The following is a 144,179-nucleotide window of genomic DNA, read 5'->3' on the forward strand; positions in this document are numbered from 1 at the left end:
ACATTCTTCATGCAATAAAATAAAATCTGATTACATTTTTGACTCTGTATGAACCATTTGAAAGTTAGTTAGATTATATTAAATTGAGAGCAGTATTTTCCTAATTAAGTTAAAATGTCTGCCTATATATTAGTGAATAGTTAATGGAAGGTTCTTTTATAACACCAACAAGCTAACTTGTAAATGGAATATTCTAATTATTTCTTGTCAATCTGACTAGAGACAAGTTTACTCTGTGATCTGCCTTGCAGTTGGTAAGGCAAGGAGAGCAAACAGTTTCACAGTATACTGAAAGTATTAAACACACTGAATGTAACAAAGTGAAGCTTATGTAATTTCACCATAGAAAAGTAAAACAGATTTTAAGTACAGAATGTAACTGAAGATTAAAATGAGAAAACTAAGATTGTAATGAATCTCTTTTTTGGCTTTTATTCTGTGTATGTAATAATTTGTTACTCTTTTTTTTTTTTTTGATTTGTTCTTTTTTTAAATTTTCACAAAATTTTTAAATCAAAGTTTTTTAGACTGTTGAATTTCTTTTGTTACACATTTGGCTCATGCTGGATCCTACCTTGCTCACTCAGTAGATTTTCGAACTGGACAGCTGTAAAAGACACAGCTAGAGTCACTCCACTTATCTAGAGTTCACATTTTTTACTCCATAGTATTTCTTAATGTTATTAACTTTTTTCAGCTGTCTATATCAGAGAGGCAATGTTACATTTCTGGCAAAATTGTGACAAAAGGGAATGATTTATTTTAATTAAAGCGATTCAATGTTCAGTTCCTGTCAAAACTAGTTTCTGTGAATTTTTTTTTTCAGTCGGAAAAAAATGGAATGGAATGATTGCACAGCCGTATGGTATCTTTTTGAAAATTCTTTACTTTAACACATCGACTACTGGACCATTTATTACCAAGAAGCTGCAGTATAAGTCCATTCATATATGATAAATAATGAACTCTATCGAAATTTGTAAAAAATGTATTAGAAAGTAATGGTTTAATTATTAACAATAACTATGTCAAAAATGTAAAGAAACTGTTAACTACTTCACTTTGACCAGCAACACGAATAAAAGTCTGCATTTGAATGACAGCACTAGAAGCATGGCACCACACAGAGTTCAGGCTTAAGGCACATGTGCCATAAATATAATGCACATCTTTGTGCTGTCCATGTTTCTTGTACATTTGGTAGTTGGTGACTGTTTGCACTCAGTTGGTGACAGAATGTCCATGTAGTGCTGCCCTGAAAGTTATGAGAAGTTGGACACCTTGTGATAAAGAAATGCCTTTGGGGCAACTATCTGTATCAGTACCAGAACTTACAGGCTCCAAATCATCCAATTCATTTTCACACTCTCGATTATAATCTTGCAACCAATATAGTTGTTTTAAAACATCACCAGCTGTATACATTTTTGCGCATAACTATATATAGCACTATTTTCTACAAGCTGTTTTGTCTAAAAAAATAAATAAATAAAAATTCTACAGCTATCCACAAGACGGTAGTACAATAGTTGATAGTTGAGATGTGGCAGCATAGCTCCACAGCAAACAGGTTGCCTATATAGCAGCTTTATTCTTTGATACAGGTTATATCGTATGTCACGCCTTGACAGACAACAACAACAAGAAGCAATTTATTTCTTGTATTTCCCAAACTCAAACAAGGAGTGCTACAATGTGCTTTAATAGGCCCTGTTTTTTGACAGCCGACTGTCTTGACTCCCTAAGAAAACAAGATAAAACTCCCAAGAAAATACCCTTGTAGGGAAAAAAATAGAAGAAGTCTTGAGAAAGGCAATTCAGAGTGGAACCCCTTTCCACATAGGTTGGGTGTGCAATGAGTATCAAAAATGGGGTAAATACAATACACAAAACAGAACACAAGTAATCATCTTCACAGATGGCCAATCTATCATTGCCACCTCAGGTAATACAGTACAACAGTACTATACAATAGTACAATAGTAATAGTACATACTAGAAAGTAAAATGCAAGATTAGATTATATCACTCACTAAATACAGAACTATCACACTATCACATGTTAGGATAAAGATTTGTTCAGAGTCTTGGAGTCCTTGGGCAACAATCTTCATTCCCCCTGCTAGCCATTTCACTGCTGACTCAGTGTTGGGACTGGCCTATCTGTTGAAGGGCCCTACCAGTACTCCTTTATCAGAAATGACTTTTTCATAGGCAGTCAAACAACTTGGTAGTAGAGCAGTGGCACTGAGTGCCACATGTGAGTACCAAGAAGAGCAACAGATTGGGGGAGGGTTAGTAACAGTTTATAAATGTCATATTACTTATTTTATAGTATTAATGACTAGCCAAAGAGATGCAGTATGCACAGCTAATCAGCAGCTCTACTCAGGGTATGCTTAATTGAAGTAGGGAGTCTCAATAAGATATGACTTAAATTGTACCTCACGTTCAAAGTGTTAAATGTTTTATATCAAAAATTGTCTTGTATTGTTATTAGTGTTTATTCGTATAAACATCATTTATTCATTGGTAACATCAAAAGCTGCTGTCAGTGCATCTCCTGTAAAGTTTAAGTGAAGAATCCAAGATTGTAAGCAAAACAGCTAAATCTGTTTCCCTACATGGTATGAAGTGCATTACAAATATCACAATACATGTCTTACAATATCTTACAAATTAATTTCAGTGCTTTGTGTCCTTTTAAAGAATTTAAAGAAAAGTAATTAGAAATACATGTACTATAAGATCAATATTTCAGTTTAATAATTCTCACAATTTTAGCTGAAAAAAATATAAGTTGAAAAAGATAAGTCACAAATTTTAGAATGTTAACCACCAGTGTTCACATTTTTCCTGTCTTTTTCTGTTTTCTAACATATTTAATTTATTTTGAATTAACTAGTATGGTTGTAATTAAGAAACTGTGATAATGCTATGGTCCTACATAATAGTACTGAATGCATTAATTGAGTTTTAGAATTAGAAAAGCTCATGTCAGGAACAGCAGCACAAACAGTTGTTAATAGAAATACTTACTATTTTCCTTCCAGTCCAGTGACTATTATCACAAATTCAAGAACACTGTATAATTTCATTTTTCAATTTGCATCCAGACTGCAGAAAAATTCCTTTTGATTAGTTTATGTTTCACTTTAATTACTATAAAAATTTTAGTAATTAATTTTTTTATACTTTTGCAATAGTAACTGAGCTAAGAAACCCCTTCAGATCATTACATGACAACCAATAATTTTCATTTAGAGCTTGTACCTATAAAGGGCAACTACTGATAACACTGAGATGAAGTTCAGAACATGCTCTTCTAACTTTTCCTCATTGATTGTAGCTGTGAGGCAAAGTGTGCCATGACTAGCTGACTAACATCTCCATTGCCATAGCTTTTTAAACCAATGAGGAAACATGAGCCAGGAATGGGTGTCTAGATGGTTGGAGTAGTACCTTTCACATTGTCACATATGATTGCACTGCATGGAGTGTGATTAAGGAATGGTTGCATTGCAAATTCCAATGACTTAATTCAAGTATTTTTTCAATGAAGGAATATGGCTAGTTAGTTATTAGTTATGGACCAGTTAATGTGGCAGGATGCTTCTACAAAGAAAGCAGATTGGTGAAGAAAAGGCATATTAGAGTAAAAATAAGAAAGTTCCAGGTGCCAGGTCAAGTATGTTTCAAGTGGGGCTCAATGCCATGATCTCAAAAATGGTGTGAGATCTCATCCTGTGACTTTAGGTTGCAGTGGCAGGTACAAAAGGGGCATTTACTATAGATGGTCTAATTGGTTTTATGTTTTGATTTGGTTTCGATTTCCTTCTTTAAAAACTCTGTTATTATTGAGTCAAAATGTTTATCTTTTGAATCAGTATGATTTTTTTTTTAGTTTGTACTGAATCCTGCAAAAAAATGTATAAAATTTAGAATTAGCCAAATTTATAGCCCAATTTAAAGCCACCAACATATAAGCAAAGGTTAAAGACTGGTGACGTCTGGCTGAGAATTATTAGACATCTTATTAGTACAACTGCTGAAATGGTTATTTGTATTTTTCATTTACTGTATTCTGGGGTTAAACAATATGAAGAGGACTGTGTACATGGGTAACAGAAAAAAAATAACTTGAATAAGAGTGTACTTTCCCAATCAATAGTGTTGCATGTCATTGTCTCAGAGCAGTTCAATCATGTAGTATTTATAGTGTCACGCTTGGGTCACAGATTTGCACAGAGACACTCGAGATCGTGGAAATAAGAAGGAATTTCATTCAAACACTGCAAACAAACATTTGTCACTTCAAACTTGCTCCTGGACAAAGATGACAGTTTCGTCTTTCAATTAAGGGTTTCATAAGTTTCTTCTTCTTCGAATGTAAACGTGTCAGGAGCAGAGGCAGTCTGAGAGAGAGAGAAAGCAAAAGAAATCAATACCAAATCTGACAGGCGCTGCGCACGGCTTTTTAAGTCGGCGGAGTACTGCGTGTTATAGTGCAAGGATAAGGAGCAATGTGAGGGTAGTCTGTGTTTCAGGCTTTGTGGTTTTCCCAGGGGCGTCTGTATCTTCTTGGGGTGTGATAAGCCCTCCAGCTCACAATAGTTACAAGAAAGTTATTTATTCAGTTTAAATTTCTGGTGTATAATGGAAAACATCAAAGCATGTTAGTGGATAGTCATCTCTTCCCTCACTTTAGCTGGAAAATATCCTTCCAAAGCTCTGATATCTTTTTCAAAAATATGTTGTGACTTTGTTTAATCAGAATGCATTGAAGGAATATATTAGGAAGACTATTCTAGAAAAACTTAACCTCCAGTGAACCTCCTGGTTCACTCATAAATATTATCGAAGTTTTGAGAGTAGCAACATGCAGATTAGCCAGCGAGATGCTACCGTTGAAGACTTGGGTCAGACAACACTCAAGAAGAGAAGATTAATATTATAATATTAACACTAAACAGCTATGTGGGCATAGAACAACTCTATGATATAAGGAACATGCAAGAATACTTGGTTTTGTGAGCAAGCATTCCTCTAAGGCACAATCAAGGCTTTGAATGGCAACTAAGTAACTTGGAAGAATTTCAGAAGAGTTACCCAGAAGTAATCCTGGGCTTGGCTTTTGAATGTCCCTTCTAATTTTGGAAAGAGCTTAGAGTTGAGAGGTCGCCAAGTATAAAGGCTCAGGCAGGTGAAAAAAGTAAAGCCTGGGGTGTATGAAGGATAATGGGTTATTCAGAAGGTGAGCAAAAAATAATATTTGAGAGTTTGTAAGTATCTGTGGAGCAAATATACGTCTTTTTACGCTGTATAGGTGGGACCTGAAGGCTTAAGTTTGTTTATTACCCTTTTGCATTGTGTAATGTTTACCCTGATATAATTACTACTTTATTAATAAATCCCCTTTTTGTTGTTACTTGTTATCCTTGTTCATCATATAGCTTTGGAGGTCACCTCTCAAGCATCTTCTGAAATTCACAATACACTTTGAAGGTATGGTCATGATGGTCAAGGAAAAGAAATATTGTTCAAACACCTCTCAGTATACAGTACTTTGATTTGTCCACTATTACCTATTTCCTAATAATCTAGTGTAAGAGACGTTTTAAGGCAGATATGCCACTCTCAGCTTCTCCCTTGCTCGATAATAACATTTTTTCTTGCCTTCTTTATCCTACTGTACGTAGGGCCTAATTAAGGGAAGTCACTTGGCGTTTGAACCTCTACACAGATGATGTATACTTCACCTCAAATATATTCTTCTATTCTTCAACTAATATGGTATTTTTCTCTATATAAGCTAAAAACTTGGCTGAAATTGTACATCTTACACACCTATCTCAACTAAAATAATATAAAAGTTATGTGGTACAAGGTTGAAGCTGCGAATGATGTCATATATTTCAGAATGCTCCATATCATATAGTGTTGAATATACATACACCTGAATGAAGTATCTGTATGCATTGGAAAGACTATTGCAATATAATTTACTATAAAGTAATTACATTAACTTCTTTACTCAGCTAGAAGAATTGTAACCATGGTAATTGAATGGGAATATGATGTCTTATTTCATGTAAAATTAGAAATCTTTTTTTTAATTTTATTTTATTCTATGAGAAATGGTCCTAAGCTGTTTCAAAGTCTACATTTACTTTTTTATGTCTCAATATATAAGAAGACACTGTCTGTTCACATAGCTGTCTGAACTGGGTAGTGGAGAGGTACTGAGTTTTACTTAATTGGATGTAATTTAAAATATAAAGGTTTGGACTAAAGTATTGATTGTATATTTAGCTGAATTGTGTTTTAATTATGGTGATTTATAAGTATAATAAAATAAAAAAACATTGAGGACAAGTTATTCATCATTTATGCAACATTCAAATAGATATAAATCATTTTTTAGCATGAAAACTATCACTTTTTTGTATAATCCTTTCAACTAGCCCATCTTTGGTCTTCTGTGTTTTCTAAGACTGAATATGCCAAAACAGAAACTAATTTTCAGTAACAGTCAAATTTCCAATGCTGTTGCCAAAAGGCTGACTTGGGTAGGATAAATTGTCATTACCCATTTTCCTTTGCTTTAACACAAGACTTTGCTTTTTAAAACAAATTGCCGGGAACTCTTAATTTCAGCTCAATTGTCAGTTCTCCTCACAGGGCTTTTTAGAAATGCAGGCTGTGGGCCTCATGTGATAAAATGATCAATCACAAAGTGACATGCAAGAGATGCTCTAGGACTGGCTATAACATTTGCCTAAGAGCAGAGACAGTGTTGTCTAGCATGTGGCTGTAACAAAGGCTGGAGTGATCTCTTTTACTCTACAGGATAAACTGGTGATTGATTGGAAGAGTGGAAGACTTGTCAGTATTAGAGTTAGACAAGGGTTACACAAGTCCAAACCTTGCTAAATTTGCATGAGCAAGAGAGGGGCCTATACAAAAGCCACACATTCATCTTAAGTATTCAGGAGTTGACTGATCAACAGCTGCCCAGTAGATGTAAACTTTATGCTAGCAAAGGATGGAACTGTGTGGAAAACTTTGAAGAGAAAGCTGCAGTACCACCACAACCTGAAAGGGCAATCAAGGCAAAGAAGGAGAAGAGCTAATGAAAAAATAAAGAAAAGTATGCTAAACAGATCCTTTTAGGTGTGCTAGAGTAAGCTTACTCAGAAGGATTGGAACAAAGCATCATCAGCACTGAATCATAAATACACCTATTATGATTCCAAGAACTATTTATTGTAACTTAGTAGTTAGAATAAAGCCAGCTAATGGATTATGGTGTTGGTATCACTGTAAATGTAATAACCCTTTTGAAGGATATGTTTTCCTAATTCAGTTGGAAAGTTCAGAACAGTACAGCATCTCAGACTCACACATGCACACGCACACACACACAGAAGTAACAGTGTGTATGAGGGGTTGTAAACCAGTGTAGGCTAGCTGTGAGCAAATGAACACCATAGTGTAGTCAGTAGAAACGTAATAACTAGCTAAAGAACGTATCCATCTTGAGCACATAAATTGAAAGATCAGAATCCATACATTATGTGCATTACTCCATAGGAGAAGAAAAGATCTATCTCTCTAAGCTGGGAGACTGAATTTATAACTTATATGCCTTGCATATATTTATCTTCTGCTATGCTATGGTAGAGTAGCACCATGCCCAAACTACAACATAGAAAGTAAAAGTTATTTAATCTACACTTTCACCAATTTATGAAACTTGTTTATTAATTGCTTAGATCTCTTTTGAGAAAGAGGAAACATGAAAAGAGACACAAGGTAGCAACAGTGGGGTACAGTTATTATATATATTATATATTATATTATATTATACACTTACATTATAATAATAATTAATATATTAATATATTAGTATATTATATTATACACTTCACGTCAGCACTTTGTCATTATTACAGTAAGATGAAAAATTTTCTGTTTTAGGTATGTGTTCAACATTTATTGCCTCGCAGATTGTTGTACATTGTGGATGCTAGGGGTCGCTGTTGCCCCGTTGAACCCGTCAGACAGATATCCCAGACACACGTTTAAAAGCACCAAGCAGATTTTATTAATACTTCTTCAATAAAGTGCCCAAAGCACCGCACCCTCCACAATTCTTTCAATAATAAACAATAATAAAGACAATACAATCCTCCACTCCACCCAGCAGCTCCGTCACACTTCCTCCCAACTCCGGCTCGGTCTGCTGGGGTTTCCCATAGTCCTTTTATACTTCGTGACCCAGAAGTATTTCTCCTCCGGGTCACTAGCACATCTTCCTTTATTAATCATCCCGGAAGCACTGCAGGCTTCCGTCCTCACGACCCCGAAGTACTTCTGGGTTGACGTCCTCATAATATCCCCCTGGATCTTGGTGAGCACCCCCTGGTGGCACCTACGGTACCCAACAGGGCTGAGGATATGGACTCCATGTTCCATGCTGCCCTGCGGGAATCAGAGGAGCCTTTTCCATCCAGGGGAGCTGCCATCTAGCGTTCCGGGAGATGTAATGTCTTGAAAAGGCTGTTTTTCTTGGTTGAGGGATGTCCCGGCCATCACAACATACAGGACCCACATGAAGTATATTTATTCCAAACAACGATATTTTATTTACCCTGTACAACTCCAGCCACCTCACACCCAGATAAAGAGACTTGAGCTGGGAGAACTTCTGCTGTGTCAGTGAGGGTATGGGATAGCAGGCTGCTTGCTGCCTGTGCTGATCTACACATTTGCCAAAAAAAAAACGTTGCTGATGGAGAGGTGCTAAGGGATTTAAGGTGGGCTGGGATTATGACTTTTTCGTAGGTTTCAGGGATTATAGTGTTAAGGCAGACAGAAAGGAGGCTGTATTTCATGGAGTCCTCAATTTCCATCTCCCACTGTTGATCTAGCTTCTGTATGCATTCTACCAGCTTCATTTGTGATGTTTTTAGCCTTGCTCTCACTCACACAAATTGGACTCCATTGCTTCCACATAACTATGAAGAGGCTCTTTTTTGGGTGCTTCACTGTCTCTGCAAGTGCCTCCAGTAAATTCATTGAGCTGATCTTTTAAACAAGCCCATGGCAAAGGCAGTGCGAGTGGGGAAGTGGTCATGTTGAGTTTTTTACTCTTCAGGGTTGATATGTATACGGAATCCAACAGGCTCATCTCATGGACCATCCCTTCTTGTGCTCTGACTTTAATGTGGTGTCCCAGGATAAGACCATGCTCTGGTAAAGCATTCGAGACAGGTGAATACTGCTTATGGCCTTCAGCCAACATTACAGGCTTGCAAGTAAGTGCATGTGTGTTTTTAAGGTTTACATGATGGTGTTACCACAGTCCCTATTTGGCCACCAATAATGGTAATCAACAATCACCAACAGGTAGGTCTACTTGTCTTACTAGAAGGGAGTCATTCCATCAGGTCAGTGTCCCATACCTCTCCAGGTTCACTCAGTTTGTTGATTGAAGATATCCTGCTAGTGTATCTGGTAGGTTCTTATACTGCTGGCAAAAAATACAGTGAAGAACATATCCTTAGATATGTTTCATGTGGGCCACCAGGCTAACTTCAAGATCTTCCTTAGGGATTTTAAATGACCTAGATGACTCCGATAATGGCTATAATGAAAATATTGAAGGATCCCTGAATCAGGACATCTAGAACAACAAGCTGGTGTTTGTCGTAAGCACTGGTGATGGATTACAACAGTAAATGGTTCCATGAAGTTCTTTAAAAGCAATGTGACCCTTTTGCACCCCAATATTCTTCATTACCTCCTTGCATAAAGGACTAGAAGTCTGACCTCAAGAAATTTCCTGCATGCTTAGAAGCAACTCCATCCACTGAAGTCTTATTTATCCTTAAAGAAAATGACAATGTTATAACATTTTCTTAGTTTCTTAATGTTTAATATACAGTAGAGTCTCACTTATCCTACCTTCGCTTATCCAACATTCCATATTATCCGACATTCCACCGCAAGCAAAAAAAAAACAAACAAAAAAAAATATACGAATCAATCGGCAACAAGAACTGCATGTTGCGAGCATGAGCGTAGTCTATTTTTTTTTGCTCCCATCTCTGGCGCAGCTAATTACAGTGGAACCCCTGTTTTTGCGAGCATAATTCGTTCTGGAAATGTGCTTACAGTCCAAAGCACTCGTACAGTACAGTAATCCCTCCTCAATCATGGGGGTTGTGTTCCAGAACCCCCCGCGATAGGTAAAAATCCGTGAAGTAGAAACCATATGTTTGTATGGTTATTTTTATATATTTTAAGCCCTTATAAACTCTCCTGAACTGTTTATAAATATTCCCTGCACAGTTATACAGCATAAACCATTTGTATTCTCTTAGATATTAGGTAAGATTCATTGAAATTGTTTATGTAAACACACTGTTTATATACAGTAAAATCTAAATATTATTTTAAAGATATCGAGTGTCTCCGATATCACATATGTTACAGCCATTACAATAGACAGGCCACCAGCAATAAATACGTACAATGCAAGAAAAATTGTATACAGTAAATGTGTGTACAGTGACACTAAACGCACGTACATGTACTAAGTACTGTAAGTAGAAAATTAATTATAGTTACTCACCAACAATGACACGATGACTTGTCCCATAACGATGAGTTTAGTTTTACTGCACAACAAAGGAGAGCGTTACAGCACTTCTAAAGGAGACTCTTCAGGCAACTGTATATCACTTTGAGCTACTGTTTGTATGAAAATGTGCTATATAAATAAATGTTGTTGTTATCACCGCTGTTGTTCTTCCGGCAGACTTCAATCCAAATCCCTAAAGCAGATTCCATCCAGACTACTGCCTTATTACATCCACTTACAACTCGTTTTGCACCCTCTTTAAAAGGACACTGCGGCTGTAGATCTTATATTCTTTTCCTACTTTTTAAATAAAAAGAATCGTAGCCTCATTGATGCCGTAATGGCGTCCTACAGGGGTGTAGTTTTTCTCTTCCTTCAACATATCCAAAACGTTTACCTTTTCGGCAATCATTAACATCTTCCGTTGGCGCTTGGGCACAGCCCCTGAAGCAGTAGCAGGAGCAGATCATTTTGGAGCCATAATGTAGGGCTTGACTATGCACAAAGATAAACACAAAACAGCACAAAAGTTAACTCTTTACACAGCAAAACACGTTGATGCTGAATGAGTGAGACAAGACTTTCTGGTTAACGCCGCGGAATCGAATTCAGCGCTCTGACGCTGAGCCATTCAGCACACAGGAACTTAACTGCATGCTCTGATTGGTTAACTTCTCAGCCATACACCAATAGCGTCCCTTGTATGAAATCAACTGGGCAAACCAACTGAGGAAGCATGTACAGGAAGTAAAAAGACCCATTGTCCACAGAATCCGTGAAGCAGGGAAAAATCTGTGTTATATATTTAGATATGCTTACATATAAAATCCGCGATAGAGTGAAGCCGCGAAAGTCGAAGCGCAATATAGCGAGGGATTACTGTATATCAATGCGAATTTCCCCATAAGAAATAATGGAAACTCAGATGAATCGTTCCACAACCCAAAACTATTCATATAAAAATGATTAATATAAAATATAAAGTAAAAATACATAAAGCAAATTAACATGCACTTTACTTTTGAAAAGAATCATGGCTGGTGTGAGTGAGTTTCTAAACTCTTGTGGGATTCCACCCAACGGGACGACACGCGGAAGAGCATCCCAAAGCTGCAATCGCTGACTCCCAGTGCTGTAGCAGTTCGATATAAAAGCCAATCCGAAAAGATCGTGGACATGCTATAAGCGCCTGCCATTGATGGGTGATACAAGGAACAAGGGACATTATAAATGCACTAGGCTCAGTATTACTTTCCCCCCGACCCTGCCTGACTGCTGTGTCTGTGTATACTGTAGGAGAATGGCAGATCCCACTAAAATAAATAACCACGCTGTTGCTGTTTCAAGCTGAATAAAGCTGGTGTTGTAAAAAGTACTGAGACTCAGCCTCGAGTTTTCGGGTGCAAGACGGAGATTCGCATGTCACAGCACAAACACACACACATGCAGTCACAATGCTGTAGTAAACAGTATATGCTCGTACGGATGTTGGCTATTTAGTGATGGTGTTAAGGCTAGAAACTGCAATTAATTACATTGAGCAACAAGAAGAAGCTACAGGAATCAACATAATGATGCTGCAAAGATGGCGAGACTTCACAGCGAAGAAACGGCACTCGTCAGGAAAGCAGACTACGATCAAAAATGTCTTTAAATCATCACAGGACTGAACTTTTTAAGTACAGTACATACTGTATTTAACGTCAGACAATTCTGTAATTGTAAGTTCATTTTTTCAGTTAATTTATTCTCTTGTTTTGTTGTAAAACATGATTATTAGATTCGTAATGTGTAAAATTATAACATAGTTTGACGTTTAATAGGTTTTTTCTTAACACCTGCCATTATCCAACATTTTCGCTTATCCGACGTTCGGCCGGCCCGTTTATGTCGGATAAGCGAGACTCTACTGTATAGCAAAACAATTGATAAGAATTCATAATCTATACTAATAAAAGGTAAAGCCCTCACTGACTAACTGATTGACTCACTCATTCATCACTAATTCTCCAACTTCCAGTGTAGGTGGAAGGCTGAAATTTGGCAGGCTCATTCCTTACAGCTTACTTACAAAAGTTAGGCAGGTTTCATTTCGAAATTCTACGCGTAACGGTCATAACTGGAACATACTTTCGTCTATATATACGGCTATAGCCTGCAGCTCGGTCGCCGTGTGAGGCGGAGTTGCGTCCCGCATCATCATGCCTCCCACGTAATTGAGTGCCTGCCCATATAAGGCCGTCCGTAAGCAGCTATTCAATAGACACGCTGCCGCGAAATATAGGACTGTGCTTATGTAAACGAAGATGAGATGGTCAGGGATAGAATAGTGTTTGGCACAAACTCAGCAAAAGTGCCGGGTCTTAGCTAACATTAAATAAAGCCGTGGACATCACAAGATCACACAAGCACAGCTGAGAACCTTCGATGCATGTACTCCGAGCGGCTCACATGAACTGATATTGCAGGACTGGGAAAGGTAAACCCGTGCATGCAGTGTGTGATGTCTCAGACACACTACTTCTCTGCTGCGAAGCGCGGGTATTTTGCTAGTCATTTTATATAAGTGAATTTTAGTACTGGTTGGTAGCAAATTAGGAATTTATTGAATATGCAGAATTTGCTACATTTGAGAAGCATTGTTTCAAATAACAGACTTTATCATGTAAATGCTGTTATTTAGATACTTCAGCTGAACTACAGAAAAAACTGTTTAGATTTTTTTAATGAGTAAATGTTTAACTTTACAAAAATAATGTTCATTGCATTAAATGAATGGAAACAATCACTAGGGTGATTCAGTGGGGATAGCTCAGTTCTTTTAATTGAATCAATATGTCCAGACTGTTATGTCAGTTAATCATGTGTTTTGACTCTCACTTAAAGAAGAGAAATGCTTGTTTTTAAAAGCAACAGATAGAAGGTGCATCTTGATTGCAAATTCAAATGCTTAGGCAATATGGAAATCATGCCAAAGGAGTAATATCAAAGACTGGATTAAGAGACTTTTGCAAAAATGCTTGGGATAGTCAGAAGACTGGACTCAGGGGAGCTACAGCAATTTCTAAACTAGATTTCAGAGCTTGATAGAAACCCCAGACTGCAATGAATGACAGGCTTTTTTTTGTTTAGGTATGTCTATTTTTTTTTCACAAAGAAAAAGTTTCTATTTTATGGTCACTTAAAAATTGACTAATGTATTACATTTTGTAAACAAACAATGACATTTTTAAACACTCATAAATTATTTAAGGTTTACATTTTATTCTTATGTTTTTGGTTTTAAGTCAGTCTAAATAATCATGAATGCTTAAACATATTGTATGTTTGTAGCTGTGGAGTATCAGGCAATGCAGACCAGATGGTTAAAACAAAGTTTAATTATTAGTTTGCAGTAGATTTTTGGTTCTGCCTGTGCTAGCTTAGCTATGGCTTGACATTAATATATGCGAATGTGAGTTTCTTCTTTTTATGCATTACTGCCAAAGTAAGTGACCGCTCCATCCCACCCTAACCTGAAAAAGACAAGTTGAAAATAATGGACTCAACAAAATCAGACTGTGCACTTCAGACTGTTTAGGAATGTCTATTTTTTCACCAAAGAAAATTGTCTAGTTTGTGGCCACTGGTTGTTTAATGTACAGCATTTTGCCTTAGTCAGGGGGGTTGTGTCAATGTGTATCTGCAAAATGAAAAAAGTGATAAACGCTAAACAGCAAAACGTTAATTAATTTATTAAGCATTTCAATGTATAAATAAACTGTCTATTGTTTTCTTTTTTTAGTCAGCTCTGTTGTGTTTCCCTTATTAAATTTTATTGTAACAGTTCTGGAAGCTAATTTCACTGTAATATCCAATTTTTTGCAAAAACAAAAAGCATACACCTTTTAGTCTTGTAAAGTTTCATACCAAATAAAATTTTATATAGTTTGTTGGAACACTGTTAAAGAAATAAAGCTATTTATAGTTTAAACTTATGCTTTACCAAATTCATGTCACTTTTAGAAATATCTATAAAACTATAATAAGGAGTGTGTCTCACTTTTTTCCCTTCACATTTGCTGCACCACTTTTTCTTTCTTGAAGCCAATAATTTCTAAGCTCAGCATGCATTACTGATAAGTGGATCCTTTTGAGCAATGTTAAATTGGCAAATTTAATCAATATGGTCCATCTTCTTGACTGTGAGTTTATTATTGTTAATGACATTATTTTCTTCCTATTTGGCTGGTTTCCCAGTTTACAAGATCAATGCCACTTTCTTCCTGCATAATTTGCTTTCAGACTATACCTTTTGATTAGAGTCATTCTATTTTCAGAGGATCAGGTTTCTGTGAAAAATGAATGTTTAGATATCATAGAATATTTTGTCAAGCAGAGCTTCCTATCTTTGCAATCTGAATAGAGGTTTTTGTTTAGCAAAGCTTTTCCTTGTCATTACCTGAAGTTTGCACATTTCCTTTGTAACTTATGACATACTGTGGTTATAATTTTATGACATCCTTTATATCATTTACAGACTTATCAGAGTAAAATAATTATCAAGTTTCGAAAATCTTTTAAGTACAATATAAAAGCATACTTTTAAATTCTGAGTTGATTTGTTCATGATTAAAGGAGAAAGGTCTCATAGTAGGACGGAGTAGAAGAATCTGTGCTGATATCCAGAAGATTGCGGGTTCAAATCCCCGCCACTGCCAAAAAAAGATCCTACTCTGCTGGGCCCTTGAGCAAGGCCCTTAACCTGCAATTGCTCCGGGGTGCTGTACAATGGCTGATCCTGCTCTCTGACCCCCAAGGGGTATGTGAAAACTAACAAACTCCTAATACAGGAAATTGTATAAGGCCAAATAAAGAACAAAAAAAAAAGTATCCAGTGTTAACTTTGCCTTATACTGATAATACAAAAGCACTGTGGTAATTCTCCTATATTTAGTTAATTATTTCAGAAACATGCATTTACATGCTCTTAATCAAAATACATATAATACATTTAATACTGTGTCTTCTACATTAAACATGTTACACTGTTAATGATAAACAGTATGTTGATGTGCCTTGAACCACATTCTGTAAACCCTGTGGCGGAAGGGCCAGGACCCCTTTGATACTGGGTCTGGGGAAGCAGCCATGGGATGCACACTACGTCCCCCGGAACGTGTGGTGGCAGCCCTCCTGGGATACATCGGGGCCACAGGCCTGGGACTTCAGGGCTCAGCCCTATTGGGCCCCGTGTCCACCACTAGGAGGAGCTGCACGGCTTAACAAGCCCCTGTGGGCTGGAATGCAGCCACACCCGAAAGTGCAGCCTGAATTTGGTTATCACCTGAAGCACTTCCAGGTGGGCTATAAGAAAAGCCTGCAGCCACTACTCATAGCGCCGGAGTCGGGAGGAGGATGACAAAGCTGCCTGGGAGGAGTGGAGGAAGAAGAGTGCGATTTTTGGGTGTTTTCTTTTCTGTGTGTTTTGGGGACTCTGTAGGGCCTGTGGGACACGGGGAAGACATGCCCCATGGCTGAAGAATACAAAAATAAATATTTTTGTTCATTTCACCTGTGCCTCCATTGTCAGTCTGTGTCGGGTTGGCGCCAACAGAGCACTTATTTAACAACCCAAATGCAATGTGCCACAAAGGCTGCTTTGCAAATGTCCTTGAATGAGTGTGGGTTTGACATGGAGCCGCCCACAAGTGGTTATGCTTTAATCAGTGAAAAATGTGCTGTTAGTGTAGGGTTCAGTCTGACAACAATTACAATCGCTAATGTGCACCTTTTGGCAAAATGTGGCATATACGTAACTCTTTTTTGTTTCAAGCTTTAACACTAGAATTACCAGAGCCTACAAAATAACTCGTAAATCCGTCCCACCTTAAATCGCTTCTTAAATCCCTTCACACCTCTCCGCCAGCGTCCTTTGTCCTCTAAATGTGCTGATAAAGAGAAGGTAGAAGCAGCCGGCTATTCCATCCCCCCACCAATTTAGAACGTGCACAAACTTCTCTCAGCTCATGCCTTGATTGAGTATCTGGGAGTGAAGTGGAGTTTTAGAGTGGAAATAATAGATCGTTACTTGGAACACACGCATTTCATGTCTGTTCCGTTTCTACAGTAATCTGTGTAAACACATTGTTAAAACAGAAACATTTTTTATATTCTAGTAGTAGATAACAAAATGTAGGCATAAACTATATAATGTATGAAGCCTGAAGTCCAGATATCAAAGAAACATTTTCACAAAAGGTACAAATTTAACACAACAGTTACGCTTTTATTCAAAAATATAACTGCAGAAACAAAAATCTGCCTTAACATGCGAAATTGACACCTGTTTATTATGATTGCCTGCGTGGCGCAATCGATTCTGCTGCCGACTGGGAACCAAAGGGTCACGAGTTCGAACCTACACTACTCTGTTTTGAGAAGTAAACTGCTTTTAGTCATACTAATTTAGAATAAAAGCATACATTTGATTTCAGTCTGTTACAGCCGGTGTAATTTATAATCCTTATAAAGGTTAGCTTCGTTTTTTTTTTTTTAATTCACTTTTCATTCTGTAAGTCACGTTCAGAATCAATCCATACAACCCCATCTGACACGGCTGTTTTCACATCTTACTTCATCTTTTTGTCAATATCGTGGACCATTCCCCAACTCTTTATTTTTGTCTCATCTGAGATTATTATCCTACAGTAGATAATTGTATTTTTCACTCCAGTATTTTGGCAGGCAAAATGCAGTGGGTCTTTCACAAGAAGACTCATGTAGTCCAGGACCATCCTTTTAAAGGTTTTCAAGATGTGTGACGTAAGTGCCACTGGTCTGAAGTCACAAGGTGAAGAGGCACTTGCCTTCTTTTGAAGTGTAACAATGTAGGATGTTTTCCACTGAAGTGACACTTTTTGTAGCCTAAGTGGAAGACTGAATATGTGACAGAGGACAACACAAATTGGAGCATTTTAAATTATTTATTCGCCAAAGAAACAGATATCCATTTTTTGTTTATTAAATATTTTGTAACATGGATATTTGCTCTAACCACTGCACCACTGTTTGTACCAGCAGCACAGTCAGGCATAAGTCACAAGTACATTTGTGCTACTGTTTCAGTAACTAGTACTGACTGCATTAGGATCTGTTTGCCGACAGGAGTGGCTGTTGGAAGTGTGAAAGTTGAAAGTACTGATTACAAAATATACAAGCTTAAATAATGTCAGTCAAGCTGAAACTGAAACTGTAAATTAATCCATATTAGAAGATGTACAGGATGCTTCTGAAGGATATTTTATCTTTTTTTGAATATGTGACATGCAAAATGAAATTGTTTAGGGTAGGGTGGATTTAATTATTGTATTTTTTTCACTCTGTAACATATTAACAGTATCTATGACCTTAAATTTGTTTGAGGAAATAAACAACCTTTTTTGAAATTTATTTTAGAAATCTAGTGCATCAGTTTTTTGGTGGGGCAGGTCCCTGGCCACTCTTTATACCCCACCCATGTTATTCCTATCCATTTCCTGACATCTTCTCTCCATTCTGTTTGTTGACCAGACAATGCCAAGAGAAAAGAAGACAGAAAACGCATATAACATCCAAAACATGCAACCTAGTACTAAATATCTTCTACATTATTTCATCATATCTAAGTCGTGGCTCTGTGGCTAGGGATCTATGCTGGAAATCAGCAAGTTGCCGGTTCGAGTCCTGTAAATGCCAGAAGTGACTCTACTCCATTGGGCCTTTGAACAAGACCCTTATCCTGCAATTGCTTTGTCCTGGGTATAATATTAATCTCCATCCAGTCCTACAAGCAGGTCCTCATAATTTACACGGAAAATGCAGTGGTTGGTGGCAGGATTGGCACTCCAGCCATCATTACAAAACCTCACACTGATCCAGAGTGATGCTGATGTGTCACCTGCTGCATTTGGTCTCAATATAGGTGGTTCATCGTGTGGTGGGTGAGGCATGCACTATTAGTGCATGCTCCCATCCTAAGTATTTAAATAATGCAAAAGCTCTTCTAAAAACATTGGGACATGTTTGATGCTTAGGAGGACTAAATTGTTAGTTTGAAATATTAAAAGTTAAAATTAAAAGAAGTAATCCACAGGTTGGTTTGTGTTAAAATACACATTGACAGATCTTAAACATAATGGAAGTTGGCCAAAAGATTTTTCTCTTCTGCAAGCCTAACCATAAAAATGGGATCTAAATTGCTTTGCCTCTCAACCCCTCAGCTCACCTCATATTTTGTTTGTCACTGTTTGTATTGTCACCTGTAACCATGCAGTTTTTTTCTGTTAGCTAGCTTTCTCCAGCAGCAGTGTCCCCCATCATCAACAAGGCTGAAGATACAGCCATGGTGGACTTTTAGGTTACCCTATTAAGTAACTGAAGCAGTCAAGTCAAAGCATTTTGTCACATGTGCTTTTGGTGAAAGGAAATACTGTGTAATCAGTAAGAATTCCACTGTACTCTGTGCACATACCAATAATGACCCCCTAAACCTATAAATATGTTTAAATTTATAGTCTTGAAAGTAAAGATTATATCTGAACACATAAACATAATAGAGTATCATAACACAGGGGAATGCTAAACAAGTTGGCAGTAAGTGTATCCGTGAAGATATGTTCATTATTTAGAAGTAGAATGCAAGGACTGTAAATGAAGTCACTTCTCATGAATTATTTATACGGTACATTGCACTGTAGTGTATTCGCACTTTTATCAGAGAGTGAAGGAGAAAGAAATGTGAATATAGCCATTTTTCCAGTTGTTGGTACAGACGCACTAAATTGTGAAAATTTAAATTCAGTTGACTCTGTGGTTGGTTTTGCCGTTGAGCTTAACTTACTATAAGACACCTAGTGTAATTTATATAATATGGGAACAGGATATAGTATCCAGGAAGAGTATCCAGATGCTGTTTTACTGCTTTAACCGATGGTTGTGTAAATCACTAACTTACTTTAAAAAAAGTGATTTAATGTTAAATGGAATTCATTTTATATTGTGATAAGCAATAAGCAGATAGGTAAGGTAACTAAAATGTAACAAGCAGACAGTGTGGCGTACTGGTTGTGGCTTAAATCTCGCAACTGACACTGTGTAACCATGAACAAGGCACTTCACCTGCCTGTGCTCCAAATGGAAAAACAAAAGAAAATGGACCAATTGTGTCTCAAATGATGGAAGTCACCTTGGATAAATGTACCAGCTAAATAATAATAATAACTTTTGAATCAGAACGAAGGACAAGAGATTTACTGGTGTTTCACTGTTACATTACTTATGTTCTTGAGATAACTCTATATATGTTGTCACACATATGTGAAAGGGGGCAGCCAACAGGCCCGATGCAGCATGAAAACAACAACGGATGGGGTTTGACACAAAATGCTAATGCCTCTCTCTCTTATTTGACAGGAAAAAAGAAGAACAGTGAAACCCTTACCTTCTGGAATTCGGTGAAAAACACACGCACTCCCAAACTATAATCCTCTTCCAGGATCCGAAGCTCTGAAACCCTTAGACAACCTCACTTCTGTCTTCCCACTGTGTCCTCATCTGTGGTTAATCACTTCAATTACCTATGTCACTTCCTGTCCGCCCGTTATAAAAGTCCCCCTGTTCCATTCACCTACAGTATGTCTCTGGTGTATTCTGTGATGTAACGTGTCTCACTGCACTTCTGGACTCAGCAGCAATCTGCTGGTGTCCCAAACCTTTATGCGTGTTTTCTGTTTCTTGTGTCTTCACAATGTACTGTATGTATAATTTTTATGTGATAAAGTTTGATTTGATTTACTTTGCAAAATATTCTTGTAATTAATCTGGGCCATGACTTCATTATTGCAGTTCTGCATGAAAACATGACATTAAATGTATTTTTTCACTACAGACTACATAGGGATAGTAACATTAAAAAATACCATTATTAAGGGTAGTATGCCTTTAACAAAAGTTTTGTGTTATGTAGCAATAGGCACAAAAATATATGCACTACAGCAAAAGCCTTATGCCAAAGGGGTTTCAAGTGAATTGTTATTTATCCCTCTGACTTGATCTTAAATATTTTGCGCTTTATAGGACAGATGGTACCAATGCCATGTGTAACCAACATTGGGCACTAAAGGACCAATACAGAGCTGCACAAGCCTTTAACTTAAATAAGCAAGGGCATGCAAGGTCTGTCATTGTGTTCCAAGTTGAGTAAGATACTAGGGAGCCAGTTTTGAGACCAATTACAATATATTTCAACTTCAAATTACAGCATCTTGGGTTGCCAGGGAAAGCTCTCATTTTACTTGCCTAGACCATTGATACTATGTCCAGAACCCTGAAAGGGAGTTTTGAAGGCTTACTTTTTAAAGCACTCAGCCAGGAACTACAGAGGTAGGTTTGGAGTTATCAGGGGGGTAACTGAAATGTTCTCACAATATAAGAGGAAACATCACCAATGTCATTTTAGAGGAAGGAGAGGGGTATTTTTAAGGGCTGCTAACGTGTGTTCTGTGTATGGGAAAGTGTGCCAGCCAGAAAGGTCAGGAACAGAAAGGGACACCACTGTTTAAGCACATCCACAGAGACATACGTGTTGGTATTTTATGTTATTGTGTTGATGCTCATTTGTAAATTACTTAAACTTGTTGATGTTTTGTGTTAGAATAAACCACCTTGATCTTCCTAATATTTTTCTACATTCAGGGTCTACACTAGCACCTCTATAGTTTTACTGGTTAACACTGAAAACCTGTTCATACTGATTAATGTTATTGTTGTTCACAATCCATCGGCATAACTGGAATTTTGTCAACATGTTCAGCTCACCCAAAAGAGGTCTCAGCTGACATAATAGTCACAAATTCATCAAACCCATTGCCTTTTATTTCCAGAGTCCATCACAAATGCACCTGTTCATATTTCTGAATTCGCTCACTATATTAAACACAATTACTTTAACACATATGTAATATTTAACATATACTGTATCATTGTGTCATAAAAATAAACCTGATATTTTTCCCATTCCCTTTGTCCAGCCCTTGCATTTTCATCTGCTTTCATATTAGTCATTTGATTAGGCACAGAATGTTCCCTCCAGTGCTGTACATTTTCCAACATTCCCTGCATAAGAAAAGCATTCTGTGCTGCAGTCACTCAATAAATACCATCCAATGCCATTTCACTGCCTTTGAAGCTGCTACGCCCCTTTTATACTACAGACCGACCCACCGTTGGCACGTCACGCTTGAAATATCAGCTTTCTTTTTGACCCTTTCTCAGCACTTTTCACCCTCATTCTGGCAATGTAGGCAGTAACTGACAGCAAATTAACTAGAAGAAAGAGTTTTTTCTTTACAATTGCTAATGTTATATACTGTACTATCAGCTCATTACAGCATGCAACTGCAACCAGTACCATTTCTTACCAACAATTACATATTTATTACAATTATCATAGGCAATGCAATATAAATAACTAAATGTTACAGACTGAATGTTGCAGCCCTCACATTTTTCAGAAAAAAAGATGGTATAATACCATTACATCATAACATTTAGTGATTTTACACACTCTGAGCCACACTTTTTTATCTGTCTTTCTTCTGTTTGCTATTTTTTTTTTCCTTGTTTAATAGTTTGCTTACATTCGCCAATATCACCTGTGGTGCTTTCTACAGTGCATTCTTGTATTCCAAACTGTTTTTTTTTTTTACTTGACCTTCATTTGTTATGTTCAAATTTTTGTATCTTTCATGCACTTATTTAATACAAACTATTATTTTGCTTCTAATTTACAAGGTTATTTTCATTTTTATTTTGTTCTCAGGTATTTTCAGAATGCTACAATATTTTAGTTTTCTCAACCTTTTCCAGTTTCTCATTTTATGAGCTTCTCTTTGTATTTTCTTCAGTCAAGCTAACAAAAGCTAACAAAACAAATGAGGATTCCATTTAATTTGTTTAGAGCACTTTCTATTAACAACTACAGAAATCTATATACATTTTCAACTAAGATATACTGTTGTTAAAATAAAAACAAAATGATATTTAGTAAAAACTAAGAAATTATATGGTATGAATGTTCACATTTATAATCATTCTTTTTTTAAGATGGTAATTAAAGCTCCTCATAATAACCATAATAATATAACTCAATGGTAACATACTGTAATATAACAGGATCTTTCTACACAATTACTGACTCTCTTCAAAAAAATCCAGCACCCTTTATAATGGCTATTAATAAAAATGTACTCCTTATATGCCTTCAATTTTCCCTCATCTTTTCTCACACATATAGTGGCCTGCTCTAATGTCGTCTTCATGAAAAAATGGGTAGCTTTGCCAAATTAACAAAATCTTACTTGCCAAGTTACAATTTATATCTCTGTTTACTTACTCAGAAAGGGAGATGACTGATTTGGTCTCGTCCGATGCGAGAGATGGACGTCTGAAATGGAGCTCCGCTAGCAGTGGTGTTATTTTTCATATTATTTGCTTATTATCCTGAGATATCCTGTATCTATTCAACCCAATGAGACTGTTACAGTATATATGTAAGCATATACAGTATAAACATGGCCTGCAAGAAAGGGGGTCCGAAAGAATCGAAAACTAAAGCTGCACCCAAGCTAAGATCAGCAAGCCCTAGCTCAAGATACGGCCTTTCAGAGAGAGACCTGGATCAGCTGGGCGAAAGTACAGACTCTTCGGGACCAAGGTCCACCACATCGTCGCCGGCTGAGATTGAAAAGGGGAGTGAATGTACGATCGTGAGTGCAGATCTCAATAGCTCGCTGATCGGAGAAGAACACCTGAAACTGGAAAAGGCCTTACACTCCGCGATCTCAATTACTCCACGCGAGCCGGGGATAGCGGGGACACCGGCTACAGTAGAACCTGATGCTTCACCTACGGTACAAGAAAGCACAATTGAAATGTCTAAACTAGAGGTGATGCTCGCTGAGCTTATACAAGATATAAAGAAAACCGAGAAGGCAAATGAGAAAGCAAGGGCAAAGGCACATGAGAGACTGGGACAGGAATTGAAACAGGAATGGCAACAAGCAAACGAAACGCAGCGGCAGGAGTTGAAACAAGCAAACGAAACGCAATGGCTGATGCTGCAACAGGCAATGGAAAGGCTGCGACAAGAAATGCAAGTGGAGATGCGACAGTTGCTGGGTAAAATTGAAACGCTTACTGATCAATTGGAGGATCTCAAGGAGACATTCACGACTAGGATTGAATTAGCTGAAAATTTAGCTACCAGTGCTGAAGAAAAAGCAGAAAATGTCAGCTCCGAATGCAAAAAACTCGGAGACAGACTGGCTGCTTTGGAAGATGGAAGTAGAAGGTATAATGTCAGAATTAAAGGTCTGCCTGAGAATCGAGAAAGTTCAAACCCTGTGAAATTCGCAGCCGAAACTTTTTTCTAAAATAATAGGGATGACTTTAAAACAGAATCTAAGATTGCAGCGGCTTACCGAGTATGCGGATCAAACACCGTTAGACCCAGACCCAGATCTTTTATAGTTCATTTTGAACGATTATCATTTAAGCTAGAGGTGATGGCACTCCTCAGAAACAAGGAAGATATTATATATGAAAATAAACCACATTCGTATCTTCCTAGACTTCTCTCCAGCAACAGCTACTAAGCACAGCCTTCTACAACATTAAACCGCGATTACGCAAGCCAGCGTCAAATACAGCCTCTTGTATCCGGCAAAACTGAAAGTGGAATGGCAGGGTCAATTCTATGTCTTCGCTAGCAAGGAAGAAGCAGAAAAGGAACTAAGAAAGCTGATCCCGGGACTATTCTGATACATAATAGTGAGTCATGGCGGTTAATGATAAAGCAAGGATTAATAATCTACTGTCTGATCTGTTCGTTTTAAAATATGGGTTTTTATCAGCATATATTCTCATTATTACTTAGTATCTATCTATCTATTACTAGGGCACTATCTGTTTTATTGTGCTTAATTACTTTTTCTTTTTTCTAATTATTTCATCTCTACCCTAAATGAGACTGTTCAATATCATACCCTTGGTTTATTGTCATTGTTATTACTGCATTAAGACTTGTTATGCTTATTCTGGACACATTTTAACACCATCACCGGGTTTATTATCTGGGTGTATCATCTTAATGCACTAAAATTGCTGAAGACTATATATATATTTTAAGTGCAAAATTCTTTTTTTTTTTTTCTTTTTTAAAGACTATATTGGTAACAGATATCTCTATCTTTTAACCCTAAAGCGCCGCTGCATGGGGCTTGTTTTGCTTTGGACGTGCTCTGTCTCTGGGTATGTCAGAGGACTGGGACTGTGTGAAGTGGGTTTTAGCCTCACTTGGGGAGGCAAAAGGGAGGGTGGGGGTTAAGGGGAGAGAAAGAGAGCAGGCTTGATCTATACCTAATCTATCCTCTCAATCTTTATAATTATAACTATCAACGTAATAATAAGCTGCATGGCAACAACTCTTGGGGAAATAGGAAATTAAGACCTAAACTATCTCACTTCCAGTTAAGACTATAAAATGACATCAAAAACTCAGAATCAGTGTCTCCATGATGGGACAGTTAACTCGTAAGCTGGAATGTTAAAGGCCTGAATCACCAATTAAAGAGAAAGAAAGTACTTTCTCACCTAACAGGTCTAAATGCTAAAATAGTATTTTTACAGGAAACCCACTTACTAAGCAAGGATCAGTTCCGGCTGCAAAAAGACTGGACTGGCCAAATGTTCCATTCTAGTTTTACAAAGAAAACTAGAGGGTGGGAATTCTCATACATAGAACAGTACCATTTGTAGCATCAGATGTAGTATTGGATCCTGAAGGGAGATATGTAATGGTCATGGGAGACTTATCTAACTGTAAAATGATTTTGATAAATGTTTATGCACCTAATGTTGATGATAAGGAATTTATACAAAATTTATTTGCATCCATTCCCAATCTGAACACTCATAAAGTTATAATGGCTGGGGACTTTAATTGTGTTTAAAATCCACTTTTAGATAGGACTTCCTCCACAGGGGGAACGGCAACTAACACCAAAGATAATTACAAAGTTTATAACTGATCACAACTTATCAGATCCCTGGAGGTTTTTAAACCCAAATTCAAGAACATATTCTTTCTACTCACCAGTACATCATTGCTACTCAAGGATTGATTACTTCTTTATAGACAATAACTTCTTGCCTAAGATTAAATCTTGTAAATACGATGCTATTGTTATTTCTGACCATGCACCTATGATCTTGGAGCTGAAATTACTAAGCCCCATACACTCACCCGCAGATGGCGCCGTCAACCCGCTTCTATTAGCTGACGAGAATTGTACTGAATTTATATCCAAACAAATCAAATTCTTTCTAGAGACAAATACATCCCTCGAGATCTCTGCAGGAATACTCTGGGAAACTCTTAAGGCCTTCTTAAGAGGACAGATTATCTCATATCTTTCCCACAGAAATAAATCCGAAGCCAAGAAAGTAGCAGAGATAAAAGCGAAATTACTAAAATAGATGAAGAACATGCCAGACTACCAAGCAGACTCTACATAGGAGGAGGCAGGCTCTACATTCAGAATTAAACCTCTTGACAACTAAAGAAACTGAACAACTAATTTACAAATCCAGACATCATTATTATGAACATGGAGAAAAGCTAATAAGCTTTTAGCTCAACAAATTCACAAGCAAGTGCGCAACGCAATCTCGGTAATCACCAACACGAATGGAGATAAAATCATCGAACACAAAAATATAATGCACACTTTCAGAGACTACTATAAATCCCTATATACTACTGAGTTTAAAGAAGACAATACACAATCTAATGCATTTCTGGATACATTACAGATACCACAAATAGACGCTTTTAGTGTGGAGGAACTTGATAAACCTCTGGCATTATCAGAATTACTAGATGCTATAAAGTCACTCCAAGGTGGAAAGCAGCAGGCCCTGATGGCTACCCTGCAGAGTTTTACAAGAAATTCTCCGCTCAGCTAGCTCCCTCCTATTAGCAACATTTACAGAAGCCAGAGATAACCAATCTCTTCCACAAACCTTTCGCCAAGTACTAATCACTGTCTTTCCAAAACAAAATAAGGACTTATTACAATGTGCATCATACAGACCAATTTCACTTCTGAATAACGACGTTAAAATACTCTCTAAAATCATAGCTAGAAGGATGGAGAAAGTGCTCCCTCGTAATATCACAAGACCAAACTGGATTTATTAGGGGCCGACACTTATCTTCAAATCTTGACGCCTGTTTAATGTAATATACTCACCAACTAAATCAAACACCCCAGAAATATTATTATCATTGGATGCAGAAAAAGCATTCACATGATTGAATGGAAATACCTTTTTACTACATTGGAGAAGTTTGGGTTTGGCCCGAACATTTGTGCATGGATTAAATTACTGTATACTAACCCAGAAGCTTCAGTTTGCATCAATAACATTTGCTCAGACTACTTTAAACTAGAACGTGGCACTAGACAAGGATGCCCTTGTCACCGCTGCTGTTTGCATTGCCATTGAACCACTGGCAATACATTGTCGAAATACTGATCAGATAAAGGGGATTAGCAGAGAAGGACTGGAACAGAAAATCTCATTATATGCAGATGATATGGTACTGTATATATCGGACCCAGAAAATTCTGTGCCTGCAGTCTTAGCAGCACTCACAGAATTTCAAAAGATCTCTGGTCTCAGAATTAATCTGAATAAAAGTGTACTCTTTCCAGTGAATTCTCAAGCATATAATATTAGATTAGACACCCTACCTTTTATCATTGCAGAACAGTTTAAATACCTAGGGTAAACATCACAAGTAAACATAAAGCTCTATATCAACAAAATTTCACGTCTGCATGGAAAAAATTAAACAAGACTTGCATAGATGGTCAACCCTTCATCTCACACTAGCTGGAAGAATTAACACTGTTAAGATGAATATTCTTCCTAAGCTCCTTTTTATTTCAAAACATCCAATATACATTAATAAATCATTCTTTAAGCAATTAGATTCAACAATAACCTCATTTATTTGGAATTCAAAACATCCACGCATCAAAAGAGCGACCCTACAAAGACAAAAGGCAGAAGGCGGCATGGCTCTACCTAACTTCCAGTTTTATTACTGGGCAGCAAATATACAGGCGATAAGAACCTGGACACAAATAGAAGAACATACACAGGCTTGGACCGCAATAGAAGTAAAATCCTGCAGTACTTCTTTGTATTCCTTGCTCTGTGCTCCAATAAACACACGTTATCGGCAATACACTAATAACCCAATTGTGCTCCACTCACTTAGAATCTGGAACCAATGTAGAAAGCATTTTAAGACGGAGAAGCTTCTATCTGTGGCACCTCTGCAAGAGAACCACCTCTTTCAACCTTCACAAACATATGCAGATTTTAATATCTGGAAAAAAATTTGGAATTAACTTGCTTAGAGATCTTTATATCGACAACGTCTTTGCATCCTATGAACAATTACATTCCAAATTTAACATTCCAGCTACACATTTCTTTCACTATCTTCAAATCAGGAACTTTGTTAAACAGAACCTTCCAGATTTTCCTCATCTTGCACCCTCATCCATGCTGGAAAAATATTGCTCAATCTCAAGGACTTAGACTCCATCTCTACAATATATAAAATCATTTTACAATCCCTCCCTTTCAAAGATCCAAGAGGACACTGGAAAAAGATCTCTCAATTAATATATCAGAAAAGGAGTGGAAAGTAGAAATGCAGAGAATTCACAAAAGCATACAATTATACAACTCAAAATTATATATCGAGCACATCTGTCTCGACTAAAACTCTCCAAAATGTTTCCAGGGCATGATCTAACCTGCGAACGCTGCAACCAAGTCCCAGCCTCACTGGGTCACATGTTTTGGGCCTGCACCAAATTAACATTATTCTGGACAAAATTTTTAATTACCTTTCAGACAGCCTTGGACTCACAATCCCTCCTAACCCATTAACAGCTGTGTTTGGGGTTCTTCCAGAGGGGCTTAAAGTGAAGAAAGACAAACAAATTGTGATTGCATTCACTACACTTTTGGCACGCAGACTGATTCTGATAAACTGGAAGAACCCAAACTCTCCTCTTTAAGTCAGTGGGAAACTGATGTGTTATATTATTTGAAATTGGAAAAATCAAATACTCAGTTAGAGGATCTGTACAGACTTTTTCAAAACATGGCAGGATCTAATCAGTAATATTTTAAAATAAGTTCATAAAGCACAGAGAATTTATTAATTTAGGTATGTTTACAAGCCTTAAATTTTACGCTTTGGCTTGCTCTCTCTCTCAGGGTGGGGATCGATCTGTTCTTAACTCATTTTTTTTTGTAAAAACCTGATTGCTTTGTATGGATTGCAATAAAATTAATAAAAAAAAAGAAAGGGAGATGACTTTCTGTAGAACTTTAGTTGCCTTTTGTTTATCTTATATTATTTTACAAAGTTACTTTGTAACTCCCTTGTTGGCTACACCTATGATGTACCACCAACATCCAAATGCTTTTGTTGCTTCTTTGTAAAATAAGCAAACAATGATCTCCCAGAGTTAAACCAAAACTAACTGTTTCTAATGCAAGCATGCTACTTGTTCTAATATGTAATCAATTATACTAATTTTCCTCTCATGCCTGTTAACATTGCTAGATACTATAGTTGACTATTTTTTTCATATAAAAGGTATCACACACATGCGCATGGGAGGCCGCTAAAGATTCTAATAAACTCTGTACAGTCTGATATGTTATAGTGAATTCTGAATTCCAAAATGTGTCTTGCAATAACATCATGATTATTTTAAATAATGTGTGTTTTACTTACTGTCTTTTTAGACCAGGTTTATTTTTTGGGGACACATTATATGACAAATCTTTCAAGATTGATTGAATCTAGTGTATATGGAAGCCCTGATCTAAGGAAGGGCTTTTACAACAGCCTTATTTCACAATGATTTGTTAAAAAAATTGCTTCTTTGCTGCAAGTAATGGCATCCACTTTTTTGCTCTTGCTTCTAGCAACAGATGGATGAGATTTGCACATTGCTATTAAAAACACCAAAAAATATTTTTTTTTAGCTTGAACTATGTTATTTAGCACAGACTTTTTAACATGGGCAAAGAGATGGATCTGAGCTACACCTGGATTAATTTGTAAGAATGTGTGTGCGAACCTGTGTTAGGATTGAATACTGGAAATGTGGCACTAATCACTCTCAACTACCCAAACACGTTTATTATTATATTTATTTCAAATTAAATTCATCCACTCTTCAGCCATTTATGATTATGAAAACTGGGCAGAAGGTAGGAATCAGCCCAAGACAAAGTGCCAATTCATAGCAGGTTACGATTAACAACCACACTTGACACATTTGGTTTTGCCAGTTAGGTTCTGCCTTAAGCCTGTTTGTTTCTTGCCTTTACTATGATGCCAGGATAGGCACTAGCTCCACATAAGCCAGAACTAGATAAGTGGACTGGAAAACAAATAAGACAGAATTGGTATAACCTACACCTTTTTAGAATGTTTGATTGGAAAAAAGAACATGTAAAGTGGAGGCATGGAAGGTTTTCAGAACAGAACAAACCTAGGGCTCTGGAGAAATGTGCAGAAGTGCAACAATGCTGCCATCATTTGCAAATTGATAAAAGCTTTTGATTCATTTAGATTCTTTATTACTGTATATCTTCAAATTTTGAATGTAATTTGTCGCAAAGACTTTGATTTAAGCTTCCGTAGCTTTTGATAACCATGATGTATTTTACATGTTACGCTAATATCCAATAGTATTATCTAATTTAAACTGTAATTGTGTTTGTAAAATTATATCCAGTAGCCTTTAATGACATAGCTTACAGTTGTTCTCGAAAGTTTGTGAACCCTTTAGAATTTTCTATATTTCTGAATAAATATGACCTAAAACATCATCAGATTTTCACTCAAGTCCTAAAAGTAGATAAAGAGAAACCAGTTAAACAAATGAGACAAAAATATTATACTTGGTCATTTATTTATTAAGGAAAATGATTGAATATTACATATTTGTGAGTGGCAAAAGTATGTGAACCTTTGCTTTCAGTATCTGGTGTGACCCCTCTTTGCAGCAATAACTGCAACTAAACGTTTCTGGTAATTTTTTATCATTCCTGCAAACCAGCTTGGAGGAATTTTAGCCCATTCCTCCTTACAGAACAGCTTCAACTCTGGGATGTTGGTGGGTTTCCTCATATGAATTGCTTGCTTCAGGTCCTTCCACAACATTTTGATTGGATTAAGGTCAGGACTTTGACTTGGCCATTCCAAAACATTAACTTTATTCTTCTTTAACCATTCTTTGGTAGAACGACTTGTGTGCTTAGGGTCATTGTCTTGCTGCATGACCCACCTTCTCTTGAGATTCAGTTCATGGACAGATGTCCTGACATTTTCCTTTAGAATTCTCTGATATAATTCAGAATTCATTGTTCCATCAATGAAGGCAAGCTGTCTTGGCCCAGATGCAGCAAAACAGGCCCAAACCATGACACTACCACCACCATGTTTCACAGATGAGATAAGGTTCTTATGCTGGAATGCAGTGTTTTTCTTTCTCCAAATATTTTTCATATAAACCAAAAAGTTCTGTTTTGGTCTCATCCGTCCACAAAACATTCTTCCAATAGCCTTCTGGTTTGTCCATGTGATCTTTAGCAAACTGCAGATGAGAGCAATTGTTTTTTTTTGGAAAGCAGTGGCTTTCTTCTTGCAACCCTGCCTTGTACACCATGTTGTTCAGTGTTTTCCTGATGGTGGACTCATGAACATAAACATGCCAATGTGAAAGAGGCCTTCAGTTGCTTAGAAGTTACCCTGGGGTCCTTTGTGACCTGGCCGACTATTACACGCCTTGCTCTTGGAGTGATCTTTGTTGGTCGACCACTCCTGGGGAGGGTAACAATGGTCTTGAATTTTCTCCATTTGTACACAATCTGTCTGACTGTGGATTGGTGGAGTCCAATCTCTTTAGAGATGGTTTTGTAACTTTTCCAGCCTGATGAGCATCAACAACTCTTTTTCTGAGGTCCTCAGAAATCTCCTTTGTTCATGCCATGATACACTTCCACAAGCATGTGTTGTGAACAGCAGACTTTGATAGATCCCTGTTCTTTAAATAACACAGGGTGTCCACCTACACCTGATTGTCATCCCATTGATTGAAAACACCTGACTCTAATTTCACCTTCAAACAAACTGCTAATCCTAGAGGTTCACATACTTTTGCCACTGACAAATATGTAATTTTCGATCATTTTCCTCAATAAATACTGTAAATGATTAAGTATAATATTTTTGTCTCATTTGTTTAACTGGTTTCTCTTTATCTACTTTTAGGACTTGAGTGAAAATCTGATGATGATTTAGGAAATATTTATGCAGAAATATGGAAAATTCTAAAAGGTTCACAAACTTTCAAGCACAATTGTATTACTATTTCTTTTTATAGTTTATAACTGTAATTGATTTTATAAGCATCCTTATATTAATCAGAGTGCAATTGGGTGGTTCACAGCTAGTTGAAGGATCAGCCTCAAGGATCATGAACCCAGAGATATCCAACATCCTAGCCAGAGAATCAGGCTTAAACAACTGCAGTGTCATCCTTAAGTACCATTCCATCAGCCGCCGTGACTGCGACTCTCTGAGGAACAATTTCGGATGTGTGTAATGCTTCGACTCCTCTGTAAGCAGGACATGGGTCATTAGACCATAGATGGTGTGTCACTTGCTCACAGATTCCTCTAACAAACACCTCCCTATCTACCCTCAGAGCCCTCGCAGCCATCCTTCTCAGTTCCCGGTACAGACCGGATTTGCCATCAACCTGTGTGCTGCGACTCCTTTCGATGATATCCAGAGTGCCCTGTGAAATGAAATATCTTCTGCTGGGAACACCAGTAACACCTACATAACCCTCAGCAATCTTCAGAGTCTTGTCATGGAAGGTCTCCCTCATCACATTAGGATCGGCAGTCGCACCCAAGTCTGCAAGTTCCTGACACAAGCTGCTTTCAGACTCATCAGAAACAGCCTGATCTTGGTGTGGCCAGGTCCAGCATCAATTTTCTAGTGAGTGGTAGCCTACTGGATCTAAGTTGGATCTTCAGAGTAGCAACAACAAGTCTGTGGTCAGAATTCACAAACTAAGCACTTCTGTAGACCCTGTAGTTTTGTAAGAGCCTCTAGTGTCTGCCCACAAGGATGTGATCGATCTCCTTCACCGCACCACCACTATTGGAGTACCAAGTTCAGCGATGCAGTTCAGGACACTGGAATCAGGATCCAGCGATCTTCAGCCTCTTTCACCATGGTCACCAGACCCATGGGGACTGGCACAATCCTCATAGCCAGCCCTGTCAGTGCCAGTGGTTGCACTGAAGTCACCCATGACCAGAGTCGTGTCACTCCACAGGCACCCATCAACCACCAAGCGAAGTTTCAAATAAAACATCTCCCTCACTGAGACATCACTCACCGTGGTCGTAGCATACACTGAGACAACAGATAAGGCACCCAGTGAGTGCCGTAATCTGAGTCTCATATTACGCTCATTGAAACGATAGACATTGGACACCATCAGAAGGATGGATCAACACAGCAACAGCTACTCCAAGAGTATAACAGCCATCAGAGCAACCAGACCAATAAAAGGTGTACCAAACTACAGAGATCTGGCCAGTCTCAGGTCTGCGTACCTCAGAGAGTGCCGCCACTGAAATTCAGAGTTTACAAAGCTCCTCCAGCAGCAGAGGCAGATGATCATCATGCCGGAGAGACAAGATGTTCCATGCGCCTATCCAGATGAGCCGCCTCAAATTGGGACCCGAGTACTGCTGTGTAGCAGGTGATACCTCCATAAATTATTTATGAAAATATGCAGAACATATGATTTCAGCTTGAGGCCAAAGAGAGGAACCGGTCAAGGAAGGTGAACCCTGTATTTTACTGAACAAATTCATGAATGTAAGGGATTGAAACTGTGAAATGTGGAGACCACTAGGTACTATGTTTCAAAATATTAACTATAGTAAAAACAGAGTTAAAATAAAACCTAATACTTTAATGCTAGAGTTATGTTTCTGAATTGCCTGTAGCACCCTTGCTGTTTCTCTTTTCTGCATTAGTTTGTCTGATCACTGGCTAAACTGTGACATTAAACTGTATAGATGTAATTTACTCCACATCACATATAGAATATTTTAGTAACTGAGAGTGAATTGAGAATGGCACATTTCAAGCATTAAACTGGAAAATAAGAAATGACCACCATGCAGCTCAGGTAAACATCAGGTGAAAATTAGAAATTCCACTACCTAGGCTAGGAATCATACGTCCAAGCCACCATTCTGAACAACATTAAAATATCTGTACTAGGTAACATAATTTAACACTAAATGTATAAAGTCAGTTTGATTAATTACATATTCTTTTACACACATTACTGGGATAAAGTCAGCAAATATGTAATATCTTTATGAAATGACTTAATACTCTAATGGTACTCCCTCTTGCGAATTTTGGGAATGACATCAGGGTTGAGTCAGCAGCAGGAATAAGCTGGTGTTCCTTTATTTAAATAAACCTCTTCAGTGCTAGCTCTCAGGAAAGCCTATACCTGTAAATGAAGTGAACCTGTCGCAATCACATTATTACTGGTCTATTGTGTCTAACTGAACAGTCCTTTTAAGGTTAGTGCGCTACCTAAAAGAGCAATGAAATGAGCAAGAATCCATTGGCAAATGATAAACAGTGCTATAATTATTTTTCAGAATAACAAAATCATTATGGAAAAATAACATTAGTTTTGTTATTTTTTTTCTTTGATTGGCAGTAATAGCTTCTGTAGGTTAGGGCAATCAATTTTGGAAGGTACAGTATGTCCAAAAATGTGCCATTGAAAAATAAATACGGATTACAAACACTTGCAGATGGGAACCATAGTTATCAAGAGTACCCCTTTTTGGGTTCTTTGGGGATGCTAGGTATAGATGCTGGGATCTGTCAGATAAAAGTTTTGCCTGAACCAGAAGTGGTTGATACACCAGACAAGGTATACCTCTTAGGTATGTGCTTACTTGTAACATAATCCAAGTATCTCTACCAATGCAGACTTCAGTCTCTTCTGTTGTCACTTTAGTGTTATATTGTCTCTCTGAAGGACATCTGATTAGCCAGCATCAAATAAAGATGTATGCCTCCTGGAAGTAGATTTGGTGAATCCAAAAACAACCATGACAGACAATATAGTGGCCCAGACAGTCATAACACAGTTGATTCTGTTCATTGGTCTGACAGTAAATCCAATGCATACAGCTTTGAAGAACATCTCATTAATGTAAAGTACAGTACCTAACAAAATACACTATACTGCAGAAAAATACACAGAATAAAACAGTAACCATATTTTTCCAGTACAGTTAATAAGTTCATAAGTCATTGTTCTGTTTTATGGTGGCCAGAAAATCAGCGTACATTTAGCTTTCATAAAATATTCCACTCCGGTGGCTTCTGGTTTCCATCAGATAAAGATGTCAGAGGGGAGTTATTTTATCATTGTAAGCCACTATCTCTATCTTTATGCAAAGCTGACCCCTTCAGGTTACTCTGGAGAGTTTTATCCCTGTTTGATGTACCTGATGCATGTGTCAAGTCACTGCATTGTTTAAAGATTAAAATAAAGTATATATGTTAACTGATGTTTTGGATTTGTTTTTGTTATAAGAGCAGTTACAAATGTCATCATTTACTTCAAAGAAAAAAAAAGTCTTGATCACATTGAGTGCAACACATGCAACAACTCTAAACAGAATGCTAATGGACTGTAGGGCATACTCAGTCACATGCAGTACCTATAAATTTAAAGATATTAATTAAACTATCCTGCATGTTTTTTTTTATTTGTAAGAAAAACAAATGACTACCTGGAAAAAAAAGTAATCTGCAAACTTCACATGTACAATATCCACTTTAAAGTATCTGTGAGGCAGCAGCTCTAAGTACTGCACAAGCATGACACACTTCATTAACATGTTTAACAAAGCTGTAAATTCCAGCAACCTGGCAATCCTACACCTTGATACACAATATTGCAAGCATTGTCATTTACCATGCCACCATGAGGAATACTCTCTCATCAGTATTTGATTTCTGCTCTGTGCAACTTGTCAGGCATGCACACCACAGGGCTCACCCCAAGTAAGTAATACCGCTAACAGACTTCTCTCCTTCTTCCATCACAGCCTGGAGAAACCGCCCATTGAGGGCACCAAATTGAAAGAGGCCCTGCCACTACCAGTACACGGCATATAAAAGCAGAGCAGCCACAGAAGATATAGTCACATTATGATGTGGACCTGGCTAGCGCTAACTGAAGACTGTTTTTCTTCCTTGACTGTCCAAAAAAAATATCTATTAGTTTGTTAAAATTCTGCATAGTGAAGTCCTTAACTTTCTGTTATTTTCTATTTTGACTGAATTAAAAGGGGGTTTGTTGCCGAGCTGCCATCACAAGTATCCTTTTTTGTCCTGCAATCATGTTATTTCCCACTGCAAGCTACTGTATGTATTGAGCAAGCCAGTTTAGAATAAAAGAACACCTTAGTGGAAAAAAATAAGGAAAGTCAAACAATGGGTTGAAATGTCTATCTCGAGTAATAATTTAAACAATTACTTGATTCTACTTCAACACAGAACATCATATTAAAAAAAGAAAATTATTTAAAGACTTTTAAAAATGTCCGCATCTCAATTTGTTTGATTTTTTTATTTTACCCTTTTAATCATTTACTGTATACTGTATCTCTCTTCAGACATCACAAGTTTATTATTATATTCATTACATTTTCATTCTCATTTACAAGTGCTGTCTTGTATCAATTGTAAAATTATTGAAAAGAATCATTAACAGCGATCATATTATTTTAAGGCTGTGTGACTGTTCATGTAGTAAATGAGTGAGTAAAGAGAATAAAAAATTGCTGTGTAACTTTCACTTCAGATTGAAAAGTCATGGAAACAATAAGCATTTAGCAGCGAAATTCACCATTTAAGTTGGGTTAGCACTTAGCAGAGTCATTTACTATTTAGGTTAATTTTCTAATTAAACAAGTGATTTCACATTTTTGAAATCACACATTTGAGAAAAGGAGAGCCTTTTTACATTTGGTGTGCAGTTTATATATGTACAATCAATGACGAGAAATAAGTACATTTTACAAATGACACCCCACACAACCCATTTCTTCTTTTAATTGGACTACTAATTTAATTATTTCCCAGTTTTATACACCCAACCATAAACTTCAGACTGGTTATGCAATATTTTTAGTGATTGAAGCAGGAATTTATACAGTATGTGGCAGATGAGTAAGAATTAATTCTTTTTTCATTTCTTTTTTTTAATTTTCTGGTTATTCAGAGAATAATAATCTCTCATATAAGAAAGCACACTCCACAGAAAACATGAATTAAACAATATCAAAAGAAAGTAAGTGTTTAAAGATACAAAAAACATACACATGTGACTTAATTTCTATTATGTGTAAATCTGTCACTGTTTTGCTGTTTCAAATGCAAAATAACTGAAACAAAACCGGTCAGCTAATTTAACAATGAGAAAAACCGAAGGTAACAGTGACTGACTGTGATTGAGAAACTGGTTGGAACTAACATCAGGAGACACAGAGGGCCCCAGGACTGAAGTTGAGAATCATTTCTCTGTGCTATCCTATGTAATACACAGCGCAAATTACTTTTCAAACACTATTATTTCTTAACTAGCCAAAGCCCGCCGTAGCATATGGTGGTGTAAGAATAGGAACGGAAAATGGTGAGAAAGGAATTCGGTATAACAAAGGCTTAGGAAACCACCGTCGCAGTATAACGAAAATAGCAAGGAGCAAAACCAATGCCAATGGTCGAGAGAGTACCTTCCTGTAGCAGGCTATGGAAAACATAGACATATATAGATAGACGCCGCATTCACTGTGTTGCCCAGTCGACACGATAAGTCAGCGCGTCCGCAGTATTGCGAGTGGTAAAAGTGCCATTTAAACTAATACAGGTAGATGTGGAAACCGGGTTTTCTGATGAAGAAACAATAACGCTTTAAACAGTATTGTTTACATACAACAGATTTTGGCGAATTGTTTACATGCAATTATTTATATCCATTTATACACTAATAATGGCAATTATTAAATAATAATAATAATAATTATTATTATTAAATAATTCTTCCTGTATAAGTAACATTTCTCGGACTGCTTTCTTCTATCTCCGAAACATTTCTAGACTTCGTCCTGTTCAACACAGTACTAAAGTACTGGTTAATGCCCAAGGCACCTCACGTATAGATTACTGTAATGCTATTCTATCTGTCATCCCACAAAAACATATACATCACTTACAATTTATTCAAAATTCTGCTGCCAGGATAATAACCTGCTGTTCTAAATCCACTGAACATACTAAACCTATTCTCTCTCAACTTCACTGGTTCCCAGTTAAATACAGAATACAATACAAAATACTGCTCTTAACATTTAAAGCTCTCCACAACCTCACTGATCTCCTACAGACTTACACTCCCTCTCGCTCACTCAGATCCTCATCTGCAGCTCTACTTTCTGTACCACACATCAAACTCTGTGCTATGGGAGCTCAAGCGTCTCTCACAGTGCTCCTCAACTCGGGAATTCTCTTCTCTCTTGTATACATCAGCTCGATTCAATAACACATTTTAAAACTACCCTCAAAACTTATCTTTTCAAGCTGGCATACCAATTGTGAATTTTGTACTGTACCTGCCAGTTATCTTTGTTTGTTTGCTAATTATTGCTGTTTGCTCTGTCGTGTGTATCCCATGGTTGGGCGACTTTGTCGATTATATATATAGAAAAGCAGCCGGTATCGAAAAGGACAATGAAAAGTCAACGTGGCTCTGAGGTTCATATGGACTGTAGCAGAGACGAAAGCGACTGAGGTTGTGTTTGGTGAGGTGTTCTGTGCGGGCACATGAGCAGGCAGTAAGCATGCCTCAAGAGCGAGGGTGGACGCGGCAGGAGAGTTAGAGTTGGCGGGCGGGGCTCTGTCGTGCATATCCCATGACGCGGGAGGAGGGTTAAAGTTGGCGGGCAGGGCTCTGTCGTGCGTATCCCATGGTCTTAGAATTGGTGGGCGGGGCTCTGTGAGTTGGCAGGTGTGGCCCTCTGTCTTGCGTGCCCTTAGTGAATTATATATATAGATTTTCTTTATATACCTGTCAATGCTTTGTTGAATTACACATAAACTTAAAGATAGAAAATATTCTGAAAGCATATTTTAAGATGAATTTAAATTTTGAACAAAACATTTATTATATGTTTTACTCTATCAACTATAAATTACAAGTATCTTAATAAAATAATAAACATACATTATTTAACAAGTATCCCCAATCAAATCTTACTGCGTTTCACTTAGCGCTAATTTCTGCATGTTACGCCAGCATCCTCAATGTGCTGACAGTTGGTTTTACCCCATCCTGAAAAAGAGCAGTCATAAATTGAGCTTTCTTTTCCAGTACATGCAACTTCATCCATCCAGATAGGGCCAGAACCTAAAATTAGAAATACATAAAATATTTGCATTACTAACATTTTTGTCATAAATAATATTGAAAGAAAATAAAAACAGAAAAATATTAATAGGATTTGTTTCAGATATTTTTTGCTTTGTTTTTTCTAACAGTGAATTGGGTTATTTTAAATTCAGTCCTAAAAATTAGATTTAATTCTGTATAGATTTTTAAATGTTATTATAAAAGTTGCAATATGCATCAAATGTCAATAATTATGCAGTAGTTGATAATAAATTGTCCTATCAGCTGCAAGATGCATTTAGGTTGGTAAAATACATTTTTGTAATTATTTTTCAGATTTACTAACCTTTTTTAAAAATCAGACATGGGTTGTAGGGATATTATTTTATGTAAAGAGTAAAGAAATTAGTCAACAAGGAGTGGCTCAGAAAGGGGGTTATTTAAAGAAACATGTTTTAGCTGAAATATAAAGCCAGAATATGTGATGAAATACATTCCTATCATAAATTCGGTTGAGGTAGCTTTCTCAATGAAAAATAGACTAAAAATAAATATTGATCAATTGATGTTGATTTAAAAATAAATTTAACCATTAAAATCAAAAAGGCTTGAGATGTTTAAAAGTTAATAAAACTGAAAATACCTTCTCCAAATAAGGCACGGAAATGAACATTCAAAGCAGATTTGTATCCAAGCATTCTGCAGATAACCATCCCATCATTGATATCCCATTTGTCATCACAGATGGTTCCCCACTGTCCTGCATAAAACACCTCTACCCTGCCGCTGTTTACGTTGTGACCGCCCTTCAGTCGAACTACTGCTAAACAAATAAATAAACATATTAATAATGAGAAAAAATACAAAACACAGTAAAGCAATGAAAGCAAAATGAGGTTTAATGTTAGAATACTAGCTTTTCTGGTAGATTTTCATGCTGGTTCAGAAAAGAAAACAATAGTTTTAATGCCCTTTATAAGAAATCTTAATAAATAAAAAAATCTTAATAAATTAAATCTAAATAAATACATTAAAACTTAAGAAACAAATTGCTGACAATGGCTTACATACAGTACAAATACTGTATACCTTTCATACATACAAATATTCTCAAATCTGCTTAATTCAACACAGGGTCATGTAGAGGTGAAGACAAGTGCAAGGCCGGGATCAGCCCTGGAGAGAACACATACGTGGACACAACAACACTCTTTTAATTAGATTTTTTTTCACTCATATGAAATGAAATGAGTAAGATGGAAATTGAATTGTAGTAGTTATGTATTTATCTATCCACCCATTCCCTTGGTCTCAGGGCCACACAGCCTAAATGCACAGCACTGAGTGTAAGGCAGAAACCAACCCTACAACTCCTGCAGAAGCACCTTGGAGGAATGGTAAAACATTTTTAGGCATGCACAGCTAGTCCAGCTATGTCTGAATTACTACTAGTTGACACTCCTTCAAGGATATCTGTCTATGGTAAGGTACATACACTACCGGTCAAACGTTTTACAGCACAACTGTTTATTTTTCAGTTTTTATGGAAATATATGAAGTATTCTGTCTTAATGCTTTATCAACACAAGGCATAAAATAAATAAACAATGGTGAATAAAAAATTCACTGTTGTGCTGTGATGTACCTATCATGCAAGCTGGTGACCCTCAGAAACTTGCCTAATGATTGAGTTCTGACTTTGGGTCTGCCAGAGCTCTTCCTATCAGAGATTCTTCCAGTTTCCAATTACCTATGGATTGTGTAGGACACCATACTCACAGACACTTTGACTTTTTTTTGCAATTTCTCTAAATGAAAGGCCTACACTTCTAAGAGTAATAATGTTCTGTCTCCTTTAATTTTTTATTTTATGTTTTCTTGCCATTATCACTGGCATATACAACTTTCTACAGTGTAATATTGTCCAAGTAGTACTTCAGAGGGTGTTGTAACAACAGTCTATTTCAACTCTGCTTTAAGACAGATGAAGGGTTTTTAAGGAATCAACAGAAGTTGGGCCACCTGTGCAAATTGTGTGCGTCAACTTGCAAGGCTTAATTTACTTTAATTGTTACGGAATATTTGCAGGTTGTAACCTAATAGTTGTTCCTTGAAGAAGGCTCATTTGCTTAATTTCCTTTATTCAGTTTCGGACAAGCAAAAGTTTAAATTTAAACCTGTGGCAGTTTACTGCTTACCTTTTCATAATTTTAAGTTATTCATTGCATTTCAACTGATTAAATTCAAAGAAAAACAGGAAAAAAACTGAGGTGTTCAAAAACGTTTAGTCAGTAGTGTAATATACCCACACAGGGACTCATATCACTTATAGCAATTCTTATCAACCTTGATCATTTCTACAATGTGTGAGAAAAATAGAGTATACAAAGAATAACCGAGGCCAACTTGGAGAGAATGTGCAGACTACACTTAGGTGGCAATCTGAGCAGAAACTGTATCAAAGCTGCTGGAGCTGTGAGGAAGCAGGATCCAATCCTACACAAGTTACAAAAGCAAAAACTACCTTTGGGTGAATTACTGAAAACCTACTTAATGAGGTTAAGTAAGCAAGCTTTTAAAAATTTTGTATTATAATTATATATTTTTAATCATTTTACTTAATCTTCTATATTGTGGTGATTCAGTTCTTAAAAGGAAACTGTGAATCATGCACCTGACGCAATGTGGCGCTTGAAGATTTTGAAGATTTTCAGAAATGGCTGTGTGGAGGTAGAAATAGTTCTGAGGGGGAGCTGAGAAAAAAAAGATGTTCTCCAGGTAAAACTTTCATTCTGAAGTTAAACATTCTGTATATTTAAAGTATCTAAAAAATTTCCATTATGAAATGTGTGAAAAAACACATTTAAATGTGACTGTGGTAGTCTAATAAATATTATACATAATATGGCTTTTTCCGGTGACACTAACAAGTGGCTATGTGGTTGCTTTGGCTTCTCTCGGGGTGACTTAAATCCCCACAACCAATGCTTGCAAGACAGAATCTAGGAAGCACTTCATCTTGCAAATGATTAATTATGGAACAAGCTACTAAATCACATAGTCAAAAAAGAAACCTCCATAAGTTTAAATTTTTAAGAATCTGCATGGGATATTGAAATAACTTAGATATTACTTAAACAAATAACCCTTATGGGTCCTGTTTATCAAACTTTGTTTTTTTGGGTTCTATTGCTCATTTTAAACAGTCTAAATGTTAATTTATTATAAATCTATATTTTAACTTGTTCAAAACACCATGGTGCAGCTGTAGGAATAAGGATTTAAATGTTGTCACAGTTATTGGTTATGAGAACTTTGCATGTGACAGCACACTGTCATGCATGCATGTCCAAGGATTATCATCCAAGCCCTTCCCAGCCCTTTCACCCTGAGCCAAGAGGGGCCGTTACTGCTAACAGACTTGTCATTTTCTATCTCCACAGTCTCAAGAAACCACCCAGTGAGGTCAACTGACCCTGACCCTTCTGGTCCCAGAGCTTTAATAGGATGACCACCCAGCTAGAGATGTCATTATCACTGAGATGACTTACGAAAGAAGCTCTGAGTCAGACTATCCTAAAAACTTAGAGGCCACTCTGCTATGTGGCATTTACTTTTGTTGTTTTTTTTCTCATACTATCAAACGTTTTTGTTTGGACCTTATGAGTAAATGGGCAATATTCCTGTTTTGTTGACCCTCTTTCACTCGGATAACCACAACAGTAACGCAAAGATTAGATCGGCTTCCTCAAAGATCTATCATTTATTTCAATGTCTGAATCCAATCGTTTTCCATGTGAAGTTTTCATGTTCTTTATGTGTCTGAAAGGGTTTTTCCTTTGGTCATACTGTAGTTACACTAATCTTGTATATTGTGTTAATGCTCCCTCCAGCACCCTAAAATTGAGAGAGCAATGACCGAAGTTCCCATAGCAATTCTGGGGAAAAATTTAATTGGTAAATTGAGGTCATACCAGACATGTTTGAATCTATACATTGCTACAGGTTACTTATAAAGGCAAATCTGTATTTGACATTTCGACCTAGAAGGTAGCCTACAGTGATAGTGACAGCAAAATCATAACTGTACCTAAAAAGTCTGACAAACCATAAACATAAACATTTCATTTAGGTAAAAATGAATTTCATAAACCTTGATGCAACTGAAATATAATAATCATCTTTAAACAGTGACCCATGATTTGTACTTACTACATCCATCCAGTGAATGAAGAGAAAACAATATTACCATTTGCTTAACTCACAAGAGCAGACAGATTTTCAAATAAGAAGCAGAATAAATAAATGGCCAAGTATAATATTTTTGTCTCATTTGTTTAACTGGTTTCTCTTCATCTACTTTTAGGACTTGAGTGAAAATCTGATGATGTTTTAGGTCATATTTTTTGCAGAAATATAGAAAATTCTAAAGGGTTCACAAACTTTCAAGCACAACCGTAAATTTTAAAGTAAGACCATTTGGGAGACTTTTATATTTTGACTTTAACAGTACATTCTGTTATGAACTGTAAGTCCCAAAGCACTAAATGGTTACAAGAACCATTCCAAAATTGCCTTCTAAATGGTGAAATCCTGTCAAAGATCTTGGCTAAACACAAAAAAGGCCATGAAGAATCTTTATAAAATAAAAGATTTATTATTACAAGAATGTCTTCTAAGTACATAGAGTTCCTTATAGCACACAAGGTCAGAAGGAGATGCCAGCAAGCATAAGACAAACAAGTCCCAAAACACAATACAATGGCAAAGTTAAAAAACAGAGCAAAATGGGCAAAAATCCAATAAATCAACAACTCCCTAACACGTGCAAAATGAACAACAAGGAACTGTGGAAGATCCTCTGGATTTTTAGTGTGGAGGGCAGTTCCTGGCAGTGTTTGGCAGGTGGGCCCACCTATTGGGAGATCACCCAGAAAACACATGGAATATAGATCAGGTACAGAAAACAAAGCAGACAATAAACAAAAGTAACATTAACATACTGTACTCAAAATTAAACTAAATTACATAAAACAAGACTTTGAAATTATATCACTCATTTGAAGTCTAGTATCATTATTATTATTATTATTGTTATTATTGTTGCTGATTTGTTTTTGTTGTTGTCGTTTTTGCTTAAGAAATAAATTGTGCACTACAAATACAGTACAAGTTTCAAGCAAAGAATTTAGATGAATCCTGTTGTTGTTTTAGATACTGTAGGATGAATATTTTGTAAAAGTCAAAAATGAGAAAAAAAAAACAGCCTACAAAGTCTTTTGACAAGTATGGAAAGCCTCCACTCCACTGCATATCAAAGACAAGGCTTCTCACACATGTCAGAGTTTTTGATGTATTGTTTATATAAAACCATTATTACAGTACACTAAAACTGAATCTTTTGATACCAAAGATGAGCCTCTGAGCTCAAGTAATACATGTTTTCAATTGTAGGCTGCTGAATGTGGCCAGACTAACTATTAACATACGTTGTTGCCAATAATTCCCTTTCCCCCACCTAGCAGGTATGAATAATTGGCCCCCGTGCCTCAGAGTATCTAGTTTTTCTCTAACATCTGCAAGACATGCATGTCAGGTTAGCTGACAAATCCAAATTGCCTGCGTTTGGATGTAAATGTGAGTACATGCGCATTGTACCCCTGAAATGGATATGCGTCCACATCTGAGCTGGTATCTGCCTTGCATCCATAGTCCCCAGCGACCCTCGGCTGCCAAGCAAGATTAAGCATGTAAATGTTATATTACATAAAAAACCTGAATGAAAAGATATGTTTAATTAATTTCAAATATAAAACAAAGGAATTCAAATTATATCTTAGGCAGTAAAGGAAAATTATTTGGTAAAACTTGCTCCTACAGTAGATTGTCTTGTACTTAAATAAGGAAAACAATTGTCTATATGAATGTGAAGTGCCTTTATTCTCTCTTGTACTGAAAAACTGTTTTCTGGACAATATTCTAAGATAAACATCACCTAAGCAAAAAAGTGACAAATATTAAAATATTTAAAATAGCTTTCTGGCCACTTAAAGTACAAACATACCAATTTTAAGAATTAAAAGTTGTATGCGGTTTACAATTTTATGCTCTGGAACAACACTGACAAATTTTTTGTAACTGTGATCTGAAAAAGTATTTGCACAGAAAGTGTTATCTGAATGAGTTTTTTTACTGTACTAATATTATGTGAATCTTTTCAGTGTGCAAAGGCCAATTTCGCAATGTGTATCTCTCAATAATAAAAAGTTGTATGAGAGAGAAAAACAATATTCCAAAAGAACTTGCAATTAGTATACAAGGGAGTCTGGTCTGGAGGTTTGTAAGATTCATGGATAAAAGAAAGCTTTATTCAAGCAAAACTAGGAACTTTTGGAGATTTACAATTTGCTTGTTGGACAAAAAACAATGATATTTGTTTTTAAGTTATGAGTTGCTATAATTGACAAGTTATGAGTTGCTATAATTGACAAGTACAATTATTTAATATAAAAAGAGGCAGTTCGTATAAAGCTTAGCAGACACACAGAATAAAAGAGGTGATTTTTTTACTGTTGTATATAATCTCTATTTCTCACTCTGTGAAGGGAGTTGCAGGAGTAAAAGTGATGCCAGTTTTATGCATGATTAGGATGTCATTTATTGTTTCCATTCATTACACTATGACTATTTTAAACAGATCATGTTTGTTAAAAAGAATGTAAATACATTGATTAGATTTACATGCAAAATCAGAGAATCAGAAATGTGTAGATGCAAAAAAAAAAAAAGAAACAAAAATTGGTAAGGAATGTTCCCTATAGTACTTCAATGTATATTTCAGTTTCTGGTAGTGTAGGAAATCACTCAGCAGATGATTTTACAATATAATGCAATTGTTTGTAGTGCACACCAATATACAGTCAAGTACATTTACTTTTCTTTATTATATACACAAGTAAATGTAGCGTGAAATGAACAAGAAATTCCATCCATCTATCCATTGTTCAACCCGCTATATCCTAACACAGGGTCACATGGGTCTGCTGGAGCCAATCCCAGTCAACACAGGGTACAAGGCAGGGCACAAGCCCACCACAGGGCACACACACTAGGGACAATTTAGGATCACCAATGCACCTAACCTGCATGTCTTTGGACAGTGGGAGGAAACCAGAGCACCCAGAGGAAAGACACGCAGACACAGGGAGAACATGCAAACTCCACGCAGGGCCGACCCGGGAATCAAACCTGGGTCTCCTAACTGTGAGGCAGCAGTGCTACCACTGCGCCACTGTGCCACCCGAACAAGAAATTGAATAAAGTGAATAACGTAAGTAAGATTTAATTTGAAACTAAAGACATTGGATGAAATTAAGTAAACAAGCTGCATGGCTAGATAGATCGGTACAGGGATGGCTTAATGTCTCTGTGCTTTCTCTTCATCATCCAGCATGTGCTCTAGTAGGGCAAAAAAGCTCTCAGGTATCTTCATTAATAAATTATTTGGAGTGTGTAGGTGCATGTGCATCTGTGTGTATATGTGTATATTTGCATAATTTATTTATTTATTTATTTTTATTTTTTATTAATTTTATTACAATCCATACAAAGCAATCAAGTTTTACAAAAAAAGAATTAGTTAAGAACAGATCGATCCCCAGCCCTGAGAGAGAGAGCAAGCCAAACGGTGTAAAATTTAAGGCTTGTAAACATACCTAAATTAATAAATTCTCTGTGCTTTATAAACTTATTTTAAAATATTACTGATTAGATCCTGCCATGTTTTGAAAAAGTCTGTACGGATCCTCTAACTGAGTATTTGATTTTTCCAATTTTAAATAATATAACACATCAGTTTCCCACTGACTTAAAAGAGGAGAGTTTGGGTTCTTCCAGTTTATCAGAATAAGTCTGCGTGCCAACAGTGTAGTGAATGCAATCACAATTTGTTTGTCTTTCTCCACTTTAAGCCCCTCTGGAAGAACCCCAAACACAGCTGTTAATGGGTTAGGAGGGATTGTGAGTCCAAGGCTGTCTGAGAGGTAATAAAAATTTTTGTCCAGAATAATGTTAATTTGGTGCAGGCCCAGAACATGTGACCCAGTGAGGCTGGGACTTGGTTGCAACGTTCGCAGGTTGGATCATGCCCTGGAAACATTTTGGAGAGTTTTAGTCGAGACAGATGTGCTCGATATATAATTTTGAGTTGTATAATTGTATGCTTTGTGCATATGGAGCTCGAGTGAATTCTCTGCATTGCTACTTTCCCACTCCTTTTCTGATATATTAATTGAGAGATCTTTTCCCAGTGTCCTCTTGGATCTTTGAAAGGAAGGGATTGTAAAATGATTTTATATATTGTAGAGATGGAGTCTAATCCTTGAAATTGAGCAATATTTTTCCAGCGTGGATGAGGGTGCAAGATGAGGAAAATCTGGAAGGTTCTGTTTAACAAAGTTCCTGATTTGAAGATAGTGAAAGAAATGTGTAGCTGGAATGTTAAATTTGGAATGTAATTGTTCATAGGATGCAAAGACGTTGTCTATATAAAGATCTCTAAGCAAGTTAATTCCAAATTTTTCCAGATATTAAAACTGCATATGTTTGTGAAGGTTGAAAGAGGTGGTTCTCTTGCAGGGTGCCACAGATAGAAGCTTCTCCGTCTTAAAATGCTTTCTACATTGGTTCCAGATTCTAAGTGAGTGGAGCACAATTGGGTTATTAGTGTATTGCCGATAGCGTGTGTTTATTGGAGCACAGAGCAAGGAATACAAAGAAGTACTGCAGGATTTTACTTCTATTGCGGTCCAAGCCTGTGTATGTTCTTCTATTTGTGTCCAGGTTCTTATCGCCTGTATATTTGCTGCCCAGTAATAAAACTGGAAGTTAGGTAGAGCCATGCCACCTTCTGCCTTTTGTCTTTGTAGGGTCGCTCTTTTGATGCGTGGATGTTTTGAATTCCAAATAAATGAGGTTATTGTTGAATCTAATTGCTTAAAGAATGATTTATTAATGTATATTGGTATGTTTTGAAATAAAAAGGAGCTTAGGAAGAATATTCATCTTAACAGTGTTAATTCTTCCAGCTAGTGTGAGATGAAGGGTTGACCATCTATGCAAGTCTTGTTTAATTTTTTCCATGCAGAGCGAAATTTTGTTGATAAAGAGCTTTATGTTTACTTGTGATGTTTACCCCTAGGTATTTAAACTGTTCTGCAATGATAAAAGGTAGGGTGTCTAATCTAATATTATATGCTTGAGAATTCACTGGAAAGAGTACACTTTTATTCAGATTAATTCTGAGACCAGAGATCTTTTGAAATTCTGTGAGTGCTGCTAAGACTGCAGGCACAGAATTTTCTGGGTCCGATATATACAGTACCATGTCATCTGCATATAATGAGATTTTCTGTTCCAGTCCTTCTCTGCTAATCCCCTTTATCTGATCAGTATTTCGACAATGTATTGCCAGTGGTTCAATGGCAATGCAAACAGCAGCGGTGACAAGGGCATCCTTGTCTTGTGCCACGTTCTAGTTTAAAGTAGTCTGAGCAAATGTTATTGATGCAAACTGAAGCTTCTGGGTTAGTATACAGTAATTTAATCCATGCACAAATGTTGGGCCAAACCCAAACTTCTCCAATATAGTAAAAGGTATTTCCATTCAATCATGTCGAATGCTTTTCTGCATCCAATGATAATAATATTTCTGGGGTGTTTGATTTAGTTGGTGAGTATATTACATTAAACAGGCGTCGAAGATTTGAAGATAAGTGTCGGCCCCTAATAAATCCAGTTTGGTCTTGTGATATTACGAGGGAGCACTTTCTCCATCCTTCTAGCTATGATTTTAGAGAGTATTTTAACGTCGTTATTCAGAAGTGAAATTGGTCTGTATGATGCACATTGTAATAAGTCCTTATTTTGTTTTGGAAAGACAGTGATTAGTGCTTGGCGAAAGGTTTGTGGAAGAGATTGGTTATCTCTGGCTTCTGTAAATGTTGCTAATAGGAGGGAGCTAGCTGAGCGGAGAATTTCTTGTAAAACTCTGCAGGGTAGCCATCAGGGCCTGCTGCTTTTCCACCTTGGAGTGACTTTATAGCATCTAGTAATTCTGATAATGACAGAGGTTTATCAAGTTCCTCCACACTAAAAGCGTCTATTTGTGGTATCTGTAATGTATCCAGAAATGCATTAGATTGTATATTGTCTTCTTTAAACTCAGTAGTATATAGGGATTTATAGTAGTCTCTGAAAGTGTGCATTATATTTTTGTGTTCGATGATTTTATCTCCGTTAGTGTTAGTGATTACGAGATTGCGTTGCACTTCTTGCTTGTGAATTTGTTGAGCTAAAAGCTTATTAGCTTTCTCTCCATGTTCATAATAATGATGTCTGGATTTGTAAATTAGTTGTTCGGTTTCTTTAGTTGTCAAGAGGTTTAATTCTGAATGTAGAGCCTGCCTCCTCTATGTAGAGTCTCGCTTGGTAGTCTGGCATGTTCTTCATCTATTTTAGTAATTTCGCTTTTATCTCTGCTACTTTCTTGCTTCGGATTTATTTCTGTGGGAAAGATATGAGATAATCTGTCCTCTTAAGAAGGCCTTAAGAGTTTCCCAGAGTATTCCTGCAGAGATCTCAGGGGATGTATTTGTCTCTAGAAAGAATTTGATTTGTTTGGATATAAATTCAGTACAATTCTCGTCAGCTAATAGAAGCGGTTGAGGCCATCTGCGGGTGAGTGTATGGGGCTTAGTAATTTCAGCTCCAAGATCATAGGTGCATGGTCTGAAATAACAATAGCATCGTATTTACAAGATTTAATCTTAGGCAAGAAGTTATTGTCTATAAAGAAGTAATCAATCCTTGAGTAGCAATGATGTACTGGTGAGTAGAAAGAATATGTTCTTGAATTTGGGTTTAAAAACCTCCAGGGATCTGATAAGTTGTGATCAGTTATAAACTTTGTAATTATCTTTGCGTGTTAGTTGCCGTTCCCCCTGTGGAGGAAGTCCTATCTAAAAGTGGATTTAAAACACAATTAAAGTCCCCAGCCATTATAACTTTATGAGTGTTCAGATTGGGAATGGATGCAAATAAATTTTGTATAAATTCCTTATCATCAACATTAGGTGCATAAACATTTATCAAAATCATTTTACAGTTAGATAAGTCTCCCATGACCATTACATATCTCCCTTCAGGATCCAATACTACATCTGATGCTACAAATGGTACTGTTCTATGTATGAGAATTCCCACCCTCTAGTTTTCTTTGTAAAACTAGAATGGAACATTTGGCCAGTCCAGTCTTTTGCAGCGGAACTGATCCTTGCTTAGTAAGTGGGTTTCCTGTAAAAATACTATTTTAGCATTTAGACCTGTTAGGTGAGAAAGTACTTTCTTTCTCTTTAATTCGTGATTCAGGCCTTTAACATTCCAGCTTACGAAGTTAACTGTCCCATCATGGAGACACTGATTCTGAGTTTTTGATGTCATTTTATAGTCTTAACTGGAAGTGAGATAGTTTAGGTCTTAATTTCCTATTTCCCCAAGAGTTGTTGCCATGCAGCTTATTATTACGTTGATAGTTATAATTATAAAGATTGAGATGATAGATTAGGTATAGATCAAGCCTGCTCTCTTTCTCTCCCCCCCTTAACCCCCACCCTCCCTTTTTGCCTCCCCAAGTGAGGCTAAAACCCACTTCACGCAGTCCCAGTCCTCTGACATACCCAGAGACAGAGCACGTCCAAAGCACAACAAGCCCCATGTAGTGGCGCTTTATGGTTAAAAGATAGAGATATCTGTTACCAATATAGTCTTTAAAAAGAAAAAAAAAGAATTTTGCACTTAAAATATATATATAGTCTTCAGCAATTTTAGTGCATTAAGATGATACACCCAGATAATAAACCCAGGTGATGGTGTTAAAGATGTGTCCAAAATAAGCATAACAAGTCTTAATGCAGTAATAGCAATAACAGTAAACCAAGGGTATGATATTGAACAGTCTCGTTTAGGGTACACATGAAATAATTAGAAAAGAAAAAGAGAAAAAAAAAGGAGGAAAAGTAATTAAGCACAATAAAACATAAACAGATAGCCCTAGTAATACTAAGTAATAATAAGAATATATGAGAATATATGCTGATAAAAACCCATATTTTAAAAGAATAGATCAGACAGTAGATTATTAATCCTAGCTTTATCATTTATCATTTACCGCCATGACTCACTATTATGTATCAGAATAGTCCCGGGATCAGCTTTCTTAATTCATTTTCTGCTTCTTCCTTGCTAGCGAAGACATAGAAATGACTTTGCCATTCCACTTTCAGTTTTGCCGGAATGATAATCGTTCAAACGAACTATAAAAGATCTTGGTCGGGGTCTGACGGTGTTTGATCCGCATACGCGGTAAGCCGCAGCTATCTCAGATTCTGCTTTAAAGTCGCCCCCGATTATTTTAGAAAAAAGTTCAGCTGCGAATTTCACAGTTTTTGAACTTTCTCGATTCTCCGTCAGACCTTCAAATCTGACATTATACCTTCTACTCCCATCTTCTAAAGCAGCCAGTTTGTCTCCAAGTTTTTCTCCGAGTTTTTTGCATTCGGAACTGACATTTACTGCTCTTTCCTAGGCACTGGCAGCTAAATGTCCAGCCATTGCAATCCGATTCGTGTATGTCTCCTTAAGATGCTCCAATTGATCAGCAAGCGTGCTCAGTTTAACCGAGTTTTCCTGAATGCGCTTTTCAATTTTACCCAGCACCTGTCGAAGTTCAAGTTGCACCTCTTGACGCAGCCTTTCATTTGCCTGTTGGAATTCCTGTCGTAGCCATTCATTGGCCTGTTTCATCTCGTTTCAATTCCTGTTTCAGTCTCTCAAGTGCCTTTGCCGTTGCTTTCTCATTATTTGCATAATTTATATTATCTCAGAAATTAATAATGGAAAAATTTAGTAAATCAATAGGCCTAGTCTGATGACTAAATTGATCAGACTGCAGAAATCTTGGATAAATTAAAAAACATCTATGGGATTTATTGTTGGGACACAGATTTAAATCATTTTTGAAGGAGATGTACATAAGTACTTGACCAAAACAACCAAAAAAATTAGACCCGGAGTAAGACAAATTCAAAGCAACTTGTTTAAAGAAGGTAGATCGATTTTTTTAAGTTATCATTGTACACAGGTTTCCACAGATACACAAGTACAGACATCGTGTTAAAGTCAACTTTTCTCAGTGTTTTGAAAATAGAACCAGAATCAGGACTTTTGACCTCTAAATCCCATTTTCATGGAAGTAAAAAAAGAAGTGTATTATTTACTACATTTGATTTATTTTACCAAATGAAGTTATGAAAACCACATATTAATAACATGCAATTGCTTAATGAGTATTTTGTTCCAAGTGGAAAATATACATTCTATGGGTTTGTGTTTTACTGGTTAATAAAAGCTCCTTGGTAACACTTTAGTTTAGGTACTGCATCTATTACACATTTATGCTTACTGTATCTTGGTGATAATACACTTACAAAGCATCAGTAAAATGGCTATTAATCTGTGAATAATGTAGCCTGCTAAAATAATTTCACTTGGAATGTTTCAAAGTGGCTTAAGTGAGACATGTTTCTCTTGATATTACTTCATTATAATACATATGAATCCTTAATATTCATAAGCAATTTTTCCAGCATATAAAATGCCACACTGCACAGAGTTGAATAACCACTTTACTGATGATTTATAACCATAATTAAGACTGGAAGAACTTCTTGTCAAGGTCTTAACTTTACGCAGGAATAAAAGTTATGCTTAAACATTTAGCAAAGTTGAACATGAACTGGTAAAGTTATGGGCATAAGAGGTGTAGGAGACACATAGAATGGACAAGCAGAGTGAACAGAAAGGCATTCTGGCTAAGAGAGGGAAGGATATTGCACCCGGACAAGGCAGCCTTAATGGATGATGGATGGACATCCCTGCCATAGGAGATGGTTCCTTACCTGGAAGCCCAAAACAAATGGACAGGCATCCTTACCAGGACATGTGCTTAATAACTTCCTTGGTCAGGATGGTCTCTGAAAGATGTTTAGCAGCCCTCCATATTGCCACCCATTTGGGAACCAGCAGGGTTCTGTGGGTGCCTCAAGGGGGAGCTGCAGTGAGAGCTGCTACCTGCTATATCTGACTTTTGTATGAACCGGAAGTACTTCCAACAGGCAGCCGCCCTAGCACTGGAGGTAGTCCTGGGTCCTCAATAAAAGGGACCACACTCCCTTATCCAGGCGAGCTGGGAGGAAGGAAGGCAACTCTCGTCTGAGGAGGAGGGCAGGCTGGTGGTGATAGGAGAGGAATTGTAAGGAGAATTTTAAGAGATTACCTGTGCTTTGGTTACTTTGGAGGTATTGTGGTTAATAAACATCCATTTATTTGAACCTGGGACTGCATTTGTGTTATCATGTTGGAGTTTGGGGCTCGTTGGTACCCCAGTTCCATCACAGAGGCAAAACAGAAGTGCTAATTCTCACAGAAAAAAACCTTTAACATTGTGCAATCTAGAAAAACCTTTCAGAAAACCCACTGCCATTCATAAAAATGAGGGGATAAATTCAGGTGGTGGTCTAGGCAAGCATAGACCAAAACCTGAAAACTTAGAAACCCACTGCCTGGGACAGAACTCCAGCATTCACACTTACTGTAAAAGGTGACACATAAATGGATCCACTAAAAAGACTAACACTGCTGTTCTCAAGGGGGTTTTGTGTCACTGCATACTGGAAACTATTTTAAAATTATGATTTGTCAGAAATGTATATAAATCTCTAAAGTAGTGCAGGGAATGTGGGTGAACGCTGTGTACATGCTGGTGGATATGGGGTAATACTTAGCAAGAAATTGTGACAGCAAGACTGAAGAATGGGTCCTATGCAGTTCTTTACATATAAGCACAGCCTCCAGTGAAACCAATGCAGGAGACAGAATGAAATTTGCAACATTTTACCCAGAATGCAAAAGACCAGAAGACCCTACACACTCCAAGGATATCTGATTCTATTCTAAGGTGGGGGCTAATGGAGCAAGGCAACACAAGTCTTCCTGGCAGGCAGGTGACAGCACAGACTCTCTAGCCAAAATAGCTGGGAACAGGTTGCTCATTTAAGAATGAGGCCAAGGACATCTTTCAGAATGCTACTAGGTTGTAAACATGTTTCCTGAGTGAGAACAGTTAGTTTGTGTTGTCTATGTAAGAGCAGACCTACACTCAGAGTCACCAGCCTGGTGTCCTTGTAATCAAAAGCTTGGCCATTAGTCACTGTGTGGTGTGGTTTAAACTCCCCAGAACTGACTAGAGTTGCAAGCAGAGTTGGGGAGATGCTCAATGGCAGGAAAAAGAAAGAGCAGGAATGACAAAGAGAGAAAAGTGGGAACTGAGAAAAGAGTGTTTTAGAAGTTGATAGGAATTCATGTTGTGAATGATAGGGGGCGCTCTCGCTCCCTTGAACCCCTGTCCGCCATCCATCACAATGTTTATATGGGAAGATTCAGAAGAGGTGCAGATAAATGGATTTGTGATTGTTTCTTTACTTTGCACTCTCTATCTCTTTTAACCTCAAACCTTTTCATTTAAAATAAACACACACTTTCATATGTGTATTTTCCTTGATATCATTCTAGGTGTAAAGAAAAGTCACATGGTTCCCATCTTTTTAAAGTATAAAGCTGAAAGCTTATTTTAAAATAGTATTATTAGTTTTAAGTCTGCCACTTTACCTACCTTAATTTCATTCATTAATCATTATTAATCATTATCAAGGCTTGTCTGTTGTCCATATTATATACTTAAGTTTACAAAAAATTAAACAGTTGGACAAGTTCATTAACTCACCTTTGTCGTTTATTTCACCTTGGTCTCCCTTTTCTCCCTTTGAGCCTTGAATACCTTAAATTGAGAAAAACAAATTAAATTAGTTGCATTTCATTATGCATATGTGCCACACTGTTGTTGAATACCAAAACTATTAACTTATTACAGTATTTGATTACATTTTTGAGAATGTGCAATAAGATTTCAGGATTATTAAAATGAAGTTTAAACCTAATACACAATTAAACAAGTTGCTCATCCATTCTCTGTTTCACATCTACATTTTCCACAATAAATTAAAGAAGAAAAAAATGTAATTTATTTAAATGGAAATGTTTTACAGAGGATAAAACCTACAGTAATTACCACATTCACATTTGAATAATCTGGTAATGTAGCAATAATTCCAGAATGCACAGGGTAAACTCCAATTATGTGACTTCTGGTTGCAGCTTATTTAAGTGTGTCAAAACTGAGCAGGCTGACGTTGTCAGTAATATTTGGATTGTATGTACCACTTGCATCTTATTGCCATTAGTAAACAGCCAAGTGTATTGTGCAGTACTTTTCTGGGAAAAGATAATTCTGATTAAAACTTTTTTTTTCTCTTGCAACCCTCTTCAGAATATTAATACCATAGTAAACAAGCATATCAGCATCAACTGCTGCACAGTGAACAGTGCATTAGTTAATTTTGCACAAAATGTTCTAAATTTTCCTAGAAAACAAGTAATGTATACACCTGTTTCAATAATAGCAAAGATAATTTAAAAAGGTGGAAGGAATTTTACTGCGAACAATGTTGTCTGTGAGAACATTAATAATTAACAAAAGTTATATAATACATAAAATGTCTGGATGCACAATAGAAAAGATAATAAACATATTTTTTCAAAGTTGAATCAGTACCTTCACATGTATGATTCAGGCCATTTTGAGCTATTATGGGGGCAATTTAGAATACCACATGCAACAATTTGGTGTAATTCTGCACCCATATTGAAATATACAGTAAGCTTTCCTGTAGTAGAATTTAAACATGGTTTCTCTACACTTTAAAAAATCTTGATCAAAACATCTAAAAAACTATGCATTTGACAATTTTCGAATAGATCCAAAACATTAGCAAGGAGTATAACCCACGACTCCATCAAAGAACAAGAAGTAATGCAAGAACTTATCCTCATGTCTGGTTGGATTCTCTCTTCAAAATGCAATATAGGGTGATTACAGCTTGTTTACAATTGCTGAAACACATTTTCTATAATTACATCACCTTTTTCAAAATCATAAACTTAGTTCTAAAAACTGTTAACTATAATCTTCAAAAATGCATCTCTGGCAAAACCCAACAATTGACTCAAAATAATGTTATCTTTGCTCAAAATTGGACTCTTTTGTCAAAACACACAAAACTGCACCAAATATATAGACATTAGACAATACTTTTCTCACCTTGACAATAGTACACTATTGTCAAAATGAACATATCGATGAAACAATAAAACCAGCAAAAGGAAAAATGTATATGTGTAAGTAAACATTGTAGAAGGAACACTATTGTGACAAATATAAATTTGTTTACTTTTATTCAGTAGATAAAAATGTGTTTTTGGAAATGCACATTTCTCTCTATTGCATCCCTTTCCCCAAAAAATATACAAATAATATAATATGAAAAACTATTAAGTAAAGAAAAAAAGGACAGAAATAAAACATATACAAAGATATAAGTATTACAAAATCCATCCATCCATCCATCCATTTTCCAACCCGCTGAATCCGAACACAGGGTCACGGGGGTCTGCTGGAGCCAATCCCAGCCAACACAGGGCACAAGGCAGGAACCAATCCCAGGCAGTGTGCCAACCCACCGCAGGTATTACAAAATGAAACTTAAAAATAGTTATTCTACATCATGTTGCCGCGAGTGTCACGCCAAATGGCCTCATTAACGTCATATGCTATGTCCTCCTTACCCCTGTTGTAGTGAATCAACCCCTGGACGAATTCTAAGGCTATGTCACTGCAAGCCATCACCATTGCCTGAACAAGATTATCCCATTCATAAGGATGTCTGTCATACACCAATAGGGTTGAGGAATGGAGAATATAATGGAACACATTTGTGAATCTGCCATTACCGTTTAACCATTCATAGACCTGAATACTCTGATGAAAGCTGATATTATCCCAGATGAACATATAGGACTGCCCGGGGCAGTCCTGCTTTTTTAGTTCCTGTGCCATCAGTGCATCTCTAAGATCACTGAGAAACATCAGTAGCTGTACTGTGTTATATGGTCCCAAGGTGGCATGAAGATGGTGGGGGATTCCATGGTGGCTAATGTGTGCACAGTGAGTGACATTTTTCCCCACACAAGCCTCTCCTCCTCCTCTTTGCAAGGTTCAAAAAGCCTTGTCTATGTATATCAATTTCTGCACCATCTCCATTGACTCCAGCTCAAACAGTCTCCGAAATAAGGGAAACAAGCAATATTGCAGTATGTAAACAGTACTACTGTGACTATATAGAGAATGTTACGGTTTGCTGTGGTCACATCAGTTCATATAAAGCTGGTCTTACTTGTACACATTGAAACAACAGCTGTTTTTTTATTGCTGTTCTGGAAAGTAGTAGGATAAAGCTGCTTTATTCTGCTACATTGGAGGACACAGTGATGGGTGCTATGGCCCATACTTTAAATTCTTTGGAAAATGTTGTTGTCTTCTATTATCTGACTTAGTATTTGTCTCAAACTGATACAGTTGTCGGAATAACATTCTGCAGGTTTTGTGTGAGTATATGTTGTCTTCCTCCCCTAACTGGATGAATTTTGATTCTATGACACAGTTGTTTTTTCTCAATGATGGGACAATACAAGGACACACAAGTATTTTACACTAGAGACAACAAAATACAATTGTATTGTGCAGTAATATGACTTACCTGTTTTCTTCTCTGAATGTCCTTATTTTGGATACAACTGAGAAGTGGTTCAGAATTGGCTGGAACCACTTTCCAGCTCCACACATGGTCATGCCATGAACCAGAATATGGTCAATTACTGTTGCCCTTTTCTCATCTGTAATTTGATGCTGTCTTCTTCTTTATACCCCTTCACTTACCCCTCTCCTGTTACCACCTCTTCCTCTTCCTTGGATGGTTTTTGAGCTCCATTTTAACAAACAAAAAGCTTACCCATTTTATTTATGCATTGATGTTACATCACTGTTTCCTTATGGTTTAATTCAATAATTGTGCTAAGAATTACGATTGCTTCAGCTCTGTGTTGTTTGTGTTGCACTTAAGATATTGGGGTCCTGTGTTTTGAGTGGCAGCACTTTCTCTGAAACAATATGAGATTAAGTGTACTTTGCAGTGACACTTGTGTTTAGGTTTCTGAAAAGAGTTTATAGTGGATTTGCAATTCTGTGTGTGAGAGGAAATTCTGTCTAAGGTTGAGCAAACAGAGCTTTGGAATATTGCATTTGGAGTATCAGTTTAGTGTCCAGCAATTAAAAAATGTACTGGGCTGCTGGTGAAAGACTGAATAGTTTTAAGTTCCTAGGGCTTTTCACTGATCTTTAATGGTCACTCAATATCACTTACATTATTAAGTGAACACCTTCACATTTAGAAAAGGATGAAGTATTCAGCCTCTCTCTGCAGATCCACATTAACATTTACAGATACACAGTGGACAGCATACTAACTAGCTGCAATTGCTGTCCTGCAAAATGCAATGGCCTGCAACTGGTAGATAAAGGGCCCAATTCATCATGTGCCTTGCCCCCATCCATACATTACATTTATGACCAGAGATTGCAGAAGAAAGCTCTGTTTCCAAGGTGGAAAACTAGCTACTTGAGGCACACATAACTTTAAGAGTGTGATCAAGTAACAAAAAGAATTGTCAGAAAAATGGGTCAAGGTGAAAGGGTCCTTTTCACCTTTATAAGTTAGAAATAGGACTTTGGGCTATGTTATTTTAGCTTAGGGTTTGTGCATTGGCTTTGATGTTTGGTTTTGTTTGATCCTCTGGTTTGCTGACCCTTCTCTTTCAACTATATTTCTGCCTGACCTTTCAACTCTTTAGTCCACCTCATCTTATTTTTTTCTTGTAACCTTTAGAAATGTTGAGTCTTTCTAACAATGTACAAAAACAAATCATGCAAATGTTATCCTTTTGCAACTAGCTAATCTTGCAAAGTAATGCGAAATTTGCCTTGCTGGTAAACAAAAAATACCCATCTGCAGAGGGGCAGTTTCAAGGGTTCACCGACAAAAGCGCGATAGACATATGCGCCCCGACAAAACCGCGACGGACAAATGAGCGCCGACAAACCCGCTAACTGGTTTTCGACAAATGTGCGCCGACAAAATCGCGAGAGAGGCCGAGAGAGTGGGACGCGTACCTGCCCATTATGTACACATTATGTGCTAGGTTATAACTGTTATAACTGCTGATGGCATGCCGCGAACAAATAACTCAGTCGAGGGTTGGCATAACACATCGTATACAAAGCGGAATTACCAGCAGTCAGGCAGCCAGCAAGTCTAAATACGCTCAACTATCAAGATGTCTTGCTGCAATTCTTCCTACATATGCAGGGCGTGATCTTAAGGACTATCTGCGTGCCGTGCTGATCGCATGCCGCATCTCATAATATTGACTTCTAAAATAAACATTATTATATATGCTTTAAACTAGTAATTCATATTTAATGAAACGTTCACGATTTTGTCAGAGCATTTTGACGGCGCGTTTTAATTGGAGCTATTTTGTCGGTGCTCATATGTCTATCGCGCAAATATCGGGTTACAGTTTCAAGTTATTCATATCCTCACCCTTTCCAATGCAGTTAAGCCTGTCTGAGGCAGGACCCTCTTTAGATAAGTATGTAGATAGTGTGTTCAGCAAGATGCAGATCTGATATAGAAATCTGAAAGTTTCTCTTCTTATAATTTGCTTCCCACATTACACTCTTTATTCCCTTCACATGCCACTGTTTACATAATGTCTACCACTTTTTAAAACAATTAACTGTTTCATGTATACCTTGTACCATTGTAAAAATACAAACTGAGTATCCAGCAACTGAGAGTAAGAGCTGCCAGGGCAGGTATCATGCTTGTTTTGAATTCAGCAGTGTAGGAATTTACAACTTCAGGCACACAAGGAGATAGCAAACTGCATATGATCATACAATATGAAAACTTCACCTGAAAAAACAAACATTTCAAGTAACCACACTGGATCCCTGGATTTCACAGTCTACCAGACAGCTGAGTTAACTGTAGAATTAGTAGTCAAATGCCTGTGAGTTAAAATACAGTGGAAAAAATAAAACCAGTACAAACACAACGGTGTTAGTGCATGGTCCCATAATAACAGAGTCATCATCAAATAACAAGGATAAAAGCTTCAGAATGCAAGCCATTTTGCTGTTATTTACCATTATTCATTTTTGTAATGTTATTGAAGTCACTATAGTGAATGACAATAGGTTAATGTCTTTTTATTTAAATTAATATCTAAACACTATACATCTCCAACATGAGGTATTGAAATATCCTTTATCTGCCCCAAGTGTGTCATGAAGATCATTAACTCAACTCATCACTAAAGTCTGGCAGGCTGAATGTACACAATAAATAGCCAGTTGTTTTAGGTGTAAAATTCAGAAGATCAGATGGAAACATATAATAGTATATGACAATGACATTGGTCGTACTTGATAAAACAAGATTTTTTTTTACTATTTACTATTCCACAATGGTAATTGAGTCATTAGTCGCATATAAAATAAACAGTTTTAACCACTAAATCCTTAACATCTTTAATCTGTAGAGTTTTGTCAAAATGGGTTATATAATTCTGAGATGAACTTCAGTCTGTTCATTTTTGTCTTCAGTTATATAGCCATGCAAAAACTTAGAGAATTTTATGGCATACCATCTGTTTCCAAAGATAAAGGTCTGCTCCATGAGCAGAGCAGTGCTAAAATTATGTGACTTTTTCAGTTGTGGAATTCTTGAGCAGTTTTAATTCTCAGGATTCTTCAGTGCTGTTTAAACTGTAATTCATGTCTCTAATCAAGACTGCACATTGCTCAGAGCCAGATGTAGCCCAACATTTCACATGTAACTACTAGTCAGAGGCTGAGGGACCTTACCTTCCTCTCTAACACATTACTGAGGCAGTAACTTTCCTCTGCTTCTTAACAGTAATTACCCAACCTAGTAATCAGGAACCTCCATTGAATTGGACAATCAGTTACTATAAGCAGAGCATGAAGTGAAAACTAACACATAACACAAATGTGTCTAATAGCAAACATAATGAAAATGGAGTAGAAAAATCTTCTCTTTACATCTGAGATGGTGCAATTAAATTATCATATCATTTTTAGGTTTTAAGCCTTTCCTGGAAGCAGCTGGTGTTAAGCAGGAAAAAATCTTAGACATGTTGCCAGTCCATCACAGGCTGCACGCCTCTATCCACCCACATTCACAGCAGATTGTAACTTCCAATTAACCAAACTTTCACATCTTTGGGATGTAGCAGAAAAATCAGAAAAACCAATGTCGAGTATGTATAAACTTGACAGTGACAATCTGCAGGTGCCATACCACCTTAATAAAGTTGTAGGAGAAATCTTTACATAGTAAGAATTTCAAATAAATTATACTAATGATCGAAAAAATTCAACAATTGTTAGAATAACCGGATATACAGGCTGTGGCCTAATGACTAACACACTGACCTTTAAACTACAAGACTGACAGTTAATATCTATTTTTGTGGGACCTTCAACAAATCATTTAACCTCCCTCCAAACATATTATAAAATATATGACTGTATAATTGGCATTTTTGGAATGAAAATACTTTTGGAGATATATTACAATAAGTCATTATTCATTATTCAAATTTTACAATAGCTACAGTTAGTTTTTAATTCACCTGATCTATTGACCCATGATATTCTTAATGCAACTGACACTACTGATCACATCTAAGGGCCTGAATATTATTTGAGTGAATACAAATACAGTAAATACAGTTTACAATGGTAAATTAATTTTTTAGCTTAATTAAAGGTAATTGATTTGTGGTTAAGAGCTGAGTTTAAATGAAGAGTTAGTAAAAATTAACCTAAAGGAGTCGCACTGTGGTTTTCCTACTGTTTTTAAGCTCTCTGTTTAGTGTACACTTGAACACTGCATACAGTAAGGTGCAATTTCTTTTTTTTAAGTAATGGATTTCTGTTTTGTGGCTTTTATCAAACAGAATTTAGCCCTTTGGTTTCTACATTAAATGAAAGAATGGAAACTCTATTAATTTCTTAGAAACACAAAAAGTTTGTACAGATACTTAAATTAGCATTTATATGTATTCATAGCTTTACTGAAGTGTTTTTACTTTTCCTCTCAGAGATAATTTAGTGTAAATCTATACTAATAAAAGGCAAAGCCCTCACTGACTCACTCACTCATCACTAATTCTCCAACTTCCCGTGTAGGTAGAAGGCTGAAATTTGGCAGGCTCATTCCTTACAGCTTACTTACAAAAGTTAAGCAGGTTTCATTTTGAAATTCTATGCGTAACGGTCATAACGGTCGACAACGTCTGCCATGGTGAACTTTCTTATTTATGGCCCCATCTTCACGAAATTTGGTAGGCGGCTTCCCTGTGCTAACTGAAACCAATGTACGTACTTATTTCGGTGGTATGATGCCACTGTTGGCCGCCATATTGAACTTTTCAATGGTCTTTGTTACTTATGGGCCCATCTTCAAGAAATTTGGTATCGGGTTCCCAACACTAACTGAATCCTACTTACGCATATATATATCGTCCATAGCCTGCAGCTCGGTCACCGTGTGAGGCGGCGTTGGGTCCCCCATCCCAACGCCTCCCACGTTGTTGGCTGCCTGCATATATAAGGCCGTCCGTCGCTCCGGTCTCTACATTCCCTTCCTTACTTCGCCACAGGATTCACGTCTCCCTGCTGATAACTACAGCCTTTTTATTTAATCCACGGCTTCTCCGCTGTTTTATTGTTTACTTATTATGATTATAGTTATTGTGTGGATATTTTAGACTTACTTTACATTGTTCAGGTACCCATTTCCTTTATCATTCCAACCGTACCCCCATTAACATGTCTATCGAGGTGATCACCATCGATCAAAGAACTGTCACTTACTGAGTGGTTTCCATGCCCAGAGATAGCACCTGCCTTTTCTATTCTCTGTGTTACGTATTGCACGGCCATATCAGGCTCACTCTTGATATCCGGAGGAACATTGTGGCTTATGTATTGAATGACTGGGACAGGTTCAAGGTGTGGACTGATGATGGTACAGGAGATAATTATACTACACAGGAGCACTATAAGAGTGAAATGGTTAAGCCCTTTACCTATGGTTCTGCATGTGAGTTGATGGCTGCTGCTGAATTGTTCGGTTGTCGCTTTTAAGTGTACCGAAATGGTCAAATATTTTACACCTTTCGACAACTGCCAGTGCCTCTTAAACATCTTAGACTCACAGGTGACGATTTCAGTAGTGAACACTTTGATGTTTATAAATGTTTAAACTCTCAAAAGCTGGATGTGAAGTTATTGATGACACCGGTTGTGTGCTTACAACGATTGACAGATGCCAAATGTCACGTCAACACCATCCATCCATCCATCCATCCTCTTCCGCTTATCCGAGGTCGGGTCGTGGGGGCAGCAGCTTAAGCAGAGAGGCCCAGACTTCCTTCTCCCCGGCCACTTCTTCCAGCTCTTCCGGGAGAATCCCAAGGCATTCCCAGGCCAGCCGGGAGACATAGTCCCTCCAGCGTGTCCTGGGTTTTCCCCGGGGCCTCCTCCCGGTTGGAAGTGACCGGAACACCTCACCAGGGAGGCGTCCAGAAGGCATCCTGATCAGATGCCCGAGCCACCTCATCTGACTCCTCTCGATGCGGAGGAGCAGCGGCTATACTTTGAGTCCCTCCCGGATGACTGAGCTTCTCACCCTATCTTTAAGGGAAAGCCCAGACACCCTGCGGAGGAAACTCATTTCAGCCACTTGTATTCGCGATCTCGTTCTTTCGGTTACTACCCATAGCTCATGACCATAGGTGAGGGTAGGAGCGTAGATCGACTGGTAAATTGAGAGCTTTGCCTTACGGCTCAGTTCCTTTTTCATCATGACAGACCAATGCAGAGCCCGCATCACTGCGGATGCCGCACCGATCCGCCTGTCGATCTCACGCTCCATTCTTCCCACACTCGTTAACAAGACCCCGAGATACTTGAACTCCTCCACTTGGGGCAGGATCTCTCCCCCAACCCTGAGAGGGCACTCCACCCTTTTCCGGCTAAGGACCATGCTCTCGGATTTGGAGGTGCTGATTCTCATCCCAGCCGCTTCACACTCAGCTGTGAACCGATCCTGAGAGAGCTGAAGATTACGGCCTGATGAAGCAAACAGGACAACATCATCTGCAAAAAGCAGTGACCCAATCCTAAGTCCACCAAACCGGACCCCTTCAACACCCTGGCTGCGCCTAGAAATTCTGTCCATAAAAGTTATGAACAGAATCGGTGACAAAGGGCAGCCCTGGCGGAGTCCAACTCTCAATGGAAATGGGCTCGACTTACTGCCGGCAATGCGGACCAGGCTCTGACACCGGTTGTACAGAGACCGAACAGCTCTTATCAGGGGGTCCGGTACCCCATACTCCCAGAGCACCCCCACAGGATTCCCCAAGGGACACGGTCGAACGCCTTTTCCAAGTCTACAAAACACATGTAGACTGGTCCGGCAAACTCCCATGTACCCTCCAGGACTCTGCTAAGGGTGAAGAGCTGGTCCACTGTTCCGCGACCAGGACGAAAACCACACTGTTCCTCCTGAATCCGAGGTTCGACTATCCAAGGGAGGCTGAGGAGTGTGATCCCTCTATAGTTGGAACACACCCTCCGTCCCCCTTTTAAAAGAGGGGACCACCTCCCCGGTCTGCCAATCCAGAGGCACTGTTCCCGATGTCCATGCGATGCTGCAGAGACGTGTCAACCAAGACAGTCCTACAACATCCAGAGCCTTGAGGAACTCCGAGCGTATCTCATCCATCCCCGGGGCCCTGCCACCAAGGGGTTTTTTGACCACCTCGGTGACTTCAGTCCCAGAGATGGGAGAGCCCACCTTAGAGTCCCCAGGCTCTGCTTCCTCATTGGAAGGCATGTTAGTGGGATTGAGGAGGTCTTCGAAGTACTCCTTCCACCGACCCACAACGTCACGAGTCGAGGTCATCAGCGCATCATCCCCACCATATATGGTGTTGACACTGCACTGCTTCCCCCTCCTGAGATGCCGGACGGTGGACCAGAATCTCTTTGAAGCCGTCCGAAAGTCGTTCTCCATGGCCTCTCCAAACTCCTCCCACGCCCGAGTTTTTGCCTCAGCTACAACCGAAGCCGCGTTCCTTTGGCCTGCCGGTACTTATCAGCTGCCTCCAGAGATCCACAGGACAAAAAGTCCTATAGGACTCCTTCTTCAGCTTGACGGCATCCCTCACCGCCGGTGTCCACCAACGGGTTTGGGGATTGCCGCCACGACAGGCACCAACCACCTTGCGGCCACAGCTCCGGTCAGCCGCCTCAACAATAGAGGCACGGAACATGGCCCATTCGGACTCAATGTTCCCCACCTCCCTTGGGACGTGGTTGAAGTTCTGCCGGAGGTGGGAGTTGAAGCTACTTCTGACAGGGGACTCTCCCAGCAGACCCTCACAACACGTTTGGGCCTACCAGGTCTGACCAGCATCTTCCCCCACCATCGAAGCCAACTCACCACCAGGTGGTGATCAGTTGACAGCTCCGCCTCTCTCTTCACCCGAGTGTCCAAGACATATTGCCGCAAGTCCGACGACACGACCACAAAGTCGATCATCGACCTGAGGCCTAGGGTGTCCTGGTGCCAAGTGCACATATGAACACCCTTATGCTTGAACATGGTGTTCGTTATGGACAATCCGTGACGAGCACAGAAGTCCAATAACAAAGCATGGGTTCAGATCGGGGGGGCCATTCCTCCCAATCACGCCCTTCCAGGTCTCACTGTCATTGCCCACTTGAGCATTGAAGTCTCCCAGCAAAACGAGGGAATCCCCAAAAGGTATGCCCTCTAGCATCCCATCCAGAGACTCCAAAAAGGGTGGATACTTCAAACTGCTGTTCGGTGCATACGCACAAACAACAGTCAGGACCCTTCCCCACCCGAAGGCGGAGGGAGGCCACCCTCTCGTCCACCGGGGTAAACCCCAATGCACAGGCTCTGAGTCGGGGGGCAATAAGTATGCCCACACCTGCTCGGCGCCTCTCACCGGGGGCAACTCCAAAGTGGTAGAGAGTCCAGCCCCTCTCAAGGAGATTGGTTCCAGAGTCCAAGCTGTGCGTCGAGGTGAGTCCGACTATATCTAGCCGGAACCTCTCGACCTCGCGCATTAGCTCAGGCTCCTTCCCCTTCAGAGAGGTGACATTCCACGTCCCAAGAGCCAGTTTCTGTAGCCGAGGATCAGACCGCCAAGGTCCCTGCCTTCGGCCACCACCCAGCTCACACTGCATCCAACCTCCTTGGCCCCTCCCATAGGTGGTGAGCCCATGGGGAGGAGGACCCACGTTACCTCTTCGGGCTGTGCCCGGCCGAGCCCCATGGGTGAAAATTTGAGCACATCTTATCAGTCTTCGCATCATTACACTGGTTACCTGTGCCCTTTAGAACTGACTGTAAAATACTACTAATGGTGTATAAAGCATTTAATAATCTCGCCCTTTTATATTATATGGAGTGTATATCCACATACATGCCAAGTCATAACTTTAGATCATCTAATAGTGAGACGGCCTTTTAGTGTTATTCACCAAAAATCTGCAATAGTTTACCAAAAGACATTATGCTAACACTGTGAATCATTTTAAAAAATTCTAAAAACACACTTTTTAATTTGTTTTTTCATAGCTACATTTTAGTTCTGCTCCTAATAAACTATATAGAATTATATTCTCAATTGTTTTTGTCACAATTATTAATCACTCATTTTCTGTTTTCTGGCTTTTCTGTGGTGGCGCTTTGTACTACCACCATCTCATCAAAGCGCTTGCAGCCGCCTGTGATGTATGAATGAAAGAAGATACTCCACCAATCCACAAGACCCACTCCCTCAAATCCTCTTAGCAAAAGCCTAAAAAACAATAAGGATCTATTTCAGAACATTTATGTTAGGTAGAATGCTCCATGGGGACTAAGGTGGTCTTTTGGACTTGGAGCCTGAGCAGATTTTGTTTTTTTTCTCCAGCTTAAATTTTTTTCTGTCCATCTCAGCCATCTTTTGTTATTATTGGATTCAACTTTAGAGATTCTACTTTTCTACTAATTATATATCTAATTTATGCAAGTGTGTGTTGATTTGCTTTTTGTATGTTATTTATTCATTTTTATTCTTATGTAATTTTAAGTTGTTTTTATTTTCTTGTAAATATATCTTTGACATCTTGTAAACCACTTTGAGCTACATCCTTTATATGAAAATGAGCAACAGAAATAAATGTTATTGTAGCAAAACAGTAAGGAACCAGAATACCGAGGGAATCATACTAAGATACTTCTATTCTAATGAATCATTTGCCTGGGACAGATTTGCAGTTTAATATCACAATAAATAATCGTAAACAAGCATTAAAGAAAATACAGATGCATAACAGAATTTTAAACAAAACTAGAGAATCAATGTCTAGAAGAATATAAAAATAAAAACTGCTATGCTTGATAATGGTTGAATGAATGTTTTTCAGCAATGAAAGCTGCAGCGGGCCCAAAGAATTCCATTATCACAACTAAGGTTTTTTTAAGGTATCCGTTCCAGACTCTACCATGATAAATGAATTTTCGCGAAGTAGGATTCTTTATTTATAAATCGAATATTTTCGCAGTTAGAGTATAGAAAACCTGTTTACGACCTTCTAAATACGTTTTTTAACATTATTAGAGCCCTCTAGACATGAAATAACACACTTTAGTCACCGTTACACTCGTAATACCCAATATATTAGACAAAATATGAGAAAATAAGACATATTAGACGTTACAAATATCATATTACTAGGCGCACTCGCCTTTTAAGGCGACCGACTTTTATCGTCAATTTTTGTGCGCTCCATGTGTACATCAGGCATGTAAGTGTAGGGAATGGGAACATTAAAGTGCCCATTCATAACATCTCCCGAAAACCTAAGTTTTTTTTTATCCCCTCAAGTGCCTGTCCAATGTCGTACAATGTCAGCCCGAATCTGTACCGCTAAAGACGGAGTTTCATGCACTAAATAAGCTATAGATGAGAATAAGCAAGAACCATCTCCCCTGATATTTACTACGCGGTGAGGCATTTGTACTCCATCAACATTAATTATTTCCAGAGACATAATTTTGTCTATTTTTCCAGCGCATCGCGCACGGTAGCAAGGGAAAAGCAAGGGAACTCTGCTCACATCGCGTCGCTCCGTACCTCAAGCCGCAAGTAGTAAGTCTGTAATAAGCGGAATACCGCTATGCTTTGCACTCACGGGACAGAAGGACAATCCCGACCACTTTTATATAGTAGATTATTGTACTGTACATTTAATTACACACAACCACTAACCTATGAAGGCACGACCTCAGTAGGAGAGTCTTCAGAGGTTGGTGCAGTATCTTCAGCAGGTGCGTTGTTGTCTTCTTCCACTGAAGGAGTACTAGGAGTAGGCAGTGGGTGTCTGGGTGCGCGGCTGAAGAACATCTTGATAGGCAGTTGCTGGCGCTGTCTTTTCATATGCGTGAGGAGGCTTTTGTAGGGTATTGCCATCTTTAATCATATCCAAGAGTTTCACCTTCTCCTGGTTAGTAAGCATCTTCCTCCGGCGCTTAGTTTTATTGTCAGAAGGCTTAGAAAAAGCAGCACGTTTAGGAGCCATCGTAGGGCTTAGGTAAAAGTTCTCAGAAAGCGCATGCGTAGTGACGTAAGCGTGTATGAGAAAAAAATCGCGATAGAGTGAAGCCGCGAAAGTCGAAGCGTGATATAGCGAGGGATCACTGTATATGAACTGTAAAAACTCTACTAATCCATTAAACAGAGAAAAAAAGGTTTATGGAGGTTATTTTTGTTCAGTTACTGTAGTTTAACTTCTGCTTAAGACAAAAAAAACATTTTTGTGCTCATGAAAATATAATTTCAAGTAGTTCCTTATTTAAAAATAATTTCTATTCTTAAATATTCTTAATTTATTCAATCGTCCACTCACTCTCAGAATACACTTTATTCACAACAGAATCAAAGGCAGCCAAAGCCCATCCTGGAAATATCAAATGTAAGACAAGAACAAAGCTTGGACAGAAAGCCAGGACTCTCTCGCACACATCAAGACAACGTCTATCTTTGGTATTCAGTAGTGGTACTAAGAGAAACCTTAGAAAGACACAGAGAGAACATTCAAATGTCACACACTTAGTGACTGAGCTCGGCTCAAGAGGCTGAGACAACACTGTTAACCGGAACACCATTGTGACACCCTTCTTAATTTAAGATAGTGAATACTATCAGTACAGTAAAAGTACTTATTAAATTGGTTAAACTGTTCCAAAAAACAAAACTCAGTGAAAACAATTTGGTTTTATATTTATCTTACTTAGACAGCAAGTACTGTATGCCCATTCCCTTTCAAAATTTAACATAAACATTGCCATCTCTAAGGAGTAGTGAATACTTACCTTGTTGTCCTTTCAATCCATCGTCACCTTTGTCACCCTTGTTGTCTTTCTCTCCTCGTGGCCCTATAGGACCTAAAAAGAATTTAATTTTGGGTAATTTGCATTCGTGTTTAGAAGTCAGTAAGAAGTCGAGCAAAATGACATTTTATTGGCTAACTAAAAAGATTACAATATGCAAGCTTTCAAGGCAACTCGGCCCCTTCTTCAGGCAAGATGTAATGAATGATATTTATAGTAAACAGTTTATCTATTGCAATATAAAATTATGCTTTAATTAAATCTTTGTGAATGTACAGTACTATTTGTCCTACCTATAACTGTATAACTGTAATTGAGATTTCATATACAAGTAAATTTATCACGGTACATCTTTAGTACCTTTTATTGTGCCTTAGTTATCTAAAGTCTTATATTACAATTTTCCAAGTCATTATTTCTTACTCAATCTTTTTATCTGTTTGCTCAGCTTGGCACAGATATTGCAGCAATATTACTTCCTCCTGAGTCTGCTGTGCTTAATCAGCTTATTAGTACATTTTTAAGTGAATCTATCAGCAGAATTAAAAGCAGGTGACACAGCCCTGCATGTGATACATTTAAAAAAAGAATACAGCAATGATAGGATAAAAAAATATGAAAATGCAACTAATCCGTTATACTAAGTGTTGCAAAATACTGTCATTCTAAAAGTTATATAGACTAAATGTTAAAATAAATAAAGCTTTAACAGTAATATTCCTCATGATTTGTTCCTAAATGCACATTATTGCTTTAAAACACTTATGCAACTTGCCTAATATACTACTATACTAATTTAGAGCATTTACTGTAACTATTTCTGTTGCAGCAATGCTTTACAAATTTAATTATTGAATACAAAATGTAAAAGTTTTTCTTATCCATTTATCCATCTACTTTTTCCCATTTACTCTAATTCAGGGTAACGAGGAAACCACACTCTGTCCTGGCAGCACTCGGTACAAAATAGAAACCAAACCTAAACACAGTGCCACTTATGCATCAACAAAGGGAAAAACTCACATAGCTAAGAGGAGACGTCACAGAAACATTGGTCAGGCTGAGTAAAGGTTGCCTTCCAAGACCAAAACAAGGTTTTCATCAGCACACAATAATAAAAAGAAAAGAAACCCTGAAAAAAAGTGATGTCAAGCAAGTCATATTCCTTTAGGCAGCGTAACTTGAGAAAAGGAATACTGTAGTTCTAACACATAGAAAATGTAAAGCCATGCCACATAGGTAATACAGACATGCCAGGGACACATCTTCTGTTCACTACTGTTCGCTATATGACTAGGTAAGCTCTCTTCCCTTCAAAAGTTGGACTGACATATAGGCTGCTATTAAAGGGGCATTGCCCTCTGTCTATAAACACATTTTCCTGGAGATTCTTTTTATTTATAGGTAATTTATGCAACCAAGTATAGAGATAGGACAGAGATTATTATAATCTAACCAAGGTTATAGCAAGGGGACCCAGGTCAATGTTTAAGCAGGTGTTCCTAAACCTGATTTTGTTTGTAAGTTGAAAGTTGAACTGAAAATGTATATTAATGGAAATAATGACAACATTGCATACTGCTTTATTAGTTATTTTACAGAAAAAATGTTCAATACTTATTAATAAAATGACAATGAAGGACTATTAAGATACTTCAAATAACAAAACAAATAATGAAAACTAAAATGAATCACTTATAGTATGTGTGTATAGTTTGTTCACCTTATGCTTAAACATTACATTGTTTTTAGTAATGACACAGTGCATCATAGAATTGACTAAAGGTATAATTCACCTATTTTCCAACCCGTTGAATCCGAACACAGGGTCACAGGGGTCTGCTGGAGCCAATCCCAGTGCGCAAGGCAGGAACCAATCCCAGGCAGGGATCCAACCCACACACACCCACACTAGGGACAGTTTAGAAATGCCAATCCACCTAACCTGCATGTCTTTGGACTGTGGGAGGAAACCGGAGCACCCGGAGGAAACCCACACAGACACGGGGAGAACATGCAAACTCCATGCAGGGAGGACCTGGGAAGCAAACCCGGGTCTCCTAACTGTGAGGCAGCAGCGCTATCCACTGCACCACCATGCTGCCCTAAATCATACTATGAAGAAGAAGAGATGAAGAACAAGAAGACATGAGAATTAGATGGCATGTACATCCTTTGTTGAAAATAGTGATAAAGTCTGTAGCGTGTTCTACTATTTAGTTATTACTCCTTCACATTCATCTGTTTCTTAACTAGTTTACTTCTTTCAAAAGTAACAAAATGGAACTGGCTAGATAAATTAATATCAAAATTGAGCTGAAAATAAACAATTTTATGTGTTATGTGCTTGTTGCTATTTTATCTGTGAATTTCCCATAAACTGAGACTGCTATAAACTGAGATTTGCCTCTATGCATTTAGTTGTATTGTTGTCTCTTCCAAATTTGTTCCCTCCATTATAGGGAGAAATGCAGCATTCATACAGTTTAATGCAGCCAATCAAGTGTTTTCTGAAAATGTAATGTTTATTCCAGGGTCTTATGGTGTCCTATAATACTCTAGAAGCATTCAACTAATCTAGGAGAGGATACCAGGTTATTCCAAGGCTCAAACACACACAATACATCTCAGTAACCTAATAGGAAGGAAACATGGAGAACATACATGCTGCTGTCATGGAGAAAACGTCTTCAGAAAAAAACAGAGTCTTCAGATAGGGAGTCAGAACAGACTTTATTGCACAACATTGGAAACCATTGCAGAGCACATAAAGCCTGTCTCAGTTTAATTAAGTTAGCGTCTTGCTTTGGGTGAGTCTCATACTTATTACAATTCTTATCTCAAAATATCCACGTTTACCATCATCTGCTTTATAGAGTGTAATAAGAAGAGACTTGAGGCATGGCAAGGTTTTGGGGCAGTCACCCGTTTAATGCAGTTTCCTGGCTGCAAAAGCAATTGATTCCTGTAAGGCAAGTTTACACAACACAGTCCAAAACAGAACTGCCTCCCAGAGCAAAGGCAGGAGGCTTTATAGGACTATGGGCGGAAGTGATGTCATCCTTGGGCCCGGGACCGGAAGTGATGTCGTCCTCGGGGCAGGGACCGGAAGTGGTGTCTTCCTCGGGCCCAGGACCAGAAGTGATGTGTCCCGCTTCGAGGTGGTGGCTCCTGGTGGGATTTCCCGGGAAAGACCTGTAGGAACTCAGAAAGAGCGTCAGCGTACTCCGCCCCCCCCGGGCAGATGTATAATCAGTCCTCTCTAAGCCCTTCAGCTGCCTCCTATGCACACATGTGTGACAAGAGTTTCTCATGATAATGACCTTGCTCAATACCTTTTCTCATAACAAACACCTGGTTTTGCAGACTTATAACAATACCCATAGAAATCTTCTTCCAAGTAGACCCTCTCATAACAATTTCCTTCCCTATCTACACTTTCTCGTAACAGTCACTTTGGCTCGAAGGATGTACATGCCATCTAATTCTCATGTCTTCTTGTTCTTCATCTCTTCTTCTTCGTAGTATGATTTAGGGCAGCATGGTGGCGCAGTGGATAGCGCTGCTGCCTCACAGTTAGGAGACCTGGGTTCGCTTCCCAGTTCCTCCCTGTGTGGAGTTTGCATGTTCTCCCCGTGTCTGCGTGGGTTTTCTCCAGGCGGTCTGGTTTTCTCCCACAGTCCAAAGACATACAGGTTAGGTGGATTGGCAATTCTAAATTGGCCCTAGTGTGTGCTTGGTGTTTGTGTATGTCCTGTGGTGGGTTGGCTTCCTGCCTTGTGCCCTGTGTTGGCTGGGATTTGCTCCAGCAGACCCCCGTGACCCTGTGTTCGGATTCAGCGGGTTGGAAAATGGATGGATAGATGGATAATGATTTATAAAGAAGCATTGACATGTAAACATAAATGCTAACTAATATATAGGGTGGTCTAGATCTAATTATGCAATTTTCATTACGCTATAACTTATTAAGTTTATTACATAGAAAATCACCCGAAAAATCCTGGACTATTGAGATGTGTGCGAACTGACGACATGAAGAATCATCTTCGCACCAATCTGGAATCATCCCTGCATAAATCAAAGTCATCCAGACGATCTGGATCTGCATAATTAGATCTGGACCACCCTGTATGCATACTGATATGAAAGCCTGTGAATGCGAGCAGCTGAACTGTAAAGCAGTGGAGCGCTCTATCTGACTTGCCAGCACAGGGGCTGAGCTATTGGGAATGGAAGCACAGGCATCTGCTTAAAAAAGAAAAAGACCCTTGCCTTTACTAATCAGCCCTTAAACTCCTATATAACTCAAGCTAGCTAACACAATGCATTTGCTTTAACTTGATTGCCTAAGGAATTGATAAGCCTTAATATATAAATTTAAATGCCATTGAAAATATTTATATATTTATGTGATAGCATGAGAGCTTGCTTAGTTTTCTTAAAATTAAAGGCCTTGAAATCTTATGGAAGCTTGTTTAGTCTTCTGTCAGTCGGAAGCCTCAGAAACTGTGTTCCCATTCCAAAAGTCTACTTCCTCAGCTCCCTCAGAGAACACAATGTCCTTGACTTACAGTAGTTCAAAACAAAGCAAGGCCACAGAAGGGCCCAACTGCCCTAATGCTAAAATAAATGGTGATGTTTTAAGCTGCCTCAAGCATAAGCTTTTAATGGCTAATAACACTAAAACTAAGAAATAAAGCACATTGATCCTTAATCTATATTCTTAATACTCCATAAACACCATGATCATGCGAGTATCCCGAATTCTTGCATAGGTGATGTAGTACAGTAATCCTTCGCTATATCGCTCTTCGACTTTAGCGGATTTTATATGTAAGCATATCTAAATATATAATGCCGATTTTTCGCTGCTTCGCGGGTTTCTGCAGACAATGGGTCTTTTTACTTCTGGTACATACTTCCTCAGTTGGTTTGCCCAGTTGATTTCATACAAGGTATGCTATTGGTGGATGGCTGAGAAGCTAACCAATCAGAGCACACATTCAATTTCCTGTGTGCTGATTGGCTCAGCGATAGATTCCCGAATTCGATTCTGCTGCGTTAACCAGGAAGTCTCATTTCGCTCATTCAGCATCAACGTGTTTTGCTGTGCAAAGAGTTAAATTTTGTGCTTTATTTGTGTTTATCTTTGTGCATAGTCAAGCCCTTCGTTATGGCTCCAAAACTATCTGCTCCTGCTACTGCTTCAGAGGCCGTGCCCAGGCACCAACGGAAGATGCTAATGATTGCTGAAAAGGTAAAAGTTTTGGATATGTTGAAGGAAGGGAACAGCTACACTGCTGCAGGACGCTATTACGACATCAATGAGTCTACGATTCTTTTTATTTAAAAAGGAGGAAAAGAATATAAGATCTACGGCCACAGTGTCATTTAACCAGGGTGCAAAATGAGTTGTAAGTGGATGTAATAAGGCGGTAGTCCAGATTTAATCTGCTTTAAGGATTTGGATTGAAGACTGCCGGAAGAAGAACAATGGCGGTGCTACACAATTGCCTGAAGAGGCTCCTTTAGAAGAGCTGTAACGCTCTCCTTTGTTGTGCAGTAAAATTAAATTCATTGTTATCGGACCAAGTCGCTGTGTCATTGTTGATCTTATTACATGTACATAGTTTAGTGTGACTGTACATACATTTTACTGTATACAATTTTTCTTGCATTGTATGTATTTATTGCTGGTGGCCTGTCTGTCGTAATGGCTGTAACATATGTGATATCGGAGATGCTTGATATCTTTAAAATAATATTTAGGTTTTACTGTATATAAGCAGTGTGTTTACATACATAATTTCAACGAATCTTACCTAATATCTAAGAGAATACAAACAGTTTATGCTGTATAACTGTGCGGGAAATGTTTATAATAGTATGGGAGAGTTTATAAGGGCTTAAAAAATATAAAAATAGCCATATGAACATACGGTTTTTACTTTGTGGATTTTCACCTTTCGAGGGGGTTTCTGGAACGCAACCCCCGTGATCGCAGAGGGATTACTGTAGTAGAAAGTCCTGTACATGCCTGCCTCTTGAAAATTATTTTTAATGTAATGAATTCAGAAAGGGTGTTAATAAAATGAATAGGGAAACTTTTTGCAGGATTAGTGCCCCACTAAACAAAGAATCACCGTCACTCATACATACAAGAGTTTCCATTTTAACTAACATGCATGTCGTTGACATGTAGGAAGAAAAAAGCATCTGAAAAAATCCAATAAAGTCATGCAGAAAATTTATATACTTTTCATAGTGTCACACACGTGTGAGTAGGAGGCAGCTAAAGGGTCTGAGTATAAAACATCTGACTAGGGGGCGTCGGAGTGTGCTGACTGTCTTTCTTATTTCCCTACAGACCTTTCCTGGGAAATCCTGCAAGGTTCCAGCGCCTCAGAAGACATCACTTCCATAGCCGGCCCCTTTGCTGACATCGTTTCTGAAGCTGACCCCTTTGCTGACGTCACTGCCGAAGCTGGCCCATTTTCTGACATCACTTTTAGTTCCGGCCCTTTTGATGACATCATTTCCTCTATGGGCCTTTAAAGCCCCCATCGTGCTTCATAAACGTAACTTTTGCAGCCGGGAACACAATATACAGTGGTACCTCGGTATACGTCTGCTTTGGAATAAGTCCAACTTGGTATACGTTCTGTTTACAGGCGAAATATTTTGCTTGGTATACGACCTTTGTTTGGAATACGACTCGTGTGCTAGAACAACACGTGTGGTATACCGGGCGCGCCTTCAAAAAAAAAAGTTTTAACCTGTACAGTAATCCCTCACTATATCGCGCTTCGACTTTCGCAGCTTCACTCTATTGTGGATTTTATATGAAAGCACAACTAAATATATAACGCGGATTTTTCGCTGCTTCGCGGGTTCTGTGGACAATGTGTCTTTTTATTTCCTGTACATGCTTCCTCAGTTGGTTTGCCCAGTTGATTTCATACTTATGTCAAGGGACGCTATTGGCGAATGACTGAGAAGTTAACCAATCAGAGCACGCAGTTAAGTTCTCCTGACTGTGAAGCAAACCAATCAGAGCACGCAGTTAAGTTCCTGCATGCTGAATGCAGTGTTAACCAGGAAGTCTCGTCTTGCTTATTCAGCATCAACGTGTTTCGCTGTGTAAAGAGTTAACTTTTGTGCTCATTTGTGTTTATCTTTGTGCATAGTGAAGCCCTTCATTATGGCTCCAAACCGATCTGCTACTGCTTCAGGGGCCGTGCCCAAGCGCAAACGGAAGATGTTAATGATTGCTGAAAAGATAAACATTTTGGATTTGTTGAAGGCTACGATTCTTTTTATTTAAAAAGTAGGAAAGGAATATAAGATCTACGGCCGCAGTGTCCTTTTAACCAGGGTGCAAAACTCGTTGTAAGTGGATGTAATAAGGCAGTAGTCTGGATGGAATCTACTTTAGGGATTTGGATTGAAGACTGCCAGAAGAAGAACAACGGCAGTGCTACACAATCGCCTGAAGTGGCTCCTTTGTAAGAGCTGTAACGCTCTCCTCTCTTCTCAGCACCATCCTCGTAGGCACTCTACTCTTCTCAGCAAGGTAAAGTGAGGTTAAATTTTCATTTATTTCATCTAATTGCTTTTGTATTTATGTATTTTAGTATTAAGCAGTGTTTAAATTATTTTATTCAACCCCATCAATGTATAATATGCCAATAACAATAGGATTTTTTTTTCATGGGAACGAATTAATCATTTTCCCATTATTTCTTATGGGAAAAATTTGTTTGTTATAAGTCCTGTTTGGTATAAGTCCAAGGATCTGAAATGGATTAAGGACGTATACCAAGGTACTACTGTACAGGTGGATGACCTAAACCTTTATGATATCTGTGTTGCATTATTATCACAGTACTTAGGTCTGGAACTCAATCCAGAGCCCTGGGGCTCATGCATAACACTATACGTAGAATTCACAGTAAAACATGGTGTACGGACAAAAGTGGAAATTTTCATACGCACAAAAAAATTCAGATGCATAAATCTGTGCGTTCGCCAACTTCCACGTTTTTCAACTACATAAATCCCGGTCAGCGTGAAAAGTAATGCACGTGCCTGATGCCTCTCCCCAACTCCTTCCAGAATTACACCTCTTTGAATAAGCAAATCAATATAAATAGCCCTTAAGCTCAGCGTTCTGTGAAAAGGCAATTGAAAAAGCACGGGTAAAAATAGAAGAATTTCAGCGAATACCAAGTGGAGGCAAGGAAAAACTTACTATTTGTTGGTTTAAACAGTGGTATAAACAACAAAAGGAAGTTGATCGAGTGACATAGAGTGTCAGAGAAACTCAAAAGCTCAAGTTCACAAAAGTTGCACAGTGTCCAAAATAAAAAATAAGTTGTCAGATATCAAAGTTGCTGTGAAAAGGCGAGTCATAGCCCACCGTCTGAGTGTCATATGAAAGCTTATTAGGGTCCAGAAAAAACTTTAATCTTGAAATTTCCACTTTAATCACATAGTTTATTTTGTCATTAGAGTAGAACATCATAAAATTTATCTTAAAATCGTTTAATTTACTATTTTCTCAAATACCATCATAACTAAAGTAGCACGTTAAATGCTTTGTTTTATATGTGTTCTTCTATGTGCTCTATGTGTTAATCACTACATGCTTCTTAAACGGGCTTTCTCTTCCTCTGACAGGACACATAATCCATTACATTCATGATATTACAGCTCTTTGACCGATTTAAATGCTGAAATGTATATTTGATATAATTTTCATGATAATAGGAATTAAAGCATGTATTAAATATGGGAACAAGGTAGCGCAATGATAGTGACGAGCTGGCGCCTCGTCCAGAGATTGTTTTTGCCTCATGCAAAATGCTGCACCGTGCGCGACCTTCGATGAAATAATTTATTGCAGCAGTTCTGTCTCTTTCAAACGTACTAACCCCCAATTCCTGTCCTTCCCTTTCTTTCTCCAAGTATCCAATTGCCACACAATCATCTCTGTAATAGACGTTAAGCCATCTGTAAGCTTAGAACGCCTTCAAAACTTTTAAGGAACATTGAAATATCTTTGTAGTACATGTTTAATTATTCTATCCATCTATCCTTCCAGTGTCTCACCAGCCCCAACAAGAATACAGCGCAAGACAGGAACAATCCCTGAACGGGGTGCCAGCTCCATGGTAGCGCAGCGACACCGCGTACCTCACATGTTTAATTATTAACAGTATAGATTATTTAAATGAAGTTAAAGTTTTATCTGTATAATATAAAAAACATATTTTGCTGCATTTCATCTTAAAATGATTTTGTCATCATATGTAAATAAGCGCTAAAGTGGCTCAGGCTGTCCAATATTATAACTGTATTGCAAGTTTACAGTTAGGTAATAGTACTTATAAGTACAAACAGTTCTACAAGGAGCACTTGATGGACTGATTGAGTGCATTCATAGTTCTTGAGATGAAACTGTTTCTGAACCACGAGGTCAGTACAGGAAAGGCTCTGAAGCGTTTGCCGTATGGGAGCAGTTCAAACAGACAGCATGGCTGAGACAGCGTGTGCTTGATCTTGTATACCGATAATTCTCTTTGCAGTTAGCTGCTGTTGAGCTGTGATTCCACACTCAGATACAGTGGTATAAATATTCTGAGGGGTGCAGTGAGAGTAATATGGAAAAAGTTGATCCACTGTGGCAACCCTAATAGGAGCAGCTGAAACAAGAAGAAGAAGAAGAAGAAGGTGCAGTGAGAGTAACAATGCTAAAGCAGCTATGGTATTTGGAATAGTTTGGCCATTACGTGGACCATTATATTGTTACAGGTTAATTACAATCAGATGCCTTAAACTAATAAACAATATGCGGTTAATATATAAACAATATTTCAGTATATATGATAAAGCCACGTCAGGGATGTGGATCTAAACAAGAAAGGGAAACCACACTGGAACAAAAGCACTGCTTTGATGCTGGGTGCCACTGAGCGGAGAACTTGCGTATGCCAGGGTTTGAGATAGCGTGAAAATGCGCTTGGCTTTACGTCAAGTTTAGTTTTAATACATTGCAATGTGAACATGTAAACAGGCATACCGAACATTTTTGTGCATACACAACGTTTATACATGAGGCCCCTGGAGTGGTAATGCTGCAGCATTAACAATTACGCTACTAACACTTCACCAAAACACTCTTATACATCAACTCAATGTGAGCCATATTTAGAGGGAACATTTGTGAAGTAATGACAAAACCTTTTAAAACACCAGTGCACACTCACACACAGCTATATTAGAAATGTCAATCTGCAGTACAAAGATTAAATATGTGTTATTAATCCAAAGTATGCAGGTGATGACCAAACCAAAATAATCAAATATTAGTCCTTGGAGTTGTGAAGCAGTAGCATTATTCATTATGCCAGTGTGATACCTTGCTTTAACCAAAAAATAAAATATAAACATTTAAAAAATATTACTTCTGACACCAGTTATTCAGTGTCAGCAGGTTTATTCTGTGAAGTGTAAAAAACAAGTCTCCCTTTACCTTGAATTAATGTGATGTTGTTTAATTTCAAGGAATGCTCCCAGTCCTTCAATCTGAGATCTTCAGTGACAATGTTCAGAGTGGCAAATTCTTTATTTACCTTAAGTGTAATATTCTCTTGCTTAACCTCTAAAAGTTTTATAGCCATAGACATATTTTCCAAATGTATCCTGATGTTAGGAATGTCCTGTGAAAATAATGTGCAAAGAATACAAAATTAAAATTGTATTTTATGTTTTATCACATAACTATTCTTGAGCATAAAGCAAATAGCTATTACATGATGATATTATAGATGTTTGTATATATTTAAAAATGTAGTATGCCTCAAGGGAAAATGAATATTTCAAATTAAATTACCTTTCTAATAACGTCATCTTTGATGCTGAGTCTTGAAATTGTGTTATTCAGTTTAAGGTCTGTGTCAATTTTCAGTTGTTCGATGTGTGTATTCAGTTTCCAAATGTCATCCCTGATGGTTTCCAGAGAACTGCTAAGTGTAAGATTAAAGCTATCAAGTAGGCTCTTCAGGTGATTTTCAAGCTTAATAAAGTTATACTGAGTTACATTTCTTTGTTCGTCTTGTTCAAAGGTATTTTCCATTTGTTGCTTTAGTTTAGTTCCATTTGTTGGTTCTTCAGATGCATGTGAATTTACTTGAAAAATAAAAGGGATTTTTTTTTTCATCACAAAAAATAGTGAACATGACATATTACAACAAGATTATATGTTTGCAACAGGTAAGGTTTTGACTTTAATAAATACTGTATTTCAGTATTAAAGAAAACCAGACTAACTAGAAAATTAAGAGAAATACAATTCCATTTTAAAGATTACTTGTGACTGTTTATATGAAGATGAAGCACAGTGTGATAAGCTAATACTATCCTTGCATCTACTTTCTTACAATTGGCAAAAAGAACACTTGATTTACAATTACAAAAATATTTTAAAAACTATAAGGTAGATCAAAATTTCAACATTGTGAAAATGCAGTGGTTAGATTAAGGAAGAATCAAAATGTTTCTATTGATGTTGATCATTAACCAAGTGCCTCTAATTTTCAAATAAACAACTGTTCCCATATGGAAAAGCATAAGAATCTGTGGATGATAATAGTATTGCACAAACTCATCTATTTTAGCATCAGATTATTAAATTCTGTGGATTAATTTTTTTGCAACAGTATGCCAGCACATAAAAAAAAATGTGTGGAGCTGTGGCTCTGAGGCTAAGGATCTGTGCTGGTATCTGGAAGATTGCCATTTCAAATCCTATTAGTGCCAGAAGGTTTCTTACTCTGTTGGGCCCTTGAGCAAGGTCTTTAACCTGAAAGATTCCTCCACTCTACAGTGGCTGACCCTGTGTTCTGGCCACCAAAGGTCATGCGAAAAGACAATTTCCCCTTGGGGATTAATAAAGCACATCAAAAAACACATTTATGTTTATATGTAAATTATGTTAAAAGAAAAACCCAAACTTCCCACACATTATTCTAACCTATCTTTCTAACAAATATACATTTTTAATTCTGAAGGGTGTATTGCGCATCTAAAGATGTGAGCACTGCAGCTATTAAAAAGTCAAGCCCCTTTTTGATGTTTTAATATTAAAATGACTAACTGGTCTCTTGGCAAAGCTATTCTGCTTACCTTCCTGACATTTATCAAAAAAAAAAAAATACAACACATAACATTTTTATGTGCTATAAATTTATTGAAGTACTGTAAACATTATATAATGAAAGGCTTCATTATTCCTTTGCTTTTATTCATAATTATTTATCCATCCATCCATTTCCTAACCGGCCTATTCAATGCAGAGTCGTGGTGATGTGGGAGCCTATCTCAGTAAGCTTTAGGCACAAGGCACGAAACAACCCTTGGACAGGGTGCCAGTCCATCATAAGACAAACACACTACAGTAGAGTCAATTTAGCAACACCAGTTCATTTAACTTGTATGTCTTTCAACTGTGAGAGGTCTCCATTTAAAATAACTAATTATCATATGTTGCAGGTTTAAAGTCAATTAAGATAATTCAAAGTGATAACAAATAGTACATTGATTTACTGCATACCTGATATATAGATGAGAAATAGTAGAATGAACAGAACACACAAATACAGCACAATTATGCCAGTCCTGATCAAATGTTGCTTTTTTTGAAGTTCTGTAATGCGTTCCTTACACACTATTCCATCGTGTACTGCAAAATATTGGAAAGAATTATATTTATTAGCACTTAAATAATATTTTACAAATATAACACATGATCTTTGTTCTTAGGGCTTTTGATTCTGTCTCATTTTACAAGTTAAATGTACACTTTTTACATTTACATTAAACTATTTAACAGAAGTAAACACATTAGGTAGTTTTGAAAGTATTTAACAAAGTAGATATATTTACATTATTAATGATATTCATTCACTCATTTTCCAGGCACAATTACTAGAATACAGTGCAAATTCAGGCAGCAGCATTAGACACAAACCAGGATAAACTCAGGACAGACATCAGGGCATAGTTGCCCATATCTTTATACTCGTATGGAATTTACAGACATCAATCAGCTTAACATGCACATGTGCAAATTCTACAACGAGGCCTGAAAATATGAGAGGCAAAAGGGCCACCCTAATGTGGCACCAAGCATTCTTTTACATTATGAATCTGTTTTCATTTATAATCTATTCTTCAGACAAAGAGCAGAGAGCTAAACTGGATAAATAAATGCATTCAACCCATCACAAACAAGTTACATAAATGAATTTCAGGCTTAAAAAAATCAGACTACTTCTACAGTGCATCTTTTAACATTTTAATTCTTTAGAATCATACAGAATAAAAGACATTCAGTATTGATCATTAAGGAAGCAGAAATTTTTCATTACATACTCTTTTCATATTGTTCATCAGGCTCAGTAGAGTCAGATTTGCTTCTAGAATTTTCCATTAGTGTAATGTCCCCATTGCTCTTAGGTGCTCTAATCCATTTTGGCATGTTGTATTAAAATCTAAAATTAGACATTAGGCATTTATTGAGAATTTTTTAAAACCAGTATGATGCATCCATTTATTCGTCCATTTTCTAACACATTTATTCAGTTCAGGAACATAGGTAAACAGTACCTATCCAGTGTGCTTTATTTGACTTATTTCAAATCTGTTATTGTGTCTTATCATGTATACATATTATTTTCATGTACTAATTCAATTTAAATAAAGTAATGTTTATTGCTTTTAATCTTTTTGTACATACAGTACATGTATACATTACCTCATTAGATACAAGGATACATGGGTTTGAATTTTTAAATTTTTTGTAAATAAGTATATACAGAGCTACATACAGTATATCAACACATAGTTATCTATATATAGCATTATTATCTTTGTTGGGTTTTTGTCCAATATTTGATCATCTTCAAAACTTTAACTGACTTAAGATATGTGTTATAACACTCTTAAATATTCTATTGTGCTGCTCACTCAATTTAAACAGTTACTCAATATTTTCAAAAACTGGCTATCCTTCTGTTCCAAAATCAAATAAACTGTATATATTATAGTCATGGATGGTATACATGGACTGGCCTCCCTGCTCAGATGGGTCCCAGTCCATTAATTAAGAAAGAAAAGACAGAACTCTTCCTGTATTTGCAATAAGGTTGGCATTGTTGTGGAAAAAACTTTCCTCAGTTTTCAAAGAAGTCATTCACGTAGACCAGATGAAAATGCAGAACAATTCTTTATTTGTACACAGGTATGCAAAAATATCTCAGTACATGGAGTGAGCAATCAATAAAACAATTCAGCTACTTTTATGCTTTTCTGTTACATTACCTACATTACATTAGTACAATAATAATTTATTGTCAATAACTGAGCAAAGTCACATTGCCCCTGTGTGTGTTCAGCAACTATTTAATTTCCTTCCTAATCAATAAACATTAGCTATGTTAGGTCATAAAAATATACCTAGTCTTGTATCTTCATTTATGATCTGATCATTTAATAGTATCATTGGTGATGACACAGACAGCGCAAGTATTTACTTTAAACACTTCCAAAGTCTCTAGTTTATGGTGCCAATGATGTGTACAACAATAACCAGAGATAGAACCCCTATACAAACAATCATGCTCGCATCCTCATGATGTCGTCCACAACGTTACCACTAATTACATCCAGTTGTGGTCTTAAATTAGATGAATACCTCTGCCGTATAAAACAAACAGTATCTTGCTGACAGTAGGTGTCAATTCTCCCTTCAGAAGATGTTAGCACTACTCTCATTAATGCAAGCCATTGGCTCATGTCAAGGTCATATTTAAATTGCAAGGGTTGTACCCAAGCTTCTTATTGATGTTAAAGTCTTCTGCCACCAGCTGGGATTCTTGGCTTGTATCTTGGCTTGCTAATTCACAAACTGCACATTCACCAACTTTTTGCATAGGACACTCCTTCTCTGTTGTATCGAATTATTACTTTGTTTTGGTATCTTCTATATTACTTAGGCCCAATTAGCCATAGTATTTTTTTTTCTGTATTGCCATGTGACGATGTGGATTCGGCTCCATGCTCCCATCACTGCTTGGCAGCCCTTGAACCCAACACCGTCGGTAATGTCACCGATGAGCTAGTCAGTGAAGGCAATAACAATCGAGCAAGGGGATGATAAAAAGTGCAAAAGTGCTTTTATTAAAAAACAATCAAAAACAAAGTATTCAATAAATAAAGTGCAGTGAGTCCCAAAAATCTTCATTAAACAAATAATCCATTAAAGGAAAATGTTGAGGTTAAAATCAATAAATAGAAAAATCTTCTATAAACAACGAGGTAACATAGTACAGGAAGTAATATGTTAAAACCAAAAGCCCGGTGTCTTCTGCTTCCATGGCGGCTCCCCTGCTACACTCATCTGGTCTGCTCTACAGGAGAGTCGCCTACCTGAAGGATCAGCTGCCCTTCAATCAGGTCCGGTAGCCCTTCGACCCTTGGCTTCGTCAGGCTCCCAACCGGACCAAGACTTGGGTTATTTCCCAGCGGCCAAGGCGCTCCCGCTGGGACTACACCAGCCCAAAGTCTTCTCGACTCCTGCTCCTTCTACAGTCAAGTTGATTCCTCCACTGGTCACTCCAGCTACTTAGTCGCTCAGGTGGAGCGACCGCTTTCTCAGCCCCACTGAGTGTCGGCCAAACATTCCCCTCGTGGGCTCGCCTTCCAGCTGCCTGCTTTCTCCCTCGCTCGCTCTTCCATACCGGCGCTCTCTCTCTTACTTCCTGCCTTCTTCTCTGCAACTTCCGTCTTTCTTTTTCTATTTTTTCCTCTTTTTCTTCTAGTCTCCCCAACCGCCTCGCGCTTCTTTTTATATAGCGAGGGGCCATAGCAGCTGCAGCACATTAGCCATGGGAACAATCAAGGATGTGGGTAGTTCCTCACCTGTGCACTTGGTGAGAAACGCCCACATCGCAGATCGCCCCGCGGCTTACTACAACCACTACACCCCCTCACGAAGCCGCCTTGAGTGCGGTGATTATTTATTTTAAAAAAATGGCCTTTGCTGAACGCGCCGTGGACCCGCTATACCACATGTCACCAACATTGTCTGTCTATATGGCCCTAAGTACCTGAGTTCCTAAAACCACTTAACTCTATCCTACAAACTTTAAAAGGTTTGTACTATACCCTGTATCTAATGTAGCATGTTTAATCCTAACACTCAATATCATGCAGTTTGTGTCCTAATATTGTATCGAATTCTAAAGTTTATGATACATTAATACTTACATTTGTTCCATCCTTTTGTATCAATTACTGTTACACAAATAAAAATTGACATCATGAAAAACAATAGCTATCAAAGAAATGGTATATTTTGTATGTTTCAAGAGTCTTCTAGTTTAAACTATATCTTCACTTTATATTAATAGATTTAAACATTTTTTTCCAAATGTCTCTATTCCCAAACAAGTTGTTATTTACCGTCCCTTAAGTTTACTACCATTCTTCACAGTTAGCAAACTTCACTTTATGTTAAACTGTACATTATTCATTTTATTATTAAAATCAATAACCAAGAAATCTTAAATTAGGTTGACTTTTAACTGGTAATTTTGCAAGTACTAATATGTGTTAAAGTCGGATTAACAGTCTAAATTACATACAAACATTAATCTTTAAAAGTAACTTTTTTTTCCTCAAGTATCAATAGTTATTAAAAATATCTGTCCAAAAATATTTACTCTTACACCTTGTATTTACTCTAAAGAAGACCATGTTATGCTAATCACATTTTCATTATATTATCCCAATTGCTATACAGGTTAAACCCAAAACAATTTAAATTCATATTCATCTTGCAGTGTTTCCATTAATAAAACAATAGTTATAAATATTCAATAAATACATGATACTTATGAAAAAGACTTCATTTGCCTTGCTGCGCTTATGGATAGTTCGCTTTTCCTCCTATACTTTCCATAACTACATAGTTCAAATCTTCCTTGAAAGATTTTGCTGTAGAATAATAGAGATTAGAGTGTGGTTCTGACTCCTAGGGCAAAAAGAATTCAAATACTTGGTCAACAGCTGTCATAAAATTGCAAAAAAATGGACGAATTGAACTCCTCATCTGATGAATGGGGCTTTCGGTCTGTATGCCATGCAGGCTGCCCTCTACGATTTTGTACCAATGATAATCTTACGATGTCAATGATTACCAGCACCGTTATGAGAAGTTGTTAGTTAGGGTTAGCAACAGGAATCTGTGATCTCATGGACTGGAATTTAAGCACGTGGTCTAGTAGCCAGATGGTCAATGGCCTGGTCCATGGCTTGATCCCGTTTCTGGTATGGCTTGTTACTCCTTGAAGTCAGGTGATTCATTCACTTGCAGACCTTTGTTACAATTCAGTCTCCAGGTTCAAATTCAAGAGCTGTTATTTCCATTATGCTTTTTCCTGCAGATGTAAGGACTTAAGAGTTTTGTTCAGTATCACAGTGTATTGCAATACTTCATTTGTAATTTTGTTTAAGTTACTTATGGGTCCCAAAGTAGTGTCTCATAAGGTGTTAGGCCTGTTTCACTGGGGGTGTCCTTTATTGAAATAATGCTAGTGGTAAAACAGATGGTCATTGTATCTTGGGCACTTTACTTTAATGGTCAGAATGAATTCTGCAGCTGGTAAGTACAAGTTTCTTATTCATTGTACTAATTATATTCAAAAATAGATCCTTCAATAAAAAAATTTTGTCTATAATTGTAGGCTTGTCCTTTAGTTTGAGCATTGTTGTGGACCCCACTCAATTAAAAGCATTAAATCTTCATAATATTATATAAAGTTAATCTTTATATATATATCGTATTCTCCAGTGGTATTTTGTGCCTAGTTAGTTTTATTTTACCTCTACTTTACCTCTAACACAATACCGTTATTTTGTATATTTTTCCTTTATACCTTTACACACACACAGACACACACACACACACACAATTAAATGAGCATGCAATATAAAAAGATTGCAAACAGCAGAATTCACCAACTAACTTTAGCATTTGTTTGATAGTGTTATGTACAAGTTGAAATTTTCATTTGTTTCTGTAACTCTTCATCTTGGCACAAATAATAAACCTTTAGTTTTGACAGTGCACGTTTATGTTACTTTAATTCAACCTTCTGGCATTTTTATCAGAAACTAACTGTGAAGCAATACAGCCCTAACTTCCTGATGATTGTGGACTGCATTCTGAGGTGGTATGGCAGTTTGCAAGAAGGTGGCTTGCGGTGACCAGAAGTTGGATGTCAAGAAGGTTTAAAACTTCATCTTGGAGTTTTCTGCTAACAAGACACCGAACAGCAGAAGTTTGCCGAACATTAATTAACATTTCTGTTTTGATAATGTAATAGTAATGAATTTTAACCATTCTGCTGAACAGCTAAGTGTTTCGTGCCATGTATTATTACACAAGTTTAACACTGTTTGACTTTGTGCCTACATGCAGTTGTGCCTTCATTTTACTGTATTTATTAGGGAAATAAATATGTGAAATTGCTTTTTTCATTGATGTGTTGAGCTGTATTTTTAAAGGATTTTAGACATAAATTCTTGAGGAGCCAGTACTACTGGTCTCCATTTTGAAAAATCATGGACTAACTGGCTGAAGTGAGGGAAAAAGTCAGTCGGAAACTGGTTTGATAGATATACAGTAAACACCAGGATTTCAGGTTTACAGGAGTCCAATTTAGAAGTGTTTTAACACCTTGCTTCACAGTATGACATGTATTAATCATGTACTTACAACATAGTTTTTTTTTAAATAGAAATAATATTAAAACATGCTTTAATGCTCATATTGCTTTTTTATATGATACATGTTAATGCCATGTTAAAAATCATATAAGTATATTACAAAAAAGTATAATAAATTATGTAATTATATGGTGTATATTTTGTAGGATTTAGCATTCTGACATATAAAATCCTTACTGTATTTTTCCATATGGGACATCATTTCATCTGACTCATAATATGCAGAGTTTCATCCAATCAATGAGTGCCACTAGTGTTTTCTGACTCCTTTTAACTCTCCCATTAATCTGAATATTGCCTTGTATATAGGGGTGATCCGCAGACTATCCTATTGATTTTAGCAACACTTCTAGAGGGGTGTTTGTTACTCATAAACTTCATTTTAACCTTAGCAACTATCTTGGTGGCTCCCCTTACATGAGGCAAAAATTATACAGGTGGCTGCCCCAAACCTTTTTGCGACTTTTGTGTCTCAACTTTGACAAAGTATATGCTTGTATTAAATTGTATAATTATATAATGTATTGATCAAAAATATTAATGAAAATTCTATAGCATTAGACGCCAACAATTTGAAAAGTGTGTTGGCATCCCAGCAGGAGTGGAAAAATGGCCCTTACCCAGATGGGAGAAAAACATAATCGAGTGATCTGGGAGAACTCCACACAATTGGGTTTCATGGGTCCTGCCAGAGGTTTGCTGCAAAGTTATATGACCCCTTCTTTTGGGGACTTTCGCTTAAACAGGTTGTACTTCCACCAGGATATGCCTTAGAACTGTAAGTACTCCTTTGTCTTCAATAAAAGGAGTCACTCTGCCTCACCTAGGCAAGCTGACGTCGGTTGGAAGTAGGGCAAAGTTTGCCTGGGAGGAGTGGAGTAAAAGAGAAGAGAGAAGTTTGTGTATTGTACTTGTGCCGGTACTATATAGAAGCCTTTTTAAAGGTAATTAATTGTAATAAAACAGGAAACAAACAGGAAGTCAAAGAAAAATTGTTACAGGCATTGGACAACATTCCAAAAATGTTTCCACAAGTGGGAATACCGTTGGGACAAGTGCATTCATTCACATGGAGAGTACTTTGAAGGAGACTAAAGTTTCAGTAAGTAAAATTATTAAAACAATTTGTTTTTTTCAATTCCAGTTATTTTCGTTTTAAAGATATGGTACAAGTCCCCCTGGCTCAGTCAGTATGTCGTGCGCAATCAGAGAGGTCCAACCTGGTTTTACACTCACCACGTCCGGGACGGACCAGATAACTGTTTCCAGCTCCTGTCTCTGTCTGACAGGTAACTCCTTGCCGGAATTAAGGGTGTCTGTCTGAGCAAAGAATGAGCAGGGCTGACCGGAGGAGGGTCGGGGGTCCCTTTCCTTCCACAGTTTCAGCAAGTTCACATGATAGACCCGCTCGCTTGGTCCACAATTAGGTTGTTTCACCAAATAGTCAACCAGTCCTTTCCTCTCCTTAATTTCATAAGGGCCTAGGCAACAGACAAGCAATTTAGAATGAGAGGTGGAGACCAATACTGTGACGCGATCCCCCGGATGGAACTCTCGGAGAGTCTTGCCACGTTTATAATAGCGCTTCCTCCATGTGACTTTTTAGAATGAGTCTGATCTTTCCAAATCTAACTGTGTGATATACTGTAGTACATTTGTCAAGGGAAGGGTATCTCCTTCCCAGCCTTCCTTTAAAATGTCCAAAATACCCCAGGGTTGTCGTCCATATAATACAGTAATCCCTCCTCGATCGCGGGGGGTGAAAATCCGCGAAGTAGAAACCATATGTTTGTATGGTTATTTTTATTTATTTTAAGCCCTTATAAACTCTCCCTCCCTGTTAACATTATTAGAGCCCTCTAGATAATCCACGCACCCCTCGCATAATCCACGAGGACTAATATATACCTGTGTTCTCGGGCGGAGGGCTCCAAGGGTTCCAACTATATTGACCCCGATTCTCTCGAAGGGCACGTCAATTAGGGGAAGGGGAATGATAGGGGCGTGGTCCCTCTTGAGAATTTGCCACAGTTGGCACGCCGGGCAAGATATGCAGAAACAGAGAACCTCCTTGTTGATTCCTGGCCAGTAAAATCAAAGCTTGATACACTCCACAGTCTTTTTGGAGCCTAAAAGGCCTCCAAGGAGTTGGGCATGCGCTAACTTACAAAACTGCTGCTGGAAGGTTCGTGGGATTAACAGCAACTTCCAGACCTCCCCTCCATGTTCCGCAACTCAATATGACAGATCATTTTCGATAACAAAGTGGGGTCCCTGTAGCATGGGCCAGAGTGTGTGTTGGCCATTTACGAGAACCACTGCATTCTTAACATGCTTCAGAGAGTCGTCATTCCACTGCTCTCTGTTGAAAGAAGCCGGCGTCTTTTTCAATTAAACCTGCATTTCAGAGAGAGGATCCGGTCTGACCTCAAGGGGCAGAGATTCCTCCCGAACTGTCGGGGCACGGGAGGATGACATAGCTGCCTGCGACATGCTGAGAGTTTCTCTGACCCCCTCTTGGCCCTCCATCTCGCTTTCTGCCGACATACTACATGCTGTAGAGGCAGCTTGAGACAAGTCACCTTCCTCTACAACTAGGCCTAATGTTTGACCGGTACCAGTCAGCAGTCTACCACTTTTAAATTCAGACCACTCCTGCTCTAGAACTACAGGAAAAGGTGGGTTGGGGTGGACCGCCACTAGGAGCTTTCTCAGCGTCCAGGCAGATGTAGCCTAGGGCAGTTTTATAGTTATGGACTTCTCCGTGTATGCTTTTAACACTGGTGTTTTGCTTAGTTAGCTGTCACGGTAAGACATACCATTGAGCAACGATGGTAACATTACTGCCGGAGTCAAACAATGCCACAAGTTTATGTCCATTCAGAAGCACTACTCCCATAATCGACAGGGGGTTAGAAAGGGCACACCAATGCTCTTGGGATTAATAAAGTATCTATCTATCTGTCTATCATCTATCTATCTACCTCTATCCCAGGGACTTCGGGACAGGCTCCAATTTATGAAGAAGAGACTTGACATGTGGGATGTATTATCTAGGGAATTCACTAGAGGAATGTTCCGCTCTCCCAGATTTTGAGACTGGCATCGGTCTCATCGATGGAGTGGAAGTCTCCCCAGTCCGGCTGGGAGCAGTTGTCAGGGAGACGCTGCAAAACGAAATAGCAGGCAACCTGCTGAACGATTTGACAGGTGGTGAGTTCACATGGCCGCAGCCACAGTGCCACCTGTGTCTAGAAAGCCATAGCCTGCTGCAGGAGCGGCCCCTCTGGGTTGTATTTCCAGTACTTTATTTTCCTCATCTGCTAGACTAGGGTTAGCCCACTCCTTACTGGGACCTTGGTCCCGGTGGGCGGCTCAGATGTCTCGTCTGAGAGAACAAAAGAGGCCCTTTTTGTTTCAACCACAGAGACCAGCCCACATCAGTGAGTTCCCGCTACATTCTCCCTTTGGGAAGTATTAAGCGCAGAACTGTACTTTTGGAGCAAGCCTGCACCGAGTCATTCCTGACCGTCAAACTCACTACCCGCCCAGAAACTCGGCCCTGGTACTTTACTACCTGGCTGGTTTTTAGGCCCTGTCCCTGTTTCTTCTGGGACAGAATCCTACTGACTATGCCAATGTCACATTAAACGACTCCAGACATTGCAAGAAGGTTTGGGGCAGCTACCCATATATTGTAATCCAGGCTGCAAAAAGGTAGTTGCAAAAATAGCGCAGGGTAGTTTACACTACTGAGTCCAAGACAGAACTAATGACCAGAGGAAGGGTGCGGCTTTTATGGAGAGTAGACCAGAAGTGATGGCGTCCTCGGGGCGGGTACTGGTAGTAATGTCACCCTTGGGATGGGGACCGGAAGTGATGTCGCCCTCGGGGCCAGGACCAAAAGTGATGTTGCCCTTCGGCACCTGTAGGGAACTGATAAAGAAAGTCAGTGCACCTTTCCACTCCCTGGTCACACTAGTTATTATGATTATATAAGCCCTTCAGCTGCCTCCCACTTGCACGTGCGTGACAATACATATTCAGTAATATGCTTAGAAGTGAATCCCTGTGATACAGTTTTCATATTTATAGATAGAAATACATAAAGGGAGAAAATTCATGACTTATCTTAAAATAGTTTTTTATTCCTGAGCTTTTGACACTTATCAGGTATCATCATCAGTGGAAAATGATTAGACATAAAGGAATTAAAGGCAATATATAACAAATGAACTGGGGGGTCGATGGGTGTAACAGGGGTGGATTAATAAGGTGGGGTTCGGAGAGTGTTGGTCTTAAAGTCTTTTTATTATTTGTATGTTTTTTTTAAGCCTGCATATGCTGGGTTCATGTACAAGTGTCTGTTAAAGGCATTTTCATTTGATAGTCATGACTCAGCCATCTCTCTGACACTCTTAGCATTTGCCCTGAATCTTACTTGCACCATGTCCCAGTTAAATGTGTGCCTGGGTAAATTGGTATGTGCATATATCAGAGCCCATGGGTCCTTCCTTCTAACAGCACTGCAATGTTCTTATATATGTGTTAGACGCATTTTAGATGTTTGTCCCACGTATACAGCTAAGCACGTACTGCATGGTATACTGTTTACTGCATTTCATGTCTACTGTGCCGCATCAGGAACCACAACGTGCATCCTCTCTAGGGGCCCTAATGCATAATGCCGTGCGTAGAATTCACACTAAAACATGGCGTACAGACAAAAGCAGAAATGTGCACACACACAAAAAAATTCAGATGCATTCATACTGTTTGTTGGTTTAAGCAGTGGCATAGAGTGTCGGAGAAACTCGAAAGCTCAAGTTCACAGTCACACAGTGCCCGAAATAAAAAAAGAAGTTGTCAGATATCAAAGTCGTCGTGAAAAGGTGAGTCATAGCCCACCGCCTGAGTGCCATATGGAAGCTTATTAGGGTACAGATAAAAGAAAACACAGAGGACACAGTGGGATAAAAGCTCAAAATGTCAACTTTAATCTTGAAATTTCCACTTTAGTCACGTAGTTTATTTTGTCAGTAAGGTAGAATATCATAAACTTCATCTTAAAATCATTTAATTTACTAGTTTCTCAAACACCATCGTAACTAAAGTAGCACGTTAAATGCTTTGTTTTGTATGTGTTCTTCTATGTGCTCTACTGTATGTGTGTGAATCACTACGTGCTTCTTAAACGGGCTTTCTCTTCCTCTGACAGGACACAGAATCCATTACATTTGTGATATTACAGCTCTCTGAATAACTAAAATACTGAAATGTATACTTGATGTCATTTTCATGATGCTAGGAATTAAAGCATATATTAAACATGGGAAAATGGTGGCACAGTGATAGTGACGAACTGGTGCCCCATCCAGACATTGTTCTTCTTGCCTCCCATTTGATGCTTGCTGAACCATGTGCAACCTTTGATGAAATAATGTATTGCAGCAGTACTGTCTTTTTCAAACATATTAACCCCCAATTCCTGTCCTTCCTTTTCTTTCTCCAAGTACTGAATTGCCACACAATCAGCTCAGTAATAGTCATTAAGCCATCTGTAAGCTTAGAACTCCAGTTCTTCAAAACTTTTAAGGAACATTAAAATATCTGCGTAGTACATGTTTAATTATACTATCCATCTATCCTTCCAGTGTCACCCCAGCCCCAGCAAGAATACAGCACGAGGCAGGAACAATCCCTGAACAGGGCACCAGCTCCTTGCTAGCGCTGCAACATCATGTCCTCAAATGTTTAATTATTAATATAGATTATTTAAAGGAAGTTAAAGTTTTACCTGTATAATGTAATAAAGATATTTTTCTGCATTTCATCTTAATAATGATATCATCATCATATGTAAATACGTGCTAAGGTGGCTCAGGTTGTGAAATATTATAACTGTATCGCAAGTTTACAGTGAGGTAATTTTACTTATGAGTAGAAACAATTCTACAAGAAGCACTTGATGGATTGATTGAGTGCGTTTATAGTTCTTGGGATAAAACTGTTTCTGAACTGCAAGGTCAGTACAGGAAAGGCTCTGAAGCGTTTGCTGTATGGGAGCAGTTCAAATAGGCAGCATGGCTGAGGCAGCATGTGCTAGATGCAGTATACCGATAATTCTCTTTCCGATCAGCTGATGTAGAGCAGTGATTCTATACTTAGATACAGTGATATAAATACTCAGAGTGGTGCAGTGAGAGTTTGGCAACCCCAGACGGGGGCAGCTAAAAGAAGAAGAACAAGGTGCAGTGACTGTAACAACACTAATGCAGCTATGGTATTTGGAATAGTTTGGACATTCCGTGGACCATTATATTGTTATGGGTTAATTACAATCAGATGCCTTAAACTAATAAACAATATGCGGTTAATTTCAGTGTATATGATAAATCAGGGTTGTGGATCTAAAAAAGAAAGGGAAACAACACTGGAACAAAAGCCCTGCTTTGACTTTGGGTGCCACCAGTTTGAAAAACCGAGCGGAGAACTTGCGTACACCAGGGTCTGAGCTAGAGTGAAAATGTGCGTGGCTTTACACCAAGTTTAGGTTTTATACATCGTGATTTGAACATGGAAACGGGCGTACGCAACATTTTTGTACCATTCATACATGAGGCCCCAGATCAGGCACACTCTGCAGACAGTTCTTTTTAATGCCAAAAGCAAGAAATCTGCAGCCAACACATGAAACACAGTATACAGTACACCATATATACAGTGTATACAGTAATAAATATACAGTATATATATTTCACTTACGGGAATAACCACGGAATTCAGATATGCCTGAATGTTACTTTATTCCTAGGCTTACTTAGAAAGTAGGAACCTTTCATGCCATAAAATACAAAGATGCCAAGTGGTTGTGGATTCCTGGGTGTCATTTAGCTTTTGCTGACCCAACTGCTACTTTATCTCCTTTCTTATATTTGAGATTTCTGATTATGATCTACATTTTTTCTCTGTCCTCGCTTATACAGCCCAACTGTTAAAAGCCATCTACACAGAATTACTCTATGTGAGAAAATAATAGTGTTTCACAGTATAGTGGGCCACAGAAGAGTGGAAACATTTTTTGGAAGGAAAGAGATTTGAAGTAATAAACTGATTATGCCATATTGGTGTGGGAATTCAACAACCATAAAACAAGTTCCCAGCTTATAAAGCAGATAAAAATGAAGCTTGTAAATGGGTCAAGTCCCATGACCCAAAAAAAGTAAAAAATGTACTAACAAGAACACAAGGATTTTCCAGTTCATAACAGTTAGATAAATAATATTATTTACTTTTGATGTGTCATAGGCAGATATTTTACATGGTCTCTAAAATACAGATCAGATACAAATATGACAAATCTTATGTTACAATATCAAATGACAAAATATCTCTTGAATGACAATGTATGGGTTTAAGGTCATCCATTTTATAAAGCTGTAGTGGGATATGCTAATAAGACAACACCCAAATGGATGGCTGTCAACTGCAGGGTATCAAAGGATACGACTCCTACAGAAGGCACAAGTATAACTATAGAAACTAATATATACCATGGTTTAACTTCAAACTTCCACCTGTGGGGTATTCTATCTAACTATTGTAGGAGATAATAGTATTTAGGAAGAAACATGGGTTTCATATGTTTAAAACTAAAAAGAAACATCCTAATTTCAAACCTGGACAGATGCAGGATTAATTTATGTATAGTTTCTATTCTTTTTTTCCCACTCCCTTTTAGCTGAGTAGGACAGTTCCACTTGATGGCTGGCACTAATAATTAATTAATAATTAATAACCTGTGCCATTTAAATGAAAGAGATAATTTATGTGAAGAGACATGGAAAAAATGAGGACCATATAGTCTCTTTTCTCCACTTTTTGTTTTAACCAATTTTTGTTTTTTGGGAGTCAAAAACAAGTTTTACAGGATAAATTGTAATTTTATGGAAAATGTAGATTATGTAAAATAATTATTATTATAGCAAGGTGGATGTACAAACAGGGCAAACTTATTTCTATTTTATTTTTTACTTGAATTAAAGTACTTAAAATACTTTTATAAAGCATTGAATCAATAAGACTGAAATTTAAATTTCATCTTTATTTACTGTGAAATACAACCTATTTTTGGACAGAATTGTGCAAAATGCTGAATAAGATTTTTACATTTATGGTGTTGTACTTTCCCCCAAATTAGTATATTTGACATACTATATATTAGTAAAATAATAAGGTTTTAAATGGAGAGGATGCTGTTAAAAACGTTTGGGGAAAATTAAATTATTGCAAGTTTCTTGTTTAACATTGCATTCTGAAAGAATGTACTCAAAAGTGACATCATTGTATTAAATCACTTGTTATTCAGATTATTATATTGATTCATCTGTTGTACTAAAGGGAATCTGTATTAATAAGCTCTTGCCATAAACTACATGTCATTTTTCTGCCTGCTTAATACAGACTAGGATTGTGGAAGGAAGTTTAGGGGTGGGAGGATTTCAGCCTAGCTCAGTTAATACAGGGTGCAAATCAGAAACAAATCCCGGACAGTGTGCCAGTCCATTGAAGAACAAGCACAAACAAACACACACAAACACTAGGGCAAGCTTTAGCATTGCCTATTCACCTAACCTACACGTGTTTGGACAGAGGGAGGAAACTGGAGCACCCAGAAGAAACCCATGCATACATGGGGAGAACATGCAAACTCCATGCAAGGAGGACCAGGAACATGAACAACATGAACCCATGTCCCCTAAATATGAGGCAGCAGAGCTACCACTATGCCACCTCCATAAATGAGAGGTATACACAAAAATTAACAAGAATAAAGACAATATTAGAAAATCTCATAGCCAAACATTTTCTTCTCTTGGAACATACTATAGATTGTTAATATTCTGTTTTGGAAATTGTAAGGCATCATCCATGAAATGTGGATTTTAGAACTGTTTGCTGTAAGAAAAATCTTTGTATACTTTCAAATTTAATGCAATTGCTCTCAATGGCTTTAATAAAGGTATCAGCTTAACCTGTTTTCTCTGAGTAGCTTATAACGACTTGTCCCTTAAGGAGGAATGGGAAATCCTAAAACATGCTAGTATTTTGCATGGCTAATTTTTGAATACATCAGGTTTGGAAAACGTTTGCTTAGGACAATATGAAAAGTTACCTCTTAGTAAGTCTTTAACGTTTTAGGATCATTCACTGATTATGTGCAGGCAACAGACTTTAAAAACATTTCAGATATCAATGATAGATGTAAATAAAAAGAGGTTTATATTGTTTATCATTGATTACCATAACTTACTTTCTATTGTATTTATTATTTAACCACCTTCTATTTAGTTAAATTATATGAAAATTGGATGTTTTGTTCATGATAATTCTAAACCCATGCTGAAGAGGAACTGCTGAAAAAGTGATTTATCATCTGTCAGCTTCTCTGAACCATAGGAAACTCCATTAAATAATATTCTTTGTTAATCTGACGCAGATAATTACTTTCTTTAATGCAAATGGTTTATAATATAAATACTGGTAAAATACAGTGCCCATACCGAGCAGTGTTTTACTAACTTTTTAAAAAAACAATTCTAACAACATACACATGGAAGAAAATAAATTATTTTGAAGAGTACATAACAGATTCAGGTAATATAAATAATTACTAATACTAACAAATGTGGGTGCCATCTACTACATGCATGGTATTAAAGTTCTGTGACTATTTGTAATTTTATAAATACAGACATGGCATAATGAACTTATATCAGCATGAATCAAGGAAATATATTTCCATTTAAGTGAAGAATTAAAATTAAAGGGAAAAAATTCTCAGTTTTTAAAGAAATATTTGGATATCCAGTAATAGAAGAAAAACTGAACTAAGTTACTTATAACTTCTGTTTATGATCCACTCTTAATAAAACATCTGCTCATAAATGATCTAAATAATTAAAATATTAATTATTAATAATAATATTAATAATAACATTGACTGTGCTAAGGTAGTTTTTAATACAAACTATACCATTTTTAAACACTGTTAAGAGATTCAATAAAGATACATTTCAACAAAATGTCTTTGCATTATCACATTTGTAAATATACGCATTATGTTTTTATAAGTTAATTGTACAAAGCAATTAAATTCAAGTTAAAGGAAATCACATATCCTGAATACAATATTTTTCATGTTAAGTTAAAAGTTTGTATAGCTTATTTTACAAGCAGAAGATTCAATCATATTTTATTAAGCATTGTTACTAAGTATTACTTTTTAGTTTTAAGAAAGCAACATGTAGGTATGTGCTGAAATGTATTACTCAAAAACAACATGGTAAAAACATCTTATATTTAAATATAAGTTAAAAATTAAATACAGCAAATATACTCTCAACCATACTGTACCTTTAAAGCCTCCTCCAAAGTTGCTTTTCTCTCAGTTCCTCTTTCAGATCTCTTATTTAAAGAAATGCCTACTAGTAACTTTCCTAAACATTTAGTTTTTAGTTTTGATTTCTTCATTTAGCAAAATATTTTAAAATGAGGTGAACCGTTTAATAAAACTGCAGCTTCATCATGTGAGGCTTAAAGTCAATGTTGTATAAATGAATAAAGGACAATGTCAATGTTTAAAAGTTGTACCTTCAGTATAAAATTAAACTGTACGTGGCTATTACATTAATTTTATCATTCATGTGCCATTTAATCATATATAGGAACATAACTGTAAATCAAAGAAACATACAAACTAGAATTGAAGATATGTGTAAAAAAATCAATACACACTATAATTGCCACTGGGTGATAAAGGCACAACTAAGCCACCGAGTGAATTGTGGGCACTGGGACTCCAGAACAAAGAGACTACCATACTTTCTAATAATTTGTAATGTTTTGTTTTATTGCCACGGTTGCAATGACCCAAAGAGCAGACTTATCAAGCCCTTTTACAATCAAATTTATTTAAAACATTAAAATCATTAATACACTCCCCACACAATATTTACAGTCTATAAATAACAGTTCATGTCCTCACAGTCTTTAATCGCTTATTCAGCCAGAAAAGAGTCCCAATCGACTAGAGAGAAGGATCAGATTCCAGATAGAATTTTAAGCCCTCATCCATGTGACAGCAGTATAGGAGAAGAGGCTGCAAAAACAGACAAGAATACAAAGGAACACCAGTTACTTGATCCAAAACATGGTACCGTTTTACCACTATCATTAGCCCAGTCCCCAGCTTCAAATTAAATAAAAATTACAAGATCATTAGTGGTGGTTACATGCTTCCAAAACAACCCCAGCACCTAGTATAACACATGGTCAGAGCCAAAAATATTTCTCCAGGAGTCCAGTCCACCTGAGAGAGAGAAGATTGGATGATGTGGAGATAGTACATCAAGAAGTGCAATGGATTAGCAAGGAGGAAGTAAGGACAGCTATGAAAATGATGTAGAATGGAAAAGCCATTGGTCCAGATGATATACCTGTGGAAGCATTGAGGTGTTTAGGAGAGATGGCAGTGGAGTTTTTAACCAGATTGTTTATTGGAATCTTGGAAAGTGAGAGGATGTCTGAGGAGTGGAGAAGTGTACTGGTACCGATTTTTAAGAATAAGGAGGATGTGCAGAGCTGTAGTAACCAGTGATGTTTTCATAACGAGAACCAGAACTAAAAATACTGTTTTTCATTTTACAAGAATGAGAACTGAAATTAAGGCAAACAGAGAAATTAAAACTAAATAAAAATAAAAATTAGTGATATGTAAACGAAGTAAAACGAGAACGAAAATTGAGTAAAAATGAAAAAAACAGCAACTGCATTTTCGTTCAATCCGGTTCAGTCGCCCTGAGCGTTCAATTAAGTTACACTGTTCACTATGCGGTGATCTTGTACCTTGGGCTTACTATAGTCATGTGACGCAACTTCTGTAAACAACCATTGTTTGCTTGTCGAGCACATTTGGTTTGTTGGGTTGAAGCAGTAAGCACATGTGGTTGACGATGCAGAGTTTTGCACAGATGTTTGCAGATAGAAAGCAAGAAAGTAAAGTGTGGAAATACTTTATTTACAGTGCAGATGATAATAAAAGCAAATGTAGTGTGCAAGAAAAAGAAAAGAGTCTCGGAGTTTCAGTGCAGTACCAACTGGATCAGTACTCAGTGGAAGTCCAGCACTTCTCTGGCACCATAACTGCACTTCAGTACAGGGATGTGCGATCTGGGGAGGCATGAAAAGTAAAAAAAACTAATAATGATAACATAAAATACATTTGTCCATTGGTCTGTGCTATAAATTTGTTTTCTGTATGATTCCAATAATTTGCTGAATTTGCGCATTTCCTGGTCAAATATAAGGGAGAAACGCGAGGTGCGGTAGAGACAAGCGGGGCCTCAGCTCGGACTGTGCTATTCATTATACACTGGGTTGATGCATGCAATTGGCGTTAGCCTGTTGCCACCTTATCTGTGTGTTACCAATATAATGTTTGTAGACACGTTTATTATACACCCTGACTTTCCACAGTCTGGCTAATATTTTTAATGAATATGCTGATTGGATATAAAACCACAGTAAAAAGGCACAATGTAAGAAAATACCGTGCCGCACTGGAGGGGACGCATGTGAACCCGACAGGTGCTTGTTGCTGCTGTTCTTCTACACAGACGCGCCAATAAGTTATCGATATCAGAAAGTCAATTGCACTGCAGTGGTCCGTTTATTTTTATTTTTTCTTCCAACTTCAAAATGGAAGATTAAGAATTTTAAAACTAAAGGAAAAAAAGAAGGACTTTTACAAGAAAGTGACAGAGATTTTTGTGGAGAAGGATAGGTGCAAGGACTTCATTTACAAATAAAGGTAAGACCATAAACTGTTTTCAATTTTATAAAAAATGGGATCAGAATAACAATTAAAATCTTTTGAAAACAACCAAATATTCAATTAAGGCCAAAATGGAAATCTATTTTTTGTACACCACTCTATACAGTACTTTCATTTATATTGAATGAGTAGTCAGTCAATCATTTTCCATCCATCCATTATCCAGCTCACTATATCCTAACTACAGGGCCAAGGGGGTCTGCTGGAGCCAAGCACAGGGTGCAAGGCAGGAACAAACCCCGGGCCGGGCGCCATCTCAACACAGGGCACACAAACACACACACCCACACACCAAGCACACACTAGGCACAATTTAGGATCGCCAATGCACCTAACCTGCATGTCTTTGGACTGTGGGAGGAAACTGGAGCATTAATTGAGTATGAATTGTGAAATTATAATGGCAAATTTAGAACATATGGAGGGTGCAGAAGAAATGCGCTCTCTCTCGCTGCTATAAATGTAATGTTCCTTCTTAGCCAAATATGTGTGTAAAGTATACTGATGAGATATTAAACATAACCAATAGTCAATGTGCATGCTGCCAATAGAATAGTGAATAAGATATGGGTTCATATACTGTATTTGTAAATCTGATTCTGAATGAGTCAGTGCCTCATGAACCTCACCGCACGTCACTGCTTTAATACTGGCAGCAGAAATCGTTAACATACAGTCTTGCTGGTGCCCCTCACAGTGCCAAGGACATTGTCTGTGCACCTGCATTACAGGCGCTTGTCAAGCAAATGTTTTTACTGTGTGGCTATCAGTGTAATGAATGTCGTTGCAGCATGAACAAATCTCTCGAAATGTGTGCTTGTTTAAAGCTTAAAAGCAACGTGCTTGCACAGACTGGTTTCTTGGGTTGAAACATTTGATCTTGCTGACTGTACTCATTAGGCCACTTAATCTGTTTGCTCATTGATAGTCAAGCTGTGTTTAATGGCATTATGAACTGTCAGTGTATTTTGTTGACTGAAACATAACTTGCATTGAAATTTGTGTAGGCCAGCATTTGTGGTCTTGCAACAGAATAAAAAAACTAAAATTGTACTAATATTATATAAAAATGCCAGAACTAATTAAAATAAAAACTACAATTTTAAACACAGAACTAAATAAAAACAAAAATTGTTGACTGCACTGAAAACTAGATAGAAATAAAAATAAAAATTAATTTTGTAAAATAAAAACTAAAACTAAAATCAATATCAGAACTGAAATATCACTGGTAGTAAATACAGGGGGATAAAATTGAGCCGCAGCATGAAGTTATGGGAAAGAGTAGTGGAAGCTAGGTTAAGAAAGGAGGTGATGATTAGTGAGCAGCAGTATAGTTTCATGCCAGGAAAGAGCACCACAGATGCAATGTTTGCTCTGAGGGTGTTGATGGAGAAGTATAGAGAAGGCCAGAAGGAGATGCATTGTGTCTTTGTGGACCTGGAGAAAGCATTTGACAGGGTGCATTGAGAGGAACTGTGGTATTGTATAAAGAAGTTGGGAGTGGCAGAGGAGTATGTAAGAGTTGTACAGGATATGTACGAGGGAAGTGTGACAGTGGTAAGGTCTGCGGTAGGAGTGACGGGATGCATTCAAGGTGGAGGTGGGATTACATCAGGGATTGGCTCTGAGCCCTTTCCTATTTACAATGGTGATGGACAGATTGACAGACGAGATTTGACAGGATTCCCCGTGGACTATGATGTTTGCTGATGACATTGTGATCTGTCGTGATAGTAGGGAGCAGGTTGAGTAGACCCTGGAGAGGTGGAGATATGCTCTAGAGAGGAGAGGAATGAAGGTCAGTAATAACAAGACAGAATACATGTGTGTGAATGAGAGGGAAGTCAGAGGAATGGTGAGGATGCAGGGAATAGAGTTGGTGAAGGTGGGTGGGTTTAAATACTTGGGACCAACAGTACAGAGTAATGGGGTGAAAAAGAGAGTGCTGGCAGGGTGGAAATGGGTGGAGAAGAGTGTCAGGAGTGATTTATGACAGAAGAGTATCAGCAAGAGTGAAAGGGAAGGTCTACAGGACGTTTATGGTTTATGGATGTGGTGAAAGAGGACATGCAGGTGATGGGTGTAACAGAGCAAGATCAGAAAGACAGGACAATGTGGAAGAAGATGATCCTCTGTGGCAACCACTAACAGGAGCAGCCAAAAGAAGAAGAAGACAAAACTGCTACTCCATACTTCTCCATGCTTCTTCATACTCCCCTTGTTCATGCTCTTTAAAACATTTTTTTTTATTAAACTCCCATCCCAGTTAAATATTACCACAATTACCAAAATATGTAAAATCATCAATTAACTTTGTGATTAACAAAACTCATCACATTACAAAGTGCAAATCTGTATTAATCAACTGATTATCTCTTTAAACAACAAGAAAAAAAAAGCTCTATACAATATGAACACTGTGATAAAATTACATTAGTCAGTCATAGCGGTCGCGGGGTTGCTAAGATTCTGAAGAAGATGGAAATTTATTTGTTATATTGTGGGGATCCCAGGAAGACCCCTGGCCTTGACCCACTTATACACAGAGACACTTGTACGCAAAAGCCCTCCCTAGTCCTTAATGGCAATAATTATATATATACAAAGTCCATCACAGTCCAGTATAGAAGGAGAAGAAGCAATGAATGTGTGAAATGAAATCCTTGTGAACAGCCCAATTAAAGAAATGTAAAGTTTTGTCCTGCTAGGTTCCCATTGCAACATGAGGATTGGAGGTGATTGGGAGTGCCTCCCAAACAAAAAGGAAGCCAACCAAGACAAATCCACATTAACAAACACGCACAGGACAACACATACATCTAGATGAAACTGTAATCCAAGGTAGTGGTAGTTTGCAATCCAATAGCTTGCGTGGTTCAAGTAGAAACAAAACTGACAGATAATTGCAATCCCTTTTGGTTCCTATTTAAAGAGCCTGTCTGATTAATCTCCTTCCCAGTAACCCCTGCCTCCTCCAAGTCTGCCTAATACCGTTATATCATCAGGACTGCAGGGAGCGATTTTAAATAGCACTGTTACACAATGTTAAAAATATAGTTCTGTTTTCTTCTAAACTAGTCACATACTGTATGGCTGAATGGCTGTGTGCGACTACCCAATGGTGACCGACATCCAATGAAACATTGGTTCTTGCCTTGCTCTCAATGGTGCCAGAGCTGGCATGGGCACCTCTGTGATCCTGTATTATGATAATAAAGTGTGAAAATGTTTCTAAATTAAAGGTTTCAACCATGTTTGAGTGACATCTTATAATTAGGAAGTTGTTTTTCAAGCTAATGTATTTTATAATTACTGTTAGGACATACTAAAATTAACATAAACAGTAATGAAATAGTTGTAGGGTTTGCCATTCATTTTCTTTCATTCTTCTTTTTTCTCAGTTGCTCACTGTTATTCACATTATCTCTATATCCCCAGTTCTTCTATTGAAGCATTGCTGTCTTATATGTAAGCATATACATTATATCCATCTTGGGATGGCTGCAAGGGTCAAAAGTGTGTATTCCTTATCCTTACATACTTTTAATTGGTTATCACTATAAGCCACAGATATTAGATATAGTTAGTGAAGTTTGAATCCTAGATACGGCTCTAAGAGGTGTTTATGTACATTCTTTGCTATTCCATACTATTTGTATCTATGTTTGTTTATGTTCCTCCCATGATTTGTTTGTTTTCAGTGTTATACAATATGGGCACTTGCTGTCATTACTGGCATATAAACCTGAACTACTCTCCAGGAATTTGGCTCTACCCAAGATGAAAAAAACAAATTAAAACCACTGTCTCACTTGCAGCAAGAAATAATGATTACTGTAATAAAAAACAGTTTTCACACTCAGTGACCTTATTGGCCCACTCACTAATAATTGCAGACTACCTCTCGGTGATTGGTAATTTAAAGAAAAATATGCATTAATAACACCACAAACAAAACTCACAATTACTTTACACAAACTCACCCCCATGCACACACACACAAATCTATTTCCAAAATAAAGCATTAAAAAATGTCAAATTATGTTACATGATAAAATCACAAATACTAAGTCAATTCAACCTATGTAAAGTTTGAAAGCAACAGTCCAGATTTAAAGTCTTGCAGTTCTGGATGAGGAAAAAGGATCCAGGAAGAAATTGCCAGCAAACCACCACAGATACTGTACATAAAAAATATTCTACCCTACCAGAAAATAGCTGGGTACTGACCAATGCAAAAGAAAAGATCCTCCTTCAGATAAATGTCTGCCTTGTATATCTGAGCTAAACGTCCGGTTCCTGGTAGTTGGTTACAGTTTCATATTTCCCACACTGGTTGCTCTCTGTTCCTACTGCAAATGTCTCTGTCTCTCTCTCCCTCTCTCTCCTTAATTTTTACATTACTGGGTTAAAACATCATTTTCCAAATATCCTTTCTGAGTGTTGTCTTTTCCTTAAAGATGTACATCCACAGTTTTTCCAGTAACAGGTGAAACCCCACCAACCCATGTAAGAAGATATACCTTAAACAAGTCAAAATCTGACCAAAGGTTGATAATAAATGTAATTCAGCAGGCCAATGATTGAACACTAGTTTCATGCATGTTATTTTACATTCTAGGATTAAATGTTACAACAAGTTTAATTGTGTCAAGTTTACTTTTATATAGCACACTTCCCATTAGGAAGCACAGTACACTGTCTATATCTATATATATAAAAGTCAATGTGTGTATGTATGTTCCAGCATCATGTCCGAATGGCAGGAACAATTTTCATGAAACTTGGTACACATGTTCCTCATTGGTCGACTAAAATACTGTAGGGTGAAATCAGCCGTAACCCACCCCCTTCTGGGTAAGGTTGGGGGTGATCTTGCAGTATTGTATGCATGTTATCATCCAGTTGACACTCGAAATGACCACCAGAGGGCGAACTGGAGGCGACTGACATCATTTTTTATGTTTGAGTGCCACCATGCCCCTGTCGCTTTTGAAATTAGTGTTTTACACGTGGAAGTGTGTGTGTCTGTCCAGCCCGAAAGTGAGATGTAGAGTTGGGGTGAGGGCTCCAGCTCTGAGGATACGCAACCGAGGCCAGTACACCGGCAAAAGGAAACCTCCTAAGAAAGACAGCTGCTTAGCTTCTAATGCACAAACGATGCAAGCACTTCGGCCACATGAATCATCATAGCAGAGAGATGCCCAGAGTAGTTTTGACGATTTAAATAATTTCTAGGATGCCAGGCTATTAACAGCATGGGCTTACACAGTTAGTATATACCAGGCAACTGCCAGTATTCTTTATTTTTGAGCAGCACCGCGCCCCTGTTGCTTTTCAAATTAAATAGAGTTAGCCAGTTCCGAGCATCAACTAGATCAGTGCTCCGCAACCAGTGTGCCACGAGCCGATACAGGTGTGACCCGGTCAAATAAGACAATTTTCTAACTAAATAATATTTCCTTAGAAACACAATAACGAGAATACGTGCAATGAAATATTCGCGTAAATAGCCTTTTAAAGGTTTCATAATTTTATGTGTCATTCCTCTGAAATAATAAATCCCATCGCCTGGCGCCTGTCGCCTACGATGTAGGCCCTATATAGTCGGCAGACAACTGCGTAGTATGCTTTGACAGGCAGAGCGCTCTGTGCCCTCATCTAGATTCAATTCAAGCTGACGTATTAGTCGTGCTACGTTGCATTCACTCGTCTTGCGACAGTAGTTATCATTCATTACTATTAGCTGTGTTGCTGAATTGTTTATGTACGTTCTTCGTGTGATTCATATTTAGTTTTATACCCCTTTAAATATGGATACATTTTTATGTGGAAAAGATTCGTCTTCACTTACAGATGATGAAGAACCCAGCACAAGTGTTGCAAAAAAAACAAAGAAGAAAAGGAAAGTGAAAAGGAAGTACAACGAAGACTACATTCGATATGGATTCTCGTGGTGTGGTGACAAAACGGCTCCAAAGCCACAATGCATAATTTGTGGCGATCAGCCATCAAACGAGGCAATGGCACCCAGTAAACTAAATTGCCATCTAAATTCAAACCATCCCAGTTACGCCAAAAAAGACAAACAATATTTTCAGAGATGTTTAGAACAAAATCAAAAACAGAAGCAATTTATGAAATCGGCTGTTACGGTTTCTGAAAAGGCCTTAGAACCTAGCTACCATGTTGCAAAATTAATTGCACATCAGAAAAGACCACATACTATCGGCGAAACACTTATTAAACCAGTATGCATGGAAATTGTTTGACTTATGCTTAGGATAAGGAAGTGAATAAAGTTTCGTTGTCTGCCGATACTGTTAAAAGACGTTCATATTCACAACATGTCAAGCGATATTTTAGGAACACTGATTAGAAAACTGATATTGGCTGAAAAATTTGCGCTTCAAATTTATGAATCAACCGATATTAAAAATAAAGCACAACAGATAGCTATTGTACATTTTGTTGATGAGGACTTTATTAAAGAACATTATTTATTTTGTAAGGAGGTTCCAGAGCGAACTACCGGTGAAGAAATTTTCCGAGTAACCGATAATTTCTTTAAAATATATAATATTCAATGGAGCAATTAAATTGCTATTTGCATGGATGGTGCTGCGGCGATGATGGTTAGTAAAAAAGGTTTTGTCTCTTGTGTAAAACAAAAAAATCCGATAATACAAATTACACACTGCTGCATACATCGAGAAGCATTGATGGTCAAGAATTTGCCAGAGGAACTTTTGAACACGATGAATGAATGCATTAAAATCATAAACATAATTAAATCGAGAGCCCTAAATTCGCGAATCTTTGGAATACTCCGTGCAGAAATTGGAGCCAAATATGAATCCTTATTGTCTTATACTGAAGTTCGTAGGCTATCCCAAGGCAAAGTTTTGGCTAGATTGTTTGAGCTTCGCTACGAGGTGTGTGAATTTCTTTTAGATCAAAATATGCCCGAACTATACTAGCGCCTCGATGATGATTACTGGATAGCCAAACTTGCATACATGGCTGATATATTCGAGCATCTGAATGAACTTAATAAAAAAAAATGCAAGGATGGAATGAGAATATATTGGCGTGCTTCGATAAATTACAGGGGTTCAAAAAAAAAACTCAAACTTTGGCAGGAAGAGAGGCAAAAAGAATGTTTAGAAAAGTACCCAAGGACCAACCATAGTACGAATGAAAACAAGCAATTAATTGTGGATTTGGCCCAACAACATTTAAGTATGCTTCAGCAGAAATTTGATCACTATTTTTATTCTATTAATACAGAACACCCCTCCTTGAGCCGTCACCTTATCGTGGTGGAGGGGTTTGTGTGTCCCAATGATCCTAGGAGCTATGTTGTCCGGGGCTTTATGCCCCTGGTAGGGCCACCCAAGGCAAACTGGTCCTAGGTGAGGGATGAGACAAAGAACGGTTCCAAACCTCCAATGAAGAATAAAAACTGTGGACGACGTTTTCCCTTGCCCGGACGCGGGTCACCAGGGCCCCCCTCTGGAGCCAGGCCTGGGGGTGGGGCTCAATGGCGAGCGCCTGGTGGCTGGGCCTGCACTAATGGGGCTCGGCCAGGCACAGCCCGAAGAGGTAACATGGGTCCTCCTTACCATGGGCTCACCACCTATGGGAGGGGCCAAGGAGGTCGGGTGCAGTGTGAGTTGGGTGGTGGCCGGAGGCGGGGACCTTGGCGGTCTGATCCTCGGCTACAGAAACTGGCTCTTGGGACATGGAATGTCACCTCTCTGAAGGGAAGGAGCCTGAGCTAGTGCGCGAGGTGAGAGGTTCCGCTAGATATAGTCGGACTCACCTCGACGCACAGCTTGGACTCTGGAACCAATCTCCTTGAGAGGGGCTGGACTCTCTACCACTCTGGAGTTGCCCCCGGTGAGAAGCGCTGAGCAGGTGTGGGCATACTTATTGCCCCCCGACTTGGAGCCTGTGCATTGGGGTTTACCCGGTGGACGAGAGGGTGGCCTCCCTCTGCCTTCGGGTGGGGGAAGGGTCCTGACTGTTGTTTGTGTGTATGCCCAACAGCAGTTTGGAGTATCCACCCTTTTGGAGTCTCTGGAGGGGTGCTAGAGGGCATACCTTCTGGGATTCCCTCGTTTTGCTGGGAGACTTCAATGCCCGTGGGCAATGACAGTGAGACCTGGAAGGGTGATTGGGAGGAATGGCCCCCCCGATCTGAACCCGAGCGGTGTTTTGTTATTGGACTTCTGTGCTCGCCACGGATTGTCCATAACGAACACCATGTTCAAGCATAAGGGTGTTCATATGTGCACTTGGCACCAGGACACCCTAGGCCTCAGTTCGATGATCGACTTTGTGGTTGTGTCGCCGGACTTGCGCCATATGTCTTGGACACTCGGGTGAAGAGAGGGGGAGCTGTCAACTGATCACCACCTGGTGGTGAGTTGGCTTCGATGGTGGGGGAAGATGCCGGTCAGACCTGGTAGGCCCAAATGTGTTGTGAGGGTCTGCTGGGAACGGCTGGCAGAGTCCCCTGTCAGAAGTAGCTTCAACTCCCACCTCGGCAGAACTTCAACCACGCCCCGAGGGAGGTGGGGACATTGAGTCCGAATGGGCCATGTTCCGTGCCTCTATTGTTGAGGCGGCTGACCGAGCTGTGGCCGTAAGGTGGTCGGTGCCTGTCGCGCGGCAATCCCCAACCCGTTGGTGGACACCGGCGTGAGGGATGCCGTCAAGCTGAAGAAGGAGTCCTATAGGACTTTTTGTCCTGTGGGTCTCTGGAGGCAGCTGATAGGTACCGCAGGCCAAGCGAATGCGGCCGGTTGTTGCTGAGGCAAAAACTCGGGCATGGGAGGAGTTTGGAGAGGCCATGGAGAACAACTTTCGGACGGCTTCGAGGAGATTCTGGTCCACCGTCCGGCGTCTCAGGAGGGGGAAGCAGTGCAGTGTCAACACCGTATATGGTGGGGATGGTGTGCTGCTGACCTCGACTTGGGACGTTAGGGTCAGTGGGGGAGTACTTCGAAGACCTCCTCAATCCCACTAACATGCCTTCCAATGAGGAAGCAGAGCCTGGGGACTCTGAGGTGGGCTCTCCCATCTCTGGGACTGAAGTCACCGAGGTGGTCAAAAACTCCTTGGTGGCAGGGCCCCGGGGTGGATGAGATACCGAGTTCCTTAAGGCTCTGGATGTTGTAGGACTGTCTTGGTTGACACGTCTCTGCAACATCGCATGGACATCGGGACAGTGCCTCTGGATTGGCAGACCGGGGTGGTGGTCCCCCTCTTTAAAAAGGGGGACCGGAGGGTGTGTTCCAACTATAGAGGGATCACACTCCTCAGCCTCCCTGGAAAAGTCTATTCGGGGGTTCTGGAGAGGAGGGTCCGTTGGATAGTCGAACCTCGGATTCAGGAGGAACAGTGTGGTTTTCGTCCTGGTCGCGGAACAGTGGACCAGCTCTACACCCTTAGCAGGATCCTGGAGGGTGCATGGGAGTTTGCCCAACCAGTCTACATGTGTTTTGTGGACTTGGAAAAGGCATTCGACCTGTCCCTCGGGAATCCTGTGGGGTGCTCGGGAGTATGGGGTACGGACCCCTGATAAGAGCTGTTCGGTCCCTGTACAACCAGTGTCAGAGCTTGGTCCGCATTGCCGCAGTAAGTCAGCCCATTTCCAGTGAGAGTTGGACTCCGCCAGGGCTGCCCTTTGTCACCGATTCTGTTCATAACTTTTATGGACAGAATTTCTAGGCGCAGCCAGGGTGTTGAAGGGGTCGGTTTGGTGGGCTCAGGATTGGGTCACTGCTTTTTGCAGATGATGTTGTCCTGTTTGCTTCATCAGGCCGTGATCTTCAGCTCTCTGGATCGGTTCGCAGCTGAGTGTGAAGCGGCTGGGATGAGAATCAGCACCTCCAAATCCGAGACCATGGTCCTCAGCCGGAAGAGGGTGGAGGGCCCTTTCAGGGTTGGGGAGAGATCCTGCCCCAAGTGGAGGAGTTTAAGTATCTCGGGGTCTTGTTCACGAGTGAGGGAAGATTGGATTGATTGGACAGGCGGATCAGTGCAGCATCCGCAGTGATGCGGGCTCTGCATCGATATGTCGTGGTGAAAAAAGTGCTGAGCCGTAAGGCAAAGCTCTCAATTTACCAGTCGATCTACGCTCCTACCCTCACCTATGGTCATGAGCTATGGGTAGTGACCGAAAGAACGAGATCGCAAATACAAGTGGCTGAAATGAGTTTCCTTCGCAGGGTGTCTGGGCTTTCCCTTAAGGATAGGGTGAGGAGCTCAGTCATCCGGGAGGGGCTCAGAGTAGAGCCGCTGCTCCTCCGCATCGAGAGGAGTCAGATGAGGTGGCTCGGCATCTGATCAGGATGCCTCCTGGACGCCTCCCTGGTGAGGTGTTACAGGCACGTCCAACCGGGAGGAGGCCCTGGGGATGACCCAGGACATGCTGGAGGGACTATGTCTCCCGGCTGGCCTGGGAACGCCTTGGGATTCTCCGGAAGAGCTGGAAGAAGTGGCTGGGGAGAGGAAGTCTGGGCTTCTTTACTTAAGCTGCTACCCCCGCGACCCGATCTTGGATAAGCGGAAGAGGATGGATGGATGGATAATACAGAACAATACGATTGGATTTGAAATCCTTTTGCAACCAATGCAATAAATTCTACGGAAGCACTGCCACTGCAAATTCGAGAGGAATTTATAGAATTAAGTAACGACGGGACGTTAAATCTTCATTTCGCCGAAGTTCCATTAGATGTTTTCTGGATTTCCATAAAGAAAGAATATCCTCGCATTTCTGACAAGGCCATCCTAACACTACTTCCATTTTTGAAAACATATTCATGTGAGCAAAGTTGTTAATTAAAAGGGTTAATTAAAAATAATAAGCAGTCATGCTTAAAAGATCTTGACCAAGAACTTCGGGTTGCACTGTCAAATATTGAGCGGAATATAAAACTTTTGTGTTCATTGAAACAAGCACAGGTATCATATTAATCTGTCATTATCTATACTAATAAAAGGCAAAGCCCTCACTGACTCACTCACTCACTCACTGACTCATAACTAATTCTCCAACTTCCAGTGTAGGTAGAAGGCTGCAATTTGGCAGGGTCATTCCTTACAGCTTACTTACAAAAGTTGGGCAGGATTCATTTCGAAATTCTATACGTAATGGTCATAACTGGAACCTATTTTTTCGTCCATATAGTATAATAGACTTCTGCTCGATGTCCTTGGGAGGCGGAGTTACGCCTCCCACGTAATTTAGTGCATGCCCATATAAGGCCGTCTGTCAGCGGCAATCCAATAGAAACACTGCCGCTACATATTCACGGGTGAAGGACTGTTCTTATGCACACGAAGATGAGATGGTCAGGGTGGTGTTTGGCACAAACTCGGCGAAACTGCGAGAGAAACTTTTAAGTGCCGGGTCTTAGCTAACATTAAATACAGCCATGGACATCGCACGAGATGGCACCAGCACAGCTGGGAACCTTCAATACATGTACACCGACAAGCAACAGTTCCAAAGAGTGCTGAACAAAAACCGAATTACACAATTGAGAAGGCAGCAAAAAAATATAAAGCGTGTGATACCTACAAGCATATTCATAAGTGCAGCTACTGCGGAAACAAAGCACACGGTGGAAAAAGTCAATGTCCCGCTAAAGACAGTGTAAAAAAAAACCTGTGCATGCAGTGAGTCACATCTCAGATAAAGAGGAAGACGAGCTGTTTATTGATGCAGTATGAATGAAACCTGTTATCTTTACAACGATTGCCAAACACGGAATGTAACTTGAACACAACACATCCTACAAATACGAACCTGATTGAAAGAAATAATTGTAATCAAATCCTTGATGACAGAAACACTCATAACACTCACAAAACAATTACTGTATATTGACAATCATGTTACGTTGTTTTTAAAATGTTCCCTTTTCTTTTTCATAACTTCTTTAACACACTACTTCTCCACTGCAAAGCGCGGGTATATATATATATGTATATATATACCCTGATCTACATACTCTCAAATAGACAAACCACACGCCGTGGCGCAATGGTAGAAGCTTCGCCTCTAGTGCTGAGGTTCGATTCCCGATATTCCAAATCACACTTTGCATTCCAAGCAAAGGGGAACTTTTGTCAGTGCATGATTTCCTGGTACATCGATTACATTGATGCACACATCAGAGCTACAAAAATGTTAGAGTCGGAATAAAGCGCGTTCCTAGGACAGATCGGAGAAAAAATTCATTTCAAAAGACTACCTGACGGAAGACTTGATAAAAGCATGGTTTTGTGCACACTGAAAAGCAAGCAAAATTAGATGCATTACAGAAAGCAGACTTTGTGGCTCTTACTGGGGATCATTGGACTTCTGTGACTGTTAGTAATTCTAATTACATCTAATTACAAAATGTTCAATGATCACACTGTTTTAGCCTAATGTACAAAATAATTTTGGCTAAGGTTACTCAGAGTTTAAAGGTGAAGCTGGTCAAATTGCCTTTTATTTTTCTGCCTTATTTTTTTAAGAAGAAAAACTGCACTTTATCTTGAAATTGTTATTATTATTTAAAGACAATACCATTCTGAAAATGTACTTAAAGTACTTAAAATACCACTTTATTTTTAAGTCTGACCAATTTTAGCCAGGGATGATATTTATGTTTCTATTTTGAATTGAAATGCAGTTTAAAAGCATTTTTTTTCAGAAATTAAAAGAGCTTGAGTTTACAATATTCATGTCCATGTCTATTATTTGATTCTGTTGCCCACTAAAACCCTTTTAAATAAAAAAACATTTGTATTTGGGGCAAATTTTCATTTGTGATTACATACGATTAATCAAGATTAATTATTACACAGCCTCTAATTAATTAGATTAATTTTTTTAATCGAGTCTCACCCCTAATATATATATGTAGATATATAGTATATACAGTATATATGTAGATTTGTATATATATATGTGTATATACAGTATATATGTTGTGATGGATGGCCGGCCATTTATCCGGCCAATACCCCCGAGCCGCCAGGTGGAGCCCTCCTTGCAGCGTGGAGGTCCCCAGAAGACCAGCAGGGCATCATGGACATTGGAGTTTTTATGCAAAGCCCTGCTGGATGCCGTGGGGGCCACAGGAGGGAGCTGCAGGGAGGACCGAGGGCTTCTTCGTGCCCTGTGACCTGGAGGTTTGTCACAGGAAGAGCGACAGACTTCCGAGTTGAAGAAAGAACTTTTACCTGACCCGGAAGTGATTGAGGATCACATGGACTGGGGATTAAGAACACTTCCGGGTCAGGGAGTATAAAAGGACTTTGGGAACTCACAGACAATGAGCTGAGCTGGGTGGAAGGGTGGCAACGCGTCTGGGAGCTGGAGGATTGGTTATTTGTGTATTTGTGATTAGTATTAGTGGTTTATATGAGTATTGTGGAGGAGAGTGTGCTTTGTACACTGTGGAAGAAAAATAAAGTCAACATTTGGACTTTTACCTGGTGTCTGGAGTCGTGGACAGGGGTTCAAGGGAGCGAGAGCGCCCCCTATCATTCACAATGTAGATATGTATATGTATATATATGTGTATAGTATATGTGTATATATGTATATATGTATATTTGTATATGTATATATATGTATATATATATATATATATATATATATATATATGTGTGTGTGTATATATGTTTATATGTGTGTGTATATATATATATATATTATTGTCACAAGAATGAGACATGGACAGATAAAGAGTTGGGGCAGCCACCCGTATATTATGGTATCCTGGCTGCAAAAGTCGTTTTCTAAAATACAGCACTGAAGTGCATTCAACAGAGTCCAAAACAAGACTGAGGAAACAAAGGAAAGGGGGCAGGTTTTAAAGGGGGAGACAGGAAGTGAGGTCGTATGGATCTGGCACGTGGTCTTCCACCATTGGCTCAGAGCGGAGGTGACATCAGAGGGACTGGAGCTGGTGTGGCCGACTTCCATTGGCTCAGTCCCGAAGTGATGTCAGGAGATCCAGGTGAAATCCCGGGATGGTCTACAGGCAAGGGAGAAAAGAGTCAGTGCACTCTGCCACACCCCGCATGCCTCCAACTGCCTTCACTCAAGCCCTTTAGCTGCCTCCCATGCGCACGTGTGTGACAAGGCCCCCTTAGCCCAGACCCGGGTCGGGCGACTAACCGAGAGGTCGTGAACCCGAGAAGAGCATCAGCGTTGGCGTGGAGAGCCCGGCGATGAACGAGCGAAAACTTGTGCGGCTGCAGGTCAAGAAACCCCCGGGTGACCCGCGGATTCGACTCCTTGTGGAGGGCCATCCACTGTAGAGGTGCATGGTCCGTGACAAGGGTGAATTCCGGCCCAACAGGTAGTACCTCAGCTGAGTAATCGCCCATTTAATCGCCAGAGCCTCCCTCTCCACCGCAGCATACCTGGTCTCCCGGTCCAACAGTTTCCGGCTCAGGAACATGATGGGGTGCTCCACACCATCGACGCTTTGGCTCAGCACGGCGCCCAGGCCTGTGTCCGAAGCGTCCGTCTGGAGGATGAAAGGCAAAGAAAAGTTAGGTGCCATCAAAACAGGTGTGGACGTAAGGGCCTGCTTTAAGTCACCAAATGCAGCGCTTGTTTTTTCAGTCCATGCCACAATGTTCGGGGCCCTCTTCTTTGTTAAATCAGTCAAGGGGGCCGCTCTCTCCGAAAACCGGGGTACAAACCGGCGGTAGTACCCGCTAACCGAAAGGCTTGGACCTGCCGCTTGGTTCATGGACGGGCCATTTCAGAATGGCATCAATTTTGGAGCACTGTGGCCTTACGGTACCCGACCCACCAGGTAGCCTAAATATTTGGCCTCGCTTAATCCAAGAAGCATTTCTTGGGATTAATCCGAGCCCGCCTCACCAAGTGTCCGTAATACCGCTTGGACATGCTGTAGGTGTTCCTTCCATGTGCTGGAATAGATGACCACGTCATCCAGGTAGGCAGCACTGTATGAGTTATGAGGCCGAAGCACTTTGTCCACCAGACGCTGAAAGGTTGCTGGAGCCCGTGTAACCCAAATGGAAGGACACGATACTGCCAGTGTCCGCTAGGGGTACTAAACGCGTTTTACCTTCAGGAGTCCGTTAAAGGAACCTGCCAGTACCCTTTCGTCATGTCAAGTGTGGTCAGGTATTGAGCCTGTCCAAGCCTCTCGAGGAGGTCGCCCACGCGTGGCATTGGATAAGCATCAAATTGGGAGACTTGATTAAGCCGACGGAAGTCATTGCAGAACCTCCAACTTCCGTCAGGCTTACCGACGAGCACAATGGGGCTGGACCAGGGACTATAACTTTCCTCAATCACACCTAGCTCCAGCATGCGCTTGATCTCAAGCTCCACTTCAGCCTTTTTGCCTCGGGAAGACGATCGGGCGTTCTCGGACAACAACCCGGCTCTGTCACGATGTTGTGCTCAATCAGAGAGGTCCTTCCGGGTTCTCACTGACTACCTCCCGAACGGTCCGGATAACTGTTTCCAGCTCCTGCCGCTGTCTGGGACTTAAGTCCGTGCGAAGTTAAGGTCGTGTGTGTGAGCGAAGAGTGAGCGGGCTGGCGGAGGAGGGATCGGGGTCCCTGTCCTTCCACGGTTTCAGCAGGTTCACATGATAAACCGCTCCTTTGGCCGGCGATTGGGTTGACTCACCAAATAGTCGACCAGTCCCTTCCTCTCCTTAACTTCGTAGGGGCCCTGCCAGTGGGCAAGCAATTTAGAGTGGGAGGTAGGCACTAGGACCATGACCCGATCTCCGGGCGGAACTCCCGAAGAGGCGTGCAGCGGTTGTAGTACCGGCCTGTGCTGCTTGAGCCTCCTCCATGTGACTTTTAAGGACAGGCGAATCTTTCCAAATCTATCGCAGAACTGCGCGATATACTCCAGTATGTTTGTGGAGGGAAGAGCCTCTTCTTCCCAGCCTTCTTTCAAAATATCTAATATGCCCGAGGTTGTCGCCCGCACAGTAGTTCAAAGGGGAGAACCCGTGGAGGCTTGTGGGACTTCCGATAGGCAAAAGGACGAGGGGAGGAGCTGATCCCAGTTCCTTCCATCCTCGCTGACCACCTTACGCAGCATTTGCTTGAGAGTTTGATTAAACCTCTCTACTAATCCGTCGGTTTGAGGATGATATACGAGGTCTTTAAATGCTTTATTTTCAGTAATCTGGCAGTCTCCTTGACGTTTCCGAGGTGAAGGGGTCCCCTGGTCTGTCAAGACTTCTTTGGGGATCCCCACGCCAATACCCTAGTAATTCCCGTGCGATGGCTTTAGAGGTAGCTGAGCGCAACGGAACAGCTTCGGGTATCTGGTAGCGTAATCCACGAGGACTAAAATGTACTTGTGTCCTCGGGCTGAGGGCTCCAGGGGTCCCACCAGGTCGACCCCGATTCTGTGGAAGGGAACGTCAATCAGTGGAATAGGAACAAGAGGAGCACGGTCCCTCCTAGGAATTTGTCGCAGTTGACACTCCGGGCAGGAAGCGCAAAAGCGACGAACCTCCTCATTAATTCCTGGCCAGTAGAAACGGAGCTTGATCCGCTCCAGAGTTTTTTCGGTGCCCAGGTGGCCACCTAGGAGGTGGGCGTGTGCTAGCTCGCAGACCTGCCGCCGGAAGGTACGCTGCACTAGCAGCAGCCTCGTCTCCTGCCCGTCATGCATTGCTACACGGTAAAGGAGGTCATTATCTAGCACAAAGTAGGGGCCCTGTGGCATCGACTGATTAGTGCGCTGGCCATTGACAAGGACCACTGCATTTTTTACAAACTTCAGGGAGTCATCATTCCATTGCTCCCTTCTAAAAGAAGCCGGCGTTTCTTTAAATTGGAACCGCAACACGGAGAGAGGGTCAGCGTCGACCTCAATGGGCGTGGTTTCCTCCCGCCCGCCGGCGTTGGTGGATGACGTGTTAGCCCGCGACGCCCGGGAGTTGCCACGCCAGTCAGGGCGACGCTGTCTCTCTCTGCCGGCTGATTACACGGCGTGGAGGCAGCTTGAGACGGGTTATCTCCGTCCATAACGAGGCCCAAATTAACCCCGGGAGTGGTATGTGTCTCACCGCTTTTGATTTTAGACCAGTCCCGCCCTAGTATCACCGGGTGTGGAGGATCAGGTAGGACGCTACGGTGAGTTTACTTAACTGACCCTCCGTAACTGATGATACAGCGGCGGACCTGTACCAGCGGATGTCTCCTTGGACACAGTTTATACCGGTCTTAAATTTTAGCCACTGTTGCGGTTGCACAAAGGGGCGGGCAACAATGGAAATGTTGCTGCCGGAGTCGAACAAACCTGTGGTCTTGTGTCCGCTGGCGATCACCACGCCAGTATGTGGGACCGCCAACGGATTAGCCAGAGCACACCAACCCTCCTCGCCCTCCACCTGCATTCCTCCTTGCCCCAAGCGGTTTTGCGCCCAGCGGCCGCTGGACGCCTTCGAGCTCCGGATTGTACAGGGAGGGGCTAGGTCTTGGAACGTACCCCGGCTGGGTTTGACATGAGGACGGTTCTGCTCCCCCAGAGTGTGAGGCCGCCCTCTGCGTCTCCATAAGCTCTATGAGCTCAGACATGTTCTTAAACCGCCCCCAAACCGCTGGGTGAAGCCACGGGAAGCGCTTCCAGGAGCAGATAGCAAGCTACCTGCTCTATTATTTGGTAGGGCGTGTTTTCAAATGGCCGTAGCCAATGCCCTACCATTGCCCATAAGGACCAGGCTTGTTTGTTGGTGGCCGCTCAGGGTCCAACCTCCATTTTTATTTTATTCACCTGCCAGTCTGGGGCACCCCTAGGTGGTAAATGGGGCTTTGGTTTCGCAGGGAGGCAGGCACTCTCCCCCAAGAGAGCATACTGAGTCCCTTTTGCCTCCCCCCTCCAGGGCAGCCCAATTCTGTGAGCCCCACCCGCACACCCCTGGCCTCCAGATGGCCTAGTTATGAGTGCCGGGAGCGGAGCCCGCACCGGGTCACGCCGAACCACGGGGCACCCTCCCCGCCTGAAGACTCGCCCGATGCACGCTCCCACCTGGGTATATTGCAGGTCCTGTCCCCTTCTCTTCTGGGACTTCTCCATCCTGCCGACTACGCCACTGTCACAAGAACGAGACATGGACAGATAAAGAGTTGGGGCAGCCACCCGTATATGGTATCCTGGCTGCAAAAGTCGTTTTCTTAAAATACAGAGCACTGAAGTGCATACAACAGAGTCCAGTACAAGACTGAGGAAACAAAGGAAAAGGGGCAGGTTTTAAAGGGGGAGACAGGAAGTGAGGTCGTATGGATCTGGCACGTGGTCTTCCACCATTGGCTCAGAGCGGAGGTGACATCAGAGGGACTGGAGCTGGTGTGGTCGACTTCCATTGGCTCAGTCCCGGAAGTGATGTCAGGAGATCCAGGTGAAATCCCCCGGGGATGGTCTACAGGCAAGGGAGAAAAGAGTCAGTGCACTCTGCCACACCCCGCATGCCTCCGAACTGCCTTCACTCAAGCCCTTTAGCTGCCTCCCATGCGCACGTGTGTGACAATATATATATATGCCAGCAACACTCATAACAATGACAACACAATTACATTGTCAATCATGTTACGTTATTATTAAAATGTTTCCTTTTCTTTTTCATTACTTCTTTAACACACTACTTCTCCGCTGCGAAGCGCGTGTATTTTGCTAGTGTTATAATAATTATTAAGATTGCATAAAAGTAAATATAGTATAGTTTTAAGTATGCATACTTATAATAAATGTATACTTATAATAAAAAACAAAAATTTATTGTAAAATTTGTGTATTAAATTAATATCTATATATCAGTGGCGTAGCTGGAGATCATGTTGCCCGGGGCGGTGAAAAATTTGACGTCCTAAAGCTGAAAAATAAATTGGAGTTCATGTTGTCCGGGGCGGTTAAAAATTTGACTCCCCAAAGCTGAAAGAATTTTTTTTCTGCGCCTCCTCAAGAAACAAAAAAAAAAGAAAACTACCGTATTTTGAACACCTAAATAGCTGGCTCAGAGCGGACCTCCCCTCCCGTCCGCCCTAGCTATGCCACTGCTATATATTTTGCAGACACGGGAGAACATGCAAACTCCACGCAGGGAGGACCCGGAAGCAAACCCAGGTTTACTGTTTGTTAATTTATTTTTATTTTTAAAGTTTTTTTAATTATGTTTTCTCAAACAATTAAAAACTTTATTTTCCTCCTGGGCAACACTGGGTATTTCACCTAGTTAAGCTATATAATATATGTAAAATGAAACAGAAACACAAACCAGCTTCAAATGAAAAACCATGTACTATAATTAGTGATACTCATAACAAGCATTTATATATAACATTACCACCAACAATTTGCGAATATGTCACTGGTCACCACAAGAAACTGACAATTGAGAGAATTTAATACCCATTTCACAAAAATAGTAAACGAGACACATGGAGACAGGGACGTGAGAAGCACAAGAATTCAGGTGTATGGATATGAAGCAAAATTAGGTATAAAAATAAATCTTCGTAACACATTGGATATCTGTATTAATTTGTTTTGAAGTCAGGAGAGGAATTTGCTTTGGAAAGATCATTTGTGAACTTATGGAACTTACTTTTCATTTCTTCCTTTCTATCATGTAAATGAACAGGGGCCTCATGTATAACGCCGTGTGTAGAACTCGCACTATAACATGGCGTAAGCACAAAAGCGAAATGTGCTTACGCACAGAAAAATCCAGATGCAGGAATCTGTGCGTACTCCAACTTCCACGTTCTTTTGCTACATAAATCCCGATCAGCGTGAAAACTAACGCTTGTGCACGCGCATTATGTAACGCCCCAACTCCTCCCAGAATTACGCCTCTTTGAATATGCAAATCAATATAAATCGCCCTTAAGCGCAGCTTTCTGTGAAAAGACAATGGGAAAAGCACGGGGGGAAATATAAGAATTTCAGCGAATACCAAGTGGAGGCAAAGGAAAAACATACTATTTGTTCACATAAACCGTGATATAATCAACAAAAGGAAGTTGATCGAGTGACATAGCGTGTTGGAGAAACTTGAAAGCTCACATCCACAAAATCGCACAGTGCGGAAATAAAAAGAAGTCACATATCAAAGTTGCCGTGAAAAGACGAGTCGTAGCCCACTGTCTGAGTGTCATATGAAAGCTTATTAGGGTACAGAGAAAAAAGGCACACAGTGGGAAAAAGCATGAAATGTCCACTTCAATCTCGACATTTCCACTTTAATTACGTAGTTTATTTTGTCATTAAAGTAGAACATCATAAAATTCATCTTAAAATTGTTTAATTAACCAGTTTCTAAAATCACATCTTAATTAAAGTAGCACGTTAAATGCTTTGTTTTGTATTTGATTTTCTATGTGCTCTATGTGTGTGAATCACTACTTGCTTCTTAAACAGGCTCTCTTCCTCCAACTGGACACAGAATCCATTACATTCATGATATTACAGCTCTCTGAATAACTAAAATACTGAGATGTATACGTGATGTCATTTTCATGATGATAGGAGTTAAAGCACGTTATTAACCATGTTTCACTTCGATGAAATAATTTATTGCAGCAGTACTTAGGGGCGCTCTAGGCTTGTGGTGGCACTGGGCAGAGGAAGAATCGGTGGCTCCTTCGCCGCCAATGTCATGCACGGTGTATGGCCACGTCCGTTGCAGACAGTGCATAGCCGCCTCGTGCTCATGACACAAGCATTTAACTTTTGCGAACTTTGTCGCTGCTTTTTTAGCTGTGTTGTTATTTTCTCTTTCTGTTTTATATTCAGTATATATTGGCGTAGCCGTCACTGCAGTCAGTGCTTTTCTTTCCCCAAGTAACCGATCACCACACAATCAGCTCTGTAATAGGCGTTAAGCCATCTGTAAGCTTAGCGATTCTTCAAAATGTTTAAAGAACATTGAAATATCTTCGTAGTACATGTTTAATTATTCTATCCTTAAAGACACTCCCAGTGAAGAATATAGATTATTTAAATGAAGTTAAAGTTTTATCTGTATAATTTAACAAACATATTTTGCTGCATTTCACCTTAAAAATGATATCGTCATCATATGTAAATCGCGCTTTATAAAGTGGCTCAGGTTGTGAGATATTATAACTGTAGTGTAAGTTTACAGTGAGGTGATTGTACTTATAAGTACAAACAGTTCTACAAGGAGCAATTGATTGAGTTCATTTAAAGTTCTTGGGATGAAACTGTTCTGAACCGCGAGGTCCATTACAGGAAAGGCTTTGAAACGTTTTGCGTGGCAGAGACAGCGTATCCTTAAAGCTGTATACCGATAATTCTCTTTCCGATCAGCTGCTGCTGTGATTCACACTCAGATACAGTGATATAAATACTCCGAGTGGTGCAGTGAGAGAAATATGGAAAAAGATGATCCGCTGTGGCAACTCCTAACGGGAGGAGCTGAAAGAAGAAGAAGAAGAAGAAGAAGAAGAAGAAGAAGAAGAAGAAGAAGAAGAAGAAGAAGGAGATGTGAGAGTAACAACGCTAAAGCAGTTATGGCATTTGGAATACTATGGCTGTTCCCTGGACCATTATATTGTTATGAGTTAATTACAATCAGATGCATTACACTAATAAACAATATGCGGTTAGTTTCTGTGTATTTATAAAGCCGCGTCATGAAAATAATGAGTAATCACACAAGAACAGTAGCACTGCTTTGATGCTGGGTGCCGCCAGTTTGCAAAACCGAGCGGAGAACTTGCATACGACAAGGCATGAGGTATCGTGGAAAAGTGCGTGGCTTTACGCCAAGTGTAGGTTTTATACATTAAATTTGAACGTGGAAAAGTTCTTACGCAACATTTCTGTGCGTACGCACCGTTTATACATGAGGCCCCAGATCTCTTTAAAGGATGAATGGTCTTAGTCCAAAGGGTTCACTTGATTATGTATTCTGATTCCTCCTGCCAAATAAAATGACAAACCCATGATATCATATATACAAACTTTCTCTAGATATGTAAGAGGAAAAGCCTTTAGAGTCACCGACATTCTAACATGATGTACCTGCCAGCTTTAGAGATACCCCATTAACCTCAAAATTTAAATGAAGGTGGAAGATCTGTTATTTGAGCTCAGCATTTTAGAGCTATTGCTGTGACTGTTATTTTTGTTTGCATGCTGTTATCATTTGTCACATATGTGCGAGTAGGAGGCAGCTAAAGTGCCTGAGTAATTGTAATTCCACAACAGACCAGGGGGCGGTGGGGTGCGCTGACTATCTCTCTCCCTTCCTTGCAGACCATTCTCGGGAAATCCTGACAGGTTCCGACAACACTGATGACATCACTTCCGGCTCCAGTGCCACTGATGATGTCACTTCCAGTCCAGATGACAGCACTTTTCCCTCAGACCCAATGACGATGTCACTTCTGGACCCGACGACATCACTTCCGGTTCGGGCCCAAATGATGATGTAACTTTTTGCACTGGCCTTTAAAGCCACCATCTTGCCTTCATAAAATAATTTCTGTTTTAGACTCAGATCAATAAAAATCTCTGTTCATCTTTAAACCTATTTTGCAGCCGTGGAACAATATACAGGTGGCTGCCCCAAACCTTTATGATGTCTTTGCCTCATCCTTATCACACATTCTAAGACCAATATAAGGGAAGCAAAGCAATGGATAGTATTTAAAGTTGAAGAGCTAATGTCTGTATTTGCATCTTCCTCTTCTGCTTAAGTCCATGACCCAATTAAAGTAACCTGACTAGAAATTGTGCTCAGCCTACTGGTATACCATACCCATGGAAAAGGGTGGGAGACACTGAATGAACTGAAGAAAGTGAGCCAATTGCATTATAATTATCTTAGTAGCTGCTGGTGATTGACTGTTCTTGGTTCAAGATAGCCCTGTTACTTTGCAATAGAACCTCAGACAATATGAGACATATTAACATTACTACCATAGATAGATAGATACTTTATTAATCCCAAGGGAAATTCACATAATCCAGCAGCAGTATACTGATACAAAGAAACAATATTAAATTAAATAGTAATAAAAATGAAAAAAATAAAAATAAAAAAAGCAGACAATAACTTTGAGTAATGTTAGCATTTACTCCCCCGGGTGGAATTGAAGAGTCGCATAGTGTGGGGAGGAATGATCTCTTCAGTCTGTCAGTGGAGCAGGACAGTGACAGCAGTCTGTCGCTGAAGCTGCTCCTCTACCTGGAGATGACACTGTTCAGTGGATGCAGTGGATTCGCCATGATTGACAGGAGCCTGCTCAGCGCCTGTCACTACGCCACGGATGTTAAACTGTCCAACTTTACTCCTACAATAGAGCCTGCCTTCTTAACAAGTTTGTCCAGGCGTGAGGCGTCTTTCATCTTTATGCTGCCACCCCAGCACACCACCACGTAGAAGAGGGCACTCGCCACAACCGTCTGGTAGAACATCTGCAGCATCTTACTGCAGATGTTGAAGGATGCCAACCTTCTCAGAAAGTATAGTCTGCTCTGAGCTTTCTTACATAGAGCATCAGTATTGGCAGTCCAGTCCAATTTGTCATCCAGCTGCACTCCCAGATATTTATAGGTCTGCACCCTCTGCACACAGTCACCTCTGATGATCACAGGGTCCATGAGGGGCCTGGGCCTCCTAAAATCCACCACCAGCTCCTTGGTTTTGCTGGTGTTAAGATGTAAGTGGTTTGAGTCGCACCATTTAACAAAGTCTTTGATTAGCTTCCTGTACTCCTCCTCCTGCCCACTCCTGATGCAGCCCACAATAGCAGTGTCATCAGCGAACTTTTGCATGTGGCAGGAGTCATATTGGAAGTCTGATGTATATAGATTGAACAGGACCAGAGAAAGTACAGTCCCCTGCGGCGCCTCGTATTGCTGAACACAATGTCAGACCTGCAGTTCCCAAGACGCACATATTGAGGTCTGTCTGTAAGATAGTCCACAATCCATGCTACCAGGTGTGAGTCTGCTCCCATCTCAGTCAGCTTGTCTCTAAGGAGCAGAGGTTGGACGGTGTTGAAGGCGCTAGAGAAGTCCAAAATCATAATTCTTACAGCACCACTGCCTCTGTCCAGGTGGGAGAGGGATCGGTGTAGCATATAGATGATGGCATCCTTCGCTCCCACCTTCTCCTGGTATGCGAACTGCAGAGGGTCGAGGGCGTGGCGGACCTGTGGCCTCAGGTGGTGAAGCAGCAGCCGCTCCATGGTCTTCATCAGATGTGACGTCAGAGCAACAGGCTGGAAGTCATTCAGCTCACTAGGATGTGATACCTTTGGGACAGGAGTGATACAAGATGTTTTCCAAAGCCTTGGGACTCTCCCCTGTTCCAGGCTCAGGTTGAAGATGCGCTGTGGAGGACTCCCCAGTTCCAATGCACAGGCCTTCAGCAGTCATGGGGATACACCATCTGGACCCGCTGCTTTGCTGGCACAAAGTCTTTTCAGCTCTCTGCTCACATGTGCTGCTGTAATTGTGGGTGGGGATGTCTCACATATGCTGGTATCAGCAGAAGGATGGTTGGAGGATGCAGTACTCCGAGGTGAGAGTGGGTTAGGGTGATCAAACCTATTAAAGAAGTTGTTTATTTGGTTTGCTCTCTCCACGTCTGTCTCGAGGGCGGCACCCCGCTTCCGAGCTGCCAGTGATAATCTTCATCCCATCCCACACTTCCTTCATGCTGTTGTTCTGCAACTTCTGCTCCAGCTTTCTCCTGTACTGCTCTTTCGCTGTCCTGAGCTGGACTCGGAGTTCCTTCTGCACGCGCTTGCGCTCATGCTGATCACTACCTTTAAAAGACTTTTTCTTCTGGTTCAAAAGGCCCTTGATGTCACTTGTAACCCATGGCTTGTTGTTAGCATAGCAGCGTACTGTTCTTACTGGAACTACAATGTTCATACAGAAGTTGATGTAATCAGTTGTGCATTCAACAGCCTCTTCAATGTTCTCACTATGTGACCCAAGCAATATATCCCAGTCTGTAGTTCCAAAGCAGTCTCTCAGAGCCTGCTCTGCCTCAGGGACCACTTCCTGAATGGCGTGTAGTTGTAGGTAGCGCCTCACTCTTGGTTTGTATTGAGGCTGAAGCAGAACCAGGTTATGATCTGCTTTCCCAAGCGCAGGCAGCGGGGTGGCGCTGTATGCGTCTTTAATGTTTGCATACAGTAGGTCGATAGTCCTGTTTCCCCGAGTGTTACAATCCACTGTCACACACGTACGCATGGGAACCAGCTGAAGGGCCTAAACACTAGTAATTCTACGCCAGGCCAGGGGGTGGCGGAGTGTACTGACTTTCTCTCTCAGACCCTTGCAGACCTTTCCCGGGAAATCCCACCTGTTGCCGGCCCCAAGGATGATGTCACTTCCGGGCACAAGGACACCACTCCCAGTTCCTGCATAGATGACGTCACTTCCCTTCCAGCCCTATAAAACTGCCATCTTGCCTCAGTACAGGCAGTTCTGTTCTGGACTCTGAACTAAGCACATCGTGCTATTTACAACTACTTTTGCAGCCGATTCAATTATACGGGTGGCTGCCCCAAATTTTTATGATGTCTCCAACTCATTCTTATCACAGTGGCGTAGCTGGCAGGATGAAACCTTCCCAGAAGAAACCAGGAATGGACCTTGAATTTACTCAGGTAGGAGAGTACCGGGGCCGTGTTTCCGGGTGGGGGGCCTGCTCAGCGGTCCGGAGCGACGGTGCAGGCTTCGTTTCCAGCAAGGGAAAACGAGCCCCTAGTCCTACACAAGAAGAATGTGGAGGAGACCCACCGACGTGGACTGGTTCCTGTGGGGAAAACGAAAAGGGCTTACTATGTTCTCTCAGAGGAGAGGACTGAGCCGTTTGTTGGGACCACGGTTCCAGAGACATACGGGCTGTCCCCAGACCAGCAGGTAAAGCACCTACGAAGCTGGGAATATGATCCAGAGAGATCAACCCGGGAGCAAGCTTATGCTCTCTGGGAAACCGTAGGTTCATGGCTGAAGCCATTCGAATCAACTACCCTGCAAATTGTGCAGCAGATAGCCTGCTTCATCTTAATTAATGGTCTCCCCGCTACTTTTACCCAGCCGGTCTGGGGAGACTTTAATTCCATGGATGAGTTAATAACTCAATTAACAACTAAGCCAGCCTTACAATCTGTGGGAGCAGAACGGTCCTCTAGTGGACTCCGTAGGGATTACGTTCCACTGTATAAGTCCCTTCCACATAAACGAAGCCTGCTCTGATGTCCCGGGCGGGGTGGGTCGCCTGCGGGGGAGTGCTGGGAAATGCGAGTGGAAGGGAGAGGGACGGTTGTGTGCACTTACGAACCCCCTGGCTACTGGTCATACGGGAGTAGTAATTCTAAATGGATTTCGAGATACAGCCCTTCTAGACTCCAGCAGCAACATGTTCGTTTTTGATTGCCGTTACGTACTACCGCGACAGTGGATGAGGAAAAAGACCAGTATACGCTGCATACACGGGGAAACAAGGACATACAAGACCGCCCTCTGTATTATAAGTTAAGAAGGCTTAGTAAAAAAGTTCCCCGTGGCAGTCCACCCACACCCACCTTCTCCTGTGATCCTAGGGCGGGACTGGTCTGATAGTAAATGCGAAGTGCGAATAACTGCTCTCCTTATTCCTGTAGGCCTAGTCATAGTAGGGGATAACCCGACTCAAGCTGATTCCACGCCGTGTAAACAGCCGGCGGAGACGGGTACAGAAGACTGCGAGGAGGATGGGGAGGCTCCTGGGCCGTCGCACTTAGATATGTCATCAACCCGGGCCTTGACGAGTTGGGAGGACTCCCCGCCCCTTGAAGTCAGACCGGACCCTCTCTCCAAAATGCACTTTCAATTTAACTAAACGCCGGCATCTTTCAGGAGAGAACAATGGAATGATGACTCCCTGAAGTTTGCAAAAAATGCAGTCGTGCTTGTCAATGGCCAACGCACTCATCAGCCCATGCCACGCGGGCCCCACTTTGTATTAGACCATGATCTGTTATATCGAATAGCAGAGCATGAGGGCGGGGTGCAGAAGTTGTTGCTAATCCCACGAACCTACCGGCGGCAGGTTTGCGATGGCACACGCCACCTCATGGGAGGCCATTTAGGCACCGAAAAGACATTAGAGCGCATTAAGCTCTGATTTTATTGGCCGGGAATTAATGAGGAGGTTCGCCGTTTTTTCATATCTTGTCCAGAATGTCAATTACGGCAAATTCCTAGGAGGGACCGTGCTTCTCTCGTTCCCCTCCCCCTGATTGATGTTCCCTTTGAGCGTATTGGGGTAGATATAGTAGGACATCTGGAGCCCTCAGGTCGAGGACACAAATATATATTAGTCCTCGTGGATTTTATTTACCTTTGTTTAACCAGGCAAGACAGATTAAGAACATGTTTCTTATTTACAACTGTGGCCTGGAAAAGGCAAAGCCTTAAGAGGGAAATGGGGGGGGGGGATGGGGTTAAGAAAAAAAATTAAAAAATAAAACATATTAAGAAAGATACATATATACAATATAAACGAAATTACGAAAAGAAAAGGAAAAAGAAAGGAAAAATAAATAAATAAAGAAAGAAAGAAAGAAATGAAGCAAGAAACAGTGAATAAGTTACATGTTTACAAAAAAATGTCATAAAATATTATATAAACAATATGAACATTAGAGCAGCAATGAATAGAGCAGCAGTGAATTGGAGCAGCTAGCCTAAATAACAGCGACACACGTCTTTATAATAAGCTGAAATCCGTGATTGGAAAGCTGATTTAGGAATGAAATTATTCAATTTTAACATTTTCTGCAGGTCATTCCAGTCTCTAGCAGCAGCGTTCTGAAAAGACGACAGGCCAAGTACAGAAGTAGCCTTAGGAACTGTCAGCAGAATCAGATTAGAAGAACGAGTATTATACACAGAAGAAGAAAAGTGTAACAATTCCTGTAAGTAAGGAGGGGAAAAAACCATGGAGAGTTTTGTAAATAATCATCAGCCAATGGATTTTACGGGGTGTACAATGAAGACCAGTTGAGAGAAGAATACAGGGTACAATGATGGGTTTTGAAGGGAGCATTTGTTATGAACCGGATGGCAGAGTGATAGAGAACGTCGAGCTTCTGAAGCAGGCCTTTGGATGCTGATCTATAAATAACATCACCATAGTCAAACATGGGAAGGATTGTCATTTGAACCAGAGTTTTCCTAGCAGATGATGTAAATGCAGAAGGCATTCTATAAAGGAACCCAAGTTTTAATTTGATCCTAGACCAGATTGTCAATGTGTTTTGAGAAAGATAGAGTATTATCCAGCCAAATTCCCAGATATTTATATTCAGTAATCTGATCCAGTGGTGTCCCGTCAAGGGAACAGATACCTGGAGAGCTTGATGGAATATGACCTTTTTTACCGAACCACATAACTTTAGTTTTGGAAGTATTTAACTGGAGGTGCAAATTAGAAAGAGTCAGTTGCAAACTATTAAAACTAAGTTGGAGTTGCTGCAAGACTGTAGCAGGGGAAGGACCTGTAGAGTAAAGAATTGTGTCATCAGCGTAAAGATGGATCGATGAATCTGTAACCAAATTAGCGACAGTATTAATATAAATAGAAAAAAGTGTAGGTCCAAGTATTGATCCCTGCGGGACACCATTGGTGACTGGGAGAGGCTGGGAAAGGAGTAGTTCAGATTTCACGGACTGCACTCTATCAGTAAGATAATTGGAAAACCAAGACAAGGATTTGTCAGAGATGCCTGTGTCATGAAGCCTATCAATAACACGCTTATGATTGACAGAGTCAAAGGCCTTGGCCAAGTCAATGAAAATAGCAGCACAGTACAATTTAGAATCCAAAGCAGAATAGATATAATTTAAGACTTTAAGAGTAGCTGTTATACACCCAAACCCAGTTCTAAATCCTGATTGAACAGGTGATAAGATGTTGTGTGCTTCCAAATAATCAGTGAGTTGACCATTTACGAGTTTTCCAAAACCTTGGAGATACATGGCAAGACAGAAATAGGCCTGTAACAATTGGGATCTGACCGGTAACCACCCTTAAAGAGAGGGAACACTAACGCTGACTTCCAAGCACAAGGAATTTGCCCTGTACATATAGATAAATTGAATATATCTGTGATGGGAGCAGCGATAATGGAAGCGGACAATTTAAAAAAGACAGGATCCACCTCATCAGACCCAGCAGATTTATTGGAGTCCAGCCTGAGCAATTCATCCAGAACCTCTTCCTCTGAAAAAGCCCGCAAGGTGAAACTGTGAGAGGAGGATGGAAGTATTGTAAGATGAGGGAGAGTTGGAGAAGATGCAGTAGAGCAGTTAGTAGAATTTATAGGTGATGAAGCAGAATTAGAAAATTCAGGGGTTAGACCAGAAGTTATAAAGTGCTTATTGAGGAGCTCCAACATACACTTCTTGTCTGATACTACAATGTTCTCTAAGTAGAGTGAAGGAGGTAGTTTACAAGATGGTTTATTTTCCATCTCCTTTACCGTATTCCAGAATTTGTTAGGATCAGAGCTACTAAGAGAAAACTGCTTCTTAAAATAGTCTGTTTTAGCCTTGAGAACGGCTTGTAAGGATTTATTTCTGAGTTGCTTAAAAACCAAAATATCTGCTGGGGATCTAGAGTGTCGTGCCTTGCGCCAGAGAGTATTTTTTTGTTGTAAAAGCATAGTGAGTTCCGGGGTAAACCAAGGACTATGTCGATCCTTTACTCTAAGTCTTTTCATCGGAGCATGTTTATCAACAATAGCCCTGAAAAGCTTATAAAATAAATACCAAGCCTCGTCTACTGTTGGAACCAGTCTGATTCTTGACCTGTTAACATCAGCCATGTCGTGTAGAAAAGCTTGGTGATTAAAGTTTTTAAAGGATTATGCTACGCGATATCCAGAGGCAGTTCCATTGTGCTCTGCTACTAGTAAAGCGATCGCACGGGAACTAGTGGGAGTCTTCGCGCGTCTAGGGATCCCTAAAGAAGTCTTCACGGATCAAGGGACGCCCTTTACCTTGGCGACGTTCAAGGAAATGGCCAAGTTGCTTAAAATAAAGCACCTAAAAACCGCAGTGTATCATCCTCAAACTGACGGTCTTGTCGAGAGGCTTAACCAAACTCTCAAGCAGATGCTACGTAAGGTGGTCAGAGGGGACGGGAGGAACTGGGATCAGCTCCTCCCCCTCGTGCTCTTTGCTTATCGGGAAGTTCCACAAGCCTCTACGGGGTTCTCCCCTTTTCAATTGTTATATGGCTGACAACCCCGAGGGCTATTGGATGTCTTAAAAGAGGGATGGGAAGGAGAATCTCTCCCATCTTGCAATATATTGGAGTATATCGCGCAGTTACGCGATCGATTCGGAAAAACCCGACCTTTGTTAAAAAGTCACATGGAAGAGGCGCAAGCAGCACAGGCCCACTATTATGATTGTGGCACGACTCTCTGCGAGTTCCAACTGGAGGATTGCGTCATGGTGTTGGTTCCTACCTCGCATTCTAAGTTGCTTGCCCACTGGCAAGGCCCGTATGAAGTTAAGGAGAGGAAAGGGCTTGTCGATTATTTGGTGAAACATCGTCAGCCGAGCGAGCGGGTGTATCATGTCAACTTGCTGAAGCCATGGAAGGAGAGGGATTCTGATCCCTCCTCTGCTCAGCCCCGCTCTTTCTTTGCTCAGACAGACCGCCTTAACTTCAGACCCGACTTGAATGCTAAACAAAGACAAGAGCTAGAATTAGCGATCTCGTCAGTTCCGGAGGTAGTGAGGGAGCAGCCTGGACGGACCTCTCTGATTGCGCACGACATAGTGACAGAACCTGGGGTTGTCGTGCGAGAGCGCCCATATCGGCTTCCAGAAGCAAAGAAGGCAGAGGTGGAGCTTGAGATCAAGCACATGCTGGATCTAGGGGTGGACGACCTCCTCGAGAGGCTGGGACAGGCGGAATATTTGACCACACTTGAAATGACAAAGGGTTATTGGCAGGTTCCTTTAACGGACTCCGCGAAGGAGAAGATCGCGTTTAGCACTCCCAGTGGGCACTGGCAGTACCGGGTCCTCCCATTCGGGTTACATAGGGCGCCAGCAACCTTCCAGTGTCTGATGGATAGAGTGCTCCGGCCTCATAACACGTTTAGTGCTGCCTATTTGGATGATGTTGTCATTTATTCCAGCACATGGAAGGACCACGTGCGGCAGGTGGAAACGGTATTGCGGACGCTGGATGAAGCCGGGCTTCGAATTAATCCCAAGAAGTGTTTCTTTGGGTTAAAAGAGGCTAAGTATTTGGGCTACCTAGTGGGTCAGGGTGCCGTGAAGCCACAGTGTTCCAAAGTTAATGCTATATTAAACTAGCCCCGTCTGATTACCAAGCGGCAAGTGCAGGCTTTCCTCGGTTTGGCCGGGTACTACCGCCGGTTTGTACCCCGGTTCTCTGAGAGAGCAGCACCCTTGACAGACTTAACAAAGAAAAGGGCTCCAAACCACGTGGTATGGACTAACAAGACTGCTGCTGCATTTTGTGACCTAAAACAGGCCCTTACGTCAGCACCCATGTTGAAAGCACCCAACTTTTCACTTCCTTTCATACTCCAGATGGACGCTTCGGACACAGGCCTGGGAGCCGTGCTGAGCCAAAGCATCGATGGTGTTGAACACCCCGTCATGTACCTGAGCCGGAAACTGCTGGATCGGGAAACCAGGTATGCGGCAGTGGAACGGGAAGCTCTTGCGATAAAATGGGTGATTACACAGTTGAGGTACTACCTCTTGGGCCGTGAATTCACTCTAGTGACGGACCATGCACCTCTCCAGTGGATGGCCCTTCACAGGGAGTCTAATCCGCGGGTCACTAGGTGGTTTCTTGACGTCCAACCATAAAAGTTTTCGCTCGTTCATCGTAGGGGTACTCTCCATGCCACGACCTCTCGGACAGGTCCGCCCGACCTGGTGGGTCTGGGCTAAGGGGGGGGCCTTGTCACACACGTGCGCATGGGAACCAGTTGAAGGGCCTAAACACTAGTAATTCTACGCCAGGCCAGGGGGTGGCGGAGTGTACTGACTTTCTCAGTCCCTTGCAGACCCTTCCCGGGAAATCCCGCCTGTTGCCGGCCCCAAGGATGATGTCACTTCCGGGCACAAGGACACCACTACCAGTTCCGGCATAGATGACGTCACTTCCCTTCCAGCCTTTTAAAACTGCCATCTTGCCTCAGTACAGGCAGTTCTGTTCTGGACTCTGAACTAAGCACATCGTGCTATTTACAACTACTTTTGCAGCCGATTCAATTATACGGGTGGCTGCCCCAAATGTTTATGATGTCTCAGACTCATTCTTATCACACCACATTCTGGGAGAAGGAAGGTAATGTTTTGGCCAGCGTTACATGGTTAAAGTCACCAGCGATTAGCACAAGTGCCTCAGGGTGCTGCGTTTGTAACTTAGCAACTGCGGAATGGATGATGTCACTCGCCATCTCCGCGTTCGCTTGAGGGGGGATGTAAACAATAACAACAATCACGTGTCCAAACTCTCTGGGCAAGTAATAGGGACGCAGACTTACGGCCAACAGTTCGATGTCCCTGCAGCAATTGGAGATTTTAACGTTTACATGTCCTGAGTTGCACCACTTTGTATTGACATAGAGAGCGAGTCCTCCTCCTTTCTTCTTTCCGCAGGTACTTGCCTCTCTGTCCGCTCTAACTGTGCTAAACCCAGGTAGCTCCACGTTAGCATCTGGGATGGTAGTTATCCACGTTTCACTAAAACACAGCAAGCTGCATTCTCTGTAGGTTCTGACATTTTTCACCAGCACAGCCAGTTCATGGATCTTATTTGGTAGTGAGTTCACATTTCCCCAGGATCACAAAAGGCACCGACGGTTTATAACGCCATTTTCTCTCAAGTAGTCTCGATTTAATCTTATCTTTTATCTTTGCACCGGCTCGGCTGCCCCGATTATCGTCTTCTTACCTCGTCAGGTAAATAAGGAACCACACCGGCATAAGCATTTTTTCTCAGTGCTTTAAGCTGACTACTTGAATAGCCGATTCTCGGAGTGTAAATAAGGTCCTGGGTCAGTTTGTTATACTGTCAAATCTCATTAACCATTGACTTCATTTATTACTATCACATGCTTTATAAAACATATTTAAAATTATACATTGTGTTGCATTATCTCCCAGTCATCAGGGCAGACTCATCTCACCAAACACACAAACAACACAGCACATGGTAATAACTGTTCCATCCAAAAGGCTCAAACTGCTGGAAGTAATATCTGTCATTCAACAAAGCAGAAGCTCCTAGAGATATGCTGTTCTGGTAGAAACTGCTAAAAAAATTCAAGAGCTGAGTCTTTTGTAACTAATCCTTCCTTAAGATCATTCAACACACACAATATTTTTTTCTGTCCATCTTCAATTTTACTTTGTATTTCAGAACTGCAGTGGAAGTACTTGGTGAGAAGAAGCTGTAGCAGAGGGGTCTGATGGGTCACAAGCTAAAGAGGACAAAGTAATTGAGTTCTACTAAATCCTTTTATGGCATAAGAAACTTATTGTAGTCTTCTGGAGAGGCTTAGCCACAACTGAAGTTACTGAAGTAAACTTTTCCTTTTTTTCTCTTGTAACTTTTTTGCCAGTTGTAATAAAATGTGAAGATAGGTATATAGACAGACAATAGGTATATTCTTATGTAAAAAATTTCATTGGGAATTTGAAATTAACATAGTGTTTTTAACTGAATCTAAATTTCCAGCTTAAATGTATTATATTTGGGAAAACATGCAGTGGTCAAAGCTGTGAATGGAAGTTGTGATATTTAAAAATTAAATTCAATAAATCAATTTAGTGGTGTGCTGATGTTCTGGTTAGCACTTACACGTGTTACCTCCTTGAACCTCGGTTTAAACTCTGACCTGAGCACTACCTGCATGTTTGAGTTATGTTAGCATGGATTTCCTCATAGTTTTTTAGGATTCTAACTACATCTGAAAAAGACATTAATGTAAATATGAAAAGGAACCGCATTACTGATTTAAGTAATTGTACTCAGTGATGGACTGCAGCCCCTTCCAGGGTGAGTTCTTGCCTTGTGCATGATGATGTTGGGTCCTATTGACAAACTACTAAAATATGTGTCTGACAAGAAATAAATGCATAAGTAAAAACATAACTCAAAACACACACTGCAGTACTTCATTCAGACAACAGAAAGGTGACTGTCGGCTTAAAATGGCTCTTATGAGGACATGTATACATCAAGGGTGAGGCAACCTATGGGAAATATAATCAAAGGCTACACTTATTGCCATTAAGGAAATGTTAGCAGTTCCTAAAAACAAGAACCTTTAGAGACCCAAACAGTTTCTTTCCTTCTGCAGTCACAATGGTTTATCACATTCTACAATTCACGGCTGATATTCACACTCTTCCATCCAACCAAAATTATGTTTATTTTATAAAGACTGGATGGGAGTTACTTGATAACGTACTGGATGTGAGTGCCATTCTACATTGCCACAATGTTTTATATATTGGGGATGGTGCTATATATTATTATTCAGTACTATTGTATATAATGTTGTGGTGGTTTTCTATATTGTGTATTGTGCTGTTAATTGTATTTAAATTGTTATGTGTAAGGGTCTAATCCCAAGAGAAATTTCTAGCATCTACATTGCCTGGCAATAAAGTTCAAGTTCAAAATGACTAACTCTTTGTAGATAATTTTTATATTTGGTGTTAAGTGCAGGAATTATGAAGAATAGAGTACTCAGAGCCCCAAGCTAATAAATGCACCACTTGGTAAGGTTGTAATCAATTATGTTTCTCCTTGCCTTTTATTTCTGTTTTAGACATTTTAATAAATTTTACCTCCACCATATTTAAAACTTATAAAAATGTACTATATATATTATTGCATGAATCTCCTGTGGTAAAAGTGTTTGAGAGCATACAGTACAGGTATGTGCATGACTACCAAACTTAAATTAATTCTGAACAGAAATCTCTGGCCTTTATATGTTTCCATATTATGTTCGTAGTATACAGAGGAGGTACCCAGGTACAATATACTATATGCTAGAATTATAGCATGTTAACAAATCACATCTTTACATGGCTGCATTACCTGAGTGTTACCATCAAGAAAAACACAATATTCTTAGATCCACTGTATCTAATTCTGGGTTATTGAGGCTGGAGCTTATTTTAGCAGCATTGGGTGCCATGCAGACAACAGGCCTGACACCCCAACCTGGATGAAGGATGATTCCTGACCTGGATGGGAGACTGTAATTGATTCACATTATATATGGACGCTTAACCTGGCCAGAATGGTGCTTGATTATTATCTCTGTCAGAGTAGAAGTTTAATGGATGAACTATGGGAGGTTGTCTATCAAGAGCAGTATTTCCCAGTATAAAAGATGACAGTGCTCATCATTATGGACACCCAAAGGGTTCCATGGGATTTGTAGTCCTGAAGGACAACCCCTTAAAAATCCTTGGGTTTTGCCGGGGGCACTGCAGGGAGAAGATCATCCTGTTTTGTTGGGCTTCCATGTGACCCGGAAGTACTTGCACCATTCATTGCTATGGCACCGGAAATATTCCCAGGTGCAACATAAATGAAGCTGCTTTATCCAGGTGAGCTGAAATCGAGTGGAAGAAGACAATGCTTAAATGGAGGAGTGTAGGAGTGTGGAGGGTGGTTACTGAGTTTGTCTTAGAGATCATTTTGTATGTTGAAGAAAGAACCTATGAAAGGTACACTTGTGTAATAAAAGATCCTTTATTTATATCCTTGACTGCATTGGTGTATTTTCACTTGGAGTGTAGTGCTCTGGCGGCCCAACCTCAGTAGGAGAGTCTTCAGGTGGTGCAGTATCTTCAGCATTTGTATCGTTGTCTTCTTCCACTGAAGGACTACTAAGAGTAGGCAGTGGGTATCTGGGTGCGTGGCTGAAGAACATCTTGATAGGCAGTTGCTGGCGCTGTCGCTTGGAGTGTAGTGCTCTGGGGCACCCCCTTTTCGTCACAACACATACATTCACACTGACACTCACACAAGTTTAATTTATGGTAACCAATCAATCTAAATTGTATGTCTGTGGACATGTGGCAGAAACACTCAAGAACACAAACAAGCACCAGAGAACATGCCAGCTCCACACTGATGAAACTTGGGAAAAATAAGACAAAGAAAACACACAAATAAAATAAATAAATTATTTGTATCTCCCACAGCTCTGTGTACTTGGTGCTCCTTACACTCTGCTACAGTGGCTAATTCCTGCTTTATCATAATACACTGAATTTTACACCTCTAGGCTCATGGTTCAGTCAATATCTCTGCTGTGCTGTGGTTTACATTTACTTTTACATATTTCAATGACAACATTATCCAAGAGAACTCACATGAGAGATACACCTAGTTACATTCCATTTGTTTTCCCAATCAGAACACAGGCATGTACAGTGACCTGTTTCTGGTCACACAGTGTAAGAAGCAGGATTTCAACCTACAACCTCAGGGTCTAATGTCCGAAGCCTTAAGCACAACACTATCATATTATGATGCTAATCATAAAGAGTATATAAAAACAACAGTACTATATTCTCAAACTGTAAAGTCACTTCAAATTGTGTTCACTGTAGACAGGTGCCATGAAAAATAACTCCAGTTATTAATTGTTGTGAAATCCAGACAAACATTTATACTACTTTTCTTTATGTATCCACTACTGCCAGCATGCTGTTCTCTTTATTCTCCTAACTCCAAGGTGATTGGTTCTACCTAGGTGGAATTGAATTTTGTAATTCAGTTTGGAGGTTAACTTAATAATATGTAAATGACCCACAGTATTGCTTCCTGTGTCCTACATACATGCATTTATTCTAAATTTAAGTAAATCTGGTTATCTACATGGCTACTTATTATAAAATTACTAACAGAGGATGCCTGAAGCTACTTTATCACTTGAAGCAAAGATCATTTAACCTACAAAGTACACTAAGTGAAGAAAAAACTGTATGCAGAGACAAATAACCAAGAATGGAAGTAATGTTATGAAATGCTGAAACTAAGCTTGAAATGTAGTCTGTAAATTTCTTCCTCTTTAGGTGGTTTAGAAAGGTAGTTTATAAGTGTTTCACAAGACAGTAATTTTGAAATTTGTCACATTTCACATTGTTAAGCAACATGTATATTTTTGGACTATGTTCACGGGCTATTGTTATTTTTTTCTCCAGCCGTCTGGAGTTTTTTTTTGTTTTTTCTGTCCCCCCTGGCCATTGAACCTTACTCTTATTCGATGTTAATGTTGATTTATTTTGTTTTATAATTGTGTCTTTCATTTTTCTATTCTTTAATATGTAAAGCACTTTGAGCTACTGTTTGTATGAAAATGTGCTATATAAATAAATGTTGTTGTTGTTGTTGTTGTTATTGGCAAACAAGTATCCATAGTTGCTGAATACGCTATTTACATTACTTCAGCATTCATACATAAAAGGTTCTTTAGACAGCAATATATAAGCAAAGACATTGTTGGAGCACCCTATCATTGGAGTACAGTGAACCCTCGTTTATCACGGTTAATCCGTTCCAGACTCTACCGTGATAAATGAATTTTTGCAAAGTAGGATTCTTTATTTATAAATCAAATATTTTTGCAGTTAGAGTATAGAAAACCTGTTTACGACCTTCTAAATACGTTTTTTAACATTATTAGACATGAAATAACACACTTTAGTCACCATTACACTCGTATTACCCAATATATTGGACAAAATAAGACGACCGACTTTTATCCTCAATTTGTGTGCGCTCCATGTGTACATCAGGCATGTAAGTGTAGGGAATGAGAACATTAAAGTGCCCATTCATAACATCTCCCGAAAACCTACGTTTTTTTATCCCCTCGTGCCTGTCCAATGTCGTACAATGTCAGCCCGAATCTGTACCGCTAAAGACGGAGTTTCATGCACTAAATAAGCTGTAGATGAGAATAAGCAAGCACCATCTCTCCTGATATTTACTACGCAGTGAGGCATTTGTACTCCATCAACATTAATTATTTCCAGAGACATAATTTTGTCTATTTTTCCAGCGCATCGCGCACAAAAGCAAGGGAACAATGGGAGCACCAGAACTCTGCTCACATCGCGTTGCTTCGTACCGCAAGCCGCAAGTAGTAAGTCTGTGATAATTGGAATACCGCTACGCTTTGCACTCACGGGATGGAAGGACAATCCCGACTGCTTTTATATAGTAGATTATTGTACTGTACATTTAATTACACACACACACAGTTCTTACACACAACCACTAACCTATGAAGGCCCAACCTCAGTAGGAGAGTCTTCAGGTGGTGCAGTATCTTCAGCATTTGCATCGTTGTCTTCGTTCGCTGAAGGACTACTAAGAGTACGCAGTGGGTATCTGGGTGTGTGGCTGAAGAACATCTTGATAGGCAGTTGCTGGCGCTGTCTTTTCATATGCGTGAGGAGGCTTTTGTAGGGTATTGCCATCTTTGATCATATCCAAGATTTTCACCTTCTCCTGGATAGTAAGCATCTTCCTCCGGCACTTAGTTTTTATTGTCAGAAGGCTTAGAAAAAGCAGCACGTTTAGGAGCCATCGTGGGGCTTAGATAAAAGTTCTCAGAAAGCGCATGCGTAGTGACGTAAGCATTTATGAGAAAAAATCGCGATAGAGTGAAGCCGCGAAAGTCGAAGCATGATATAGCGAGGGATCACTGTAATGTAAACATGTTTAATGCAATAACTACAATATATACAGTATAGTTTAACAGTTACTGTTTATCTTACCACTAGGTGACAGTGTATTATTGCTGTTTGCTGGAAGAATGTGGAAGTCTTGTCGTTGTTTATCCTGCTGTTAGTAATAAAAATACACATGGTAGGCTGCAGCCATGTTCAGTTAAAAACATTGGGACTATTTCACTTTACTTTCTGTACTGCTTCAAGAGTTTCCAATAGGTTATGGGCCCAGTCACAGCCAGCTACAGTAAATAAGTACACAGTATAGCGACATATAAGGATTATGGCAGAAGACGATTAAAATGGCCACTAACACCGCTTCAACAAAGCTTTCAATAGCAAACATGACAAACCAGAACTATCAATCATGGAAGTTTAAAATGAAAATGCTACTAATAAGAGAAGGTATGTGGAAATATGTAAATGAAGCCAAACCAGCTGCACCCACAAATGAGTGGATAGAAAATGATCAGAAAGCTCAGAGCACGATTTCCCCTCGCATAGATGATGATCAGATTATACATATATGTAACTGTGAAACTGCTAAAGAAATGTGGGAGGAATCACAAAAAGTGCACGAAAGAGCTAATCTCAGCAATAAACTCTGTTTAATTAGAAAGCTATACCAGACCAAGATGATGAAAGACAAGGATATGTAGGATTATATAAGGCGTACTTTAGAAATGGTTGAAATGCTTAGAGGCATAGGAGAGGAAATAAAATACTTTCATATTGCAGCGCTACTGCTTAGTAGTCTACCTGAAAGTTATGAAATACTCGTTACAGCACTGGATGCATGTCCAGATGATGAACTAACACTTGAATATGTTAAAGGCAAGCTTGTGGATGAATATACTGTAAGCATAAAACAGAAAGTATGAATAGTGAAAGTGCTTACAGTGGAGAATCTGCTTTAAAGACAAAAAACAGTAATAAGAATAGGTGGAAACCCATGAATGCTTTGTATGTAAAAAGCCAGGCCATTTAAAAATTGATTGCAGAGTCTGGAAAGCTAGAATGAGAAAACTAAACAAAAGGCAAAGAATATTAAAGAAGAAATAGGTGCCACTCCAGACACTGAGTATGCTTTTCAGTCCAAATGTGACGTCTCACCATTGCAGGCATGGTGTGTTGATTCAGGAGCGACAAGCCACATGACCAATGACAAAAATTTCTTTACTGTGCTTGATCGAAGCAGGACAGAGAAAATTATGACAGCCAATGGACAATTAATGATCTCAGAAGGAATGGGAAATGATTTTCTACACTGTCCTGTCTCTCAAGATATCACCAAAAAGATACTCATAAAAAATGTACTGTATATGCCACCTCTTGAAAGTAACCTTTGTCAGTAAAGAAGCTCACAAAGCAAGGCAATGTAGTGACATTTCAAGGTGACAGTTGTGTCATTACAAAAGGGGATTGCTAACTTGCAAAGGCTAAAATTACAGATGAGCTGTAACAGCTGAGCTGCAATGAAATAGTTAACACTGCCAAAGAAGAAAAACATTCAAACTGCATCCATATATGGCACAGACGGCTTGGGCATAGAAGCCCAGATACAATAAAGAAAATAGCTGAGGATCAGTATGCAAGTGGTATAAAAATTAACCTGTGTGATCAAATAAAGAAATGTATCAGCTGCATTAAGGGCAAAATTACAAGAAAACCTTTTCCAAAACAGAGTAACAGCAGAGCTCAAAAACCCTTGGATTTAATTCATTCAGAACTTTGTGGTCCAATGAAAAACATGAATCCAGGAAAGAAGAGGTATTTTCTCACATTCATTGATGATTATTCCAGATATACCATAGTGTACCTTTTGCACAACAAAGATGAAATACTAGAGAAACTTGAACAGCATCTGGCTCAAGTAAGTATTAAGTTTGGGAAAATGCCAAGAATGTTATGTACAGACAATGGAACTGAATATACAAGTGGCACTACACAAGCCATTCTCAGAAAGCATGGAATTATGTTCCAGACCACTGTACTATATAATCCAGAACAAAATGGAGCTGCAGAAAGAATGAACCGTACTTTATGTGAGAGTGAAAAGTGCATGCTTTCTGATGCTGATATGCCAACAACATATTGGGGAGAGGCAATTATGACAGCGTGCTACCTCCAAAACCGCTTACCAGGAAAAGCAAATGAGAAAACCCCATATGAACTATGGAACAGAATGAAACCAGATTTGTGCCATATCAGAATTTTTAGGAGTATAGCCTATGTGCATATTCCAAAGGAAAAACACACAAAATGGTATGCTTGTGCTAAAGAAGGTGTACTTGTGGGCTACAGTGAGTCCTAAAAGGGTTATAGAATACTACATCAAGACATCTTTCTTATGTAGCTCGCACAGCACTACAGTTTGAGCCAGGTTCATGGGATGCAATGCAAAAACTACCAGCACATGAGAAGAACATGTGGATTAGAGCTGCTGATGAAGAAATGGCATGTCTTATTGATCTTCAGACATGGCAACTGTCAGAGCTACCTCAAGGCAAGCATGCAATTGGATCTAAATGGGTTTTCAAAGCCAGATAAAACTCTGAAGGCAATGTCTAATGTACAAAGCAGGATTAGTGGCTAAAGGGTACTCACAAAAGTTTGGCGAGGATTATGATGCTGCTTTTGCTCCAGTTGCCAAACAAAGTATTTTCAGAACCTTGATGACAGTGGCAGCGCAAAGGAAAATGATTGTGAAGCATCTTGATATCAAGACAGCCTTTCTTAATAGTGATATTGAAGAGGAGATATTTATGACACAACCAGAAGGATATATAAAAAATGGATAAGAGCATCTTGCATGCAAACTGCAAAAATCCCTCTATGGACTTAAGCAATCAGCTCGAGCATGGAACTCAAAATTAAGTTCTAATAGATGAAAGATTCACACGAAGCAAAGCTGATCCATGTTTATACTGTAAATATATAAATGAAGAATGGATAAAGCTTTTGGTCTATGTGGATGATTTGATTATTACTCACAAAAAAGATGAGGAAGCTGGAAAATTACCTGCTCTTCTCAACCAACACTTTGATATTAAAGACCTTGGGGAAGTGACATATTATCTAGAAATCAACATACATATTTTATGTGCTTTTAACTGTTTCTGCCCATTGCTCCCTTTAGAGTTTGTCTGAGGGAATATTGTCTTAAGTGATATCTTTTTAAGGGGAGCAGGTGGCCAAACCACGCCTGTGGGTCCTTGCCAAAGTGTGCTTTGGTGTGACGTAAGAAGAACTGTCTGTAAAAGTCAAGGAGGCGCGTATTTTGAAAAAAATTTAAAAAAAAAAAGATTGTTTAAGAAGGAGCTGGGAAGATGCATGGAAACAAGAAGCTAGTGGTAAAGCAAATAAGACTCCGTAATGAGGACGGTTGTGCACACGGAAAAGGAGTGCTGGTTAACCAAGAAGGATCTTCGGAGTACACGGCTTTACTTTGCTTTTATGATGTAGGCGTCTGCCATGGATGGACGTTAATGCTCAACAAAAGTGTTGTCACCAGGCTGGTGAGACCGCTTCTTTACAC

The 144,179-nt window shown here is 39.4% G+C and overlaps 1 protein-coding gene across 3 annotated transcripts; it reads right to left on the reverse strand.

Moving 5' to 3' along the window:
• Nucleotides 1-38,947: 38,947 nt before the first annotated feature.
• On the reverse strand, nucleotides 38,948-100,034 carry LOC120528581 (macrophage scavenger receptor types I and II-like). Of its 3 annotated transcripts, none has more exons than XM_039752759.1 (9): nucleotides 99,955-100,034; nucleotides 83,490-83,608; nucleotides 82,669-82,797; nucleotides 80,950-81,245; nucleotides 80,590-80,776; nucleotides 70,035-70,106; nucleotides 55,253-55,306; nucleotides 39,998-40,177; nucleotides 38,948-39,372 (listed from the first exon to the last, which is right to left on the reverse strand). In XM_039752759.1, the coding sequence occupies exons 2-9, from the start codon at nucleotides 83,593-83,595 to the stop codon at nucleotides 39,239-39,241; spliced, it is 1,158 nt and encodes a 385-aa protein (XP_039608693.1). In that variant the 5' UTR covers nucleotides 83,596-83,608; nucleotides 99,955-100,034; the 3' UTR covers nucleotides 38,948-39,238. The 3 variants fall into 3 exon arrangements, with proteins under 3 accessions (XP_039608693.1, XP_039608694.1, XP_039608692.1); XM_039752760.1 differs by lacking the exon at nucleotides 99,955-100,034 and adding an exon at nucleotides 99,324-99,402 and having other exon boundaries at nucleotides 39,998-40,174; XM_039752758.1 differs by lacking the exon at nucleotides 99,955-100,034 and adding an exon at nucleotides 99,324-99,402.
• Nucleotides 100,035-144,179: the final 44,145 nt, after the last annotated feature.

The sequence above is a fragment of the Polypterus senegalus genome, chromosome 4, assembly GCF_016835505.1.
Source record: "Polypterus senegalus isolate Bchr_013 chromosome 4, ASM1683550v1, whole genome shotgun sequence".
NCBI lineage: Eukaryota > Metazoa > Chordata > Cladistia > Polypteriformes > Polypteridae > Polypterus > Polypterus senegalus.

What these genes read in the sequence shown, in the direction of transcription:
- LOC120528581 (XM_039752759.1), bottom strand. Translation starts at nt 83,595, where the DNA reads ATGCCAAAATGGATTAGAGCACCTAAGAGCAATGGGGACATTACACTA. An exon ending in ATTTCTCATCTATATATCAG is followed by an intron (nt 81,246 to 82,668) that starts GTATGCAGTAAA and finishes TTATTTTTCAAG; the next exon opens with TAAATTCACATGCATCTGAA. An exon ending in CCGTGCCTTATTTGGAGAAG is followed by an intron (nt 39,373 to 39,997) that starts GTATTTTCAGTT and finishes TTCTAATTTTAG; the next exon opens with GTTCTGGCCCTATCTGGATG.